The 101,534-nt window shown below is 43.1% G+C and overlaps 1 protein-coding gene across 2 annotated transcripts; it reads left to right on the top strand.

Moving 5' to 3' along the window:
- Nucleotides 1–14,084: 14,084 nt before the first annotated feature.
- hsd11b2 (hydroxysteroid (11-beta) dehydrogenase 2) lies at nt 14,085–68,054 on the top strand. Of its 2 annotated transcripts, none has more exons than XM_080187090.1 (5): nt 14,085–14,408; nt 46,042–46,254; nt 48,399–48,584; nt 50,110–50,247; nt 67,671–68,054. In XM_080187090.1, the coding sequence occupies exons 1-5, from the start codon at nt 14,138–14,140 to the stop codon at nt 68,006–68,008; spliced, it is 1,146 nt and encodes a 381-aa protein (XP_080043216.1). In that variant the 5' UTR covers nt 14,085–14,137; the 3' UTR covers nt 68,009–68,054. The 2 variants fall into 2 exon arrangements, with proteins under 2 accessions (XP_080043216.1, XP_080043215.1); XM_080187089.1 differs by lacking the exon at nt 67,671–68,054 and adding an exon at nt 50,868–51,940 and having other exon boundaries at nt 14,087–14,408.
- Nucleotides 68,055–101,534: the final 33,480 nt, after the last annotated feature.

Raw genomic sequence — 101,534 nt, 5'->3', positions numbered from 1 at the left:
CCTCCCTCTCTCTCACACCCACTCACCTCCGTCTCTCACACACACACTCACCTCCCCCTCTCTCACACACACACTCACCTCCCTCTCTCTCACACACACACTCACCACTCCCTCTCTCACACACACTCACCTCCCCCTCTCTCACACACACTCACCTCCTCCTCTCTCACACACACTCACCTCCCCTCTCTCTCACACACACTCACCTCCGTCTCTCACACACACACTCACCTCCTTCTCTCTCACACACACTCACCTCCCCCCTCTCACACACACTCACCTCCCTCTCTCTCACACACACTCACCTCCCTCTCTCTCACACACACTCTCCTCCCTCTCTCTCACACACACTCTCCTCCCTCCTCACCCCTCCCCTCCCCGCTCACACACACACTCACCTCCCTCTCTCTCACACACACTCTCCTCCCTCTCTCTCACACACACTCACCTCCCCTCTCTCACACACACACTCACCTCCCCCGCTCACACACACACTCACCTCCCTCTCTCTCACACACACTCACCTCCCTCTCTCTCACACACACTCACCTCCGTCTCTCACACACACACTCACCTCCGTCTCTCACACACACACTCACCTCCCCCTCTCTCACACACACACTCACCTCCTTCTCTCACACACACACACCTCCCTCTCTCTCACACACACTCACCTCCCTCTCTCTCACACACACTCACCTCCGTCTCTCACACACACACTCACCTCCGTCTCTCACACACACACTCACCTCCGTCTCTCACACACACACACCTCCCTCTCTCACACACACACTCACCTCCCCCGCTCACACACACACTCACCTCCCTCTCTCTCACACACACTCACCTCCCTCTCTCTCACACACACTCACCTCCGTCTCTCACACACACACTCACCTCCGTCTCTCACACACACACTCACCTCCCCCTCTCTCACACACACACTCACCTCCTTCTCTCACACACACACTCACCTCCTTCTCTCTCACACACACACTCACCTCCTTCTCTCTCACACACACTCACCTCCCCCTCTCACACACACCCCCTCTCACACACTCACCTCCCCCTCACACTTCCGTCTCTCACACGCACTCACCTCTGTCTCTCACACACACTCACCTCTGTCTCTCACACACACTCACCTCCCCCTCTCTCACACACACACTCACCTCCGTCTCTCACACATACACTCACCTCCGTCTCTCACACACACTCACCTCCCTCTCTCCCACACACACTCACCTCCCTCTCTCTCACACACACTCACCTCCCCCTCTCTCACACACATTCACCTTCCTCTCTCACACACACTCACCTCCCCCTCTCACACACACTCACCTCCCTCTCTCTCACACACACTCACCTCCCCTCTCTCTCACACACACTCACCTCCCTCTCTCTCACACACACTCACCTCCCTCTCTCTCACACACACTCACCTCCCTCTCTCTCACACACACTCACCTCCGTCTCTCACACACACACTCACCTCCCCCTCTCTCACACACACTCACCTCCCCTCTCTCTCACACACACTCACCTCCCTCTCTCTCACACACACTCACCTCCCTCTCTCTCACACACACTCACCTCCGTCTCTCACACACACACTCACCTCCCCCTCTCTCACACACACACTCACCTCCCTCTCTCTCACACACACACTCACCTCCCCCTCTCTCACACACACTCACCTCCCCCTCTCTCACACACACTCACCTCCCCTCTCTCTCACACACACTCACCTCTGTCTCTCACACACACACTCACCTCCCTCTCTCTCACACACACTCACCTCCCTCTCTCTCACACACACTCACCTCCCCCTCTCTCACACACACTCACCTCCCCCTCTCTCACACACACTCACCTCCCTCTCTCACACACACTCACCTCCCCCTCTCTCTCTCACACACTCACCTCCCTCTCTCTCACACACACTCACCTCCGTCTCTCACACACACTCACCTCCCTCTCTCTCACACACACACTCACCTCCCTCTCTCTCACACACACTCACCTCCCTCTCTCTCACACACACTCACCTCCCTCTCTCTCACACACACTCACCTCCCCCTCTCACACACACTCACCTCCCTCTCTCACACACACACTCACCTCCCCTCTCTCTCTCACACACACTCACCACCCTCTCTCTCACACACACTCACCTCCGTCTCTCACACACACTCACCTCCCTCTCTCTCACACACACTCACCTCCCTCTCTCTCACACACACTCACCTCCCTCTCTCTCACACATACTCACCTCCCTCTCTCTCACACACACTCACCTCCGTCTCTCACACACACACTCACCTCCCTCTCTCTCACACACACACTCACCTCCCTCTCTCACACACACTCACCTCTGTCTGTCACACACACACTCGCCTCTCTCTCTCACACACACACTCACCTCCCCCTCTCTCACACACACACTCACCTTCCTCTCTCTCACACACACTCACCTTCCTCTCTCTCACACACACACTCACCTCCGTCTCTCACACACACACTCACCTCTGTCTCTCACACACACTCACCTCCCTCTCTCACACACACACTCACCTCCCTCTCTCTCACACACACTCACCTCCCTCTCTCTCCAACACACTCACCTTCCTCCCTCTCACACACACACTCACCTCCCTCTCTCACACACACTCACCTCCATCTCTCACACACACTCACCTCCCTCTCTCTCACACACACACTCACCTCCCCCTCTCTCACACACACTCACCTCCGCCTCTCACACACACTCACCTCCCCCTCTCTCTCACACACTCACCTCCCTCTCTCTCAAACACACACTCACCTCCCCCTCTCTCACACACACTCACCTCCCTCTCTCACACGCACTCACCTCCCTCTCTCTCACACACACTCACCTCCCCCTCTCTCACACACACTCACCTCCCTCTCTCTCTCACACACTCACCTCGTCTCTCACACACACTCACCTTCCTCTCTCACACACACACTCACCTCCCTCTCTCTCACACACATTCACCTCCCTCTCTCTCACACACACACTCACCTCCCTCTCTCACACACACTCACCTCCCTCTCTCACACACACACTCACCTCCGTCTCTCACACACACTCACCTCCCTCTCTCTCACACACACTCACCTCCCTCTCTCTCACACACACTTACCTCCCTCTCTCTCACACACACTCACCTCCCTCTCTCTCACACACACTCACCTCCCTCTCTCTCACACACACTCACCGTCCTCCCTCTCACACACACACTCACCTCCCTCTCTCACACACACTCACCTCCCTCTCTCACACACACTCACCTCCCTCTCTCTCACACACACACTCACCTCCCCCTCTCTCACACACACTCACCTCCCTCTCTCACACGCACTCACCTCCCTCTCTCTCACACACACACTCACCTCCCCCTCTCTCACACACACTCACCTCCCTCTCTCTCACACACACTCACCTCCGTCTCTCACACACACTCACCTCCGTCTCTCACACACACTCACCTCCCTCTCTCTCACACACACTCACCTCCCTCTCTCTCACACACACTTACCTCCCTCTCTCTCACACACACTCACCTCCCTCTCTCTCACACACACTCACCTCCCTCTCTCTCACACACACTCACCTCCCTCTCTCTCACACACACTCACCTTCCTCCCTCTCACACACACACTCACCTCCCTCTCTCACACACACTCACCTCCGTCTCTCACACACACTCACCTCCCTCTCACACACACACTCACCTCCCCCTCTCTCACACACACTCACCTCCGTCTCTCACACACACTCACCTCCCCCTCTCTCACACACACTCACCTCCCTCTCTCTCACACACACACTCACCTCCCCCTCTCTCACACACACTCACCTCCCTCTCTCACACGCACTCACCTCCCTCTCTCTCACACACACACTCACCTCCCCCTCTCTCACACACACTCACCTCCCTCTCTCACACACACTCACCTTCCTCTCTCACACACACACTCACCTCCCTCTCTCTCACACACATTCACCTCCCTCTCTCTCACACACACACTCACCTCCCTCTCTCTCACACACATTCACCTCCCTCTCTCTCACACACACACTCACCTCCCTCTCTCTCACACACACACTCACCTCCCTCTCTCTCACACACACACTCACCTCCCTCTCTCACACACACACACCTCCCTCTCTCACACACACTCACCTCCCTCTCTCACACACACACTCACCTCCCTCTCTCTCACACACATTCACCTCCCTCTCTCTCACACACACTCACCTCCCTCTCTCAGACACACACTCACACCTCTCTCTCTCACACACTCACCCTCTCTCTCTCGTACACACATTCACCGTTCTCTCTCTCACATACTCACCCCTCTCTCATACAAACTTACCCCTCTATCTGTCTCTCACACACACACTTTCTCTCTCAAGCAGTCGCCTCTCTTTCACAAACATGCACTCACCTCTCTCTCGCACACCTCTCTCTCACACAAATGCACACACCTCTCTTGCCTCCGTCCCTGGTTTCTCACCGGCCTCCAATCCAACTTCCACCTCAACGTTCTTGGTCTTCACCTGGTCTCTGCCCCGGTTTCCCCTCCTGCTCATTAGCTACGTCCTACCTTGCTTCACCACTAGCTCACCTCCTGTCCAGTTGGCACGATAGCACAGTGGTTAGCACTGCTGCTTCACAGCTCCAGGGACCTGGGCTCGATTCCTAGCTCAGGTCACTTTCTGTGTGGAGTTTGCACACTCTCCTCGTGTCTGGGTGCTCTGGTTTTCTCCCGCAGTCCAAAGATGTGTGGGTTAGGTTGATTGGCCATGCTACAATTGCCCCTTAGTGTCCTAAAATGCTTAGGTTAGAGGGATTAGCGGGTAAAATGTGTAAGGATATGGAGGTAGAGCCTGGGTGGGATTGTATTCAGTACAGACTCGATGTGCCGAAGGGCCTCTTTCTGTACTGTAGGGTTCTATGATTCTATGATCCAGTTGCTTTTCAACACTGACTTTGCTGCTATTTCCAACTCATCCAAGCAGAAGCCAGTTTCTCAGTGCATTGGCAGCTGATAGGCTGACTAGTACACATTGAAGTTTAGAAGAATGAGAGGGGCCTTGACAGGGCCATGCTGAGAATGTGTTTTCCCTTGTGAGAGAGACTAGGACCAGAGGGCATTATCTCAGAGTAAGGGATTGTCCATTTAAATCAAAGATGAGGAGGCATTTGTTCTCTCAGAGGGTAGTGAATTTGTGGAATTCTTTACTACAGAGTTGTGTAAAGGTTGGGAAGTTAAATACGTTCAAGGCTGAGATAGGCAGATTTTTAATCAGTAAGGGAATTGCGGGCTCTGGGGATTATGCGGGAAAGTGGAGTTGAGGATTATCATAGATGATTCTTGATCTCAGTGAATAGTGGAGCAGACTCGATGGGCCACTGAATGGCCTACTTCTGTTTCTATGTCTTATGACCTTATACTCTTATCAATAGCCAACACAATATGAAAACTGCCTTTGATTGGACAAGTTAGAAGAACAATTTTCTTTCAAATTTAATGTGGCCACAAGTGGAATCCCTAAACGTGTCTTACAAAACCCCAAAGTTCTGCAGAACCCAGGATGGGAAACACTGTGATAGATTATCTTTCATGTAAATTTCTCCGATGAAGCTTAATAGAAGATCCAAATCTTAATGATATCCAACTGACAGACATCCAGATCTCAAAATACTTAGATTCTGATTTCACTTTTGTTCAGGAGTGATGATGCAAAGACCACATGCCTTGTTTTCTCTTCACCTGCTTGCCAGCATTTATTGCCCATCCTTAGTTGCCCTTGAGAAGGTGGTGGTGAGCCATCTTCTTGAATCACTGCAGTCCATGTGCTGTGAGTTGACCCACAATGCTGAGAAGGAAGGAATTCCAGGGTTTTGACCCAGCAACTCCAAAGGAATGGCGATGTATTTCCAAGCCAGGATGGTGAGTGGCTTGGAGAGGAACTCGCAGGTGGTGGTATTCCCATGTGTTTGCTCCCCATGTCTTTCTAGGTGGAAGTGGTCGTAGGTTTGGAAGGTGCTGCCTAAAGATCTTTGGTGAATTGCTGCAGTGCATCTCGTAGATAGTTCACACAGCTGCTACAGAGCATCAATGGCGGAGGGAGTAGATGTTTGTGGATGGGGTGCCAATCAAGTGGGCTGCTTTGTCCTGGATGATGTCAAGCTTCTTGAGTGCTGTTGGTGCTGCACCGATCCAGGCGTTAAACCTCTGATAGCCAGAAGGTGAAGTGGGAAATCAAATGCCACTTTTTACTGAATATTAAATTTATTTACAGAATGCAACATTCCAAATGTTGTCTTCCTCCCTAGCCAATACCGCTTGAGAAGTCTCTCTTTATATTCATGCTTAACAGAAACTTAAAGATCTCACTTTTGGAATTGTCAATTAACCCTTTAGGATTGGAAATTCTATCTTTTATCTTTTATATGCTACCTGGCATCATATCTGAAGTCTCTCTTTACATTCCTGTTTTAATTGAACAAATATCAATAATTCAAACTAATGAGAGGGGTGACAGCCCCTGGTGGGGCACTGTAATAGAAATTAAAACCTCAAAAGGAAACTTAATGAATTAAATCAAAATGTCATTTCCAGGAATGATGATATGTCCCAGTCTCTCTATACATCTTTTAATAATAAAGCAAAAACTAAAAAAAATAACAAAAATTACATGGAGTGAAACTCCTGGTGAAGCACTGTAGCTAAAATAAAACATGAAAAGGAAAGTTAACTTATTAAATCAAAATGTTAGTTCAGTAAGAGGGATTCTCATTTTAAACTCTTTTAATTCAACCAATCATCAGTAAATTAAACAATAATGACAGGGGTGATAGCCCTGATGGGGCACTGTAACTAAAACAAAACATCAAAGGAAACTTAACTAACTGAACCAAAATACCATTCCTGGGAGTGATGAAGCAGCCCAACCCATGTGGTAGCTACCAGTCACAGAGGTGTCACCATAGAAAGCGCTCTTTCTGGTTGTGTCATAGGTTGGTACGTATCCTGCTCTGCACAAGATGGCAAGAAAAGGTCAAGAATGTAGCCCAATCCATCACGCAAACCAGCCTCCCATCCATTGACTCTGTCTACATTTCCTGCTGCCTCAGCAAAGCAGCCAGCATAATTAAGGACGCCACACACCCAGACATTCTCTCTCCCACCTTCTTCTGTTGGGAAAATGATATAAAAGTCTGAGGTCATGTACCAATTGACACAAAAATAGCTTCTTCCCTGCTGCTGTCAGACGTTTGAATGGGCCTACCTTGCATTAATTTGATCTTTCTCTATATCCTGGCTTTTACTGTAACACTCCATTCTGCAGTCTCTCATTTCCTCCTCTATGAATGGTATGCTTTGTATTGTATACAAGAAACAATACTTTTCACTGTATGCTAATACATGTGGCAATAATAAATCAAATCAAATCAAAATATTTAAACTCTTTAATCTGTAAATTAGATGAAAGTGACAGGGGTGACAGCCCCTGGTGAGGCACTGTAACTAAAATAGAATGTGAAAAGAAACTTAACTAATTAAACCAAAGTGTTATCACCGGGGGTAATCTCCGGTGTTCAAAGTATTTAATCAATCATTGCCTTCCAGCTGTATATCCTTAATCTTAATAATATAATTAACATGGTCACAGAAAATCTCCATCCTTGTTTGCAGCTGGGATTCTCTGCTACTGCTGAAATTGAATGGCGTTTTGGCTGGAATGCCAAATTCTCTGTTCTCACTTGTAGCAGAGCAACCACGAATGAGATTGGGGGATCCTGACACTTTTAACAAAGAGGAACCCTGAAAGACATATTTCCCAGTTGTTTTGTCAATTTCACCAACATTCCAGACATTTATTTTGGAAATTCACTCTATGCTTCTTCACCAGGAAGAGGTCACCAAGAGAAAGGGAGTCTTGCTCTTGCTAGGATCCTTGCTGGTCAGAATGAGGATGATGTGGGTATGCCGGCGTTGGACTGGCGTAAACACAGTAAAAAGTCTGACAACACCAGGTTTTAGTCCAACCGATTTATTTGATAATAGACTCACAAGCTTTCGGGTTAGTCCCTTCACCTGACGAAGGGACTAACCTGAAGAGTCTATTATCAAATAAATCGGTTGGACTAAAACCTGGTGTTGTCAGACTTTTTACAGGATGAGGATGGCAGGAGGCCATGAAACCAAGCATAGTGGCCCCAGTTGCTGCAAGAATGAGGGTCAGAAGATCAAGAAGACAGAAAGGCAGACTTTAATTTATGTGGCTCATTCCCATTCACCAACAGTGCCACACCTAACCTCTTCTCTGTCGCCACCCATCACAGTGTCCACCCAGCCTTGATTTGTCCTCCTGTCCCTTTCCAGTGCTATCCCAGAGATTGCAGCATGGATTTTGGAAAGCTACTGACTTTCAGTGAAGAAGATTGCAGATGGCTTTACGTTTTCAGTTGCAACTTTCTTCTCTCTATATGTGACCTCTGCCTATGCATCTACCAGCACTGAAAATGTGAAATGCCTTTTTTGGCATGCAGTGGCACATTGCAGGATGGCTCCAAGACAGAAGAAAGGGTGTATGGGTTATTGAATATCAGAATTCCTTGTAGAGATGTCCTGAGAAAGAGTGATGTTCGATACCTGTGGGTTACCCTATCCCTCTCCACCGACTTGGACAGAATAACTTACCTGACATTTCAATACAGTTCTGAAAGAATGCTACATGTTGAAAATGCTGTCTTTTAAATGAGACATTAAACCATTGCTCCGTATGCCTCTTCGGGTGGATTGTAAAAGATTCTTTGGCACTATTCTGAAGGGAAACAGAAGAGTTATCCCTGGTATTCTGGTCAATCTTTATCCCTCAATCAAGATATTGGCTGGAAATTTCCCGTCCTGGCTACCATGGGAATCGGAGTGGGCGAAGGGCAGGCCATGGGAAGGTCCATTGACCTTGGGTGGGATTGTACGATTTCAGGATGGGCAAGGTTGTAAAATCCTGCCCATTATCTGGCCACTCTTACCTCACTGTTTGTGGGAGCTTTCTCTGCACAGATTGACCCCACCATATCCCACATTTCAACAATGATTACTTTTCAAAAACACTTAATTGGTTGCTTCATGAAATGTAATTTATGAATTTGGTTTGCAGTGCTTATTTTGTGTTTGCTTTGATTTTTAAATTATGGCAGGGTGGACACTGTGATGGGTGGTGACAGAGGAGAGGTTAGGTGTTGGTGAATGGGAAATTGGGAGTTGGGTCTGCTGGTTGACACTCGAATAAGGCCTTCACGGAAAGCGCAGCCAGCTGAGAGATGTTAACATTGTCTCCTTCCTTCCTCCTGCACATGCTCCTCAGCTGCCTAGCTGTTAGCTGGTGCTAATGGCTGCCCCCTCATGGCGATGCAATTATGCAGCATACAGCAGATCAGTAGAAATCTTGAAACCAGCTGGCAATGCAGGACTCTCCTGAGCAACTAAAACATTGTTTCACACGGCAAAGATCTGTTCCACCACATGTCACATGGCAGCACGTCTTTGGTTGTAGGCATGCTGTACACGTGTGCAGGTTGCATACCAGAGTCTTCGGCCTTGTTACCCAACCTCTGTTTCACCGTGGAGACTGATGCAGAATGGAAACATCATGACTGCTGCTGGGATTGCAGGCTCTGACCTGCACAACGTATTACCTATGGAGATCCAATTGGGTATTGAGAGAGTGGAATCCATTTCAGTTCCAAAATGTGGCAGAGGTGATACAGTGATGCCCACAAAGTCATGCTTCTGCTGTCCATGGCACCATGGGGAAGATTACTGTCCTTGCAAATCCACATGTTTACTCTGCCTGCTTCTCTCTGGTAAAGGGTAATGACATCTGTGTTTGAATTGAGAGTCTCAGCACTCTTATACAACAGTTTTTGGCTAACATCTCCAGCACCAGCCTGGTAGGGTCTTATAGTCATGGTAGTTCTCAGAGCCCTGCTCGTCCAGGCTGCAGTTGAGGCTGCATCAGCTGGCAGATTTCAGTGAAGATCTCCTCAGTAAAGTACAGACATCTCAAACATTGGTTGTTGCTGACCTTCATCTGGGATCATTTCTTCCTGAACTCCTTGAGCAGTAGTGGCTCTCTGGCTGGCAGGGAGCTGGTAGAATCATCTTCAATTCTAAGAGGAAGACCTCCTTATTCTCCCAATTCCAGGAGGAACTACTTTGTGCCAAAGCCTTGAGATAGCAAAAACTATTTCAGCAGCGACAACACCACTCACTTGATACCTGAAACTTGCAACAACTATAGAAAGCACTGAAAACCTGTGAAACGATAATGAAGAGATATACCAAGAACTAACCTGTAAGTAGCTAAAGACCCTTTCAAAGAATGCTAGTGGGAGTCCTTCATGTTGAAATGTGTGTCCGTTTATGTGAGGTTAAGAGCGGCTATTAATTGGAGGGTGGAATTCCAAATTAGCAGCACTAATGGACACCATAATCTGCCTGCTGTGCCTATTCCCTGTGAGGGGTAATTACTATTGTGTAGGGATGTGGACCATATTTCAGAACCCAAACAGCACTCGTAGCTGGATGATACAAGCAGTGGAGAATATGCCCCTGCCTACACCAATGGGGATGAAGTAGAAATGTTGAAGAGCTTCAAGTTTAGAAGTGTTCAGATAACCAACAACCTGTCCTGGGTTCAGGAGTTCAGGAAGAAATGATCCCAGATGAAGATCAGCAACAACCAATGTTTGAGACGTCTGCACTTTACTGAGGAGATCTTCACTGAAATCTGCCAGCTGATGCAGCCTCAACTGTAGCCTGGAGGACCAGGGCTGTAAGAACTACCATGAGTATAAGACCCTGCCAGGCTGGTGTTGGAAATGTTAGCCAATAACTGTTGTATAAGGGTGCTGAGATTCTCAACTCAAACCAGAGAGAAGCAGGCAGTGTAAATATATGGATTTGCAAGGACAGTAATCTTCCCCATGGTGCCGTGGACAGCAGAAGCATGACTTTGTGGGCATCATTGTATCACCTCTGCCACATTTTGGAACTGAAATGGATTCCACTCTCTCAATACCCAATTGGATCTCCATAGGCACTACATCGTGCAGGTCAGAGCCTGCAATCCCAGCAGCAGTCATGTTATTTCCATTCTGCATGATGACACTATAGTTAAGAAAGCCCACCAACACCTCTATTTCTCAGGAGACTAAGGAAATTTGGCATGTCAGCTATGATTCTCACCAACTTTTACAGATGCACCATAGAGACCATTCTTTGTAGTTGTATCACTGCTTGGTATAGTTTCTGCTCTGCTCAAGACCACATGAAACTACAAAAGGTTATGAATGTAGCCCAATCCATCACTCAAACCAGCCTCCCATCCACTGACTCTGTCTATACTTCCCACTACCTCGGAAAAGCAGCCAGCATAATTAAGGACCCCACACATCCCAAACATATTCTCCTCCATCTTCTTCTGTTGGGGAAAAGATACAAAAGTCTGAGGTCATGTACCAACCAGCTCAAGAACAGCTTCTTTCCTGCTGCCATCAGACTTTTGAATAATCTATCTCACTAAGTTGATCTATCTCACTAAGTTGATCTTTCTCTACACCCTAGCTATAACTGTACCACCACATTCTGCACTCTCTCCTTTCCTTCTCTATGAATGTATGCTTCATCTGTATAGCGTGCAAGAAACAATACTGTATATTAATACAGTATTGTTTTACTAATACACTGTATGCTAATACTTGTGACAATAAATCAATCAAATCAAATCAAAATCAGTTCAATTTTGCCCCTCATATCTTTAGATGATGTTGTCACTGGGCTATATGTAAATAATGATGAGGAGGAGCAAGGATAGATTCTTCCAGGACTAGAGTTAATAGTTTGAAGCTGGGAACATAAACTATTATAACAGATGCACCATATGAAGGCAGTCTCACTGAGCAGGACAGCAGAAGACAGGCATTGCAGAGAATGATATGGTTGACATGTCAAAGGCTGCAGAAAGGTCAAGAAGGTAGAGGAGAGATAGAGTTCACCATCACTCTGATAATGATTGTGCGATGCTGCAGAAGGGCAGAAACCTGAATGGAGACCTTTAAATATGGATTTACAACTTTGATAGGTTTCCTCCCAGTGTTCTGGTTTTTCCCTACAGTAAGAAGTCTCACAACACCAGGTTTCAGTCCAACCAGTTTAAAACTGGTTTACTATGTTTACCCCAGTCCAACGCTAGCATCTCTACTTCATTTTCCCTCACAGCCCAGAAGTGTGCAGGTTAGGTGGATTAGCCGTGGGACATGTGTGGGGTTATGGGCATTGGGTGGTGGGGGGAGGCGGGGGAAGAAGATAGTGGGCCTAGATGAGATGCTATTTCAGAGAGCCAGTGCAGGCTCAATGGATTGAATGGCCTCTTTCTGCACTGTTGGGATTTTCTGATGGCTTTGGAGAGGGTGGTATCTGAACTGTGTTTTTGTTTGAATGGCTGAGTGACATTGACAGTTTCAGAAGAGGGACAGCTTTAATATTACTGAGCACAGGAAGGAAAGTTGAGGGAGTCATGGGAATGAAACAACGGTGAGTCTCAGGGACAAATGGGGCTAAAACCCAATTTCAGAGTGCAAAATGAGCACTGTGGTTTGACAGTCCTTCATACCTTGCCTCATGTCACCTCCAATGACAGCAATGGAGAAGGAAATGGGGGAGAAGGGATAGAATGATGAGGTGTCTGAGGGCAGCCAATCCCCAAACAGCCACTTTTCTGCTCCCTGCTGAATTTGGATGAGTTTGAACGACATGCAAGAGAGATTAAGAGGTCACTGAGAGGGATATGTAGCGGGAGTCTGCACTCAGTCAGGGTGACGTTAGCAAAGGTCATACTGAATAGATGACTTCGATCAGTTTGGAGAATGTTCTGGTAAATTATTAGATCAGTAACTGAGTCAGCTATTCCACACCTGAATTTACCTATAGGAACCTCAGCTGCTAAAGTCTTTACATAAAAGGGAGAACAATAAGTTTAGGTATTAGAGAACAGAGGATTCTGGTTGTGGCTTCAATTAGCTCAAGTTTTCTCGGAAATTGTTCGTTTGTATGTCCTCAAAGATCAATGCTGGATAACAGAATCTTGTTCAGAGGAAGAAAAGGATATTAGCAGTTCAATTGCGATAGAGGACGGCTGCAGAATTGAATTATGTTGATGGTTTTGAATGATAAACTCTTTGATGTCTAAACAATAATATTCCGAATTAATTGAAAAAATCGCTTGATGTTTGACTGATCTCTTTTAGATGAGAATTAATAAAGGTTTTTTTGCATTATAAAACAAACATCAGGTGCAGTCTTTGTTAATCGACAATGACAATGCATTTCCCAAAAGGAAACGCCCTTGGGAGTGTTCTTTGGAGTTTTAAAGTGCAATCTCGATACTATTTTAAACCGAATGTTTCTCTACGTTTAATCTGACTTGAGGATTAACCCTACATTGTGCTGGGTGACTAACTGTTGCCTTCTCCCAGTATCCCATTGCAGGATGCACAGTACCCCCTTTCCTATCCGCTTGACAAAACACTGAAAACATTTAACCTTTTCTTGCACCCAGACTGAAAGAGCGCCTAGAATAGATTATGCAACGATTGAATGTCTCACTCAAACACACTGCACACACACACACCGTTCAATTTTAATTAAAGATCGTGAATGTCAAAGACTGCAAAGTTTTATGCACTCGCAGACTAAAGTTCAGTCTCTTGGCTACAATCCAACACGAAATGACAGTCTATTATTTCAGCCTGTATTGGTATTCCTGTTAAACTTGGGGCAAGAGGTATGAATCATTAGCAACGCTTCCAACTCTGGCCCCAAGATTTAAAAGTGCCTGGACTCGAATCGTTAACTTCCGAGGTGTTCTTCTCTTAAAGAGAAAGTTGCCTGTAACTATTGAAGCTAATGCACATTTCCATAGTCCCTCCCCCTTTTGGGGCTCTTTCCTTTCGAACAGTATCAGTATAAATACGGCCTTTGAATCACTCGAGTCTTGGACTAGCTGCCAGTATTGCCTGTGCCAGAACCAATGGAGGGATATTCCAGTTCCTTTTTAGCTTATGTGTGTGTGATCACCGTGCTAGGCACTGTTGTTTTCCTGAGGCTGCTCATGTCTGAAGTACAATTGACTCATCGCCTCATCATTTATGCGATTCTCCTCGTAGCCCTGGAGAGGATCTGTTACATGTATCTGGCAGCCTTGCCAGGACTTCTGGTTTTCACTGTTGCATGCTTACTTGCCTTTCAGTCACTTTCCCCTCCTAAGTTATCTGTGCAGGGGAAGTCTGTGTTCATTACAGGTAAGAGGTACCCTGTTGCCGATTGAAATCAGTGCAAACCTATTGGATAGTTTGTGGGTAGATTTTAAAAAAATACTGTCCAATGTATTTGTAGAAACTAAAATTAGAAGTGTATTCCTCAGTAAGAGCTTATCAGTGTGAATTGTGAATGAACTTGGTGTCCTTCAGAAGACCAGAAATGATAAAACATCTGTGGTGCACCGTGGAAATGTTTTAGTGTCTGTGCCTTTTCCCACAGAGGTAAAAGTGCTGCCTCAGACTCATCATTCTAAGTGATGTTACTATTACCTGTGAAACTCCACAGAGTAGGGATCTTATGAGAAGGTTTACTATGCTGAAACTCGGGCATGGCTTCGCGCTTTGTGTTTATATCTGCCTCAAATTACCGATGTCCTTTCATTAAAAATGACTTTAATGAATTGTTTCTTTAAAGTTGAAGTATTCAATTTTAAAATAAAGTCTGCTGGCAATCACTCTGCAAGTTTGGTCAAAATTAAGCTAGTCTGGTACCACCCTGCAGTGGAGATCTGTTATTTCAGAGATTGTAATGGGGCAGGATGACTATCGCACATTTTGTGCCTTTGGAATCGGAACACTTGACAAGTTGAAGGAAAAGGGCTTTCCCCTGATTGGTGGGGAACAAAAACTTAAACTTAATATCTACCCAGACACAGACCTGATTCCCTCTCCTTTTACCCTGGCCACTTTCCCTCTTCATCCCCACCAATGACAAACTGGCAGGGTTGAAGTAGATCCACAGAGAGCAGATAGCATTGAATAGGGCACTCCCCTATGGCAATTCTGGCATTCGCTTTAAGGGTTTCAAACCATTAAATGTTGTTCCAACTCCACCCTATTGGTTGTCTACAAATCAGCAGCATCCACCCACTGAGGCCAGGGATTGATGAATGGGCATTTTACATCTTTTAGCATTTTTGTTATTTTAAATGAATCTGTATAGAGTAGAGAATGATTTATGTTAGTTTATAAGCTTATTCCTGTGGGGAAGTGGGCCATTCAACTTCTTGTGCCTGTTCCACGATTGAATTTGATCTTGGCTTATTTCCACCTTTTAAACTGAACTTTACAGATTTTTATCAAAGTTTCTATTGATGAAAGAGGTGGTTTCTGATAACACTCCCGATGGTCTTAACTTTATGACCATGCCCCCTCATTCTGGACTCTGGCCACAGGAAATAGTTTCTATCAACGCTAAAAATTCCTCTGATCATCCTGAACACGTCCCAACAAATCACCTCTTAATCTGTATACTCACAGGAATACAAACCTTTTCTATACAACCTGTTCTTGTAATTGAACTCAGTAACCCCAGTATAATTCTGCTGAAGTTTTGTGCCCCCCCCGCACCGAGATGGATACACTGTAGTGAGTTGCCCAGAACTGAATGCATTCCACAAGATATGCTCTAACCAGAACTCGACATAAATGCAGCATCACATTGACCACATGAGGTTTGTTGGGAGAGGGGCTGTTGGTGAGGAGGTAGTTTGGTGTCTGGGGGTGGGGGGCAGTGGAAGAAGGCGGTTTGGTGTCGGGGTGGGGGGGGGTGGCGGTTTGGTGTCGGGGTGGGGGGGGGCGGCGGTTTGGTGTCGGGGTTGGGGGGGGCGGCGGTTTGGTGTCGGGGTGGGGGGGGGCGGCGGTTTGGTGTCGGGGTGGGGGGGGGCGGCGGTTTGGTGTCGGGGTGGGGGGGGGCGGCGGTTTGGTGTCGGGGTGGGGGGGGGCGGCGGTTTGGTGTCGGGGTGGGGGGGGGCGGCGGTTTGGTGTCGGGGTGGGGGGGGCGGCGGTTTGGTGTCGGGGTGGGGGGGGGCGGCGGTTTGGTGTCGGGGTGGGGGGGCGGCGGCGGTTTGGTGTCGGGGTGGGGGGGGGCGGCAGTTTGGTGTCGGGGTGGGGGGGGGCGGCGGTTTGGTGTCGGGGTGGGGGGGGGGCGGCGGTTTGGTGTCGGGGTGGGGGGGGGGGCGGCGGTTTGGTGTCGGGGTGGGGGGGGTGGCGGCGGTTTGGTGTCGGGGTGGGGGGTTTAGTGTGGCCAGGAGGGGGAGAATTTGCTCGCTCTGTTCCACCATTTTGTTTTCAATGTTGTCATCAATGATCTCCTTCACTTCCAAAAGCAGTTGTGTCCAGACTAATGACCAAAAAAAAGTCATTCCCTGTCAGCAAGTTCATGACTGAGTAATTACTCATTGAATATCGTGATGTTCTGTTGTGACTGTGTCCTTTAATGTTGGAAGCAGACTGCGAGGATATTATTGATATCCAAGATTTTTGGGGTGGGGGGGTGAGGTGTAAGTTGTTCCAGATTGCGGTTGGAACAATTGTGAATCACCTTAGCAACAGATAAAAGTTTCACTGAGGGAAAAGGTCAGATTAGGACAGACGTTTTGTCTGCTGCTATGGGAACATTCGCATTGTGCACTAGTTGTAAAAGTCTTAGGGTGGCACAACTCATCAAACGAGTAACAGTGTAAAGTGGGTCTGGAGTGACAGTTTAAAAGTTCCACTCCTTTTTCTCACATATGCAGTTTTCTCCTTTTTTTTCATTGATTTTACTTCAATCAACTTTCTCATCATTTGATGCTCAGAGCCAAGATTCCTTGTTGTTACATGTCAGAGGCAGCAATGTCTAATCATAGTAGGTAGATTGCCTTTTATCTAATAACAAAATCATAAACACATTCCAAAAATTTGTTTACATTTCTGTAGTGTTATAACAAAGTCATTTCTCCTCTTATTTCGAGTCACCAGTCATCTTTAAATTGAAAGGCAGTAATGTTCCCACTTAATGTTTCTCTTTTACTTCAGTGTGCTGTGAAATCTGATTGGGATTAAGATGCAAAAGCTTAAGGAACATTCACTTTGTTCCATTTATTGACTGAGCAATGAAAATCTAGGTTGTAGGCATATTTCTATTATTGGATGAAATTTGCTTACTTTATTACCTGTGGCACAGTAGCACAATGGTTAGCACTGCTGCTTCACAGCTCCAGGGACCTGGGTTCGAATCCCGGCTCGGGTCACTCTGTGTGGAGTTAGCACGTTCTTCCTCCGGGTGCTCCAGTTTCCTCCCACAGGCCAAATATGTGCAGGCTAGGTTGATTGGCCATTCTAAATTGTCCCTTAATGTCCTGGGATTCATAGATTAGAGGGATTAATGGGTATATATGTAGGGATATGGCAATAGGGCTTGGGTGGGATTGTGGTTGGTGCAGATTCGCTGGGTCAAATGGCCTCTTTCTGCCCTGTACGATTCTATGATTTACATAGCACATTTAACATTGTCAAACTTTCCGGGGTACCTCATAGGAATGTAATCAGGGAAACCTCGTGAGGTCAGAGCTTGAGAAATGATACTGAGACAAAGGAGATATCAGATTGGTGGCAAAGAGCTGGATATTCAGAATCATCTTAAAGGTGTTGAGGGAGTGATGGAGAAGTCAGAGAGGATTTCCTCCACCTCAGAAAGCTGGTAGTGCTGGGGTAAACCGATTAATGGAGCAAGTTAGAGAAACAAGATTTCGAAGGATTGTACAACTGGAGTAAGTGAAAAGATGTAGGGAGGGGTGAGGCCAGCAAGAAATTTGAACAGGAAGGTGAGAATTTTAAAGCTGAGGTATTGGTAGATAGGAATCAATATAAGCCAGCAAGCACAGGGGTGTTGTGTGAACTGGGCTTTGTCCATATCCAAACACTCGAGTTTTGAATTAACTAAGGTGAGAGACTGGTTAGGTGCACCTCGGAATATTTGCATCTAGGGATGCTGATAGTGTGAGGGTTTTGGCATTGGATGGACAACATAAGGGAAGCGGAATAGGATCAGAAGCTCAGCTCCGAATCAAATAGGACCCAGATTGCAAACCATCTAGCTTTGCCTGAAGCTTTTGACCTAGGAGAAGTTGGGCTATTGTCAACACGCATTCGACATGCTTAACATGTTAGCAATTAGATTTATTGACTCCCAGCCTTCTAATATGATGAAATTGTTAACAGGGGATTTTTGATATTGTTAATAGGGGATTTTCCACATCAGGATGAAAAGAAAGGAATATTTCCAGCATTAAAGTTTTTTTCTCAAGTGTAAATGTTTCTTCCATTTTATAAATTACAAGAAAGAGAATGAGAATGGCCTTGTTTTCATCCCTGACTCCTGGAGTTCCTGCTTTTAATAACTTAACTCAAGTCAACACTGAGCTGTTGATGATGGCTAGATTGGCTCAAACTTTCCATCTACTCCTGCATCAGATTTGAGGATTAACCTAAAGATGTGCTGCAGAATCCCTCTGGTAGGATTCCAGGTAAGGGTTTACCTGGCAATTGCCCAGATGGGTTAAATTCCCCTGGACCATTGCCCTGGGCTGGGAACCATCTGACAAAACAATTTAAACCGTTAAACTTCATCCTACTAATTACTCTGCATTAGAAAGAAGAAAGCACTTTTAACTCCAGAATAACTATTTTAAACACTCAGGCCCAATCCCACACCAGCCCCAAACAACCTCCTCCGGATACTAAGGGGCAATTTCTTTGCATGGCCAATCAATCTAACCCTCACGTCTTTGGACTGTGGGAGGAAACTGGAGTACCTGGAGAAAACCCACACAGACACGAGGAGAATGTGCAAACTCCACACAGACAGTGACCCAAACCAGGAATTGAACCCAGGACCCTGGAGTTGTGAAGCAGCAGTGCTAACCACTGTGCTGCCCACAATATTGTTCTCCAACATAAACAAAAAAACTGACAGCTGAGACAGCACTAATCATAAGTTATTCATTGAAGGCTCAAAGTGTAAAAAAAATCTGTCAACAAGTGTCATTTGGTATTGCCTTGTCAAAAAAACTTCTAACATGATGAAATCCAGAGATGAGTGCTTTCTCCTTTGTTCTTGTATCATTTGTGTTGCATTTTAATTTGATATTATCGACCCTTACAATGCAGCAGTGTTTACTAGTTGAAGTGTTTCCTTCTGAAATGAATGAAGTTTGTGTAAACTGACATGAAATAGCATGGGAGCATTCTCTGGTGGTTAGAAGAAAACAAATCTGCAAAAATCCAAGGCAGTCAAAATGGGAGAACACTTACAATTCTGGATATCTGACTCAACAATAGCGTTTTGTACTGGGATCTTCCAGTACATCACAGTGGTTAGCACTGCTGCCCCACAGTGCCAGGGACCCAGGTTCAATTTTGGCCTTGAGTATGTCTGTGTGGAGTTTGCACATTCTCCCCATGTCAGTGTGGGTTTCCTCCCACAGTCCAAAGATGTGTGGATTAGGTGCATTGGCCATGCTAAATTGCCCCGTAATGTGAGGGGGACTGACTAGCTACGGTAAAAGCATGTAGTTATGGGGTAGGTTCTGGGTGGGATTGTGGTCGTGCAGACTTGATGGGCCGAATCGCCTCCTTCTGCACTGTGGGGTTCTATGATTTATATTGTTCAACAGTGTTCATGGAACAAACAAAAATTGCACATGTGGAACTCGGCAGTGAAGAGTTAAATCTTTCCATTTACTCGTGATTAGGTCGACAGTTCAAAGAAATTTCCTGTTTGTCCAGATCCCCTAAGTGATCCCGTTCACTACATCGCTCATTACTTTATAACTCAATGAGGACATCATTAACTAACTATGTTCCTGGTTGCAAAGCTGAGCACTTGGTTGTAAAGAAATCAAGAATCAAGGATCACAGCTGAGCTCCCCCAGTGTCAGTTCAGGCACAAGAAGTTTGGTTTCCTTTTGCTTTTTTTTAGCCCAACAGGGAAGCCAGCGGCGGTTTATCATATCAATCCCTGTCAGGGATGGGCTAATGCAACACGGGGAAAAGGTACAAGATGTTGCTACTTTGCATCATGCCACATTCTATCTTTGAGCAATTGTGGCAGCTTTCACAATATATCTATCCGACTTTAATTGTTTTTTGAAGTGCCAGAGCTATTTCAATATCTGTCAAAACAGCATTGCTTTCATGAAGTTTAAAAATATGCTTCATTGTCAGCGATTGAATAGCATTGACGCCACAAAGTTGGCATTGAATTTCCCATTTTCCCCTGGAGTTGCCGAAAGAAGTAGTGGGTATCATACCTCGCCCATGACACTATTTTTCATGCTGATGGTCTTGAGTCAATTAACATGTAGTTTGCCCGTGGCCCAGAAGTGAGTGGCATGGGCTCACAATAATCATTTGCAACAGTATTGGGAAGTTGTGCCCTCTTGCACATTGTGGTTTGGGTGGATGTTCAAATTTCCCCAGCACTGTTGAGAATAGAACAGGCAGTTCCCTCAAGGTCATGGCTCTCATTCCTCCCTTACCCACTGCCAGTTTAAATATAGATTGGTTGTTCATTTCAGAATTGTGGGTTAGTGTTGATACTGAATGACTGACTGCCCCGGATTTTTGCACGTGTTGCTGCATTTCAAGAATAAAGAAGTGGTTCTGCACGTGAAATGAATGCTTTGTGACATTTTGAGATTAAATAGATTTGTAACCCAAATTACACAGAGTTTAAAATCCTCTGCACAGTCTGATAGAAGTGTGGGGGAAACGTTCAAGCAATCTGCTCCCTAACTTCTCTGGCTATTCCTGTGGCCAATGTCATCCGCACCAAGGGGACCATGGCCAGTGGATTTCTAGACCAGAGATTCCTTGGGAATCTGCTGGTGGATTAGTGCGCCCAATGAGCAGAGGATGTACAAGATTGTCGGCTGACAGAACTACTAACGTGTCTTTAGTTGAAGTTGTGGACGACATTGTGGCACAGTGGTTAGCACTGCTACCTTGATTCTGGCCTTGTGTGACATTCTGGAGTTTGCGTGTCCTCCCTGTGTCTGCATGGATTTCCTCTGGATGGTCCAGTTTCCTTCTGCACTCCAAAGATATATGGGTTAGATGGATTGGCCATGCTAAATTGACTCTGAATACAAAGATGTATAGGCTAGGTCAATTTAGCCATGCTAAGTGCGTGAGGTTGTGGAAGTGGGGCGGGGGGAGGGTCTGGCTAAGATGCTCTGTTGAAGAGTTGGTGCAACTTTGAAGGGCTGAATGGCCTCTTTCTGCAGTGTTGGGGTTCAGTGGTTCTGAGGTTGACCTGTACTCAAACTATGTTCTACTCCTGCCGAGTCCAATCCTAATCCCCAGCCTCTTTATAAATGACAGTCAGTTTCTCTTGCATGTTGCAACCTTTCTTCAAATAGTGGGCGCCCAAGTGATACAGCTACCTGCCTTTAGTTAGGGAACCCATGCCTACCGCAGGCTCCTGTAAATGTTTCTGCCATTTGTGCCAGGTGATTACTTCCATGGAATGCTGGGGCCCAAGAATCAAGGATCACAGCTGAGCTCCCCCAGTGTCAGTTCAGGCACAAGAAGTTTGGTTTCCTTTTGCTTTTGTTTTTAGCCCAATAGGGAAGCCAGCGGTGGTTTATCATATCAGTCCCTGTCAGGGATGGGCTAATGCAGCACGGGGAAAAGGTACAAGATGTTGCTGCTTTGCATCATGCCACATTCTATCTTTGAGCAATTATGGCAGCCTTCACAATAATTCAGATGATATCGTATGTTCCGACTAAGTATGGGTGATTTCCCAAATTCCCCTTCAGCAGAGCTTTATTTAAAAATAAACTTGCTTTTTAAGGAGCCAAGACTGTGCACACAAGGGATGATAACATCAATTATATAGATTTAGCTTCTTACCGTGAAAATCATGTTTTAGAAAGATAAGAGTTTAGAAACCAGTTTTGTACTCCCTTCAGTACATAGTGTTCCACATGACTGTTTTTCAAATTGTGCCATAAGTTTTTTTTGAAACATTTAGCTCTTCTTTTAAAAAGGAAGCTTTCAAAAATTGAACTTTTGGTGGTGGGTGAAGGGGTTGTGTTTGGAAAAAGAACATCGTAAAAGAGTGACCTCAGAAAGTCATTGCTGAAGTATAACTCAGTTAATGGAACATTGAGGCCAATTGTCTCCCCAAAAGATCAGCGTCTAACAATAAATGAGAACAGGTTTGATTAGTCGACTTTTCAATAACAAGTGGGAGTGCAATCTGGGACATACTTTGCATTATGTCACAAGACAGTGGAATTTCTGGGCTATGTCTGCAGCTGCTCCTGAAACTGTGTGACACTTTTAGTAATCTTCTTTCATTCCTGAGCCACTTGAATGCAGCCCAGCCTAAAACAGTGACGATGGTCCCTCTTCACAGCTGTCTAGGCCCTTCACTGAAATAAGGTTGTGCAATCTCGAATCTATTTCCAAGTGGGCAGGAATCCACAGTGCAAAGCTGCCCATAACTTTGCACTAATTGACAGCAAATTGGCAGGTTTGCTCTGAGGCCTTAAAATGTGGCTAGAATGAGAAATGGAAATATTGTTCTCAAAGGGCTGTATTTCAGGCTCTTTCCTCAGGTACTGTCAGTGGATCAGAACTGTCAGTGTTGCCTGTCAGTAACAGAAATGCTCCATTCTCTAGCACTGTCATCCCGCAGCTCAATAGAACTAAATACACAAAATAGTTCAGACATGGAAACTAGGAATTTGGCTTGGCACTCATAGGAAATAAACTAAATGGAGCTGATTTATCCAACGTTCTTGGTCATTTCAGCTCTCCATAGAGAGCACAATCCAGAATAATACATCCAGGCTGCCTTCTCCAGGTGGCAGCTGTGAGTCAGTGGTGTCTCTCATTCAGAAGGTCATGGGTTCAAGTCACTGCACTGACTGAGTGCAAAATCCAGATTGAGATCTTGGTGTGATATTGAAGATGTCCTGCAATGCCATAGGTGTCATCTTTCAGAATGGTCAAACTTGCCCATGCTGCATTAACTCGCCCCTGATGTACCCTTGCCCTTGGCTGATCCCTGATGTACCCTTGCCCATGCTACATTAGCTCATCCCATATCCTACATCTACCCCTACATCTCCCTTCCAGAATCATGATGGGGTTTCCTGGTACTCTCCTTCCATCCCACCAGCTTCCACTTTCAATGGGTCATCTTCACCTTGTGATGTAACCACCAGATGCATTTTCCCTCCATTTCAACATTCTGAAGCAATTAATTCCCTCTGTGACAGCCTGGTTATTCTTAGTCACCCGCTTTCCTTCCCATGCAAGCACAGAAGCAGCATCTGCCCTTTAGCTTCCACCTTCTTGCCATCCAAGGTCCCAAACACTCCTTCCAGTTAGAATAGTGCTTTACCTATACTTTCAATTCAGTAGAATGTACTTGCTGCCAGCAATATGATCTCTCTACACTGGGGAAGTCAAACACAGACTAGGTAACCAGTTTGCTGAACACGTCTATTGGGTTGACAAGTGTGACTCTGAGCTTCTGGCCACTGGCATTTTAATTATTGGTCTTGTTCCCTCCCTACCGTCTATTCTTGGCTACCTGCAATGTACCATAAAGTTCAATGTACACTCGGAACAGCACCTGATCTTTCAGTTTCTCTTTACAGCCTCCTGGAGTCGAAGTTAATTTGATTATTTTAGATCATAAGCATTGCCCTCATTTAGGTTTCCCTGTTTGGGTGACAGCTGTGGTTGATGATTCTGTATTATGTTTCGTTCCATTCCTCTTGGGTGTTTTTTTTCACTTATCCCATTAACATTCCTTTTTGCCTTGCACCATTATCTCTTTTGTCACTTAATTTCTGCAGGCTTTCCAGACCTTCCCATGTATCCTTCCACCTCAACACTTCCCAGCCTCTCTACTTGCTGTTAAATCCCTAACATTTTCCAATTCTTTCAAAAAGTCACCAACCTTTACATTAAAACATTAACTGTTTCCCTCTCCATGGATGCAGTTTTGTTTGGGTGGAGGTGTGGATAAGAGTGGGTACATGGTTTACTTTGACTCTTCAGTGATATCTGCTCTGCAAATGATAAAACTGAAGAAATCACAAAATGAAATTTGAGCAATTATCCTTTATGTTTTAAGTGTTGAAATAGTTGGAGTCATTGCCCATTGCTGCTTCAGAGTTCCTTACAAATGGTCCAAAACTGATAGGAATTCTAGTCAATAAATCCAGCGCTCCCTGACAAGACTGAGCTAGGGTGGCAACAGGACAGTAATTTATCACTGCAGGTTAAGGCCCAGTGTACAATATTTTATTCAACCCGTTAAATAAAATAAGTAAGTTCTTAACTGTTATTTTGTCATTGTAACACCCCAGTCACAAAGTAATTTTGTTTCTCCAGAGGAACATTGCTCCAATAACCTCTTAAATCAACCCAGCATTTTTTTATTCCTCCCTAGAAATGTGAATGTTGTTGACAAAGCCAATATTTATTGCCCATCCCTAATTGCCATTGCAATGGTTATGGCGAGCTGCATTCTTAAGCCGTGGCAGTCCATGTAGTGTACATAGATCCACAGTGCTGGTAGGGAGGGAGTTTCAGGATTTTGACCCAGCGACAGTGAAGGAATGGCGACATATTTCTAAATCAGTAGGGTGAATGACTTGGAAGCGAACTTGCAGGTAGTGATGGTCCCATGCATCTGCTGTCCTTCTAGGTGTACAGGTCGTGGGTTTGGAAGCTGTTATCAAAGGAGCTTTGAATTGCTGCTGCAATGTAACTTATAGATGGTACTCCTTGTGGCTACTGTAAGTCTGTGGTGGATGGGGAGCTAACCAAGCGGACTGCTTTGTCTTGGATGGTGTCAAGCACTTGAGTGTTGTTGGAACTTCACTTATCCAGGCATTATCCAGGTGGACAGGCTTTGGGGAGTCAGGCGGGCGAGTTACTCATCATTGAATTGCCAGCTTCTGACCTGTTCTTGCAGCCATATTGTTGACCGAGTACAGTTTCTGTTCAGTGTTGATGATGGTGGGGATTCAGTGACTGTACATTGAATATCACAGAAATTGTTAACTTCTATCGATATGGTGATTGTCATTGTCTGGCACTTGTGTGGATGGATGTCACTTCTGTTATGGACCCCAGAAAAAAGAAATACTGAGATTGGGCCTCAGTCTGGGAGCTATAAGTCCCAGTGGACCACATTGGTTTTTGACCTGCATCAGCCTGAAATGGCTGCTAATGTGCAGACTGCTCCCTCTGCTGACCTTTGGCTTCTGTGCATGTGACAGCCAGAGAGTGACCACAGTTGCACAGTTGGAGATATTCTCATCTCCAGGCCAGGAACCAAGCTTGCACACACGCACAGTTTATTCTTTTTATGTAACACAGATCCCTGCACCTGCGCAGAAGAAAAAAAAGAAAAGTGAGACAGGGACAAAAGATCAGACGTCATCGCACAGGATGAGCAGAATTAGAGCTGTAGAGAAAAGATTTCCCAGGGAAACAGGAGGAAGTCCCAGAAACTAGAGAGTGAGGACAAAAATCTCAGGAAGACACTGAAATCTAGGAACATGAATGGAATCTGGAACAGATCCTATTCAGTGACGTTAAGAAGATTGGCAGTGAAAGGCTCCAAGTTTAAAAAGAGAACTGCAGAATGCTGACTTAAAGCAGAATAGAGTAAGAAGCCAGAAGATTTCCTATTCTTGTACTCCAATCCCCTTGCAATAAGGACCAACATCCCATTAGTCTTCCTGATTTACCTGCTGCACCTGTGTGCTAGCATTCTGTGCTATGTGCACAAATACCCACCCCCGTCCATTTGTGCTCCAGTTTTTTCTCCATTTAAATAATATTATGTTTTGTTCTCCCTTCCAAAATGAGCAACTTTACATTTTCCTACATTATACTCCATTTGCTAACATTTTGCCACTTACAAACAGTTTACAAAGGGATGTTGATAGGTTAGTTATCTCTCTCGCAACTTGCCTTTCCACCAGAATTCTGTGGTATGGTTTGACAGGCAGTTTTTGTTATGTGTTCCTCAGATTTGTGCTGAATTCGGACTCGCTTCCATCATATGAAAACACTTTGTGTATTTGATTTCAATTTCTTCTACAACTAACTTCACACTTGCTGCCAATCGTGCAGGAAATCAATGGCAGAATATTTGTATCTAGTTTTTTTTGGAAAACACTAACTCTAACTCTAATATTTAAAAAGTAAGATTTATTCCATATAAACCTTTTTAAAATATGCTTTTACTTTCATTGAAATCCTGCAGGAACTGTTGAATATGGTGAAGATTTCACACGCGCGCACACAAGCACATATACGTACACACACCAAATGTTGATATATATGAACTGTTATCACAGACAATATAGTTTAGCTTAAAAGCTTTATTCTACAGGCAGTCAGTGTTTGTATAAAGGGTTGTAAAATCAATTTAATTATTCATTTCAGCTAGAAATTAGCTGTAGCAAAGTAACAAATGAACTTCTGTTTACACAAGTGTCATTGGGGAAGTTGACTGACTAGGTAATGTAGTTAATATGCAGAGCTAGATCAATAGTGGGGAAAAATTAGGCAGTTGCTTTTGGAGGTCTGCTAAAGTCAGAGGGATGTGCAGGCTGTTCCTGAGAATTCACTTTCTCTACAAAATCTCTCTGAAAGCTTCAAGACCATTAGCACAATTTATAGCAAGTATACCTGGGTTTGCAAACTGTATCTAATTGAAAATGATTTTGATCTATGCATGAATGGGGCTTATTTGGAACTGCAACAATCATAAGCTAGGAAGTAAAGTTGCTTTCTTTAAATATTGTTCAACTATTAATGATTAAGCTGATTCATTTGTTAGAATTATATTTAAACCATGTTATTAAGTAAAGTTTGTTTCACCTATAAAAGATCCATACTTTGTCAGCCGAATCACTCCTGGAGAGAAATATCCTATCCTTATATTTATATCTAAAAAGAAATGTTGGAGTGTAGTCTGACTTCCTAGTGTAAGTTGAGCCTCTGGTCCAGCACTCTATAACAGGACCAATAACTGCATGGTATTAAAGGAGAGGAAAACACTGATGGTTAACCAGTTGCTGGTTCAGTTTGGATGTTATTGCATCATGTATGATGATGATATCCCTTCTGTTGGAGGTTTGAGGTTCATGAATACAAGAGCCAATAATGTTGTATGCAAACTAGTTTGGAGCCCAGAAGTAATTTGCATTCTGTGCAGATGTAGAGATCAAACCCTTGCTCATACATTATATCAGAACATGACAAAGGACATCATCTAGTCTTGAACTAACACTGCTGGTAGATGTCAATCATAGTCTCACCTAATATTGAATATTTCATAGCTGCATCAGGAACTTTTAGATTGCCACCATTTCTCAGAAAGGACCAACACTGGGAAATTGTTCTGGATGTGGGGATGAGATTCCCCATTGATCACTCGGTTTGAGGAACTCTGCACAGGCCCTTGGACTGGTCTGAAGTCCTGGTGGCCAATGCTATTTGTGCATTATTGTTAACATTATTTGAACCATCCTGATGGAGAAATATATGGAAGAAAGCCTTTATATAGTGCCTCTTGTAACCCCCAGATATACCAAAGTTTTGTTTTGTAACTATTTGAGTACTTTTGAGATGTGGATCACTCCTGCAATGTAGGAGACACGGCACAGAAAATTCCCATAAACAGCCATGTGAAAATGACCAGATAGTCTGGCTGTGATGTTAATTGAGGGATAAATGTTAGCCAGGACATTTCAGATCCCCCTCAGCCCATTACTCTTCGAAATAGTATCACGCGCTCTCCACCTGTGAGAGCAGCTGGAACCTTTGAATTACGAAGTGCTCCATAATAATTTACCATTTCCCTTCCAATGGAGGGAGGCAGCGCAGTCCCTGACTCATTTACCAGTCCAGGCAGAAAGTGCAAATGGTCTCAGTAGCTCGAAATTAAAATGTACCAGAAATCACAGCGGGTCCTGCTTCTGTAAGCCTAAGAATTAGAAAATATTGGGGTGTGGATGTTTAGAGGGGTCGGAGGTACACTGGGGTGCTGGCTTCTAGGGCTGTGAACATGATGCTGAGATCATCTTGTAGAAGAGTGTTTACTCTTGTGAGAACAAAGGGCTACAGGACTTGCAGGGGAGGGTAGTAAATACAACTTTCATCTCAGGTGGTCAGATTGAATGGCAGTGATGAAGGATTCCCTCCAGATGCTGCAAAACACATTAGAGGAGAGGGATTATGAGAAAAGAACAGAAAAAGGAATCCCAAAGTCAGGCATATAAATAGTAGAAGGGTGGTCAGAGGAATATGGCTGACTAAGGACCTAAAAGGAGGTTTATACATGGAGTAGGAGCACAGCTGAGGTATTAAATGAATACTTTGCATCTATTTTTACTGAGGAGGTAGATACTACCCAGGCAAGGGTGCATCGAAGGGGATTGAAGGAAGTGAGAATGGAAATTGCAGGTGCACTGGCCATAATCTTTCAGTCTTCTCTAGACTCGGAAGGTGCCAGAGCACTGGAGAATTGCAAATGTTATGGCCTTGTTCAATAAAGATTATAATGATAACCACACCAATTACAGACCAGTCACTTTAACTTCTATTAACTCTCAGGTGGGCAAACTTCCAAAACAATTATTTGGATAGAATTAGTAGCTGCTTGGAAAAATATGGCTGATTAGGAAGAACCAGCATGGATTTCCAAAGGGGAAATTGTGTTCAACAAACTTGCTTGATTTTTTTTTTGACGAGGTAACAAAGGGTTGATGAGGGTAACGCCGTTGATGTGGCTTACCAGGACATTCACAATGCCCTATGGGAGAAAAGTTATCACTCATGGAATAAAAGGGGCTGTAGCAACATGGATGCAATATTGGCTGAATAATAAGCAGTGAATAATGGTCAATGGATATTGGGGGCTGGAGGAAAGCTTGTAGTTGTGTTCCCCGGGGGTCAGTATTGGGATGCTTGCTTTTCTTGATGTATATTAATGATCTAGTCCTTGGGGACAGTTTCAAAGTACGTGGGTGATATAAAGCTTGGAAATATTGTAAAAACTTGAAAAGGACATATTCAATTTGGTGAAGTGGGCAGATAGGTGGCAAGTGAGGTTCAGTGTGGAGAAGTAATGGCAATGTATTTTGCTAGGGTGAACATGGAGAAACAATATAAAACTCTAAAGGGGATTCAGGAGGGAGAAATGTGGGTGTACATTGCATAAATCATGGCTCTCCCCACCTGCCCTGCAACTTTCAGTTAATAAAATGGGGTGGCATGATGGCACAGTGGTTAGCACTGCTGCCTCTCAGCCCCAGGGACGTGGATTTGATTCCTGGCTTGGGTCACTGTCTGCGTGGAATTTGCACGTTCTCCCTGCTTCTGCATGGATTTCTTCCCATAGTCCAAAGATATGCGGGTTAGGTGCACTGGCCTTGTTAAATTGCCCCTTAGTGTCCCAGGATGTGTGGATTAGTAGAGTAAATATGTGGGCTAGAGGTCAGGCCTGGGTGGGATTGTTGTAGGTGCAGACTTGATGGGCCAAATGGCCTCCTCCTGCACTGTAGGATTTCTATAATTCTGTGATTTCTAAAGCATATAGTAATCTGGACTTTATTAATAGGGGCATAGGGTGCGTTTTGCTGTTCATGCCACATTCCCGCTGCAGTAAAGTCAGGGAATTTAGCAGCCAGTCAAATCTCCTTCACAACAGCAGGATGGACATTTCCACCATGTGAACAAGGATAAGATTCCAGCCATAGTGTACAAGAGCAAGGAAGTTAGGCTGAACTTGTACAAGACACCAGTTAGCTGGAATATTGTGTACAGTTCTGGATATTGGATGTAAACGCATTGGAGAGCGTGCAGGAAAAGTTTACAAGAATGGTTCCAGGGATGAGAAACTCCGGTTATGAGGATAGATTTGAGACTGTTCTTCCTGGAGAGAAGGCAGATAAGAGAAGATTTCAAAATCCTGAAGGGCTGGACAAAGTAGATTGGGAGAAACAGTTCCTGCTTGTAAAAGGATCAAGAGCAAGCGGGCACAGATTTAACGTGAGAAAAATCTTTTTCAAACAACGAGCAGTTGGCGTTTGGAATGCACTGCCTGGAAGTGTAGTGAAGGGAGTTTCAATCAAGGCAACAAACAGGCTGTAGGTGATTTGAATAGAAACAATATGCAGAGGGACGAGGTAAAGATAGGGGAACAGCACCAAGTCACGATTTTTATTTGGAGAGCCGATGCAGACACAATGATTGAATAGCCTCCTTGTGTCTCGTTACAAAAGCAGAACCTGTAATAAAAACTTGCATTTTTGTATAATATCTTGAATATGGTGAAAAGTTCCAAGCTTCACAGCAGCTTAGGCATCTGAAGGGAAGCAGTTAACTGGCAGAATGGTCTTCTTCTTGTGCTGTTTCTTCATTTGTCTCACTCTTATAAACAATAGGAAGAAAACCTCTGTTTTGAATGCAATCAATTGGCACTGAAACACAAGAACAATTACTTTTGGTTATTAATGCTTTAAGCACAATATCTAAGTCTAAATGATTTGGCATAAATTCAGATACATTTCAAAAGGGATATATCAAGGTGAATAATCTTTAGGAACATTATGTAACAGTTCTGGGGTGTTTGCTCAAGTGTTAAATGTTAATGAGATATAAGTTTGTATCTGATCTGAGAACTCTGTACTACAATCATTCCCTTCCTTCCTCTTTAATTGTTGCATTGACCAATCCAGCTGCCTCATTCCACTTTATCGCGGTAGTGTGATTTTATGTTAACAACAGCACTGTAATAGAGAAAGGTCACTGAATGTAAATGCATTAATCAGAGGGCAAAGATTACTTTTCACGCAAGCAAAACTCACAGGGAGGTGAATTAAAAAAGATTCTGTACTTTCACTTATTCTAGTAATTTCTCTCTCTCTCTCTCTCTCTCTCTCCCCCTCCCTCCTTGTCCCTCCCTTTATTTTTCTGTCTCTCCTCTCTCTTTTCGCCCCCCCCTCTTCTTTCCCCCACCCCTTCTCTCTCTCTCTCTCCTTCCCCCTTTCCCCCTCTCTCTCTCCTTTTGCCCCCTTCTCTCTCTTTTCTTCCCCTCTCTCTCTCTTTTTTTTTTCTCTCTCATCTTGTAAAGTTTCTTAAGTTTAAATTCAAATAAAATGGAGTAAGTTTTCTTTTTTACAAGCAGGAGCTGAGCAATTAGTGTGTCTGATGCGCTGGCGAGTACCTTCATAAACCAGCAGCCCTAACATAGAGGAGTGACTCTTGAAAAAGGACACTGAGCCAGAACAAGCCTTGTTGGAGAGTCTGTGCTTACTGGCACTTGACCATGCTGGAGCTCCAAGTACTTCTGAGAGTTCTCTACATCTCTACCCTGGTCACCTGTCCTAATATTTCATTATGTCGCTCCGTAACAACTGCTGTCTGATCATTCCTGAGGGATTTTTGGACTGTTTTACTCCATTGGAAGGTGCTATTTAAACACAGGATGATGGTATTAAAATGCGTGCCAACCCACCCAAACCTCTTGTGGCCTGAAATCCCTTTTAGCTCTTCACTTCTATACGAAGCGCTGTGTTGTTGTCCAGTGACTATTGTTACGTTGGTTGGGGAACCGCATTTGCCGAAAGACAAATAATGAATAAGACAGATCAGCAAGATCCCAGATCAGCCCTGATGTCTGTAAATTTGAGTTGATGTTAGCACTTGAACACTCTGCTGGGTTACCTCATTCCTACATTAGGGCAAGGATTATGGTGCAGGATTTCTGTTCTTGGATGTGGTTGTGAATCTTTCCCTACAGTTGATTTTCCTGATAACACTCATGTCTTGGGATTGAAGAACAGATGGTCAGCTAACATCACACACAAGGAATTGATCCTGTGAACTTGAGTTTAATGGCATAGTCATTCACTATATAATCCGACTGGGCCATTAGGGGAATACAACACAGCTGGTTCTAGGCAGTTCAATTCTCCAGCTCAGTCTTCCAATTCTGAGTCATAAACGTCTACTTAGCCAGTGATTTTCCAATATAACACTAAACTACTGGGCTCTTGGTCTATGTTCTGTGAATCTCAGCACTAAAAACATAATCAAAGGCTCCAGCGTCCTTGGCCTTTTTTAGGTCAAACCAAATAAACTTTGTCCTGATTTAACTTGAGTTTAAGAGGCAGCTCCCCAAAAGGAGGAGGAACAGCTCAAACAAAATCAAAGTACAAAGGAAGCTTAAAATATCAGAGTATAATGTGATTATTAGGGTCGATAATGCAGCCCAGCCCCTGCAGTGCCCAGGTGGTAAAAGGCCATTTAAGCATCCAATGTGTCTGCAAAGACCTGTGCAATCATTGTGGGCTTGACATGTTTGTTTGATAAAGGTCAACAAAATCAAGCCTACATCAATGGTAGCAGGTCCCTTTTTTAAAATATCTAAAGCCTGTTCAAATCCATCAGCATCTCCTAGCCTGGCCACCCTGTTTCTTCAAGATTCTAGGGGTGGAATCTTCCCGCCCCACTCACCATTGGAATTGTCGTGGGTGGGACAGGACTATGCAAAGGTCCATTGAACTTGGGTGGGATTTTCTGGTCTGGGGCAAGTGCGGCTGGAAAATACTGCCCTGGGACTTTTTGCAAACAGTTAATCAAAGTTACCTTCACTGCTTAAAAAGTGTTGAACTAAATTAATGGGGCAAATTTTTTTTTAAACAGTTGGTTATTGGACATAAAGAATAGATGAGGGGAAATTAAGTACATCAACCTGAGACAGGCTAATGGGGCATTTTGTTTTTCAGGTTAAAAATGTGAACTCTTATTTATCATATTGGTTAGTAATACAAAACTAGTATTGCCAAAGCAATATACATGTTGAAACTTTTAGTCTTGCACTCATCAGGGCAATTTTCAAGAATATCAAATGTAAAGGAAACAATTCATCTTGCATGAGAAGAGTGTTGATTGGTTGGCAAGTGGACACTGGTAGAGGCATTGCCATGGAGAATGTACCAATGCTGGTGCAATGCTAGGTATGTAGGCTGTGTCCCAAAGACTGGCAGCAGATCCTAAACAGTCATGAATGTGCTAAGAATTAAACTGACGAGCAATTTAAGATTACCAGTGTGCTGGCAATGTGACTCTTTCTTGCTCGATTATACGTATATAAATACACGGTGTCCAGTCCTTTGCAGACAGAAATACCATGTATACACATTGCGCCCTTTCCAACCAAGCAAAATAGGCAACAGTCATTCTCTAGTTCATTCCCTAAAGCAATGCTTTAACCAATTAGAGTTAACGTGCCAGGTTTGAATTTAAACCAGCTTGGCAGTAACTGTCATTTATAAAGAAGAACAAAGAACAAAATCAGCCCGGGAAACAGGCCCTTCGGCCCAACGAGCCCGCGCCGCCATCTCAACACCACCAGTCCACCTCTCTACCCATGACCCCTATCAAATGTTTTATGGCCATCCAGATTGAGGGAAACTGATTTAGGGACAATTTATTCCTGCCAATCAGCCTAACAGCACATCTTTGGGGTGTGGGAGGAAACCGGAGCACCCGGAGAAAACCCACGCAAGCACGGGGAGAATGCGCAAACTCCCACAGACACTGGCCCAAATCCATGTGTCTGCACAGCAATCAGCGATAGTCACTGAGCTGTCATCTTGCCCGGTATCTTGTCCAGTTTAGGCACACACTAACGACATGAAGCACTAGGCCAATCTTGAACAGACAAGAGCAGCCCCAGTACGACCCATCGTGTGTATGCCCCTCGTTGGACACAAGGTGGACCGACTTAAAACCTGTGAATGAAAGAGAAAAAAAAATTATTGTCATACTATACTCATTTACATTATCAGGGACGCCCCAATGCTAATGACCCTTATTTAAAACAATCTCCTATATCCACCCATCTCCAACTCAGTCATGTGCCTGTCTAAGTTACTCTTAAAGGACTCTAGTGTGTTTGCCTCCGCCACCTTACTTGGCAGAGTATTCCATACCCCCACTACCCTCTGTGTGGAAAAACCTCCCTCTAATATCAGTGTTGTACCTCTCCCCCCTCACCTTAAGTCCATGGCCCCTTGTCCTACGTGCCTCTATTATAGGAAATAGCTTTCCTCTGTTTATCTATACCTTTCATAATCTTATATACCTCCTATTAGATCCCCCCTCAGTTGACGTCTTTCAAGGGAAAAGAGCCCCAATTTCTTCAATCTTTCCTCATACCCCAGTCCTTCCATACCAGGCAACATCCTGGTAAACCTCCTCTGCACTTGCCAACCAACCAACACTCCTCTCTTGTAGTGTAAATTGTTGTTTCCTTTACAAAGAACAGCACGGCACAGGAAACGGGCCCTTCGGCCCAACGAGCCCGTGCTGCCATCTTAACAATGTGTTTTTCCTCCTCCACCCTTGACCTATGTCTATGCTTATGGTACCCCCATTGGAAACCAGATTGAGGGGAGAATAATTTAGGGACAATTTGTTACACCAATCAGCCTAAGAGCACATCTTTGGGGTGTGGGAGGAAACCCAGAGCACCCGGAGGAAACCCACGCAACCACAGGGAGAATGCGCAAACTCCCACGGACACCAGCCCAAATTCATGTATCTGCAGAACAAACAGTGATAGTCACTGAGCTATCGCGGTGCCCATCTGCTGGTCTAGTTTTAAACATACACAAACGACGCAAAGTACTAGGCCACTTTTGAAACATCCAAGAGCTGCCCATGCACGACCCATCATGTGTATGCCCCGCGTTAGACAACAAGGTGGACCGACGCACCTGCAGAGTAAAAGAGAAAAACATCAACACATGTAACAGTTGATTTCCAGGAACGTCTCAAGGCTCTGATCTTTATTTAAAACAGTCTGCTATAACCCTCCATCCCTATTTCGCTCATGTATCTATCGAAGTAATCCTTAAACAAGTCCAGCGTGCCTGCCTCCACCACTTTACTTGGCAGTGCATTCCACTCCCCCACGACCCTCTGTGTGAAAAACCTCCCTCTAGCATCCAAATTATACCTCTTCCCCCCCCTCACCTTTAAGCCCGTGGCCCCGCATGATATTTGTCTCCAATCTAGGAAAAAGCCTGCCACTGTTTATCTATACCCTTCATTATCTTATACACATCTATTTGATCCCCCCCTCAATCTCCATCTTTCAAAGGAAAACAGCCCCAATTTACCCAATCTTTCCTTATAACCCAGTCCTTCCATACCAGGCAGCATCCTGGTAAACCTCCTCTGCACTCTCTCCAGGGTCTCCACGTCCTTCCGGTAGCAAGGTGACCAGAACTGGAGGCAGTACTCCAAATGCAGTCTAACCAACGTTCTGTACAACTGCAGCATTAGACGCCAGCTGTTATACTCTATACCCCTTCCTATAAAGGCTAGCATACCATAAGCTTTCTTCGCAACCTTCTCCACCTGGGTTGCCACCTTCAGAGACTTGTGCACTTGCACTCCCAGGTCCCTCTGCATTTCTATACTCTTAATAGGTCTACCCTTTATCTCCTCCCTGCATTATTCCTTCCAAAATGCATCACCTCGCATTTATCAGGATTAAATTCCATCTGCCATTTATCTGCCCAATATACCAGCCTATCTATATCCTGCTGTGATTACATTTGGTATTCTTGTGAATTGTCCTGCTAAGTGCAAGACAAAAAATTTGGATAACATGTCTCTTTTCAGCAATGACAGATCTGTTAAATTTCCCAACTCTTGAGCATGTTCTGAAGCTTTTAATGAGAACTGTTAATGGCTGATTTAATTGTGTGGACTCCTTGGGGCAATGGGGATGTGCTGCAGCTGAAGGAAAATAAATTGTCTATAAATGGAACTGTTTGCACTTGTCCTAGTTGGTCATTCTATAAACTTGTAAGCACGCCTTTATATAAATAATAAAACAGTACGCTTGCTGTTGTCTCCCACACCAATGAATCATGGTCGTTTATGGCAGAGAAGGAGGCCATTCATCCCATCTAACCCAGGCCACCAACTCCTTAGAGCAATCCAGTCAGTTTGATTTCCCTGCTCAGGCCCATAGCTCCATATATTCACTTCCTTTTAAGTGTCCATCCAAATTCCTTTTGAAATGGTTCACTGCCTCTGCTTCCACCATCCTTATGGCAGTGAGTTTGAGGCCATTATCACTCACTACATTTTAAAAATAAAAGTTCCTTGTATTTCCCCTTTTAGCTCTTGCCCAGAATCTTTAAATCTGCATCTTCTGGTCCTTGTGCTATCAGTTCATGGCAACAGTTTTCTTTGTCTACATTATCTAACCCTGTCAAGTCTTAAATATCTCTATCAAATCTGCCCTCAATACCTTGTGCTCCGAAGAGAACAAGCCTAACTCTGTGACTGAAGTCCTCCATTCCTGATAATTCTGCTTAACCTCTCAAGGATCCCAATATTCTTCCTGAAGTGTGGTGACCAGAACTGAATGCAGTGCCCTAGGTGGAGCCTAACCAGAGCTTTTATAAAGGTTCAGCATAATGGGAATTATTCCCCCCCCAAAAATTCTAAGTGTTGAATTTGTGCAAAAACTGGAGTAAATCTCACTGATTTTTTTTTCAGTGTGACTTTCAAAATGAATCTCTGACACTCTGCACTGCAGAGTGCACTAACATGAATCACGCTGAAATTCAGGGCAGGGGGCATGGCGCTGAGCGGGCCACTGCGCACGTGTGGAGCTGGGATCAGCACAGTAGCCCTGCACTGCCAGCTCCCAATTGCTGGCTAGCCCTGTGACCCCTGCATTGCTGGCTCCCCAAACGTGGCTGGGCCAGCTTTGACCTCTGCCTCCAGCCTGCCTTGATGTTCTATCCCTCCCGCCCTGATCATTGGCCTGCCTCCCTCCCTCTCTCAGCCTGACTAGAGAGTGACAGCAGGACTCCCCACCCCACTGATCGACTCCCCATTAGGTCGCACCCTTTGGCACTGTCCAATGCCTGGTGGGCAGTGCCAAGATGCCCCCTGGACAATGGCACTTTGCCTGTTAGACAATGCCAGGGGGCCCAGGCTGGCACTGACAAGGTGCCAATGCCCAGGGGCAACCCCAGCACTCGACCCTCCTGATGGAGGCCTCAATTACACTCCCTTCACTCCAGAGGGATCGGGCCGCCAACTCCCTGCAAGTGGGGAGCAATAGTAAACCCCGCTGAAATGAAATATTCCTGATGGAGGGAGAGACGCTAATGGGCCCTGACATCTCAGTCCTGGGCCCAAAAAATGATATTAAATGAACATTTGCATCAATTATTCAGTTCCGTGCCAATTTCTGGTGTGGGGCTAATGATCCAGGAAATCCAGCTGCTGGGGACACGGAGACTGGTGCTGTTTGGGAAGCCCGTGAAATGGCCTCTGCTTGAGTGTCCTGGCCCACTGCACTACAAAAGCAACACAGCAGGCTGGGAGAATCGCACCCCCCACATCCCTGCTTTTGTTTTCTATTTATGAAGCCCAAGACTCTAGATGCTTTGCTACTCCCTTTGTCAGTATGTCCTGCCATCCTCAAGGATTTAGCAGCAAATAATGATGTAGTGATAATTATAACTGACATAGTAATTCAGAAGCCCAGATTCCTGCACTGGGAACATGGGCTCAATTCCCACCATGGCAACTGGTGGAATTTAAATTCAGTTAATAAATCTGGAATTGAAACTAGACTCAGTAATGGTGGCCATGACGATTATTGTAAAAACCTATCTAGTTCACTGATGTCCTCTAGGGAAGGAAATCTGCTGTCCTTACCTGGTCTGGTCTACATGTGACTCAAGATCCAAAGCAATGTGATTGATTTTCCACTGCCTTCTGAACAAGGACAACTAGGGATGGGTAATAAATGCTGGCCAGCCAGCAATGCCCATGTCCTACGAAAGAATAAAAAAAAACTGAGGACTGCACCAATGCTACGTGAATCCAAGAATGCAAAATGTGGCTCCAGAAACCAGTCTACCTGGAAGAGGTGGACAGTGTTGTTGACACCAAGACTTCAGCTGGCTTTACGTTCTAGTTAATTGGCAATCTGCATTTCTAAAACTTTAAAACAACTTGCTCTGCCACATGATCATAGGGTACAAAAATATATGTTATTCAGGGAGCTCCTTTGAGTTGGTGGCCAGCTATTGGCACTCTGTTAGGTAGGTACAGAACTCTGCCATGTCTACAATCAATCTTGATGTGAGGAGCCAACAGAACAAAGCTTATTACTCGTATTAAAAGCTCCGTAGACACTGCACTGGAGCACAACAAGCATTTCAAATACTTATTGTGGAAGAAGAGCCAAGAAATGAGGGAACTGCCGCAAGATCAGTGCTGATTATTGACTGTTCTTGGTATCCTGATTAAATCTGGATGTTTAAAGCATTAAATAAATATGCTTGACTGAGGCACTTAGTTAAGATTGACTGCCTGCTGGCAGCCAATCAAATGTTCATGACAAAAGTAGCGTAGTTTTTCAGTAACGGGTTTCATTTATTAAAAAATGCACTTCACTTAAAATAAGAACCCCTTCAATCTCAAAATAATCTGGCAAAAGATCAGAGTAATAAATATAGATGGCCTCATCTGCTGCATTATCAGATTGATTTGCACATTTAATTGTTGGCTTTTAATCCTTTGCTTAAGAGACCATATGGTTCCTGTTCAGATTAATGATCCAGGCAGCTGGCACCTCTACATTTGGCCAGTCTTCAGACCTTTTCTTGTATTGGTTTGAAGGTTAGTAGCAGACACACATCATTAAACTCTTGAACCATTAAATCCCTACAGTGAAGAAAGAGGCCATTTGGTCCACCAAGTCTGCATTGACTACAATCCTAGCCAGCCCATATCCCCTTAACCCTACATATTTACCCTGCTGATCCCCCTGATACTAAAAGGCAACTGGCATAGCCAATCAACCTAACCTGCACATCTTTGGAGTGTGGGAGGAAATCCACGCAGACACAAGGCAAATGTGCAAACTCCACACAGGCAATGACCCAAGCCAGGAATTGAACCCGGTCCCTGGCACTGAGACAGCAGTGCTAACCACTGTGCCACCGTGTCTCCCCTTGAAAAGACAATAACTAAACCATAATGTCATTTAATCGAAATAAAACTTCCACAAGACACGCCATCCATTATACCTTTAATCACATCGCAATGGGGCAGAATTTCTGGAATGTTTTCCTGATCCCCTTTGGTAGAACATCAGTTGGAAAAGGCATTTTCATAATTTGTTTGATTTTACACTCTTCCGCCAGGGGAGACTGGGAGAAACCCTGCCAATTTTTCTCCCCTATAATTTGTTGAAGATTCAAAGTGTTGTTAAATTTAGTACAAAAATGATTAAACAATTTAATTGGCAATTGATTTAGCCTTTCTAGAAAGATGTGAGGAATTGGATGGGATCAAGTAAAGCCAGAGACACACTTGAGATACCCTAGGGCACGCAACAAGACCACATCAGGTCAAGGATGTAAAACTTTGGAAAGATGCTAGACAGCACTTTGTAAATGCTGGAATATGTTACCAGAAATTGTAACTGCATTGATGTTTAGATTCTATGAAGAAACTTTGCTGTAATGGCTTGGTATTTTGGAAAATATCAAATGGGTTGACAGATCTCCTAGATTTTTGTAACAGAGTTTTAGTCAGTGAAATGCATCAAATAGCATCCTCTATCCTCATTAAGAGGCTGGGATTCTAAGCACTTCTTCGTCCAGAGAGTGCTTTTGCTGTTTGACTGGTGGTTGCCAACATTTTGGAAGACACTTCAGCTGCGGCCAGCTGCCAGCCGCAATGCAGCACGGGGGCAACCAATGTAGATCTGAATTCAATCTCTGCTGAGGGACAAGAGCAGAGGCCATACCCTCAGCAAAAACCCCAGCAACAACCAGACCAGTACTGCAGCATCTGCTGCCTTCTACTTAGTCATATGCCCCTCTACATTGGGTAGGGGGCGGGGGGGGGGGGGGTGGGAGCAACTCTGATCCAGCTAGAAGGAGGTGAGGCACCCAGCATGCGCAGAGGATCATCCCTCTCGACGTACAATTGCCAATGCCTCAGACACTAGTGTCAAGTTCCCACTGACAGCTGCAGCTTCCTGGAACAAGACCTGCTTCCCAGTGGACCAGGTGGACATGCTTTGCCAATGTCTGACCTGTTACCTGTCAATGGTGGGCTGCATGGTCTCTATCTCTTAACAATGCTCTTCTCTCCGAGAAGCATTGAAGAGTGAGTGTCCATAACAGCAAGAGTTGTAAAGCAAACCATTTGTGGAGTATGTGAGAGGGCAACTGAGTGCTGTGGAGTGCAGTACTCACTAGTCAGATGAGGTATCTTTCAGTGAGAGGGAGCTGCGTGGTGTTTACCAGACATGTCAGTGTGTGGTGCTCATCACCTGAATGCGTTCCAGCACATGCTCACCTATTCTGCACTCCTGGGATCCAGGATCCTGTCTCCAGACCACAGCACTGCTGCTGATTTTTCGCTCCATGTGTGACCCCGATTTTTAGAATGGGCACTAAATGTTGGCCTCGCTGCAGCACCCACATCCCAAGCACTCATGCATTTTTGAGGAAGCTCAGTTTGTAAATTCCAAAACAGTAGTCAGAATGCAAGTTTCAAAATGGGTGAATTGTGTTAATAACTTGCACATCTTCCTGTCCTCTTTTTAAGTGGTCAGTGAGGTAAGAACTGTGCGATAAGGAGCATTCACAATGGGAGTGCGCAGCATCAAATTGTGTCATATTATAGGAGTTAACAAGGCCAGTGCACAACCATAGCATTACCTTAATTCCTTTTTCTGTCTCCTAATACAGAAACAATGGCAAAGGCACTTTGCCAGCAATATGTGCACCAAATGATTTGACAGAAGATTTTTTTTTCTTCCTTCATTGGATGTGAATGTCTCTCACCAGTATTTGTTTCTCATCCCCAATTTCCCTTTGAGGGTGGTGGTGAACTATCTACTTGAACCACAGTAGCCCATCTGATGTAGGTACACCCACAATGTTGTTAGGGTGTTCCAGGATTTTTTTTTATTATTCATTTGTGGGACATGGGTGTCACTGGCTGGCCAACATTTATTGCCCATCCTAGTTGCCCTTGAATGGTAAGCTGTCTTCTTGAATTGCTGCAATCCATGTTCTGTGGGTTGACCCATAATCCTGCAATTTCCTCCCTTACGGCATTTTGATCCAGCAACACTGAAGGAACAGTAATCTAGTTCAAAGTCTGGATGGTGAGAGACTTGGAGGGAAGCTTCCAGATGGTGGTATTCTCATGTGCCTGATGCCTTTGTCCTTCTAGGTGGTAGAGGTTGAGTTTGGAAGGTGCTGTCAAACACTTCTTGGTGAGTTGCTGTGGTGTATCTTGTAGATGGTACACATGGCTGCCACTGTGTGCTGATAGTGGAGTGAGTGAGTGTTTAAGATGGCAAATAGGCTTCTGATTTTAAGTGAGCTGTTTTGTCCTAGATGATATAGAACTTCTTGAGTGTTATTGAAGTCACTTTCATCCAGACAAAGTGGAGAGTATTTCATATACCTCTGACTTGTGGCTTGTAGATGGTGGACAGGCTTTGGGGAGCATTATGCGATTACTCTACTCTCAGCAGAATTCCTAGCCTCTGACCTGTTGTAGTAGTCACAGTATGTATATGGCTGGTCCAGTATATTCCTGGCCAATGGTAAGAACCAGGATGTTGTTTGGAGGTGGACTGGGCTGGGATTCAGCATCTGTAATGCTGTTGAAAGTCAAGGTGAGATAGTTAGATTCTTTATTGCAGGAGATGATCATTGCCTGGCACTTGTGAGCAGTGAATGTTATCAGTTTGTACCTGAATATTGTATTGTCCAGGTCTTGTTGCACATGGATATAGACTGCTTCAGTATCGGAGAAGTTGTGAATGATAACTGAGCACTGCAAACATCCCCACTCCATACTAATGATGAAGGAAAGGTCATTGAGGAAGATGGTAGTGTTGTCCTGGGGCTGAGAAGAATGGCCTCCAAGAATTACAGCCATCTTCCTTTGTGCCACATATGATTCCAACCAGTGGCGAGTTTTCCTGCTGATTTCCATTAACATAAATTCTGTATCTTGTGGTGCCCCTTGTGCAACATTTGAAAGGGGTCATCCTATCATCTTTTACCCTCTGTGGTGGCATTCGTGTCTTGGGAGATTTACTGTTTTGGCAAATATTATCAAAGGCTGCCCAAAAGCATTTAAGGTGGGCAAAGGCAATAGAGTCCTTGCACATGGTTACTGTGCGAGCTTGTTACTTTTGTTTCCAGCTAATGATATTAATATGCTACATAATAAATTGGCTGTTTTCCCTATGGAGAACTCGGCAGCCTGTGTTTAATTTGCTTCTGCTAAGTATGCAATATTTGGATTTCCAGAGAATGCCTTTTTTGGATTCTCAATGAAAATTGAAAGCCTTATGAAAATGGCAATTACTGTGAGCTATCAGCATAATTGCTTATGAACAAAAGGTCAGTGTAAACGCTGCAATAGTGACATGTCTCGAATGTCTTGGCATTAATTATTTAGGAAAAAAAGTGAACTGCTGAATAGGGAAGTACTACTTGTCTGATCATGGTACAAAACTATTTTAAACAATTATTTCCCATCATTGCTGCCTTTGTAATTTTGTGGTTTTATCAAGCTGTTCTTATTCATGTGATGTGGGCACCACTGGCTAGGCCAGCATTTATTGTTCATCCCTCATTGCCTTTGAGCAGCCAGTGGTGAGCTGCAATCTTGAATCGCTGTATTCTCTGAGGTGTCGGAACACCCACAGTGATGTTAGGGAGGGAGTTCCAGGATTTTGACCCAATGACACTGAGGGAATGGTGCGATCGTTCCATGTGTTCTAAAATCCCCAGCAGACAGAGTGAGGGAGTGCAGACAACAGATGTCTCCTGACCCAGTATTCAAAGTACATGACTGGCCCTCGTGCTAAGCAATCTAAGAGGTTACTTACTGTCTGTCTGACAAATTTCCCTGAACCCGGATTAAACATCTTCGTCATGGAACAGTCAAAAAGAGAGAAACAAATAAAGGAGGCAAACTTGCCACCCAAACACTGAAGCAGTCAACTCCCCTTTGCAAACTTGACTGAGGTAACTGCTGCTGATGGGTGGTCAGTGTGATCAATGACATGCCAGAGCCAGCAGTGGTTTTGATATGTGCAGCATTGGGTGAAGTTCAGTCAAAAGTACTGAACGGGTTGTAGAGGAGTGAATTATAGAAAAATAGGAGTTAAAGTTATTAATCAGTCTTGTTGCAAGAGGTGTTATACAGAGATCTCTGCTGCCTTCTGAGTTGTGATGTGGATGTGCCGGCATTGGACTGGGGTAAACACAGTTAAAAAGTCTGACAACACCAGGTTTTAGTCCAACCGATTTATTTGATAGTAAACGCACAAGCTTTCGAGGTTTCTCGAAAGCTTGTGCGTTTACTATCAAATAAATCGGTTGGACTAAAACCTGGTGTCGTCAGACTTTTTACTGCCTTCTGAGTTTGCAGGATGCAGATTGGTTGCCATGTTTCCTACATTATGAAAGTGACCACACTTCAAAAAAGATTTCACTGCCTGTAAAGTGCTTTAAGGAGTCTGGTGGTTGTGAAAACTGCTTTATAAATGTAAGATTTTCTTTCTGGGACCACCGTTGTTTGACATTTAAATAAACACTTTGAACTCTTGAAATTGTGCTTCTAATTCAAATGTGCTGATTCCAAGCTGCTGTGAAATACACAGAAGACTTGCCAAATTTCAATTTAGTAAGCTTTCAGAGGGGGGGTGTAAATGACAGATTCCTGTCGGTATCAGTACGTGTGAGGTTGTGCATTTTGGTGAGATCAATAATGAAGCACATGGAAATAAGTGTCTAAACGTGGGGGGAGGGTGGAGTAGAATAGAGTTCTGAAGTTGTTAAACTTGGTCAGAACATGCTTAGAATTCTGTGAACAACCCAGTTCCTTGTATGGGAGGGGGAGATTTAAAGGTATAGGAGTAGATACAAAAAATTAGATGTGATGCTAGCAGGTCTGAACAGGCAATGACTCTTTCTCTAGAAAAGAGAAGGCTGAGAAGTAATCTAAGCCTTTAAAATTATTAAAGGGTTTGATTTAAAATTGTAGGAAATGTTTCCACTTGCGGAAAATAGTGTCCGATTGAATCCAACGGAGAATTCGGGTGAAATTTATTTTTACCCACAGATTGGTGATATTGTGGATGTGGTTTGAGGTGAATAACATTTTATAATAACATTCTACGGGTGGCACAGTAGTTAGCACTGCTGCCTCACAACGCCAAGGACCTGGGTTCGATTCCTGGCTTGGGCCACTGTTTGTGCAGATGTCTGCATGTTCTCCTTGTGTCTGTGTGAGTTTCCTCTGGGTGCTTCGATTTCCTCCCACCGTCCAAAAGACTTGCTAGTTAGGTGCATTGGCCATGCTAAATTTTCCCTCAGTGTACCCAAACAGACACCGGAGTGTGGTGACTAGGATATTTTCAGTAACTTCATTGCAGTGTTGATGTAAGCATATTTGTGACGATAAGTAAACTTTAACATTCGTGAAGGAAAAGAGGTTGGAGGGATATACTAAAGGGACTGCTTGTAGGGTGGTGGGAAGAGACTCTTGTGCAACATTGGCCTATTGGAGCAAAAGGCATATTTTCTGCATTGGTTTCACAGTGCAGAGGGCAAAGGCTGAGATGCTATTTGAAGCCAGATTATCTTTGTCTTTGGGCAAGATCCAGTGAAAGAAGCCATTTTGAGGAACAGGGACTGAGGGAGAAGATTAGTCATACGTGTTTTGAGCAGGGGAAATTGATAGGACAAAGGTCAGATGGCAAAAGAAAGCCAACTCCCTTCCAGATTAAACTGAGCCAGTTTCCCTAATCACATCTAGCTAAGGAGGAAGGTGGAAAGTAAATCCATTAACAACAGAAGTAATATTTCTGGTGTGAATACCTTTCTTCTAGTGACTCGGGTTGCTTGCCATGTAATTCTGATGCATCTTGATTATGGCAGAGCTTGATTAGTTGAACTCTGTCTCTTGCACTTTTCCAGTGTGTTTGCTCTGCCTTACTGTGGCTGGCTGATAATCACTTTTTGATTTTTACCGGAATGTGGAGTTTGGAAATCTAGTGTTTGTCGCCCCAATGTTGTAACGTCTCTTATATGGTATTTGCCTTTTGAATTTTGTACAGGTATATACTGGCTGACCGAGCATTCACAGTTCTGAGTGAAACATTTCCTCCTCATCCCAATCCTAAATGGCTGGCCCTCATTCTGAGACTATGCCACCAAGTTAAACTCTTCCTTGGTCGGTTCCTTTCTAAGATATAAAACTTTATAAAGATCTAAAAATAGTTGAATCTGTATCTATCTGTCTGATCCCTGAACCAAAAAAGCTATCTGGCAGCCTCAGAATAATGTATACCTCGTTATCCCCAAAGAGCCACTAAGTTGTTGCTGTTCAAAATAGCCTCCCTCCTTTCTGAAACAATGAAGAATAAACAATTACTGCATTGCTTTGGTACAGGCTCCTTTCTTGAATAAATACTGTCCACCATTATAGTTAGTTTTAGGAGTCCTATGAATTACTGCCCCGTAGTGCTTTCCGTCCTGTGTTATGCCTTTATCTCCACTCAAACCAGTTCAGGCTCATGCTCTCCTGAGTAAAACCTTATTCACTTATGATGCTTATCAAATAGTCGGATTACTTGTGACAGTACTAATGAGCTGCCTGTTGCTCTCTGGTATAATAACTCTTTTTGCAATTCTAGGATGTGACTCGGGCTTTGGAAAGACAATGGCTCAACATTTTGACTCCCTGGGCTTTGAAGTGTTTGCCACAGTGCTGAATAAAAATGGGCCAGGAGCAAAGGAGCTGCTACAGATCTGCTCGGAACAACTTACCTTAATTCAGATGGACCTCACTAAACCTGAGGATATTGAAAGAGCCTTGCAAATCACAAAAGAGAAGCTTGGTGAAAAAGGTGAAATAAATATAACTGGTAGTTATGTATATTTATTTAAACATTAAACTTCTCAAAAAAAGAGTTGAAGCTAGTCCATTCCAATAATTACAATGGTAAGCCCTAATTACTGCCAAATGACCCCTGTGGCACTGAATATTAATATTTTCAAATGTGGAGTCTCATTCCTTTAAAAAGTAACTTTTTAAAACTTTATCCCTGTCTCTCAATCCCATCTAAATTGCTGCTCTTTAATTTTTGCCGACTACCTGATTTGACATTGAATTCACTATTCCAAGTGGTTTGACTAAGCTATAAATTCCTAAAGCTGGTTAAGGGACCAATATTATTCAACCAAGTTTGAAGGTTTATAAGCAGATTTTATGATACCTGGAATATTTTGGTCTTAATTGTTGGAAACTTGGATGTTCCTTATTTATTCCGTTGCATCAATTGAAAGAAATATGTTGTACAAAAGAACAGTGATATCATGGGTTTAACTATCGCCATTGATTTTAAACACATTTTTAAAGTCAGTGGGCCTGAAATTCCAACAGCACCATCATAGCTGAAGCAGGGGTAGGACTTCATTCACTGTAGGATCTGTTTATTTTGATTTGCAGAGGCATCCAGGCTATAATGCCTCATGATCTGAGTAGATGGAGGGAAAGTTCCTTTGCAGTGTTTTAAGATCAGCCCAAAGAAAGGCAGTAGTATTGGCACAATGATAATTAAACGGAGTGGTGGAATCTGTAAACTGGGATGGGAAGTTACATCTTTGATGTAGCCTTATTCTGTGTACCTTCCCTCATTGCTTCTTGATTCCACTCCCATTCTGCCACCATGGGAACACATTGGCATGACGGCTAGCACTGCTGCCTCACAGCACCAGGCACCCAGGTTCGATTCCTGGCTTGGGTCACTGTCTGTGTGGAGACCGCATGTTCTCCCCGTGTCTGCGTGGTTTCCTCTGGGTGCTCCACTTACCCCCCACAGTCCAAAAGATGTGCTGGTTAAGTGCATTGGCCATGCAAAATTCTTCCTCAGTGTGCCTGAACAGGCACTGGAGTGTGTTGACTGGCGGATTTTCATAGTAACTTCATTGCAGTGTTAATGTAAACCTACTTGTGACACGAATTAACTTCAAATATTAAAGGATATATATGGGAAGGCCTTTTGTGAGCCCCAGTGCTAAGGGTTCCACTAACAATTCTGGGAAGAGGATTTCCACATAGAAAGGCAATTTGATGCACCTAAAGATTGAACATGTAGTTTTAATAAAGCTCCATTGATACCCACCTAAACACATTCCATCCCCTCAAGTGAGGTTCCTCGATTCAATGTCTGAACATTTTCAGAATGGCACATTTTAAAATAAGGAGCTCTTGTGTTGGCACTGCAGATCCATCACTCTGTGCAACAGAGTGGCCTTCAAAGAAGTCCCTTCTTGAACTTGTTGCCATACCTGAATATTTTTTAACTTTGCCTTAATGACATAATGTTACTTGGGCTGGGTCAGGGCAGGGGTCAGGCTAGCATCCAGCAAACTGCATTTCCATTCCAGCTGCTTGTGTCATACGGACGCTGCGTGGTGGTGGTGGTGGTTTCTTTGGCCATTGCTGATGATCACTGGTGACAGAGGAAACCATAGGGAAACCTGAACAAACTCTTTTTTTTTGTACTTCTGCAAGTTTCTTGTAACAGGATCCTGGAAGCAAGTCACCCCTTTTGGCTTCTCAGCTCGGGACATGACCTATGGTGTTGTTACAAGGGAAACTGAGGTGAGGCAGTGGTGATCTGGGAGGGTTGATTGTTTATCTACATTACCCTGAGGCCCTCAACCCCTCATGAAACAAGGGTTACGTTCCAAAATAAGGCCAAATGGTAACGGTAATATTTTTTAGGACTTGAGTTTTCACAAGAAAAAATGTGCAGGATGATTTTTTTTTGAAATGTTGCTCTTGACGGTAACGTCTCTGATTTTCTTTTTCATTTGCAAAGATTCAGTAACTCTAGGGAGTGCATCTGAGGAAATTGAGAGTGCATAGCCATAACGTCCCATCCAGAGAATATTTTTAAGTGTTATCTTTTTCAGTTTCAGACTTGCACAGAGCTCCAAACCCTGCACTAAATTTCCTAAGGAGTTATTGTACTTTATTTTTCAGGTTTATGGGGTTTGGTCAACAATGCTGGAAGATGTAGCACCCTCAGCAATGCTGAACTTACGGCCATGTCCCACTATAGAGACTGCATGGAAATCAACTTCTTTGGTGCAATAGCTATAACAAAGGGCTTTCTTCCGCTGATACGCAGAGCAAAAGGCAGAATTGTAAATGTTTCCAGTCCAGTGGGTAAGCTATAATGTATACAGGAAAACAACATGATTGATGCACAACATAATTATTATATGGAAGACTAGGGGGAGGGGTCAATCTTACCAAAAAAAATTCTAAGTGCATGAAAACAGGAAACTGTCAGGCCATTTTTCTTGACTGCATGCGCATGATCTCCTACCCAACTAGTACATAGTGCATTGGAGATTGTCACTCCCATGGACATTGCAGCCCCGCACTCCGCCCATCTACAGCCTATCACCGCCCTGGTAATCGCCAATTGCAAAGTGTGCAGCCCCCATATATCCCCTCCCCTTAGAACCTGCCCTTGGCGCTGCCGAGTGCCTGGTGGTCAGTGCCTGTATGCCTGGTGAGTAGTGCTAGGCTAGCAGTGCCCAGGGGGCCTCAATAGCCATCAGTCCCACCAGTGAGGCCATCATGTCAAGTCCCCATTCCTGGGGACCATGTGTGATCATTGCCGGTGAGGACCTCCAATGACTAGTCCGTTAAGGCTCACTTGCCTTATGTGCTGAGCACACTCCTCATGAGGATTTAAATCAGCCTTGTGCCATTTCCAGGTGTGAAACTTATTATATCAGCTTAAGAGGGCTCATAATACCACGAGAGGCAGTCTCTTGCTATCTTACTGCCTCGTCAAACTGATCGACTGGTGTGATGAGCTGTTAAACCACCCCCTTAAAAGCAAAATGGCCTTAGTTTCTTGCTTTTATTTCCTCTTTCCAGTTGCAGCCTGATTAACCTCTCAGCGCTAAATGCGCTCCAGCAAATGGTGAACTTGGTGCCATGCATTAGGTGCTCCAAGGTTCTCTCAATCTCTTATAACAAATCTGGACAGAAACCAAGGACGTGTACCATTTTAGAGCAACTCCCATCTCTTTAACTTTCACAAAAATCCTGTTTCTTTGACTGATGTTGTGCCCAAGTTATGTGACAGAGCAGGTAAAACTCGTTTTTGAAACTTGGCCCCTACAATTGGATATTGCAGGTGGCAATGCATTAATCCATCTGTGTACTGCATTATCCATCCATCTTTAATATATTGTTCCCTTCCTAGTAGAGGAATTTTAAAAAGTAAGCAACTGCTAAGTAGTTATTGTCACTGCAGAGTTGGTAAATGCAGTGTTTCATGGTATTTCCAGATAACTTTAAAAAAAAGCACATAAAAGGGAGTGGCTGATCTGGCCCCTCAAGCCTGTGCTGCCATTTAGTAAACCCATGGCTGATTGTGGTCTTGTCTTCACTTTCCCTGCCTGCCCCACTATGTGCCTATACTGACTGTGTATTAGACAGTAAAATAATAAAACACCCACATATCAACCAACTGTGTACAAAATGATTGCAGGTATATTGATAAGCCCAATGACATTTTGCAATGGAAGAATAGCGTCATACAACAGGTATTTAAAAATAGGTTTCGTGTAGCACAATCAAGAATCACCCATCAAGAGTGTCATTTCAGCATTTTCATTCATTGCAGTTTAATATAAATCTAACTGATCTTGAACCATCCATTTTCTTCCAGGAGAGGTTCCGTTGCCATTCTTAGCAGCTTATGGAGCTTCGAAAGCAGCACTCACTTTATTCACAAATATTTTACGCCTGGAGTTGAGTCACTGGGGAGTGAAAGTGTGCAACATTCTTCCTGGACCCTACAAAACAGGTAGGTATTATTTGGCAGAGTGGCAAAAGACAGCAGAAGTAGTACTTTGGACTCACGATGGTGCCAGTAGAATCATAGAATCCTACAGTGCAGAAGGGGACCATTCAGCCCATCAAGTCTGCACCGACCACAATCCCATCCAGGCCCTGTCCCCATAACCCCATGCATTAGCCTAGCTAATTCCCCCTAACACCCAAGGGGCAATTCAGCATGGCCAATCCACCTAACCCGCACATCTTTGGACTGAGAGAGGAAACCAGAACATCTGGAGGAAATCCACACAGGCAGAGGGAAAATGTGCAAACTCAGGTTCGAATCCCACTATGGCAGATGTTGGAATTTGAATTTAAAGAACATCTGGAATTAAGCATCTACTGACCATGAAACCATTGTTTACTGTCAGAAAAACCCACCTGGTTCACTAACATCCTTTTTAGGGAAGGAAATCTGCTGTCCTTACACAGTCTGGCCTACTTGTGACCCCAGAGCCACAGCAATGTGGTTGGCTCTCAACTGCCCTCCAAGGGCATCTTGAATAATAATAATAAAAAAAAAGATTTGGGTCTGAAGTTGAACTGATAAAACAGTTGTGATTTACACCAGTTTTCTCCCCAATGCAGCACTTTTGGGAGAATCACCCCTCTGGTGTGCCAGAAAAACCACCTCCTCCACTGGGCTTTGTGTAGCCAAGAATAAACAAAATTGAAGAAATCACTCCCACTTTTCCTTAGTATTGGACCACAGAGTATTGAATGCAGTCAACAGCTGGCACTTGCTGAGACAAGTGCTGACAATTGATCTGATGGTGTACATAGATTTGAGGGAATGTAAGCTATTATAATCTTAAGGTGATCAATGGAACTAGAAACGGATCCTCCGGGAGCAGATAACATATCCTGTGTCAATAATAAGCAGTTATTTGTGTATAGTCAGTTGGAGTGATCAGAATCATGGGCTACAGCATGAAATATTTATCCAGGACTCTCTTGCACAATCCATAAAGGACCAGCAGAACAACATTCTTTCACTACACAGTAATCAATTGGGGTGAGAAATATAGCTACATTTAGGATAAGCACATAAGGGAGGGAGGAATGAAAGGTCTATTGAAATAGAAGCATATATACTGCATAGGCCTACTGGAGCAGATGGCCAGTTTTTGTGCTATAAAATCTAAGTAACATAAATTCAACCAGGAGCAAGAAAATAATGCTGTTCATTGCAGAATATATACTCATTTTCAGGCAATAGTTTTAGGTCTTGGATTGTTCATGAAGCACCTTTTTCAGTGTGTATTTAAAAAAAATACAAATTCCAATTCTAATCTTTTAGTCTGACTACAGCTCTGGAATGCAGCTCAATTTCCATGGCTAATCAAAAAGATTAATGTGACCTTTGCAACTTGACCCCTAATCCTTTCTACCCACCCCCAAACATTTTAACAGATGAGTCAGTAGCTACTGAACATAACAATTAGCAAAGGATCCAGGAGGAAGGTGAGTTTTTTTTATTTGCAGCAAATTATGTTCTGGAATGTTCTACCTGAAAGGGTTGTTGAAGCAGCTTCAATCATAACTATTTAAAAAGGGAATTGGATAAGTACTTGTAAAGGAAACATTTTCAGGACTGAGGTTAAGGAGGACTGTGGGGGAATGGGACTTATTGGATAGTTTATTTGGGAAAAAAAAGACCCAGCATAGAGACAATGGCCTGAATGGGTGGGGGTGGGGGAGGGGGTGGGGGGGGGGGGGGCAGTAGTGGAAACTCTGCAGATAGATTTGATTTTCCCCACACAATCGAGCATGTGCCAGAATATGACAGTTTGACTCCTGACAATCTGCTCACCCACAAGTGTCCCCCTCCCCCGGTGTCACTTGTCCAGTCCCCTTTTACAGTGAATGCATCTTTATTAGTTTGTTTGGGGCAGGGAAGGGAAGTAAGACTGAGAAAATGTGCTTTAATGGGATCTGGCTTCATACCCCTTCTAAAGTGCTCAGTGTCGATGATAAGAATCCTCTTGCATAGGTAAACCATACAATGCAAGAGGGTCTTGTGGGAAGGCTGGGTTTTTCCTACTTTGACTCCATTATTTTCATTCAACTGCTAAAACAACACTCAAACAATTGCATTGAAGTTAATGGTCACTAGTTTATTCTACGGAAATGTTCAGTGTTCATTACAGTGATCAGTCAGACAAGTGGACAGAAGGCTGAAGTACATCTGTGCTGTCTCCTCACTAGCCAGCTGGCAGTGCTGTCCAGTATTAAAATCACTGATCAGTGCTTGGATTCCTGCAACCACCAAGCCTCACAAAGCAAGCTGCAGGCTTCACCAATGGGCACGGGTGGAAGTAATTCTCCCCTCTTAAACTTAAACTCACTGAATCCATTGGACACCCTCAATGTTCAGACTGACCAGGAAAAGACAATTTATATTTAGATAAATGCAACACCTCATGTGCTTTTAATTGATTAAAATGTCCTGAAGATTATTTTATCTTGTATTCTCCTTGACTCTGAGTTCCATTCATTATTGTAAGAACAATTACATTAGGTAATTATAAAGATTTATCACACAGTCCCTTGCTTAAGTTTGTTCTTTCCCAGGATATCAAAAATGTGCATCTCCTTAACCTCCTCAATATTTTTGTTTTTCCACAATTTTGGGCTTGTTAAAATCCTGAAGTCACCTCATCAGAAATTTCAATTTTCTATTAATTCATTCTAATTGTGTTATTGCCTCTTCAGCTTGGTTCCTTTCCTTCTAAAAATAAATATGGATTCTGATCTCTGAATTTTTTAAATGCAAAGGCCGGAATTCTCCAGCCATTCAGGCCGGCAGGATTCTCCAGTCCCACCGGGAATGCGTCCTTGCCCATGGGTTACCCAGTGGCATAGGGTGACATCAGTGGGAATTCCCACTGACAGCAGAGGGACCGGAGAATCCCGCAACAAGCAAACAAGATGTCGCCTCCCACCGGCAGGTAAATAACGCAGTTGGGAGGCCAGAGAATCTCGCCCAAAGGGTCGTGGCTTCTGAGGTTTTCTAAACTGAGGTCAATGAAACTTTGTTGGTTAAGGATATTGGAAGATATGGAAGGGAGGCAGATAAATAAGCTAATGTGCTGGTTAGCCCTGACATAAGTTAATTACAGAGCAAGCTCAAGGTTTCCAGTATTCCTTGGTCCTAGATTTGATCTTTGATCAGTGTAGCTGGGCAGTAATGCTATAATTGGCCTCTGTATCTCAGGGATTGGAATGGGAATCTCTCTGGCCTGCTGCTGCTGCTATCTAATAACCTCTGCTGTAAAGGCAGATTTTTGGAAGGTGTTGGGTTTGGCTGTTATGTCACTGGCATTCACGTGCTGCCAAAACTCACAGTACAGACTTGCACATGAAGAACAGCCAGTTGGACAAGCTACCAAAAGGTTGCTCACATCAATCAACAGTTTCATGGAACGGAGAGAAGAAAAAATAAACAGGAAGTCATAAATAATTTACTACCTGTAACATCCAGAAACTGGCAATCCATTTCAGCTCCCTTTTTAATTTTCTCAAATTTAACAATATTTTTCAATGTTAAAATATTATATTTATGATTTTAATTTTGTGTGCATAATATCCAATGGTGGCACAGTGGGTAACACTGCTGCCTCAAGGACCCAGGTTCAATTCTGGCCTTGGGTCACTCTGTGTGGAGTTTGCGCATTCTCCCCATGTTTATGTGGGTTTCCTCCGAGTGCTCTGGTTTCCTCACACAGCCCAAAAATGTGCAAGTTAGGTTGATTGGCCACACTAAATTACCCCCTTTAGTGTCAGACAGATTAGTGGGATAAATACATGGGGTTACAGGGATAGGACCAGGATGAGATTGTTGGCACAGGTTTGATGGGCCAAATGGCCTTCTACTTTGTCGGGATTCTGTGATTCTATGAATTTAGAACCATAGTGACAAGGAGTTGACATGAACTGAGTGAGAGAGTAAGAATTTGGGCAAGTGGATGGGCTGGTGGTTAGGGAACTCGTATCCATGTCATATTTCAGGGTAGACTGTCAAGAACTGGTCTGCCTGGGAGTTTTGAGGTCCATCCAACATGTGTTCAATGGGAGGGATGTAAAAGGAGTAACAATTTAGAATGTCATAGGCCCAACCATCTTAGCTGCTACATCAATGCTGTCTGCTCCTATCATAAGATCAAAAGTGGAGATGTTCACTGATTTTACTAAGTTCAATATCATTTGTAACTCCTCAGATACTGAAGCCATCCATGTCTGCAGTACAGCAAGACCTGACAGGGCAACATTCAGTCTTGGGCTGATAAGTAGCATGTAACATTCATACCAGGCAAGTGCCAGGGAATGACCATTTCCAATAAGAAAAAGTCTAATCATCTCCTCTTGATGTTCAATGGCATTACCTTCACTGAATCCTCCATCAACATCCAAGGGGTTACCATTTACCAGAAACTTAACTGAATAAACTATTTAAATACTGTTAAATGGTAGGTTAGAGACTAAACATTTTGTGGTAAATCACTCCTTCCTTGACTCCCCAAAGATACAAGTCAGGAGAATGATTGATTGAATACCCTCCATGTCTACTTGCCTAGATTAATAATACAAATAGGTGCAGTAGTAGGCCCCTTGAGCCTGCTCTGCCATAAATAAGATCATGGCTGATCTGATTGTGGCCTTGACAGCATTTCCCGTCTGCCTCCCATAACCTTTGACTATCTTGTTAATCAAAAATCTGTCTAATTCAGCCTTGAATATATTCAATGACCCAGCCTCCATTGCTCTCTAGGATCAAGAATTCCAATGATTAATGACCATCTGAGATGAAATTCCTCCTCTGTTCCATCTTGGCGACTCCTTAATCTTAGGCTGTGCTCCCTGGTTCTAGATTTCCCCTGAGAAGAAAATTCTTTTGCCTTCTACCCAGTCAAAGCCCCTCAAAATCTTGCATGTGTTATAATCCAGGTCAGAAACTCCAAGGTGTTTTATGAAATCAGTCTAGACTATAAGTTTTGCATGTTGAATTTAGCTAGGGTGAGCATGAGATGTTTCATACCAGGTATGATTCAAATGACTCACTAGGAAGCTTTATACCAAACAAAGTTTAATTAAGAATACAGTTAACATATAGAAAATTAGCAATAACTTTTACCAGCTGCAAACAAGGGGAAAAAAAAATGATATTGTACAAACCATAACAGCTCAATGTGCTGTTCTAAGACAACATTCTTACCAACATATACTTCTGGTTTCGGTTTAGTACAGAAAATATGGATGCTCACGTGATTTTTCAGCTCTGATCCTGCAGTCTGCTGTGAATTAGTCCTTTTGAATGGAGAATTGAAACTCTGGCTTCTCCATTCTGGAATTCCCAGCACCTTGAGGTAGTGAGAGAGTGACCACTGACCACCAATAGTAAAGTTTCCACTCCAGAAAAGAAAGAAAGAGACTGATTCCAACTAGCCAGCAGAATTTCTAATGTCAGGGAGAGAAAACACTGCATCCAGTCTAGAGTCCAAACATCTTCTAACTGGCCAGCAACCAAAACTGAAAGTAAAAGAACTCTTGTGAGGGGAAACAAAACTGTCCTACGTGACTTGTCAATCATTCTTTCCCCTCAACAGTTCCAAAAAGGTCGTAAACTCCAAGCGAGTGCATTCGGCTCAGATTAAATGTAAATAAAAAAAATTAAATCATTTAAGCAACAATAAGTGGATATCTAGTCAGGAGCTGGTGCCTGCTTATCGCAGAGAACATGATTAAAAATACATTCCTTAAAGGCACAGTAGTGTCACATGTTTCAATAAGATCATCTTTCATTCTACTAAACTCATGAGTATAAACCCAACCTTTCCTAATAACACACCCTTTCATCTCAGGAATCAACGTAGTGAATCTTGTCTGAATTTTCTCCAATGCAAACATATCCCCCCTCAGGTCAGGAGACCAAAAATTGCTGGGTGTTAGAGATGGAAAGGTGGTAGGACTGGAGGGTCTCGATGACATTACTGTTACTAGAGAGGTGGTGCTCGACAGACTGGAGGGGCTGATTGTGGACAAGTCCCCAGGACCGGATGGAATGCATCCGAGGGTTCTGAAAGAAATGGCGGAGGTGATAGTGGATGCCTTGGTGGTTATTTTCCAGACGTCGCTGGATTCCGGGGAAGTGCCGGAAGATTGGAAAACGGCTAATGTTACGCCGTTGTTTAAGAAGGGTGCCAGGCAAAAGGCAGGGAATTATAGGCCGGTTAGTTTAACGTCTGTTGTAGGTAAAATGTTAGAATCCGTCATCAAGGAGGAAATAGTGAGGCATCTTGAGGGGAATTGCTTGATAGAGCAGACGCAGCACGGTTTCGTTAAGGGGAAGTTGTGTCTGACGAATTTACTGGAGTTCTATGAGGATGTGTCTAGGGCGGTGGATAGAGGAGAGCCGGTGGATGTGGTCTTTCTTGATTTTCAGAAGGCGTTTGACAAGGTACCTCACAAGAGGTTATTGCAGAAGGTCAGGGGACATGGAGTTGGGGGTAGGGTGTTAGCGTGGATAGAGGGCTGGTTGTCAATTAGGAGGCAGAGAGTGGGGGTCAATGGGTGCTATTCGGATTGGCGGTTGGTGACTAGTGGAGTGCCTCAGGGGTCGGTGCTGGGGCCTCAGCTATTTACCATTTATATAGATGATCTGGAGGAGGGAACCGAGTGTAGGGTGTCGAAATTTGCTTATGACACCAAGATTGGTGGAAAGGCAAATTTGTGCGGAGGGTGTGGAGAGTCTGCAGAAGGATCTAGATAGGCTGGGCGAATGGGCCAGGAACTGGCAAATGGAATTTAATGTTGGCAAGTGCGAGGTGGTCCACTTTGGTAGGAATAATGGTAGGAAGGATTATTAATTACGTGGAGAAAAACTGCAGCAGGCGACGGCGCAGAGGGACCTCGGGGTCCTTGTGCATGAGTCGCAAAAACCCAGCTTGCAGGTGCAGCAGGTGGTCAGGAAGGCGAATGGGATGCTGGCCTTCATAGCGAGGGGGATTGAATATAAAAGTAGAGAGGTCTTGCTGCGGCTATATAGGGCATTGGTGAGGCCACAGCTGGAGTACTGTGTGCAGTTTTGGGCACCGTACTTACGCAAGGATATTTTGGCCTTGGAGGGAGTGCAGAGGAGGTTTACTAGGCTGATGCTGGAGTTGAGGGGGTTGAGCTATGAGGAGAGGCTGAATAAACTAGGCTTGTACTTGTTAGAGTTTAGAAGAATGAGGGGAGATCTCATTGAGACGTATAAGATGATGAATGGGATGGATAGGATAGAGGTGGAGAGACTCTTCCCACTCAGAAAGGACAGTAGGACTAGGGGGCACAGCCTCAAGATAAAGGGGGGGGCGGTTTAGAACGGAGTTGAGGAAGAACTTCTTCACTCAAAGGGTGGTGAATCTCTGGAATTCTCTGCCCGTTGAAGTGGTGGAGGCTACCTCGCTAAATATTTTTAAGAAGCGGGTTGATGGGTTTTTGATAAGAGAGGGGATTAAGGGTTATGGGGAGAGGGTGGGAATATGGAACTGAGCCACGACAGATCAGCCATGATCTTGTTGAATGGCGGGGCAGGCTCAAAGGGCCAGATGGCCTACTCCTGCTCCTATTTCTTATGTTCTTATGTAAAACCATATGCAGTACTTCCATTGTACAGGGGAGGCTGTGGTGTGGTGATATTGTTACTGGATTACTAATCCAGAAATCCTGGGTAATATTCTGAAGACCCAGTTACCCAGTTCTGTGTTCGAATCCCATCAGTGCAGATAATGAAACTTGAATCCAACATTTCAAAAATTTGGAATGAAGAATCTGATGATCACCATGTTGTTCATTAATGTCCTTTAGGGAAGGAGATCTGCTGACCTTATCTGCAGCACTCCAACAGCTTGCCAAACTAAAATGAATGCTTTATGTCTCAATTTTCTGTTTGCTAACCAATTCAACAACCTCTTATTGCTAGCTCTCCTGTGATTCGTGTGTGAGGACCCCAGATTGTCCCACACCACATCTTTTATAATCATTTAAGTGATACCTGCTTTTCTAATCTTCCACTAAAGTGGACAACCTCACATTTTTCCACATATCATTCTCCAATGTCAGTTTAAATGAGTAGGTAAAAAACTATCTATTCTAATGTAGACTGTCTATATAGTCTTTACAGACTCCATTTTCTCCTCAAAGCTTGCTTTCCTATCTTAGCTTTGTATGATCCACAATTTTAGCTACAATACATCCAGTCCCTTCATCCCAGTCATTAATATAGGCCTACAATGTGTCGGGGTTACGGGAATAAGGCAGAGAGTGAGCCAGATGTTCTTTCGGAGTCAGTGCACATTCAATGGGCCAAATGGCCTCTTTCTGCACTGTACTGGTTCTGTGTGACTCCAATCCCACAGCACTATGGTTGACTCTTAAATGGCCTAACAAGCCACTCAGTTTAGGAGCAGTTAGGGATGGGCAATAAATGCTGGTCTTGCTAGTGACAGTTACATCCCATGAAATAATTGTTTTTAAATTGTAGCATGACTTTCCTACGTTTATGCTCCACCCGACATGCAATAAGGCCAACATTCCATTTGCCTTCCTTATTACTTGTTTAGTGATGACCATTGACCTGCCCATCAAAACTCACTGTACAGATGGACATTTGAAGAGTAGCTGATTGGACAAAGTGCTGAGGTTGCTCACATATACAATGGCTCCAGGGAAGGGAGGGAGAAAAAGGAAACAGAATCCAAAATAATTTACGACCTGTTATTGCTAACATTTCTATGTACAAGGATCCTAGATTTTCCTAAAGCTCATCTTTGCAGTCTCTCTCCATTTTAGTGACATCTGCTTTTCTAATCTTCCCACCAAACCTCACATTTTCCCACATTCTCCAATGTCAAATTTTTGCCTGCACATTTAACCTAGCTTTATATCCCTTTTAGATTCTATTTCCTCCTTAAAGCTTGCTATCCTGTCTAATTTTGTATCGCCCACAATTTTAGCTACAATGCACTCAGTCCCTTCATCCTAGTCAATAATATAGATTATTAAATTAATGGGAACCCTATGACATTCCAAAATTTGCCAAGCTAAAATGGACTCAGTCTCCATTCTCTGTTTTCTGTTCACTAACCAATTCAGTACTTGAAGCTCAACATCATTCAGCATCCAGCAGCTCACTTGATTGGCACCCCATGCCCCACCTTAAACATTCACTACATGCACAGTGGCATCAGTATGAATCATGTAAAAAAAAATGCACTGCATTGACTCACCAAGCCTCCTTAGACAGGACCTTTTGAAACCCATGACCTCTGCCACCGAGAAGGACAAGGCAGCAAATACTTGAGAACAACACCATCTGCAAATTCCCCTCCAAGACACAGGCCATCCTAAGCTAGAACTTTGTCCCCATTCCTTAACCGCCAGTGTCAACATCTTGAAACTCCCTAACAACAGCATTTTAGACATACCTATAACACATGGACTGCAGTGGTTCAAGAAGGAGGCTCACCATCACTTTCTCAAGGACAGTTAGGGAGGGCAACAAATGCTGGCTAAACCAGCAAAGTTCAAATCCCTGAACAAATAAAACAGAAGTCCACAATAGTCCTTGATCAACTTGATTTGATTTATTATTGTCAATGTATTAACATACAGTGAAAAGTATTGTTTCTTGCACGCTATACAGACAAAACATACCGTTCGTAAAGAAGGAAACGAGAGAGTGCAGAATGTAGTATTACAGTCATAACTAGGGTGTAGAGTAAGATCAACTTAATGCAAGGTAAATCCAGTCAAAAGTCTGACAGTGACAGGGAAGAAGCTGTTCTTGAGTCAGTTGATACGTAATGTCAGGCTTTTGTATCTTTTCCCTGAAGGAAGAAGGTGGAAGAGAGAATGTCAGGGACGTGTGGGGCCTTTAATTATGCTGGCTGCTTTGCCAAGGCAGCGGGAAGCGTCGATAGGGTCAACGGATGGAAGGCTGGTTTGCATGATGGATTGGGCTACATTCATGACATTTTGTAGTCCTTGCAGTCTTGGGCAGAACAGGAGCCATACCAAGCTGTGATACAACCAGAAAGAGTGCTTCTATTGCACATCTGTAAAAGTTGGTGAGATGCTAAATTTCTCTAGTCTTCTGAGAAAGTAGAGGGGTTGGTGGGCTTTCTTAACTATAGTGTCAGCATAAGGGGACCAGGATAGGTTGTTGGTGATCTGGACACCTAAAATCTTGAAGTTCTTGACCCTTTCTACTTCGTCCCCCTTTGATGTAGATAGGATCATGTTCTCCTTTTATGCTTCTTGGAGTCGATGACAATCACCTTTTATTTTGTTGACACTGAGGGACAGATTATTGTTGCCGCACCAGATTCTTTATCTCATTCCTGTACTCTGTCTCATCATTGTTTGAGAATTTCCCTCTGAAAAGCAGCAAATCATTTCTGGATCATGTTTGTACAAATCTTTTCCTTGTAAAACAATCAAAGATTACTCTGGGAATTTGTTAATCTCGCTAAAATTTGGGAAAAGTGGTTGTCATTGGGGTAGAAGAGCATCTTGGAAGTCCAGGCACAGTTTCCAGAGTGGAATTTCTTGGGGAATCTATAACGTTAGATCACTTGAATAACTCTAGACAGGAGCCATTGCTTCAAGGGCACCTCAGTCTAGTTCAGAGATGCCTGAGGCTTTGTTGTGCATACATCTACATGGTTCTATTCATTTTAGACGACCTTTCAATGCCAAAGCCCATGAAGTATGCTTCTTAGTAACGCATGACATGTACGTGGTGTACACCAGAGCAATCATTCACATATTGTAATGACACCTGGAGGCCAACAACAGTTCACGCTGTTCCAAAATCAATTTTAAATTCCGTAGAAGGTTCTACCAGTGAATGCAAAACCAGTTAGTTCCAGTCCATCTCTTACTGATGCAAAGAAGAAACTTGTCAATGTAAATCATTGACTGTGAGACAAATACTGTTTTTACTACACAAGATTGCTGGAATTTTACCCCCCACTATTTATGGCTTTGCAGGTTGGAATCTAACCATTTTTTTTCCATGAAAAGCTGCGACTCAGTAGCTGTTGCCGTAATCCAGTTAGCCGAGCAGCAGGAGAAGCTCAGAGTTACTCTTTCCGTTGTGTTCACTCGGACCTCAGGATGAGTCCAGCCGTTATCTGGCTGGTGGGCATGATTTGTCACAAAGTGCTAAAGTACATGAGGTACTCTTTGCTTCACACTACCAATGCCCACACAATGTAAAGCAGAAACATCCAATTTAGAATTCACTGGTGGAATACAGTAACACATTTGATCAGTTGCCTTTTAATGGGCAATTTTCCTGCCCTTGCTCCATCAGCTGTAGCCTCAGCCATTCAGCTGGAAATGTTGCACACTGTATGGGGTATTGTTCCCGAGCTGATGTCACTGATTTGCAGCGGGTGGTTTAACTGCAAGTCACCGATTTTTTTTCAGTGGATCAGGGTTAAATGGGCTGGCAAGGGTCTTTGTGCCATGGCGAGGGAGCAATGCAAACACCCCAGTAAGCCCTGACATGGCTTTCGTATCGCCACTGGTATTTCTGCACCGTAATAATGGCAGATGCAGATTTTTATTATTTCAAGGTCCTTCCAATTGTAAAATACTTGGAATTGTTTAATTTGTTTTATTTTAAGAAAAAGCCAAATCAACTCAGTCACTCCTGTGGACTTATTGTGCCATTAAAGTAAACAAATGCAGTAGTTTTCTTTTTATCTTGCAAAACATCAATATCTGTTCCACAAGATTTACGAGACAGCTATGCATATTCCTAAAATACCAGGGCACGTTTCATGACAGCAGTTCTAATAATAGCTCTTACCGTTGCATAATTCTCGATCGAGGAACACTGAAAAATAATTTTGTCTCCAAGTCCCTTATTTTTGGAGTCAGTAGCAGAACAGCAGTCTGCTCATTCTGTTCCTTTGGACTTGCGTGCAAAGTTGCTCAGCTGTCTTCCACTAAACTCTCAAGTTCCTTTCCCTCTTGAACCAGATGGAGAAAAGTAGCTTTTTTGATAGACAGCAGGGACCGGTTATTATGTTCACTGCTGAGGGTATGTCAAGCTTTAGTGCAGACAAGGGCTGGTAGCTCAGTATGTGCTGGTGCAGAGGAGCGAGGGACAGGCCAGCCCGTGTATTGAAATTAGGGACTTTCTGTTGAAAGTGTGAGAGCGCTGCCCCACCAGATGAATTCAAAACCATTGAAGGGGAAAATCTAAGGTAAAGGTAAAGTTTATTTATTAGCTACAAATAAAGTTTACATTAATACTGCAATGAAGTTACTGTGAAATTCCCTTAGTCGCCACACTCTTGCGTCTGTTCGGATCAATGCACCAAACCAACACATCTTTCAGACTGTAGGAGGAAACCAGAGCACCTGGAGGGAACCCATGCAGACATGGGGAGAACATGCAAACTCCATACAGACCGTGACCCAAGCTGGGAATCAAACCCGGGTCCCTGGTGCTGTGAAGCAGCAGTGCTAACCACTGTGCCATCGTGCCTCCCCAGTGAATCCACTGAATCTTCTTATTAAACACACCTTGTGAATTGCATTTTCTTTATCGATTCTGTTGGTCAATTTTGTAAAAACAAATAAGAGCAAAGAAAATTATAGAACAGGAACAGGCCCTTTGGCCCTCCAGGCCTGCACCAACCATTCTGTCTGACTGAACTAAAACCCCCTCACTTTCCAGGGACCATATCCCTCCATTCCCATCCTATTCATGTATTTGTCAAGACGCCCCTTAAAAGTCACTATCATATCTGCTTCACTACCTCCTCTGGCAGTGTTCCAGGCATCCACCACCCTCTGTTTAAAAAAAAAACCTGCCTTGTACATCTCCTTTAAACCTTGCCCCTCACACTTTAAGCCTATGCCCCCTAGTAATTGACTCTTCCACCCTGGGAAAAAGCTTTGCGCTATCCATTCTGTCCATGCCCCTCATAATTTTGTAGACTACGATCAGGTCGCCCCTCAACCTCCGTTGTTTCAGTGAGAACAAGCCAAGTTTCTCCAACCTCTCCTCATAGCTAATGCCCTCCATACCAGGCAAAATTTTTTTGGATTGTCTCCAAAACCTCCATCCTCCTGGTAGTGTGGCGAGCAGAATTGAACACTATATTCCAAGTGCTGCCTAACTAAGGTTCTACAAAGCTGCAACATGACTTGCCAACTTTTAAACCCAATGCCCTGGCTGATGAAGGCAAGCATGTCGTATGCCTTCTTTACTACCTCCTCCACCTGTGTTGCCACTTTCCAGTGACCTGTGTACCTGTACACCCAGATCCCTCTGCTTATCAGTACGCTTAAGGGTTTTGCCAGTTACTGTATATTTCCTATCTGTATTAGACCTTCCAAAATGCACTAACTCTCATTTGTCTGGATTAAACTCCATCACCTTCTCTCTGTGCAAGTTTCCAACCAACATATATCCTCTGATAATCCTCATTGCTATCCACCGATCCACCAATCTTTGTGTCATCAGCAAACATACTAATCAAACCAGTTACATTGCCAGATCATTTGTATATATATCCCAAACAGCAAAGGTCCCAGCACTGATCTCTGAGGAATGCCACTTGTCACAACCCTCCATTCAGAAATGCACCTTTTCACTGCTACCCTTTTGCCGTCTATGACTGAGCCAGTTCTGTATTCACCATGCCAGCTCACCTCTGATCCCATGCGACTTTACCTTTTGCACCAATCTGCCGTGAGGGACCTTGTCAAAGGCCTTATTGAAGTCCATGTAGACAACATCCACTGTCCTACTCTCATTAATGTGAGAAATCACAATCTTATTAAACTTCGTCACACTCTACTGGATTTTAACTAACTTGTGTAGGTTAACCTTCACTTACACCATGTATTTCTAAATGCTCCCTAATCTCACTTCTCATTGTGATTCTAAACATTAGCTGATAAGTGGCTGTCATTACTAGCTATTTCCTCATTGGACAAAGATGCTATATCGACCATTTCTCAATGCTATGGTGCAGGGGTGCATAGAATTGGGGCCCATCCTTTGCTACCTCCCTTCTCACTCTTTGCAGCTTAGGTTTTGCACTATCAGACCCCTGCAATCTTTCTGACTAGACTTCTGTTAATTTCTTTTCTACAATCATCTCAATATACCATATGCTTCCCCCCTCGTGCTTTGAAAGTGTCACCTGTGCCACCATTTGGATCCACCAATGCAAAATTTCATGACTTTACCTTAAATTTTCTATTCCACCCTTCACTATCTTAAAAAAAAAACTGCTTTGCCTTTTAAATACTTGCAAAAACCCTTGTCAGGAGCAGGAAATAAAAGTAAAATTATTTGCATTTTGGACACTGACTAGGTAAAGCTACAAACCAACGTGTACTGATAGAAGGCCATTTAGAATTTATTCCCCTTACAATTTCAGACCCTGACGTCAGATATTCGTAGAATCCCTACAGTGCAGAAAGAGGCCATTCAGCCCATCCAGTCTGCACCAACTGTCTGACAGAATATCTTACCCAGGCCCTCTTCCCCCACCCTATCCCCATACATTAACTCTCACTAATCCCCTAGCCTACACATCTTGGGTCTTTAAGGGACAATTTAGCATGCCCAATCCACCTAACCCGCACATCTTTCAACTGGGAGGAAACTGGAGAACCTGGAGGAAACCCATGCAGACACGGGGAGAACATGCAAACTCCATACAGACAGTCGCCCAAGGCCAGAATTGAACCAGGGTCCCTGGCGCTGTGAGGCAGCAGTGCCACCCTAATGGAAAATGTTGCAGAATTTCAGGATATTTTAAAGAATTGGTAGCAATTCAGTTCTTTGGTGCACATGGTTAAAGATTCTTGATGTTTTTCAGAAAAAAGTATTAGTAAATATGATAAATGAAGGAATCACAAACATCCAATTGCTCAGTGAGTGAATACATGTTTACTCAACAATTGTTTGAGCTTATCACTTGGGAGATTAACCGTAATGAGGAATAGAGCCCTTGACGTGGACAGTTTTGAGACATATCAAGTGGGGCGCCATTGCACTATGGGTGAGACTCTAGCTAGATTCTCTATGGTCCAGGCCATACTCCCAGTGAGTTTCAGTTGAAGCAGATTGTTGATGATAGAAGTTGGTGATTCTGACTGGTGCTCAGCTTTGAGAGGTCATGAGGGAGGGAGAAAGATTCAGAAGGAGAGCCACTGAGGATCAGGCACCGGGGGCCATGTGTGTGGGCTGGTGCCATTTTATGCTCTATCTGATACCCCCATTCCTTTTCCCGAAATGAAATCAATTTTTCATGTTGAACGTGAGCTTACTTTGCACTGAATATCTCCAAAGTGCTCTCTTTGAAGGCAGCTGTGTAAATCACTGAAAGAAAGGCAGCAATAGGAGGAGCTCTCACTGCATTCTTTGGGTCCTATTCGATGTCATAGAAACTCAACTTACAAGGCCCACATACATACTCGCCTGTGTGTCCACCTGGGCTAGCCATGTTAGGAAACCCATCAAAAAGAAAGCACTCTGGCCATCCATGAAAACAGGTCGCCACTCTAAATGTCATTCACTACTCCTCCATTGCCACTCCTGCCTGGAAACAAGGATTGATTTCCAATTCTAATATTTGGGAACAAAATTTAACTGTCTTGTCTGGAATGACAGTGAGAAGACATCATTAAAATACAGTTCCATTGCTGTAAAGCCATTAGCGATCAGTATCTATTATGGCACGGCTCTGATATTACTAGCCACAATATTGTGGTGAATTAAAAGTAAAAATGACTCTGCGTTATGCTGAACTTTTATCTCAATGAGGAAAAGCGCCAGCGTCTGAAGCAGAGGCTGTTCTCCCTGGCTTCTGTTGACTGGTGAGAGGAGTTAAAATCTTTTTCCTCGGGAATCTTGATCCAAGCTCCAGCCTCTTATATTTTTGGAACAGCCAAACAAACATTTTTTTTTGGCTATTTTGTTTCTTTTGTCTCAAGTATGGCTGTGCAAGTGCTGATGGATCAAATTTTAGGTCACGGTCCTCTGTCAGAAAGAGATGGTTGGCAATGGGCTATCCTTATCTAAATATGCCTCAGTACATAACAAAGAGAGCTGCTGGTACTGTTAAGGCCTGTGGTTGGGGAGGGGGAGGGGGGATAGTTCCACTTCAGCGCTGATCAGGGTGCCCTTAAAAATGGTGCCTGATCTCTCTGGAGCCGGCCTTGCTGGCTCTATCAGGCCCCGCCCCATCTTTAGTGTCTAAAAATCTGGACTAAAAACTCAGTGGAGGCCTCTTTCTGCACTGTATGGTTCTGTGTCAGTTTTCATGACAATTCAGTGAGTTTTCCAAATATAAGCTGCCAATGGACAAGAAAGTAATGCTGAGTGAGCTCTGTAACCCATCAAGTACAAAGAAAACTTAGAGAACCTTTGGGAGGGAGGTGATGGAAACTTGTGCATCTGATAAATGGAACGTAATGCGAGGCGGTGCATGTTGGACACAAGTGATGCCAAATGAGCAGACCTACCTGCCGTAAGTTTGTGTAAGTGCGACTGATGTCCAACAGTGTGCCATCTATCCATGAGCTTTCTCTTTAGTCTGTTTCTAACATTGCATTACTTATGAAGTTGTGCTCCTGGCCTTGAACTCCCTGTGCTTTTATGCACAGGCAGCAGGGCCCCAATTATATGCATAAACTGGTTTTCTGTCACCTGTCTGAGCAAGTGGAGGCTGAAGCACGATAGCAGACAGCCTTAGGGAGATCCAGGTCTACACCCTCCTATCACTACTTGTGGTGATGATGATAATCAACATAATAATTATTATTCTCACATGCATTAACATACAGTGAAAAGTATTGTTTCTTGTGTGGTCTACAAACAAAGCATACTGTTCATAGAGTACACGGGGGGGAGGAAGGAAAGGATAGGGTGCTGAATATAGTGTTACAGTCACAGGTAGGATCTAGAGAAAGAGCAACTTAATGCAAGGTTGGTCCATTCAAAAGCCTGACAGCTGCAGGGAAGAAGCTGTTCTTGGGTTGGTTGTTATGTGTCCTCAGACTTCTGTATCTTTTTCTCAATGGAAGAAGGTGGAAAAGAGTATGGCTGGGATCTTTGATTATGTTGACTGCTTTGCTGAGGCAGCAGGAAGAGTCAGTGGTGCTTGCCTGGGCTACATTCACAACCCTATGTAGTTTCTTATGGTATTGGTTAGAGAAGGAGCCATAGCAAGCTGTGATACATCCAGATTTGCATGATCTCTGTAAAAATTGGAAGGTGAGGAGAGCCTCATTGATCTGCACTGCCAAATGACAATATTTTCTCCTCTATCTTTTTCTAATTACTGATTTACACTTGTGTATATCTTGCAGCTCCATCATGTAATGTTGAGTATTGGGAACAGCAAGTCCACCATCTCATAAAGACCATTTCTTCAGATCTACTCCAGGACTATGGTGAAGAGTATATGTTAGAGACACATGATCGATTCTTGAAATACCTCACAACTGTTGAGGAGGACTTTAGTCCTGTGATTGAAAATATCACTGATGCTATCCTGTCAACAAATCCCAAACCAAGATATTACACTGGACAAGGAATTATCATTCAGTACATCTTTTTCTATATTTTACCAACATCATTAAGTGATTTAATTTTCAACAGGCTTTTCGTGCTTAATAAAGTCTTACCAAAGGCTTTACGAAAGTAGCACCGTGTGGGAAAATCAGATATTGTGAATAATTTCTCCTCCAAATTGACTCAAATTGACTCAATCTTCAATGAATAACTTGCTCAATTGGTAACAAGTTCATGTACATAAGTGTCTCTGCTGGGAAAGGTGAGATGAGAGAGAGGGGAAGATATGGGTAATTTTCACTTTCATTGTCTGTGTGTTAAACTGTCCAACTGTAATAGAATCCCTCCCACTTCCTCCAATTTTCCAACCCATTGATTCCAACCATTAAAGCTGAAAATTGCTCCAAGGAATTAACACCAGGGCATTTTGTATATAAAACGGCTGCTATAAAATTCAGCTGACTGTTTTTTATGGTCAGTAATGATTATACAAAAACGTTTAACAGGATCCCAAGTTCCAAATGTTATTTAGATGCTTTTGAATATGGCTTGTCTACTGTACGTTGTAAATATGGGTTTAATGTGCTGTAACTCCATAAGTTGCTACTTTGGAAAAATAAAACACCGTCAAAAATCTCTATCCCACAAGAAAAAGGTATAGCCCAATTTATGTGAAGGTGTTACCTGAATTATTGGGAAAATCTGGGCATTTTTATAGCATGCTTTGATCTTTATCAATCAGTTGAAGTTATGATTGTAGATGAATAAACAAAGACAAACTTCTGATTTTGGCATGAAATAAGTACCTCCAAGAAACAAGTCCCTGCAGATAAGTAGTTTTGCAAATGCTACACAGCCTCTGAATGCAAAGATATATTAAATTGTGTCCAAGGATAGAGGAATAGATACTAGGCCTGGGAATTTTTTCCAGTTAAGAAGGATCCTCAACACTTTTTTTTAGGAACATGTTGAGAAGGGAATGTTCCTTGTTAAAATGAACCGTCTCCATACATTATCCATTACATTCAAAAGAATTGAACTAATTGAATTATTCCGATGTACTTTCAACATTTAAAAAAAGCACGTTTTGTTTAATGAATATCTAAAATGAGGCATGATGTTACCCCAAACACAGCTTAGACCTAAAAGAGGTCAACAGAGCTTAGAGCTGTGCTCTATTATTGCTTGATGTCACTTATTGACAGACCTCTCAGTTGCAGTTAATGAAAGTCAGACTTTCTGGTAGCTTTCAGGAAGTGTAGCCTGCTAGCCTTAAAAACAAAAAAAGTAATGGTTTTAGAAACCGCTTAGTTATGACTGTGGTCTTTGGAGACTATACATTCAATTCTGTAAAATGTTTGTGTTTGTTTGTCATTTATGCTTTGCTTCATGATGGTTTTGAATCATTGGTGTTCACAGTTTAAATCTTTGTGTCTCTTGTAGCCAAAGCTGTAAGTATTTATACTTGTCCAATATGATGCATAACCTGCCTAATTATGAAAATTTCTAGATTAGTTTTTTTTGTATCCATTGTTACCTTTGGAACAAAACTTGCAGAGTAACTGAAAACTTGGTTTCTTTTTCTTAAGTCAGGGTGAATTCAGGAAGAAAGCAGAATTACCTCATCTGCACCATTATCATGAACATTACTTTCATACCTGCAAGTTTTATTTCAGAAGTGTAAATGTAACAAGCTTAAAAAATGTTTTTTTAGAATTTGAAAATGAAATATTTGATGGTCAGATTTAATTTAGAATCACAAATACCAGGGGCTTGAATATGAAACTATAGAATGTAAAAACATGTGACTTACACTTCTTAATAAAAAATAATTTTTCAGGATTATAGGCTGAGTCTTTTTGTGCATAGGCAAGGACCTTGCTGCTTGTTTTACTTCCCAGGATGGGACAAAATATCCAGGTTCTTTTTTAGCACAAGCCATTCTTTTGCAATGATCTAGGTCCATATGACATACTTTCCTTTGTAATTATTTCCTGTGCTAGGGTACCAGATCAGAAACCCCAGGGTATATTATGAAGCCAGACCAGATCGCTACAATTTTTTAGTATTGCCTTTAAACTGAGGATAAGATGTTTCGCTCCCAGTGCGATTCCACTGACAAACTAGGAACAAACCTTATTTAACAACACAGTTTACCTATAACAAATGACTTAGCTAACCTTTAACAACTGAACAATATTTAAGAATTGTATCTTAGGTTTAACTGCTAACCTATAACAGTTAGTTAGCAATATTTCTCTTTGATACTTAAATCTCTCATTAAAGTTATTTAGCAAAACATAGACATACTTGCTTTGAGTTAGGTTAACAGTCTTGGAGTTTTCAGAAAGCCTCTAGAGATAGAGACAGACACATTCTTCTTCTACTAGCTCCAGGCAACAACTGCACTTTTTTAAAATTGGAAATGAAACTGTTTTTCTGAAAGCTTAGCTTCTCCCATTAACCACAGGACCCTGTCCCTGTCAAATGACCCAATCAAAAACTCACATGAATCTGCACACCTAATTAAAATCCCAGGAGAATTTAAATAAACTAAAGGTCCATTAACTCTACAAAATAACACATTCATGACTAAAAAATCAGGTATTATCCTGCATTCTCAGCATTCGAGCTACATGTTTTTCCGAACATAACTGTTTTCAACAAAACACTGCCTCTTAAAGGAATCCTGCCTTAAACATAAAGTTAACCAAAACAGCACACGATGATCACACCTGTATTGCTTAAGTTCAAAAATAAAATCACATTGTCCCAGATGACCACAGGCTGCTTTGAGGGGGAGAGCTGGCTGGTGGTGATTTTAACCTTAGGATCAGTATATCTCAGGCGATGGGCAAGCCTCCATGAAATAACAAAGAACAAAGAACAACACAGCACGGGAAACAGGCCCTTCGGCCCAACGAGCCCGCGCCGCCGTCCCACTGTCTCAGTGACCTATTCATGATTTTAGTCTACACCTAACATGCGAGGATCAGGGAGGTCCAATTTAGGGACAATTTAGTACCCAATCAATCAGCCTAAAAGCACATCTTTGGGGGATGTGGGAGGAAACCGGAGCACCCGGAGGAAACCCACGCAACCACGGGGAGAACGTGCAAACTCCCACAGACACAGGCCCAAATCCATGTGTCCGTACAGTAACAGAGATAGTCTCTGAGCTGTCATGTTGCCCTCGAGATGGTCCAGTTTAAGCACACTAACGACATGAAGCAATAGGCAACTCCCGAAGCAACGTCCAAGAGCAGCCCACTACAACCTGCCGCATGCATGCCCCTTGCTGGACTTAAATGCCTGTGGAGACAAAAAAATTCATTATTAAACAGGCAAAGACTGTAACATCCCTGAGGCAAAACGTATTCCCAAGCCTACAATGTTTAGTAAGGCCTGCTATATCCCCCTATATGTAGCCCGCTCATGTGGCTCAACTGGTATGAGAATTGAACGCGTGCTGTTGGCGTCACAAACTAGCTGTCCAAGCCAACTGATTCCCATTACTAAAATAAATATTAGATCAAAAATCTTGCATCAGCATGGCCATGGCTCTTGGGAAAACATGGTTGAGCACTTATTTGCATCATCACAATGTAAATACTGTCCTGGCCAAACCACTATCTGCTATATGAAGCAATCTCCATCAAGGCTACATAATTATGGTGCATAAATGAACTGCATTGTTACATTAACTCCATGAGCGCTAGATGTAATTTGCAGTTGCAGAATGCAGACGCGCCATCACATAGTATTTGCATTAGCTATAGATTTCAAGTGCTGATTATAAAAAATGAAAATAAATCTGCAGAACCATTTCTTGATAATGCCCTGTTTAAAGCAAGTTATTTTGTGGTCAAGTTCATGAATTAGATGATGAATCTCCATTCTGTTAAGTGGCTCTGCTTAACATACAAGCAAAACCGTAGGATCTCAGAGGGCATATGGCACCCATATAGGCCATTTATCGCAACCAGTCTAGATTGGTGTCCATGCTGTAATGAACATGGGGGGAGCGGTGGTGAAATCTGCTGGAGGGGGGTTGGGTGCTGTTGGTGGTGTGGGGTGAGTGCTGGTTAACAATAGGGTTGGAAGGAGCCCCTTTATGATTTAGATAAAGGGATTAAATGTATGGTAGCTAAATTTACCAAGATAGGTAAGAAAGTAAGTCGTCATATAGAGGTAGAGTCTGCAAAGGAGTACAGTTAGGTTAAGTGAGTGGGCAAAAAGTTGGCAAATGGAATATACTGTGGGAAGCCTGGGCACCCAGAGGAAACCCACGCAGGGTTAAAATGGTACAGCAACAAATATTTTTTATAACGAGGCATTTCCTCTTAACATCCTGTTCAACACTTTACTTAATAAATAGAGATGGCTGCAATAAATTCTGATATAAAAACAATTGATAAATTGCAGAAACTTAATCTCTTGAATAGATGGCATGGCGAAAAGAAAATGAGGATTAGTGTGCAGGTACAACCAGTGACTAGGAAAGCAAATGGAATATTGACATTTATTGCAAGGGGAATGGAATTTAAAAATAGGGTAGTTTTCTTGCTGCTGTAGAGGGCCTTGGAGAGTCCACATTTGAGAAGAGATTCATTCCACTCATTCCTGGAATGAAAGGCTTATCTTATAAAGGAAGATTGAAATTGAGCATTGGAGTTTCGAAGAAGGAGAGGTGATCTTATTGAAACATATATAATCCTGAGGGGATTTGAAAAGGGTAGATGCATGGATATTCCCAGTTATGGGAGACGAAAACCAGAGGACATAGAATCCCTACAGTGCCAAAGGAGGCCATTCAGCACAGCAAATCTGCACAAACTGTCTGAAAGATCATCTTGCCCAGCCCCGACTCCCAGCCTCCCCTTAGACCTGTAACCCTATGTATTTACCATGGCTAATCCACTACCTTACACATCTTTGTACTGTGGGAGGAAACCAGAGCACCTGGAGGAAACCCACACAGGGTTAAAATGGTATTGCAACAAACATTTTTTATAACAAGGCATTTTCTCTTAACATCCTCTTCAATGCTTTATTTAATGAATAGAGATGGCTGCAATAAATTCTGATATAAAAACAATTGATAAATCGCAGTACCTTCACTGTCCTTAATCTCTCTAAACACTGTTCAAAATATTCAATCCAACATCATGAAGTGGACACATGATTATCTACTATCTGGTGCTTGTGTATCCTGAAAAAAATGTACCAAATGAGGCTTGCCTTTTCACGTAGTGGACACAGTCACTGGACTGTTAACACATAGTCACTCAGCCAAAAGGAATTGGTTCATGGGTATGAAGGAAGAAAATGAACAGAAGGGAGACAGATTGTGCTAAACGTCAGATGCAAGGGCCCTGGTGGAATAAACAGAGTCAAATTAAAATGATTACAATTCTGGGGAGAACGTGCAAATTCCACACAGACAGTGACCCAAGCCAGGAATCAACCCCAGGTCTCTGGCACTGAGAGGCAACAGTGCTAACCACTGTGCTGCCTTGGTCAGCCTCCCTGAAACATTGGTTTCCCAGTCAGTCAACCAATTAAACTGGACCCCACCACCCGCAGAGACTCATTTATTCCTCCTCTCCTCCCCATTCATCAGCCTCAGTAATGGTCATTCTCCTGGTGCTGCTGCCAAGGCTGCAGAGTCGGATAAGAAGATTGCCAACCTTTGTCCTGTTGGCCTTCTTCACTGTATTAGGGACCTGCACATAATCCCGGTGTTGGAACTTAAGAACTTAAGAACATAAGAAATAGGAGCAGGAGTAGGCCATCTAGCCCTTCGAGCCCGCCCCGCCATTCAATAAGATCATGGCTGATCTGTCGTGGCTCAGTTCCACTTTCCCGCCCTCTCCCCATAACCCTTAATCCCCTCTCTCATCAAAAACCCATCAACCCGCGTCTTAAAAATATTTAGCGAAGCAGCCTCCACCACTTCAACGGGCAGAGAATTCCAGAGATTCACCACCCTTTGAGTGAAGAAGTTCCTCCTCAACTCTGTTCTAAACCGCCTCCCCTTTATCTTGAGGCTGTGCCCCCGAGTCCTACTGTCCTTTCTGAGCGGGAAGAGTCTCTCCACCTCTATCCTATCCATCCAAGGCAAAATTCCTGTTTCTTTAAGATTCTGGTGGCCATTTATTGTGAGAAATTGGTTGGACTAAGATTCCTTTACATTTGTTTTTTTCTCTACTTGGGTTTGCTATTTATGAAAAATGATTTGGAAAGGTCAGCCCTGGGGTCACACGAATGGATATGTGCCATGTATGCCTTGCTTCTGTTGCTATTCTTATCACTAGTACACTGATTTCTGGAGTAGTGGGAACATGATGCTGAGGCCAAGTGCTAGAATAGCATAGTAAATGGTTGACAAGTGTATCATTCACACCGCTCCAACAGTCACCAATCATTCATGGGCTATGTGTCATAGCACGACAAGCTTGGGAGACAAAAACAAATTTTAAAAACTTTCCTGACATGTAGCTGGCTACAAGAGAGAAAGAAAAATATTGATGTTAAATATTGCAAACCTGGCCTTTAAACTGAAAGTTCAGCTTTCCTGATTGCTTGCACTCCTGACAGGGAGCAGAGTAGTATGCAAATTGTATTGACAGCATTTCCAGCCTCAATCCAAACTTCATTTTCTGCATGATCCAAATCTTTTGAATGACTTGGAGTGTCCACTAGGATTGGGAAATAGTGCCTTTCCTCCTTTGCAGCAGTGCCTAAACTTCAATAAATATACCACTGATTGGAAAGCAGATTGGGACATTTGCTGATGATAAAAAAAATAACATTTACACGTCATTCTTTCCTTCTCTCCCTAACCCACCAGGGTCATCACTGTTTTTTCTACTGTACATGGAATATGACTAGGTATGCGTGTACTGGGTATGTGTGTACTGAGTATGCATGTACTATGTGTATGTGTACTGAGTCTACATGTACTGAGTATACATGTATTGTGTGCATAAGTTTCCACATTGAGCAAAAGATCCTAACCGTGTGGATTAGGAACGGTATTGGTGTTCCCCAGGGAATTGGTACTGAGGCCTCAACCTTTCAGAATGTTTGTTTTTTTTGTTAATTTGTATGAAGGAGAGTTGTATATCTAACTTTGTAAATTATACAAAGTGGGGAGGTATAGTAAGTCCTGTGGATGGGAGCAGAAAGTTGCCAACGAGACGTGCAGTTCAATATATCAAACTCCATTTTGGCTATTAATGATCAGGTTTGTAAGGATCCTAGACAGGATTCTGACAAGAACCAAAAAGTATATGAATAGTGATGTCCACACAAACTCTTGTTTGAGATCCCTTAAGATAACACATCCATGCTAATGTGGGATAGGCTTAGGAACTAATACCACATGATACGTAGAGCAAATTGTGGAATCTGTGTTTCAGCAGTTAAATACAAAAGGCATCAAATTAATCTAGTATCTATTTAATTTAGATAAGAGTATTAGTTCCCTGTGGTACTGTTATACCCTTGTAGTACAATTGTTTAATTAGTATCGCACTGAAATCTCTTGGTAGATATATGGTTTCTACAGTTCACATTGGAGGTGTGACCTGAACAGCATAGGCTTTGAGCAAAAAAAACTAAAAGCTCAACTAGCTGAGGAGAGACCAGAAAATTGTGAGTTGGAGATTACTATGTCTGGTGGGGCTCCTCAGCTAGACCAGATAAACATAATAAGAGCGAGGTGTAGCATATTCAGCCTCTCCAAGTCTGCTCTGTCATTCAATGGCTGATCTTGTCTCTGCCCCAACTCCATTTTCTTGTCTGGTCTTCAGAACCTTTCAACCCATTACCAATCAAAGTGTCCCAGCAGCCACAGTACTGAGGTACTGAATTCCACACCACCAACTACCCTCATTCCTAACCGTGAAAATGAACCTTCTCTGTAGAAATTGCATTTGATTGGCATCAGACTGGAGAAGTTTTGCAGAGGGACCTGCATTCCCAAACAAACTTAGCAAAGATTTTCCGCATGTGGCTTTGAAGCGTTATGTAGCTTAGTCTTCCCTTCTTTTAGCAAGGGACTTTACAAGATCTTAAGTTTTTTTTTGCTGGAATTTTGTAAATCCAATATCTATTTTAAATCTGCTACCCCTTTCCTAAAACCATGACCCCTCATTCTTGATTTCCCCACAAGAGAAAACTTCCTCTGTACATCTACTCTGTCAATCCCTGTTGTTGTATGAACTTCAGTTAGATCTCCTCTCATTCTTCTTAACTCTGGAGAGTATAGGCCTAAACTATTCAATCTCTCAGAACAAACCCCTCATCGCTGAAATCAATCTGGTGAACCTTCTCGGAACTGCCTCCTTAAAAAAGGGGACTAAAACTGAACACGGGTTGAGGTCCAATTTCACTAATGCCTTGTACAGTTGCAACAACAAGTTCAATGTGTCTTCCTGCCATATCTACATATTAGTTTTGTGATTCATGCACAAGGACACCCAGATCCCCATGGACCAAGGCACTCTGAAGTTTCTCTCCATTTAGATAATTTCCCTGTTGACTGCCTTTTTTACTTTTCTGATCAAAATGGATGACCTCTCTCTCTTCTACATTAAACTCCAGCTGCCAAATTTTGCCTTACTTATCTAACCTATCCATATGCATATCCAGAATTTGGCAGGTAGAGTTTGACGTGGAAGAGAGAGGTCATCCATTTTGGTCAGAAAAGTAAAAAAGGCACTCAATAGGAAAATTATCTAATTTACTAGCCCACCTATTTTAGGGTCATTTGCATAAGAGTTGACGACCAAGGCACAAACAATTCTCTTGAGACAAGAAGGTTGCCACCAGTAAAACAATCATCCAAGGTTTCTACATAAATTTGGACTTGAGGAAGCTTATTTTATGCTCAGTTTGTGAACAGTCAAAATATTGAGCATTTGCAAATGTTGATATTTGTACTTAATTTAAATTGGTGTTTCAACTAGAACCAGACTTGGCACAGATTTGACACTCTGCATTTTTTTAGATTATAACCACAAGTTGATTCTTTGGCAATTTCATAGTGTCAATACAAGCAACTGCTGTTATTGACAAGTCCTTGACTTTTGTCATGGGAATTGGCATAACACCATTGCATGTGTCTTGATGAGATGCTGACCACTTTGGTGTAGAATTTAGATGAGATAGTGATGAACCTATTCTCTGAATTAATTCTGGATGAATATTAGATTAAGATGCAGGATTGTGGATTCATTTGGGACATTAATACTACTCAAACTCATAATGTTGTTGGAAGACATCAAATGAAAGAGGGTGCTTTTTCTTTTTTCTGTGCCGGTATATGGGCTTTGGCACATTAAGTAGAATAGATTTTGTCCTATGAAGCCTTGTTGGCCTACAGAAAGTCTGACATTTGTTGAGAATTGAATCAATGTGATCAGCTGGCAACCAACAAATGAGAAGGTGATTGAAATTGCTAGCTGCAAAATTCAGATGGTTAATTTTGTGCTGGTTACAGATTTGTCTGGGAAGCAGAAGGAACAATTCTGTGGTGGAACAAGTTAGAATTAATTGTTCAAATGCATCACTGCTCAAGTGAAGACAATCTGACAAGCTGGTGTGAAAATTGGAAATAAAATCATGTTTTCAAATTTTGCTTTCCATAAAGCAAATTATACAACCAACTGAGAACAGATTTTCAGATCGACTATGGAACTGCCTAATGTCAGGTGTCTACTGCTGCGAAACTGAGACTGTCTTTTTTTTAATTCATTAGTGGGACATGTGGATCGCTGGCTGGCCAATATCTAATGCCCGTCCCTGGTTGCTTTTGAATTGAGTGGCTTGCAAAGTCATTTCAGAGGGCTGTTGAGGGTCAACCACATTAGTGGATCTGAAGTAACATGTAAGCCAGACCAGTTGGACAGCAGATTTCCTTCCCTAACGACATTAGTGAACCAGATAGGTTTTTCCAACTGTTGACAATACTTTCTGTCTACTGACTGAAGTAACTTCCAGGATGTTACCATCTAAATCTGCTCACTTTATTTTGACTCGTTTTCATTTTTCTGATCTGTTTGCTAATTCCAAAGTCTTTGAGAAGATTATGGTATGGCATGGTAATAAATCATAAGACTGTCCCCAGCATCTGAGGTTCTCATAAATGGCTTATTTGGATAGCTCTTATAGGTGGTTTATTTCTGTTATACCTGGATAGAGAGGAGGGCAGAAATTAACATTCGAGTTCTAATTGTACGATGTTGAAGATGTGCGCCATGTCAAAAGGCAAATGTGGAAAAATACTTTGCACCAACTTGTTTTATTTTATTTTCAATTTGAGCCACAAAGATCTGTTTATCTAATGTTACATCGCATTGTCTTTTAATACTTGTATCACTCCAGGTTGTCATTTTTTGAACATTACTTCAAATCCAATCTTTGTAAAGTAATATCCTTGTATTCACATCTTGTTCTCCCATATCACTGAGTGATCTCATTCCACCTATTCAAATAAGAGGAAGGAAAACATGTTCCTTAAATGAAGTAAAAGTAAAGTTTAGTTATTAATCACAAGTAGGCTTACATTAACACTGCAATGAAGTTACTGTGAAAATCCCCTAGTCACCACATTCCTATGCCTGTTTGGGTACACTGAGGGAGAATTTACCATGGCCAGTTCACCTAACCTGCACATCTTTGGACTGTAAGAGGAAACCGGAGCACCTGGAGGAAGCCCATCCAGGCACAAGGAGAATGTGCAAACTCCGCACAGACATTGACCCAAGCTGGGAATTGAACCTGGGTCCCTGGTGCTGGGAGGTAGCAATGCTTGCCACTGTGCTGGCCCACTTTTAAATTTGATCTCATTGGTTAATACGGCAATTTATTTCCTGCTGAATGTCTGTGCTTCTTTAAGTAGTTACTGAGACAGCAGGTTCACAACAGCTCTTATAGTGTAAAATTCTATTGGGTTGGGTGTCACCTTGGTCAGAATGCAGTTCTACAGCAACTAGTCTCATGCTAGTGAGACTTCAAGCTGTGGTTGTACCTATCATTATTTAGAATACAAGTATGTGCCATTGTCATGCATAAAATACTCTTGTGGGAGAATTATTGCCCTGTAGTTAGTGACCAAACTACATTCCATTTAAACAGGAACCAGAAAGATTGCATTGCAAATGTGCACTTAGAAATGTCAATGTTGTTTTTGCTCCTGTGCCAATTTTTTTCAAAGCTGTAGACCAAAGGTTTATTGTTGGTCAGTGGTGATTTATAAGAAATCTCAGCCAGTGAGTAAGAAAAGATGCATCAAATATATGAAGTGTGACATAATCCAATTTTTAATAGGCAGGATTATCTTGTTGAGCAACAAAAGATTTTCAATTTCTTTAAAAACAGACTGCTATGCTATTGAGCAATTTTGTATTTGTATAGTGCCATTTTAAATTGAAAAAACACTCAAGGTGCTATGCAAGATGTTGAATGTTAACCAACAAAGCTCTTGGCAAAGAAACTCGCATTATAAATTAATGTTTGAAGCTCTTAAAATTTGAAAGACTTGTAAATATTGCATCTTAAAATGACCAATCCATATCAGAATTGTTTTATTTTCAGCCATGAAGACTTGAAAGTAAAGTTTATCAGTCACAAGTGTACTTACATTAACACTACAATGGAGATACTGTGAAAATCCCCCAGTTGCCACACTGTGGTGCCTGTTTGGGTGCACTGAGGGAGAAATTAGCATGGCCAGTGCACTTAACCAGCATGTCTTTTGGGCTGTGGGAGGAAACTGGAGCACCTGGAGGAAACCCATGCAATCTCGGAGAACTTGCAGACTCTGCACGGTGTCTCAAGCTGGGAATTGAACCTGGGTCCCCAGTGCTATAAGGTAACAGTGCTAACCACTGTGCTGCCCCTTTTCAATTTACTTAAAAATCAATAGAAATGTAGCCAGCTACTCTGATTTTGTTTAACAGCTGCCAAATTTAGTATTCTAATTTATCTGAGGTCATCCACTTCTGTATCTAAAACAATTGAGATCAGTGGTTGTTTTGATTGTCCAGCAGAGGATCATTTCCTGTTGAATCGCAATCCTGCCATTGTGACAAGATTGATTATGCTTTCAAAAACGACATCCTAACTATGACTATTTAGTATATGTGATGGGTTAGTCCGAGTTCTTGAACGGTCATTCGACCCTGACCTTGAGGAATGCATGCAATTTCAAGTATATTCATTATTAATGTTTATGCCTCATCTAATACCAAATCCAGCCTCAGCAAGTCAATATTTCCACATGGAACTGGACTTTCACAATCTAACTGTTTCCCGAGGGTAGGCAAACTGTTCATTCAGTAAAGGACAATAAAATGGAGACTCCTAGATTGCATTTCATCTGCACCTAACCTACCTAGATATTTACATTTGATAGCTTGTTTAATGAGATCAGCAAATCTGAAATATTAAACTGTAAAGAGTACCAGAGGCCCAGAAGTTGAGTGACTTACTCCAGAATTGAAGATGCAGATAGTGTACAGAGCTGCCATTGCCCATTAACCCCTGAACCAATGAAAAATAAATTTCTTCATTGACATGGTTTGTCAGTTCATATTTTTGCTTGATGCAATAATTAGATTATTTTAATCACATTTTAATTCCTCCAAGAGACATGGGCATTGTTGCCAGCCAGCATTTGTTGCCCATCCTGAATTTCCCTTGAGAGGATGATGGTCAGTCATCACCTTGAATCTAGTGCAAGTGCATTCTTATTTCGTTTTTATCTTTTCTATAGTGATTGAGCACAACTGAGTGAATTGCTAGGCCATTTTGGTGGGAAATTAAGAGTCAGCCATATTGCTGAGAGTATGGAGTTGCATGTAAGCCAGGTTGTAAGGATGGCAGATGTCTTTCCCTAAAGAACATTGGTGGACAGAATGAGTTTGAGATAATGGATGATAGTTGTCATGGTTAGTATTACTAGGACTCTATTTGAGTTCCAAATTTAAATTATAATTAACAGTACAGATTTCTTAATTTCCAGCTGCTGTGGTGGAATTTGAACACTGTCCTCAGAGCATTAGCCTGGGTCTCTGGATTGCTTGTCCAGTGACACTATTGTATTGAATAATTCTAATTAGTCAGTTTGAGTTAATTGAAGTACACTGTATAGGTTAGTGTTTGACTACTTTGTGAATTTACCCTTTGTCTACATTTCTTTTTTTTAAGACTGTTTTTGGTCAGCATCTTTAGCACAAAATGCTATGTTTTGCTTAAATTATCTTAATTTAATTAAGTTCGTGTTCTCCTTTCAGTCTGACTTGTGGCACAAGTTCGGCAACTGTTATTGTAGTATCATTACCAACAACAGTCTCTAATTCAGTTACCTTGTTTTCTAAATGAGCTGACCGTTGTTATTTGGAGGCATGGAGTACCAAAAGCTGCTTTCTCAGATATAAACCAAGTAAAATATTTTATTATTTTGCAGTTTTAGGATGAGATAGCAGCCATTTTTGTTTGTCAATCATGAAACCACATTGATATTTGTCAACTCCTGATGAGGACAGTAGGACTAGAGGGCACAGCCTCAAGATAAAGGGGGGTGGTTTAGAACGGAGTTGAGGAGGAACTTCTTCACTCAAAGGGTGGTGAATCTCTGGAATTCTCTGCCCGTTGAAGTGGTGGAGGCTGCCTCGCTAAATATTTTTAAGACGTGGGTTGATGGGTTTTTGATAAGAGAGGGGATTAAGGGTTATGGGGAGAGGGCGGGAAGGTGGAACTGAGACACAACAGATCAGCCATGATCTTATTGAATGGCGGGGCAGGCTCGAGGGGCTAGATGGTCTACTCCTGCTCCTATTTCTTACGTTCTTATGTTCTTATATATGTACTGAGTGTATGTGTACTGAGCAGGCACGTACTGAGTTTGCATGTACTGAGTTTGCATGTACTATGTGTATGTGTACTGAGTATACATGTACTGGGTATACATGTACTGAGTATACATGTATTGTGTATGCATATACTGAGTGTATGTGTACTGAGTAGGCACGTACTGAGTATATATGTACTGAGTTTGCATGTACTGAGTTTGCATGTACTATGTGTATGTGTACTGAGTATACATGTATTGTGTATGCATATACTGAGTATATATGTACTGAGTGTATGTGTACTGAGTAGGCACGTACTGAGTATATATGTACTGAGTTTGCACGTACTGAGTTTGCACATACTGAGTAGGCATGTTCTGTGTATGCATGTGCTATGTGTATGCGTACTGAGTATACATGTACTGAGTATACATGTACTGAGTATATATGTACTGAGTAGGCACGTACTGAGTTTGCATGTGCTGAGTTTGCATGTACTGTGTTTGCATGTACTATGTGTATGTGTACTGAGTATACATGTATTGTGTATGCATATACTGAGTGTATGTGTACTGAGTAGGCATGTACTGAGTATATATGTACTGAGTATGCATGTACTGAGTATGCATGTACTATGTGTATGTGTACTGAGTATACATGCATTGTGTATGCATATACTGAGTACATATGTACTGAGTGTATGTGTGCTGAGTAGGCACGTACTGAGTATATTTCCAGACGTCGCTGGATTCCGGGGAAGTGCCGGAAGATTGGAAAACGGCTAATGTTACGCCGTTGTTTAAGAAGGGTGCCAGGCAAAAGGTGGGGAATTATAGGCCGGTTAGTTTAACGTCTGTGGTAGGTAAAATGTTAGAATCAGTCATTAAGGAGGAAATTGCGAGGCATCTTGAAGGGAATTGCTTGATAGGGCAGACGCAACACGGTTTCATTAAAGGGAAGTCGTGTCTGACAAATTTACTGGAGTTCTATGACGATGTGTCTAGGGCGGTGGATAGAGGAGAGCCGGTGGATGTGGTCTTTCTGGATTTTCAGAAGGCGTTTGACAAGGTACCTCACAAGAGGTTATTGCAGAAGGTCAGGGGACATGGAGTTGGGGGTAGGGTGTTAGCGTGGATAGAGGATTGGTTGTCAAATAGGAGGCAGAGAGTGGGGGTCAATGGGTGCTATTCGGATTGGCGGTTGGTGACTAGTGGGGTGCCCCAGGGGTCGGTGCTGGGGCCTCAGCTATTTACCATTTATATAGATGATCTGGAGGAGGGAACCGAGTGTAGGGTGTCGAAATTTGCTGATGACACCAAGATTGGGGGAAAGGCAAATTGTGCGGAGGGTGTGGAGAGTCTGCAGAAGGATCTAGATAGGCTGGGTGAATGGGCCAGGAAATGGCAAATGGAATTTAATGTTGGCAAGTGTGAGGTGGTCCACTTTGGTAGGAAGAATGGTAGGAAGGACTATTACTTACGTGGCGAAAAACTGCAGCAGGCGACGGTGCAGAGGGACCTCGGGGTCCTTGTGCATGAGTCACAAAAACCCAGCCTGCAGGTGCAGCAGGTGGTCAGGAAGGCGAATGGGATGCTGGCCTTCATAGCGAGGGGGATTGAATATAAAAGTAGGGAGGTCTTGCTGCAGCTGTATAGGGCATTGGTGAGGCCGCAGCTGGAGTACTGTGTGCAGTTTTGGGTGCCGCACCTGTGCAAGGATATTTTGGCCTTGGAGGGAGTGCAGAGGAGGTTTACTAGGCTGATACCGGAGTTGAGGGGGTTGAGCTATGAGGAGAGGCTGAATAAACTAGGCTTGTACTCGTTAGAGTTTAGAAGAATGAGGGGAGATCTCATTGAGACGTATAAGATGATGAATGGGATGGATAGGATAGAGGTGGAGAGACTCTTCCCGCTCAAAAAAGACAGTAGGACTAGGGGGCACAGCCTCAAGATAAAGGGGAGGCGGTTTAGAACGGAGTTGAGGAGGAACTTCTTCACTCAAAGGGTGGTGAATCTCTGGAATTCTCTGCCCGTTGAAGTGGTGGAGGCTGCCTCGCTAAATATTTTTAAGAAGCGGGTTGATGGGTTTTTGATAAGAGAGGGGATTAAGGGTTATGGGGAGAGGGCGGGAAAGTGGAACTGAGCCACGACAGATCAGCCATGATCTTATTGAATGGCGGGGCAGGCTCGAAGGGCCAGATGGCCTACTCCTGCTCCTATTTCTTATGTTCTTATGTTCTTGTGTGTTTGCATGTACTGAGTATACATGTACTGAGTGTATGTGTACTGAATATGCATGTACTGAGTATACATGTACTGAGTGTATGTATACTCAGTATACATGTACTGAGTGTGCATGTACTGTGTATGTGTACTGAGTATACATGTACTGAGTATGCATATACTGAGTGCATGTGTACTGAGTTGGCACGTACTGAGTATATATGTACTGTGATTGCATGTACTGAGTATGCATGTACTATGTGTATGTGTACTGAGTATACATGCATTGTGTATGCACATACTGAGTATATATGTACTGAGTGTATGTGTACTGAGTAGCATGTACTGTGTATGCATGTACTGTGTTTGCATGTACTATGTGTATGTGTACTGTGTATACATGTATTGTGTATGCATGTACTGAGTGTATGTGTACTGAGTAAGCACGTACTGAGTACATATGTACTGTGTTTGCATGTACTGAGTACATATGTACTGTGTTTGCATGTACTGAGTATACATGTACTGAGTGTATGTGTACTGAATATGCATGTACTGAGTATACATGTACTGAGTGTATGTATACTCAGTATACATGTACTGAGTATGCATGTACTGTGTATGTGTACTGAGTATGCATGTACTGAGTATGCATATATTGAGTGTATGTGTACTGAGAATGCATATACTGAGTGTATGTGTACTGAGTATGTGTGTACTGAGTGTATGTGTACTGAGTTGGCACGTACTGCATATATATGTACTGTGTTTGCATGGACTGAGTATACATGTACTGAGTGTATGTGTACTGAGTATGCATGTACTATGTGTATGTGTACTGGGTATACATGTATTGTGTATGCATGTACTGAGTGTATGTGTACTGAGCAAGCACGTACTGAGTATATATGTACTGTGTTTGCATGTGCTGAGTATACATGTACTGAGTGTATGTGTACTGAATATGCATGTACTGAGTATACATGTACTGAGTGTATGCATACTCAGTATACATGTACTGAGTATGCATGTACTGTGTATGTGTACTGAGTATACATGTACTGAGTATGCATGTACTGAGTATGCATATACTGAGTGTATGTGTACTGAGTAGGCACATACTGAGTACATATGTACTGTGTTTGCATGTACTGAGTATACATGCACTGAGTGTATGTGTACTGAGTGTGCATGTACTGAGTATGCATGTACTATGTGTATGTGTACTGAGTATACATGTATTGTATATGCACATACTGAGTATATATGTACTCAGTGTATGTGTACTGAGTATGCATGTAGTGAGTATATATGTACTGTGTTTGCATGTACTGAATATACATGGTAAAAAGTCTGACAACACCAGGTTTAAGTCCAACCGATTTATTTGATAATAAACTCACTAGCTTTCGAGGTTTCCCTCTTCTTGGACTTAAACCTGGTGTTGTCAGACTTTTTACTGTGTTTACCCCAGTCCAACGTCGGCATATCCACATCCTGAATATACATGTACAGAGTATGCATGTTTTTAGGTGTCCAGATCACCAACAACCTGTCCTGGTCCCCCCATGCTGACATTATAGTTAAGAAAGCCCACCAACAGCTCTACTTTCTCAGAAAACTAAGGAAATTTGGCATGTCAGCTACGACTCTCACCAACTTTTACAGATGCACCATAGGAAGCATTCTTTCTGGTTGTATCACAGCCTGGTGTGGCTCCTGCTCTGCCCAAGACCATAAGGAACTACAAAAGGCTGTGAATGGAGCCCAATCCATCATGCAAACCAGCCTCCCATCCATTGACTCTGTTTACACTTCCTGCTGCCTCGGCAAAGCAGCCAGAATAATTAAGGACCCCATGTGCCCCGGATGTTCTCTCTTCCACCTTCTTCCTTTAGGAAAAAGATTCAGAAGTCTGAGGTCATGTACCAGCCGACTCAAGAACAGCTTCTTCCCTGCTGCTGTCAGAAGTTTGAATGGACTTATATTGCAATAAGTTGATCTTTCTCTACTTCCAAGCTATGAATGTAACACTACATTCTGTACTCTCTTGTTTCCTTCTCTATGGACGTTATGCTTTGTCTATATCGCCTGCAAGAAACAATACTTTTCACTGCATGTTAATACATGTGACAATAATAAATCAAATCAAAACATACTGAATATACATATACTGAGTATACATGTACTGAGTATACATGCACCAAGTATCATGTACTAATTATGCACGTACTGGGCGTGCGTGTACCGAGCATACACATACCGAGCATGTGTGTACCGAGCATGCACATACTGAGTATATGTGTACCAAGTATACGTGTACCGAGTATACGTGTACCGAGTTTATATGTGTTTGGTATGCTGCTGCTGCTCAATTTAAAGGAACAACCATCGTTGTTGAATTTAAGAAACATGGGCTGCAATTCTCCCAAAAGTGCTGAATTGGGGGGAGAACTGTTCTAAATCCTGACTGTTCTGTCAATTCAGCTTCTCACCTGAATCGGGACCTGAAAGGTCCTGATAATGAACTAATAAACATATTTAAAATACATCCAGAAAATACTTAAAATACTAACCTGCCTTCCCACAGGTTTCCAGCGTGGTCTGGCCAGTGACTGTTCTCCAGCTCTTGAGAGATGCGCGTGTGTTCCCGGCGCATGTGCAAATGCCTGTTCCATGCATCTCCCACCGTGACTCGACAGAAAGGTTGTGGGTCACAATGGGAGAATCATGGCCATGATTTGCTAATGGAAAGAGACAGTGGCCTGATGTTACAAAAATAAATTCTAAGTGTCAAATGAGCGAGGGAACAGGAGAGAATGGCACCAGTTTTTTGGGTGGGCTACAAGTCACAGTCTTATGGCACTTAGTGGAAAAAAAAGCCAGGATGAGATTCTCGCCAGCAGAGGGTGATGGGTGGAGTCTGAGCTCATTGAGAAGCCGGCTGCTGATCTCTAGGAGCACCATTGCACAGTCGCACCGATTGCCTAGTGCCATTTATGGACACAAAGACAATTTTGCCAATAAATCAGGGTTGGTATGATCAGGGGAGGTGGGAAACGGGGTGCATTTCTCTTTTTTCATCTCTGATCCGATCGTACCACCTCACCTCACCAAAAGATGGGCAGACAAGTTCATAAGATTGCACCCAACCAGTCAGCACCTGTAAACTCAGTACATGCACACTCAGTACAAGCACACTCAGTACCTGTATATGCAGTGCATGCATACTCAGTACATGCACACTTAGTACATGTATACTTAGTATGTGTATACTCAGTACATGAATATTCAGTATATATGCATACTCAGTACATGTATATTCAGTACATATATATTCAGTACATGTATACTCGGTCCCTGTATACTCAGTACAAGATATTCAGCCATATTTCATGCATGGTGGAGAAAATGTTAATGATCCTGGTGGGTTAGGGAAAGAAGGAAAAAATGACGTGTAAATTTTTTTTTATGAATCTGCAAATATCTCAAAGTGCTTTCCAATCAGTGGTGCATTTCGTGAAGTTTAGCCACTGCTGCAAAGGAGAAAAAGTATCAACCTGTTTGCACTCAACAAGTTCCCACCCATAGCAATGTGATAGTGAGCACATAAAGTATTTTCTTCCAACATTGATTGAGGAATAAATATTGGCTGGACATCAGGGAGAACTCCCCTCCTCTCCTTCAACTTGGTGCTATGGGATCTTTTACACTCACCCAGGCAGGTGGACGGGGCCTTGGGTTAACATCTTATCTCTCCCTTCATACTCAAACAGTGCAGCTGCCCATCAAAACTGAGACTGGAGTGAGCAGCCTTGGCCTTGACTTGAACCCAGAACCGTGTGACTCAGAGTCTGGAGTGGCACCCACTGAGCCACAGCAAAAAGGTCACACATAAAGATAGATTCAGCCATTTTAAAAGATATTTGTCCAGTTTCTGAATATTTAGAAATATCCTGAGGCTATGTATTTTCTATAAATATACAGTGTGAGGTCTTAATCCCCTCACACATTTTTGAAGGAGATTCAAGATTTTGAATTCTTAAATTTGAATTCTAACAATATATGTTACCTGTCAAAATTTTTGAAAAAATTGTTTAGTTAGTTTTTCTGTAGATATAAAGCTTCCCACCTTTGCATCTGTGATGATAAGGATAAGAAATGATAGCGTTAACATTTTTATATTATCCTTGAAGGTTAAAATTATTTTGAATAAGTAGTGTACACTGTAATTTCTCAACATAAATTAAAGCCATTGCTGGACACTTCCCATTTAATGGCTTACTAAATTTGAGGGAGTAAATAAATATAATTGATTCCAAGCTGACAGGATTTTGAAAAATGGATATTCATTGGTAAAAATGATATTTCTGGTGGTAACATTAAGAGAAAATAGTGCAGCACCTGATGACGAGCAAGTTCTGGTTAAATGACATGTGAAACTGTAAAGCTTTGAAGTTACATATTACCTCAGGTTCTGAGTATGCCTCACTTGATCAAAGAACTCGTGCATTAAACAATTCATTTATATTTGCATTCCGGGTTACTGATTATAGCTTTCACCTCTTGTAAATTGCTTTGGTGCTGGTTCCCACCGGGACGACAGGTTTCCAAACAGAGTGAAGTTTGAGTGACGCATTGATAATCTAAAATGAACTGGACCACCTGATTAATTTCAAATATGAGCAACTTCGTTCTCAAATGGACCTTTCCCTTTGTAAACAAAGTTGAAATTTCAGCCAATAATTTCTGTGTGGTGCCTGGTGCCTATTAATGAACACATAGCTGCATAAAAAGGTAACGCATTAGTGTTACGTTTAATGTTCAACTGGTGTGCTGGATGAGGGGTCAGAAAAATATCCAACACCCTTGAAACAGAGCAGCGCTGTGGCACAGTGGTTGGCATTGCTGCCTCAGTGCCAGGGACCCAGGCTCAATTCTTGACTTGGGTGACTGTCTGTGTGGAGTTTGCATGTTCTCCCCGTGTCTGTGTGAGTTTCCTCTGGGTGCTCCGGTTTCCTCCTACAGTCCAAAGATGTGGTTAGGTGCATTGGCTATGCTAAATTGCCCCATAGTGTCAGGGGGAGTAGCTAGGGTAAATGCATGGGGTTACGGAGATAGGGCCTTTGTGGGATTATGGTCGGTGCAGAATCGATGGACCAAATGGCCTCCTTCTGCACTGTAGGATTTTATGCAACAGAATCAACACTTTTTTTTCACACCAGACTATTGTTGAGTTACTAATTCACAACCATCTTGTGGTAGGCACACATTGCCAGACAGATCAGCTTACCACCATATTCCCCAACAGTCTAATACACATCTGTGACTCGTGAATCAAATCTACTTGATCTTCATGAATAAGCAAATGTTTAGTGAGTTAAGCCAAAGTCCAAAATGCACCTCCTCCACAAAAAAACCTCAATCCACTGTTAAGCAAAATGGATTCCATATTCCAAACGAGCATGAAGCTATCAATACAGAAGTTGCTGGAAGATCGCTATGTCAAGTTGCATCAACTTGAAGCATTACTAGACTTGATATAACTTAAACTGGAATTTGTTCTGACCCGTGGTCAAAGGATTAAAGAATTTTCTGAGCTTTGGACTATTGTCGTGGCATAAGAATTGCACTCCTTCCAAGTTTACAGTTAAGCTGTTATAATGATAGAATAAGCAATGGCTTTTAGTAGACACAGTTGCAGCAGAAAAACAGTTTGTTCTTTCTTTTAATCCCGGTAACCTCAGGCAGGAAAGGATTTCATGCTAGACGCACTGCTCAAAGGAGATTTTTTTGTACATTATGGGACGATAATACTATGGATATTTATTTGAGGCTGGTCTCTGTTTAGAGTGAAGTACAGCTGGCAGGGCTGAGTTATGCTTTCACCTTTACATTGGGCTAGTAAAACCCCGCAGTTCCTTGTGTGTGTGCCTCGCTAACCACTTGCTAATGGGATTATATTTCCCTGCTTCATTTCTGGCCTTTGTTAGGAAAGAGCTGATGTTGTAGCTTTCCCTCAATTAGAAGATTAGAATTGAAGGGCAACTTTGCTGTTTCCAACTGTTTACTTTCAGGGAAGAACTGAAGGAGATCAGTATTAGTAGAGAAAAGGTGTTGGGGAAACTGAAGGCCTGATAATCTACATTCCAGAGTACTTAAGGAAGTGGCCCAAGAATTAACAGATGCATTAGTGGTCATCTTCCAAGATTCTATAGACTTTGGAATAGTTTCTACAGATTGGAGGGTAGCTAATGTAACTCTGCTAGTTAAAAGGGACAGAGAGAAAACAGGGAATTATCAGTAAGCCTGACACAGATAATGGAGAAAAATTGTAGAATCCGTTATCAAAGATTTTATAACAAAATGCTTGATAAATAGTGGTAGAATAGGACCGAGTCAGCATGGAGTTATGAAAGGGAAATCATGCTTGACAAACTCTTTGAGATGTGACTAATAAAGTTGATAAGGGGAAACCAGTGGATATATTTGGACTTGCAGAAGGCTTTTGACAAAATCCCACAGAAGAGATAAGCATATAAAATTAAAGAAGATGGGATAGGAGATAGTGTATTGAGATGGATTAAAAAAACTGGCTGGCAATCAGGAAACAGTAGAAATAAATGGGTCTTTTGCCGAATGGCAGGCAGTGACTACGAGGGTACTGTAGGGATCAGTGCTGGGACCCCAGTTATTCACTATATATGCTAATGATGAGGGAACTAAACGTAATGTCTCCAAATTTGCAGATGATGCAAAGCTGGGTGGGAGGGTGAGCTGTGAGGATTCTGAAGTCTTCCATCATGAATTGAACAAGTTGAATCTGTGGACAAATGAATGGCAGATGCAGTATGATTTGGATAAATGTGAGGTTATCCACTTTGGTAGCAAAAATAGGAAGGCAGATTACTATCTGAATGGCCATAAATCAGGAGAAGGGAATGCACAACGAGACCTGAGTGTCCTTGCAAACTATTGAAGGTAAGTATGCGGGTGCAACAAACAGTAAAAAGGGCAAATGGTACGTTGGTCTTCATAGCAAGAGGATTCACATACAGAAGCAGTGATGCAATTATACAGAGCCTTAGTGAGGTCACACCCAGAATATTGCATGCAGATTTAGTCTCCTTACCCAAGGAAGGATGTTTTTGCTCGACAGGGAGTGCAGAAGTTTACCAGACTGATTCCTGGTGTGGCAGGATTGACGTATGAAGAGAGATTTGAGTCATTTGCTGAACTTCAGAAGAATGAGGGGGTGGGATCTCATAGAAATCTATTAAATTCTAACAGGACTGGACAGGGTAGATGCAAAAAGGATATTCCTGATGGTGGGCCTGTCCACCATCGCCGTTATAAGGATACAGGGTAGACAGTTTAGGAGAGAGAGAAGAGCAATTTCTTCACCCAGAGTGAATTCCACAGATTGAGCACTATCACAGGAAGTAGTTGAGAACAAAGAACGAAGAACAAGACAACACAGGAACAGGCCCTTCGGCCCTCCAAGCCTGCACCGCTCATGAGCCCAGCTGGACCACTTGTTTGTATCCCTCTATTCCCAGTCTGTTCATGTGGCTATCTGGATAAGTCTTAAATGACCCCAGCATGTCCACCTCAACCACCTTGTTTGGCAGTGCATTCCAGGCCCCCACCACCACCACCCTCTGTGTAAAATACGTTCCCCCAACATCTGTGTTGAACCTTGCCCCCCTCACCTTGAACTAGTGACCCCTTGTGTTCATCACCTCCGACCTGGAAAAAAGCTTCCCACTGTACACCCTATCTATGCCCTTCATAATTTTATACACCTCTATTTGGTCACCTCTCATCCTCCTCCTTTACAGGGAGAACAACCCCAGTTTACCCAATCTCTCCTCATAGTCAAGACCTTCCATACCAGGCAACATCCTGATAAACCCTTTCTGTACTCTCTCCAAAGCCTCCACATCCTTCTGGTAGTGTGGCGACCAGAACTGGACACAGTATTCCAATGTGGCCTAACCAACATTCTATACAGCTGCAACATCTTATGCCAACTTTTATACTCTATGCCCCACCCAATAAAGGCAAGCATGCCATATGCTTTCTTTGCCATCCTCTTCACCTGTGCTGCCACCTTTAAGGATCTGTGGACTTGAAATTCCTCTGAGTGTCTATACGCCTGATGGTTCAGCCATTTACCATATAGCTCCCCCCTACATTAGATCTACCAAAATGCATCACTTTGCATTTATCTGGATTAAATTCCAACTGCCATTTCTCCGCCCAATTTTCCAGCCTATCTCTATCCTGCTGTATTCTCCGACAATGTTCATCACTGTCCGCAATTCCAGCAATCTTCGTGTTGTCTGCAAACTTACTGATCACACCAGCTACATCTTCTTCCAAATCATTTATATATATATTATATCACAAACAGCAGAGGTCCCAGTACAGAGCCCTGCAGAACTCCACTAGTCACAGACCTCCAACCAGAAAAAGACCCCGCCACTGCTACCCTCTGTCTTCTATGGCCAAGCCAGTTCTCCACCCATCTAGCCACCTCTCCTTTTATCCCTTAAGATTTAACCTTTTGCACCAGTCTGCCATGAGGGACCTTGTCAAACGCTTTACTAAAATCCATATAGATGACATCCATAGCCCTTCCCTCGTCAATCGTTTTTGTCACCCCCTCAAAAAAACTCAACCAAATTCATGAGGCATGACCTCCCCCTTACAAAACCATGCTGTCTATCGCTAATGAGATTATTCAGTTCTAAATGTGCATATATCCTATCTCTAATAATCTTCTCCAACAATTTCCCTACCACCGACCTATAATTACCTGGGTTATCCTTGCTACCCTTCTTAAATAACAGCACCACATTTGCTATCCTCCAATCCTCTGGGACTAGTGAAGAGAGGCCCAGCAATTTCATCTCTCGTTTCCCTGAGCAGTCTAGGTTAGATGCCATCAGGCCCTGGGGATTTGTCGGTCTTAATGTTTCCTAAAAAATGTAACACTTCCTCCCTTGTAATTGAGATTTTTTTCTAACAGGTCAACACATCTCTGAGACACTACCAGTCAACATCTCCTTTGTGAATACTATGCGAAGTATTCATTTAGGATCTTACCTAAAGTGAGGTCAAAACATTATGTATGTTTTCAAGAAGCAGTTAGATATAGCACTTGAGGCAAAGAAGATCAAAGGATATGACAGAAAGGTGGATCAGGCTATTGAGTTGGATGCTCAGCCATGACCATACTGAATGGTGGAGCAGGCTTGAGGGGCCAAATGCCTCTTCCTACTCACCATGTAACTACTACCAATTATGTTGAGGAGTGAATTCAGTAGAAATTCTTACATAAATTACATTAAGGATTGTGATAGGAAATGATAGGATTGTGGGGGATGTTATGGTAAGGAAAAGGAACTGAGGGAGTTTGACTGGTTCATCAGAGTCAGGAAAAAGCTGTGGAGCCAAACCAGACCAAAGTATCACTGGCACGAGACCAGCAACACATTTTTCAACAGTGTGAATGAGGCAGTGACCTTTTTACAGGGATAAGGAGGTTCCTGCTCCCTTGTAGCACCAACCTGCCAGCAAGCTGGACTCGCTCCACATGACAATCAGAAGCAGCTCTGGAGAGAATGCATCCTCAAATAAACGGCCAAAGTGATATAGATGTGATGATTTTATCCATAGAGGCAGTAAATGTTTCAGAACTTGAAAGAATCTCTAAAGAAACCGAATTTTGCAGGTCATGCAGTGTGTGTCAATTTATGGTTAAACCACATGATTGCAGCTAAGCACTATCGCAAACATTGATTTATTATTTTAGTAATCTTTTACTACTAGATGGGCTTGGATATTATATATCCAATCAAAGAAGCTGTTCATATTAAGTATGCTAGACCATGCACTATTCAGGAATATTTGCATTCACATGATGGACATCTTGACCAACACAAGATAAGTTTGAAATGTTGACTTTGATTTTAAGTTCATCGTTGAAAATCAAAAATAAATGAATGACGAAGTGGAAGAGTTCTGATTGTAGTAGCTTGGGCATATTGATCTATGTTGTTTATCTCAGAATTTTTATTATTCAGATGTGTCATTTCAGTATTTTTGATCAGTTTGTTTTCTTTGGGGATGTAGTTCTGTTCAAATATATTTTAAAATCAGTACAGATTTTTTTTTAAAGTAAAACCCCTAGGAGCTATGGTCATGGGTAAATGTGCATTAAAGCCAGATGAGCCAGTTTGTGAAATGTCTGTGATGGATTGAGGGTCAACCAGCTTATCCTTGTCACCTTGAAAATGGCAGAAAAGCAGCAGCTGGTTTTAGTCAAATCTACAAGTCAGTCAGCAAGAAATCAGCAGTACAGAACTCACTGGCTGCATGCACACAGATGGAGACATACAAGCAGTCAATGAGTTCCAAATAAGAGTCTGTCCATGAACTAGAACGTGGTCAGTATTCCTAGCATGAGTTGCATTTGGGCCAGAAAGTGCAGTTTATTTTCCCGTTTTGAAAGGACAGAAGCAAGATTGACTCAATCTACACTTCACACTGCCACAGAAAAGCAGCAAGCCTAATCAGGATCACCACGAATCCCAGACATACTCCCTTCCATTGGGATAAAGATAGAGAAGTCTGAGATCATGTACCAGCCAACTCAAGAACAGCTTCTTCCCTACTGCCATCAAACTTTTGAATGAACTTACCATATTTTAAGCTGATCTTTCTCTACAACCTAGCTATGACTAATACTATATTCTACACTCTCTCCTTTCCTTCTCCCCCATGTACTCTATGAACAGTATGTTTTGTCTGTTTAGCGCACAAGAAACAAGACTTTTCACTGTGTCCCAATATATGACAATAAATCAAATCCAAAAAATGAAGTTGAAAGTGCTTTGTGTACCACTTTGCATATTCTTTTGTTCTGTTAAACAAGGCAGATTGATCAGTCATACTAGCTAAATGTTTCTCAGTTTTTCTTTTCAAGGATGAACCAATATATAAAGGCTCAGGTAAAAGGCATTATTCAGTTTAATTCATTAGCAGCCCCATCATTGTCAAATAACGCAAGCTTATTGTATTACACTCATGCAAGATACTGGGCAGTATGTCATATGCCCTTGTAAGGGAGCACACAAGATCCATTAGAGAGATCAAAGGTGGAGAGAAGATAGTACAATTGAACAATTTCTGGCAATGATCAGTACGATGGCTGAAGAGCAGAACGGGAACTTGAGACAATCTCAAAAGATTTAACTGAATTTTGCAGGCTGTGCAGTGTGCCAGCTTATGGTTACACCACAGGATTGCAGCAGAACACTATTGCAAACATTAATCCAACATGAATGGCTTTTAATAACTGATATTGTGTGTCTAGTCAAAGCTGTTCATATTAAGCACGTTAGACCATGCACCAAGCTATTCAGGCATATCTGCATTCATATTACGGACATCACAGCCAACACTTAAGTTTTAACGTTCATTTAGATTTCATTTAACCAGCATCCTAGCTTTAGGTGATAGACCTGAAACATTAACAATTCCTCTCTCCACAGATATTGTCAGATTAACAGAATATTTCTAACAGTCAGGTTCTAACACTGTCATGATGTCTCAGTTGCTTACTTGAGTGTCAAATAAAATTGCCATGTTATCCTCAAATAGAGGCATTTAATGGCACAAGCATTGACCAGCCAGAGAATTGAAATAAAGTATTACCGTTTATTTACTGTTTATAGGGAGGTCCCCAAGTACCACTGAATTCTCACCATCTTGTTTACTGCCTAGGTCAGTGATGGGCAACCTATGACCAGAAGCCACATGCAGCCCAAGACATTTTGTTGACTGCTGTCCATGCACAAGATTGCCACATTCCACTGATTTACGTCAGTGTAGTTTTTTTCTAATCGCTATGACTGAAGGGATACGTATGTAAAGCAGGAGCAAGTGAAATGCATGCTAATAGCACATATTAGGCACGTCCAAAGCACAAATATTTTTGTTTTTTTACCACTTGAAGTTAATGACAATTCTATTGATATGCAAACTAAGCATTTTCTATTACTTCATGTGAAATATTCAGCATGTATTAAATGTTTTTAATCTTATTGACTGTTAGCGCACAAGCCTGATTTCAATCTTGCAGCCCATTGAGACAAAGGCGGACCACTCTGCTCGCTAGCCTAGGTTGCCCATCAGTGGTCTAAGTACTGGTTGAACAGTCCACTCGCATTAAATCAGAGAGTAATGTCAGGTAAGTCTAGTACAGAATTTGATCAAACTGATTGACATCACTCAATTGGTTAAAATGCACAGGAAAATCCACAGTCAGGACTCACTTTGACAAACTGTCCAGCAGGCAGATAGTATCTGATACAATCTACCAGTTGTTGGAATGTCTGACCTATATACACCTGGCATCACAACCAACCATACTTAACCAACCTATGCTAGCAAAGCTCAGAACATAGTGTCCAACATTAGTTGTGATTCCATGATTGTACAGCATTTACTGAACAATCACGTGTGCTAAGAATTACTCACAACCAATTTATCACCAGTCAGGCTTGCAATGCGGCTCATTTTCACTTGCTATATCTACAGAGCCTGTCCATTGCAAAGAACATTTCCAGGCATTGCACCTTTTTCAGTTAAAGGAAAGCAGGGGGAAACAACTGTTCCCTGCTTCAGTCTCATGGCAACCCCTCAACCAGCCAATGTGCCTTTTTATTATTTTAAGGTAACTTTTGGTGAATAACTGGTTCCTAGTGCACACTCAGTGGCAATGCCTTATCCAATCAGTGCCCTTGTCTCATGTAGTACAAATTCCCCTTTGAAATAGGATATTCTTGCATCTGACCTGATGAGTGCGAGTGCTGGGAACTCTATGACTTGCTTGAAGGGACTGAGTGTGATGTGTCCAAGTTTGGTGACCATATAAAACCAAGTGGAAAGGTAAACTGTGTGGAGGACACAAATAATCTGCTAAGGGATATAGACATGCAAGCAATTGGCAAATGGACTATGTGGGAAAATGTAAGATTATTGATTCTGGTAGGAAGAAAGGGCACAAAGGAGGGTCACTGGCATGAAAGAATTGTCCTATGATGATAGGTTGAATAACAATGGCTAACACTAAGGAATTTAGAAGAATGAGAACTGGTCCGATTGCAACACAAGACTTGGAGGGGGCTACACTGGGTGGCTACCGAGTAGCTGTTTCCCCAGGAAAGTCCAGGGTACAGTCTCAAGATAAATAAACAATTATTCTGGACTCAGAGGAGGAGAAATTCACTCAGAGCATTGTGAATCTTTGAATTTCTCTACTTCAGAGGGCACTGGATACTTAAGACTGAGATTGATAGATTTTTGAACTCCACAGGAATTGAGATACGGGAATGAGGTGGGAAAGTGGAGTTAAGGTTTTTGCTCAGTAGGCCAGGGTTACATGGCCTACTCCTATTTCTTACATTCTTAAATTCACTTCAGTTTGATATTCTATTGAGGTGCATGTGCAAATAGGACATGCAACTGTGCATCTCCTTAACCAGACTGAAGAATTAAGACATGTACAGTCAGGATCAGAAAGTCGAAGCAAGAACATTTAACTCAATGCCAAATCATTTACCAAAAGGGAAAGTAGGAGGGGTGGGGAAGCAAGATTAAGGGACAGTATAAAAAGTCTTTAAATTTAAAGGAATGAGACTACGTTAGTGTGAAAGTTGTGTTGTTACTTTGCCCATTTCAGTCATGTTACAATCCCACTAAAATAAATGAAAAGAGCCTAAAGGTTTGTCTTCTCCAGAGCTAACACTTCAAAAGAATCCTGACAAACAGAAGGTGCACACTCCAAAGAAAATGCACAGATATTCCTGCATTGCCTTATCATAGAATCCCTACTATACAGAAGGACATCATTTGGCCCACTGCGTCTGCATTGGCCACAATCCCACCCAGGCCCTTTTGCCGTAACCTCACATATTTACACTGCTAATCATAAGAACATAAGAAATAGGAGCAGGAGTAGGCCATCTAGCCCTTCGAGCCTGCCCCGCCATTCAATAAGATCATGGCTGATCTGTCGTGGCTCAGTTCCACTTTCCCGCCCTCTCCCCATAATCCTTAATCCCCTCGCTTATCAAAAACCCATCAACCCACGTCTTAAAAATATTTAGCGAGGCAGCCTCCACCACTTCAATGGGCAGAGAATTCCAGAGATTCACCACCCTTTGAGTGAAGAAGTTCCTCCTCAACTCCGTTTTGAACTGCGCCCCCCCCCCCCCCTTTATCTTGAGGCTGTGCCCCCTAGTCCTACTGTCCTTTCTGAGCGGGAAGAGTCTCTCCACCTCTATCCTATCCATCCCATTCATCATCTTATATGTCTCAATGAGATCTCCCCTCATTCTTCTACAAGAGTACAAGCCCAGTTTATTCAGCCTCTCCTCATAGCTCAACTCCGGCATCAGCCTAGTAAACCTCCTCTGCACTCCCTCCAAGGCCAAAATATCCTTGCATAAGTGCGGTGACCAAAACTGCACACAGTACTCCAGCTGCGACCTCACCAGTGCCCGATACAGCTGCAGCAAGACCTCCCTACTTTTATATTCAATCCCCCTCGCTATGAAGGCCAGCATCCCATTAGCCTTCCTGACCACCTGCTGCACCTGCAGGCTGGGTTTTTGCGACTCATGCACAAGGACCCCAAGGTCCCTCTGCACCGTCGCCTGCTGCAGTTTTTCGCCACGTAAGTAATAGTCCTTCCTATCATTATTCTTACCAAAGTGGACCACCTCACACTTGCCAACATTAAATTCCATTTGCCAGTTCCTGGCCCATTCGCCCAGCCTATCTAGATCCTTCTGCAGACTCTCCACACCCTCCGCACAATTTGCCATTCCACCAATCTTGGTGTCATCAGCAAATTTCGACACCATACACTCGGTTCCCTCCTCCAGATCATCCATATAAATGGTAAATAGCTGAGGCCCCAGCACCGACCCCTGGGGCACTCCACTAGTCACCAACCGCCAATCCGAATAGCACCCATTGACCCCTACTCTCTGCCTCCTATTTGACAGCCAATCCTCTGTCCACGTTAACACCCTACCCCCAACTCCATGCCCCCTAACCTTCTGCAATAACCTCTTGTGAGGCACCTTGTCAAACGCCTTCTGAAAATCAAGACAGACCACATCCACCGGCTCTCCTCTATCCACCGCCCTAGACACATCCTCATAGAACTCCAATAAATTTGTCAGACACGACTTCCCTTTAATGAAACCGTGCTGCGTCTGCTCTATCAAGCAATTCCCCTCAAGATGCCTCGCTATTTCCTCCTTGATGACGGATTCTAACATTTTACCTACAACAGACGTTAAACTAACCGGCCTATAATTCCCTGCCTTTTGCCTGCCACCCTTCTTAAACAACGGCGTAACATTAGCCGTTTTCCAATCTTCCGACACTTCCCCGGAATCCAGCGACGTTTGGAAAATAACCACCAAGGCATCCACTATCACCTCTGCCATTTCTTTCAGAACCCTCGGATGCATTCCATCCGGTCCTGGGGACTTGTCCACAATCAGTCCCTCCAGTCTGTCGAGCACCGCCTCTCGAGTAACAATAATGTCATTGAGATCCTCCTGTCCTACCACCTTTCCATCGCTAACACCCAGCAAATTATTCACGTCCTCCTCCGTGAAGACTGAAACAAAAAAATTATTCAAGGCCTCAGCCATTTCCCCATCCCCTACCACTAAGTCCCCCCTCTCATCCTCTAAGGGTCCAACGTTCACCCTAGCCAGCCTCTTCCTATATTTATAAAAACTCTTGCTATCCTTTTTTATATTAAGCGCTAGCCCAGCTTCATAGTTTCTCCTACCCTTCTTTATCAAATTCTGTCAATCTTTGTTGACATTTAAACCTCTCCCAATCCTCTTCTCGCCCACTACTCTGAGCTACTCTAAACGCCTCCGCTTTTAATTTATCACTTTCCTTCACCTCCTTTGTTATCCACGGCTTATTACCTCTCCTCCTACGGTCCTTTTTAACCATCGGAATAAATTTCTGCTGAGCACCAAGAAAGATCTCCTTAAAGATCCTCCACTGCTCCTCAGCAGACCTACCTTCCAACGCGCTCCCCCAGTCAATGTTCGCCAATTCTTCTCTCATCCTACCGTATTTCCCTCTATTCAAACAAAGGACACGTGTCCGGGAACCCACTTTCTCCTCCTCCATCTACACCAGAAACTCCACCATACAATGATCACTCTCCCCAAGAGGATCCTTCACCACAAGGTCCCTGATTCTACCCGCCTCGTTACATAACATCAGATCCAAGATAGCGCGCTCCCTTGTCAGCTCCAACACACACTGTTCCAGGAAACTATCCCGGCAGCATTCCAAGAACAACTCCTCGAGCCCACCGCGTCCAACATGGGTCGACCAATCAATATGCAGATTGAAATCCCCCATAATTATCGCCGTTCCATTCCTGCACGCCGCACTTATTTGCGCGTTAACAGCCCGCCCCACCTCCAGACCATTATTTGGGGGCCTATAGACGACACCCACCAGCGTCTTCCTCCCTTTGCTGTTCCTAATCTCCACCCACAACAATTCCACTTTCTGCTCTTTGGTTCCTATATCATCCCTTGCTACCACCCTGATGCTATCCTTAATGAGCAGAGCTATGCCCCCCCCTTTTTCCTCCCGCCTATCCTTCCTAAACACTTGATACCCCTGGACATTCAGCTCCCAGTCCCTGTCACCTTGCAGCCACATCTCTGTAATGGCCACCAGATCATATCCATTTGTGATCTGCGCCACCAGCTCATCCACTTTATTCCGAATGCTTCGTGCATTTAGATAAAGTGCCTTCATCCCAGCCTTCACCTGGACCCTATTTGCCAGAACGCCACTAACCATACTCACGCCCCCTACTCCCTTTATTATTGGGACATCCTTGGCCTCTTCCCTTACCTGTACCCTCTCCTTAACTTTAGACCCCGTAATGTCACCTACCCTCGCACCCTCCTCCCCCCCCCCACCCAAGTTAGTTTAAAGCCCTACCTACAGTCCTATTTACACGATTCGCCAGGACTCTGGTCCCAGCACAGTTCAGACCAACCCCATCCCACCCGAACAGGTCCCACCTACCCCAATACTGATGCCAATGCCCCATAAATTCAAACCCATTCCTCCCACACCAATCCCTGAGCCACCCATTCACTTCCTTAATCTTATCAACCTTACACCCGTCTGCACTCGGTTCAGGCAGTAGTCCAGAGATAAGCACCTTGTCAGTTCTACTTTTTAATTCCATTCCCAGCTTTTCATACTCCCTCCCCAGATCCTCAGTTCGCATTTTGCCTACGTCATTGGCACCCACATGTACCACAACGACCGGATTCTCACCCTCCCACTCCAGGTTCCTCTGGAGCCCAGATGTGACATCCTGGACCCAAGCACCAGGCAGACAACACACCCTTCTGTGCACTTTGTCATTGTGACAAAGGACAGTGTCAATATCCTTAACCCCACTGTCCCCAATTATGACTACGTTCCTTAT

The sequence above is a fragment of the Carcharhinus amblyrhynchos genome, chromosome 4 (assembly GCF_965287045.1).
Source record: "Carcharhinus amblyrhynchos chromosome 4, sCarAmb.v2.hapA, whole genome shotgun sequence".
Classification (NCBI taxonomy): Eukaryota; Metazoa; Chordata; class Chondrichthyes; order Carcharhiniformes; family Carcharhinidae; genus Carcharhinus; species Carcharhinus amblyrhynchos.
Note: the sequence above shows the minus strand (reverse complement) of the source record. Positions and strands in the feature narration are given on the sequence as shown.

Bases quoted from the DNA above. Each gene is read 5' to 3' on its own strand.
- hsd11b2 (XM_080187090.1), top strand. From the start codon at position 14,138: ATGGAGGGATATTCCAGTTCCTTTTTAGCTTATGTGTGTGTGATCACC. The intron at 14,409-46,041 runs GTAAGAGGTACC...TTGCAATTCTAG, and splicing joins GAAGTCTGTGTTCATTACAG to GATGTGACTCGGGCTTTGGA. The intron at 48,585-50,109 runs GTAAGCTATAAT...ATTTTCTTCCAG, and splicing joins AAATGTTTCCAGTCCAGTGG to GAGAGGTTCCGTTGCCATTC.